At 40.1% G+C, this 107,503-nt stretch overlaps 2 protein-coding genes across 4 annotated transcripts; one reads left to right on the top strand and one right to left on the bottom strand.

Moving 5' to 3' along the window:
- Nucleotides 1–17,238: 17,238 nt before the first annotated feature.
- PLEKHA8 (pleckstrin homology domain containing A8) lies at nt 17,239–87,003 on the bottom strand. Of its 2 annotated transcripts, XM_033194045.1 has the most exons (14): nt 86,556–87,003; nt 62,943–63,059; nt 61,781–61,936; nt 60,177–60,301; nt 58,740–58,898; nt 57,671–57,711; nt 55,293–55,450; nt 53,319–53,475; nt 52,844–52,929; nt 47,283–47,341; nt 46,200–46,330; nt 45,492–45,562; nt 27,699–27,760; nt 17,239–23,255 (listed from the first exon to the last, which is right to left on the bottom strand). In XM_033194045.1, the coding sequence occupies exons 1-14, from the start codon at nt 86,593–86,595 to the stop codon at nt 23,058–23,060; spliced, it is 1,560 nt and encodes a 519-aa protein (XP_033049936.1). In that variant the 5' UTR covers nt 86,596–87,003; the 3' UTR covers nt 17,239–23,057. The 2 variants fall into 2 exon arrangements, with proteins under 2 accessions (XP_033049936.1, XP_033049937.1); XM_033194046.1 differs by lacking the exon at nt 27,699–27,760 and having other exon boundaries at nt 23,079–23,255.
- An 843-nt stretch (nt 87,004–87,846) lies between these two features.
- On the top strand, nt 87,847–104,468 carry FKBP14 (FKBP prolyl isomerase 14). Of its 2 annotated transcripts, XR_004433197.1 has the most exons (5): nt 87,847–89,046; nt 92,519–92,670; nt 95,029–95,120; nt 96,192–96,319; nt 100,208–104,468. XR_004433197.1 is itself a non-coding variant. In XM_033194044.1 (4 exons), the coding sequence occupies exons 1-4, from the start codon at nt 88,850–88,852 to the stop codon at nt 100,364–100,366; spliced, it is 636 nt and encodes a 211-aa protein (XP_033049935.1). In that variant the 5' UTR covers nt 87,847–88,849; the 3' UTR covers nt 100,367–104,468. The 2 variants fall into 2 exon arrangements, 1 of the variants encoding a protein (XP_033049935.1); XM_033194044.1 differs by lacking the exon at nt 95,029–95,120.
- The last annotated feature ends 3,035 nt before the right edge of the window (nt 104,469–107,503 follow it).

Raw genomic sequence — 107,503 nt, 5'->3', positions numbered from 1 at the left:
CATTTACCAAAAGAAAAACTCACATCAAAACCGTGATGAGATATCTACTTCACACTCACTAGGATGACTATATTGAAAACAAAAGGAAAAACAAAAGCAGATAATAACAAGCGCTGATGTGGATGTAAAGAAACTGAATCCCTTATATATTGCTGGTGGACTGTAAAATGGTGCAACCACTTTGGAAAACACTTTGGAAGTTCCTCAAAATGTTAAACACAGTTATCATATGATCAAGCAATTGTGCTCCTAGGTACATACCCAAGAGAAATGAAAACATACATCCACATGATGACTGGTACACAATATTCTAGCAACATTATTAATAATAACCCTCAAATGGAAACAATCCAAATGCTCATTAACTGGTGAATGGATAATCACAATGCCATATACCTATACAATGGAATACTATTCAGCAATATAAAGGAACGAAGTACTGATAAATACTATGCTATGGATGAATCTGCAAAATGTGCTAAGTGAAAGTAGCCAGACATAAAACACCACACACATTGTATGATTCCATTTATATGAAAAGTCCAGAACAGGAAAATCAATAGAAACAGAAAAATTAGTTGCCTAGGGCTATAGGAGGGAGGAATGGGGGGTGACTGCTTAATGAGTACAGGATTGCTTTTAGGGGTAATGCAAATATTCTAAACTTAGATTATGGTAAGGACTACACAATTTTGTAAATATAATGAAAAGCACTGAATTCTATATGCTAAGTGGGTAACTTTTATGATATATTAATTTTTCTCAATACAATTGAGTTTTAAAAAATTAAATAGGATGACATTAAATGCAGTGTGGTTATCTTGTATTGGATACTAAAACAGGAAAAAGATATTAATGAAAAAACTGGTGAAATGTGAGTAACTGCTTGAGCCCAGGAGTTTGAGACCAACCTGGGCAATTAAGTGAGACCCATCTCCACATAAAATGTAAAAATTAGCCAGACATGGTGGTGCACACCTGTGGTCCCAGCTACTTGGGAGGCTAAGATGAAAGCATTGCTTGAGCCTGGGAGGCAGAGGTTGCAGTGAGGCATGATTGTACCACTGCACTCCAGCCTGGGTGACAAAGTGAGGCTCTGTCTTTAATTAAAAAAAAAAAAAAGGAAAAGAAAAAAAGAAAAAGGAAAATCTGAATAATGTCTGTAGTGTAGTGTTGCACTAATGTTAATCTCTTTTTTTTTTTGAGACAGTTTCACTCTTGTTGCCCGGGCTGGAGTGCAATGGCGTGATCTTGGATCACTGCAACCTCCACCTCCTGGGTTCAAGTGTTTCTCCTGCCTAAGCCTCCTGAGTAGCTGGGATTACAGGCGTCTGCCACCACGCCCAGCTAATTTTTTGTAGAAACAGGGTTTCACCATGTTGGCCGGGCTGGTCACGAATTCCTGACCTCAGGTGATCCACCTGCCTAGTCCTCACAAAGTGCTGGGATTACAAGTGTGAGCCACCGTGCCCAGCCATGTTAATCTCTGTTAACAAATGCACATAGTCATATGAAATGTCAACATTAGCGAAACTGGGTGAAGGTTATATGGGAATTCTGTGTTAACTTTGCAACATTTTATACATCTAAAATTATTCCAAAATAAAAGTGAAAACAACCACGACAAACCTTTAGTGTACTTAATAGAGAGAGAGAGAGTGAACAATTAGAGATGACCAATGGTATATAAACTACCATTTGAGATGGAATCACTATCCTCCCATTATTGGACAGAGAATCACGGCAGGACCAGGGAGATGAGCCAGACCCACAGTGGGTTTGTATTTCATGGGTATCACTAGCCCCAGGCTCGTCTCTCTTCTACCAGTGCCAGCATGAGAATTAACTTTGTTTGTGGGAGGCATACAGACTGCTTAGTATGAGTTATTTGTATTTAAGTGCTTGTTGTTTACTGGAGTTGCTGTGAAAGCCCCACACCTGGGGTGTTCTGGCAAGCCACAGACCCTCCTGCCAAAGGAAGGGAGCTACTGGTTCTGTGGGAAGCTCAACTTGGGTGCAGTCTCTCTCTCTAGGAGAAGGCGCAACCAGTCCTAGCAGGCATCTTGTCCAGACTACACAGAGTAAGTTCTCAGGGTCATTTACGCACAATTCTACTTAAAACCCATAATCAATAAACTGAAAACATAGACAAACTGCAGTTTCTTAGAAATATATAACTTAACAGAACTACTCAAGAAGAAATACATTTTTTTGGTTAGATTTATAACTTGAATTGGGAGTTTTAAAATCTACCCTCCATACTAAAAAAAATAAAATTAAGATAAAAATAAAACCCATTAAACCCAGAAGACTTACCAGTTATACCCAGACTTCAAAGAACAGATAATCGTTATCTAAAACAAATGTTCCAGTGAATATAAAATGAGGGAACACTGCCCACCTCATTTTACAAAGCATAATAGTTCTGATGGCAAATCAGATAAGGATGGTATATGAAGGAAAAATTAAAGCCCAGTCTCATTTCTAAATATAGATGCAAAAATCCTAAATAAAACAGTAGACAACTGATTCCAGAAATGTCTACTAAAAATACACCATTACCAAATTGGATTCATCCTAGGAATGCAAGGATGGTTAAGGTTAGAAAATCTCTTAATGAGATGTACCATATTAATTGGTTTAAGGAAGAAACCTTGAGAATCTGCCTCAGAAAAAAAAAAAAAAAGCAAGCTGTTGTGGCCCTTACCACTCAACACCCATCCTTATAATCCAGGCAACCAATGTTATGATTTCTTGCCCCATAAATTAGTTTTTGCCTGTTTTGGAATTTCATATAAATAGAATAAGACATTATGCACTATTTTGTATCTGGCTTGTTTTGCTCACCATAATGTTTCTGGGGTTCATCTAAGCTGCTGGATATTGTCTATCAGTAGTTTTCTCCTTGTGATTGCTGAGTGGTATTCCGTTGTTTCCACACACCAAAATGTGTTTATCTGTTCACTTAGTAAAGTGAAGAGTCAAACCACAGTTTGCCTATCAACAGATAGGCAGAATGTATCTTCTAGGAGAAGATGGGTCATTGGGGCTATTATGGAAAAACTCCTTATCTTGCAAAAATACCTAGCAGCGTTATTCCTGGGTCGTAGAGTTTAACTTTAAAAGAAATTACCAGATCAATTTCCAAAGTGGTTATACCATTTAAGACTCCAACTAGCAACGTACGGTAATTCCAGTTGCCAATGTTTGTTATTTTTGTTCTTTTAATGTTCACCAAACTAGTAGATGTATATAGTGCTATCTCAGTTTAGTTTTAATTTGCATTTCCCTGGTGACTAATGATATTGAACCCTTTTTCATATTTTACTGGCATTTGTATGTAGTCTTTTATAAAACAGCTGTTCAAGTCATTGTGCATTTTTTAATAATTTGTTTTGGTATTTTTATTATTGAGTTGTAGGAGTCTGGATACAAAGCTTTTCTCAGCCATATGTGCAGGTACTGTGAATACTGTGTCTCATCTATGGCTTGTTTTTTTGTAAAGTTTTTAGTTTTGATGAAGTCCAATTTGTCATTTTTTTTCTTTATAGTTAGTGCTTTTTGTATCCTAAAAAATACTGCCCTATGTTTCCTTGTAGGAGCTTTATCCAGAATTTTCACTTTTACATTCAGTTATATAATTTATCTCAAACAATTTCACGTGTGTGATGTGAGGTAGGGTTTATCTTTTCCATAGAGATAAGCAGTTGTTCTAGCACTATTTGTTGAAGTGATCTTTTCACCATTAAATTGCTTTGGCATCTTGATAAAAAATCTACTATATAAGTGGGGCCTGATTTCTGAACTTTTTCTCGTTCCATGGACCTTTTCACCAATACATACCATCTTCATTAGTACAGCTTTAGAGAAAGTCTTGTGATTCACTAATATATGTCTCCCAACTTTGCTAATTTTCAAGATTATTCTGCTTATTCTAGGTCCTTTGCATTTCTACATAAATTTTAGGATTAGCACACCAATTTCTACAAAAACATTGCTGGTATTTTCTAGAATGACTTTATTGAGATATAATTCACATACCACACAATTCATACATTTAAAGTGTACAATTCAAGTATACAATTCAAAGTGCACAGTTCATGCAATAACTTTTGGTATATTACATTATTAATTAAATTATCATAAAACATACATAACACAAAATATTCACATTGTTGTGCATCATTTGTTGTGCCCAATATCTGGAACATTTTTGTTCTGGAACATTTTTGTTGTTCGAAACAGAAATTCTGTAAACATTATACAATAATTCCCCATTCTTCCTCCCTCCAGCACCTGGTAATCTCTTTCTCTCTCTCTTTTTCTTTTTTTTAAAGACAAGATCTTGCACTATCACCCAGGCTGAAGTGCAGAGGCCCAATCAAAGCTCACTGTAGCCTCCAACTCCTGGGCTCAGGCAATCCTCCTGCCTCAGCCTCCTGAGTAGCTGGGACTACAGGCATGAGCCACTATATCCAGCTAACTTAAAAAATATTTTTTGTAGGGAAGGGCTTTTGTTTTGCATTTGCCCTGTGTTTGCATAGACTGGTCTGGAACTCCGGGCCTTGGCCTCAAGCAATCCTCACACCTATGCCTCCCAAAGTGCTGGGATTAAAGTGTGAGCCACCATACCTGGCTGCCCTCTGGTAATCTCTAATTTACTTCTTCTATGAATTTGCCTATTCTAGATATTTCATATAAGTGGAGTCATACAATATTTGTCCTTTTGTGTCTGGCTTATTTCACTTGACATACTATTTCCAAGATTCATCCATATTAGCATGTTTCAGATCCTGATTTCTTTCCTATGGCCAAATAATATCGCATTGTTTGTATATACCACATTGTGTTTACTCACTCATCTGCTCATAGGCCCTTGGGTTGTTTCCCGTTTCTGGCTACGGTGAACAATGCTGCAATGGATATTGGCATACAAGTATCTCTCAAGTCTCTGCTTTTAATTTCCTTGAGTCTATACCTAGGAGTGGAATTGCTGGATCATAATGTAATTCTATGTTTACCTTTTTCAGAACTGTTAAACTGCTTCCACAGCAGCTGCACCATTTGCCATTCCTACCAGCAATGGACAAGACATTCAATTTCTCCACGTCCTCACCAATATTCATTTTCTGCATTTTAAAAATTACTATTACAGACATCCTAGTAGGTATGAAATGGTATCTCCTTGTTTTTTTAATTTGTATTTCCCTACTATGTTGAGCATCTTTTCATGTGCTTATTGGCCATTTGTATGTCTTCTTTAGAGAAATGTCTATTCAAGTCCTTTGCCTATTTTTAAATTGGGTTGTTTGTCTTTCTGTTGTTGAGTTATAAGAATTCTTTGTAGATTCTAGATACTAGTCCCTTATCAGATGTATGATTTGCAAATATTTTCTCCCATTCTGTAGGTTATCTTTTCATTTTTTTGACAATGTCCTTTGATGCACAAAACGTTTTTCATTTGATAAAGTCCAATTTATTTATTTATTTTCTTTTGTTGTTCATGCTTTTAGTGTCATATCTACCTGCTGGTATTTAGATTGGGATTGCACTGAACCTTGAGATCTATTTGAGAACTGACATCTTATCAATATCAGATCTTTTAAGCCATGAATGTGGTATAGCTCTTTTCTTTAGGTCTTCTCTAACTTGTCGCAGAATGTCTTTATAGTTTTCAGTGTGTAAAGATTTTGCACATATTTTATTAAATTTTCCCTGATTACAAATTTTGCTATGGTCTGAATCTCTGTGTTCTCCCCAAATTCATATGTTGAAATCCTAGTGCCTAAGATGATGGTATTAGGAAGTGGGGCCTTTGGGAGGTGCTTAGATCATGAAGGTAGGACTCTCATGAATGGGACTGCTGTGCTTATAAAAGAGGCCCCTGAGAGCTTGTTTGCTCCCTCCTCCATGTAGGACACAGTAAGAAGGTGACTGTCTACAACCTGGAAGAGAGCCCTCACCAGAACCCAACCATGCTGGCACCACCATCTCAGACTTCCCAGCCACCACAACTGTGAGAAATAAATTCCCATTGTTGATAAGCTACCTAGTCTATGGTATTTTGTTACAGCAGCCCCAAAAGACTAAAACAGAGTTTTATTCTGTCTTAAATGGCATTGTCTTTCAAATTTCATTTTCGAATTGTTTTTGTTGGTATGTAGAAATGCAATTTACTTTTCTTTTCTTTTTTTCCTTTTCCAAGTCTCACTGTGTTGCCTAGGCTGGAGTGCAATGGTGCGATCTCGGCTCACTGCAACCTCTGCTTCTCGGATTCAAGCCATTCTCCTGCCTTAGAGTCCCGAGTAGCTGGGACTACAGGTATGTACCTCCACACCCGGCTAATTTTTGTATTTTTAGTAGAGACGGGGTTTCACCATGTTAGCCAGGCTGGTATTGAACTCCTGATCTGCCTGCCCTGGCCTCCCAAAGTGCTTGGATTACAGGCGTGAGCCGCCATGCTCAGCTGCAATTTACTTTTCTACTTTGATCCATCTTGCAAACATCCTACATTTCGCTATTAGCTCAAATAGTCTTTGCGGAATCCTTAGGTTTTTTTTATATACATCATTTGCAAGTAGTTTTTATTTCTTCCTTTTCAATCTGTATACCTTTTATTGTCTCTTCTTGACTTACTGTTCTGGCTATGACCTCAACTTCAATAATGAATAGAAGTGGTTATGGTGACAACAGATATCCTTACTTGTTCCTTAATCTTGGGGAGAAAATACTATCATATTCTTAGGTATAATGATATCTAGTATTATTATTTGAATTGTGTTCCTCTAAAAGATTCATTTAATTAATTAATTTTTTTGAGACACAGTCTCGCTCTGTTGTCCAGCCTGGAGTGCAAGTGGCGTGATCTCTGCTCACTGCAACCTCCACCTCCTAGGTTCAAGCGATTCTTCTGCCTCAGATTCCTGAGTAGCTGGGACCACAAGTGTACACCACCATACCTGGCTAATTTTTTGTAATTTTAGTAGAGACAAGGTTTTGCCATGTTGGCCAGGCTGGTCTTGAACTCCTGGCCTCAAGTGATCCACCCTCCTTGGCCTCCCAAAGTGCTGGGATTACAGGTGTGAGCCACAGTGCCCAGTCCCAAAAGATATATTTAAATCCTAATCTCTGGTACCTGTGAATGTGACCTTATTTGGAAATAGGATCTTTACAGATATAGTCAAGATGGGGTCATACTGAATTAGAGTGGGCTCTAAATCCAATGACAGGTCTCCTCATGAGAGAGAGATTTGGAGGCAGGGAATTGATAAGGGGCTATATTAGAGAATTCTGTTTGGATATGTGATTAAATATCTTGTTTTCTGAAATGTGAGATATTTTAAGTACTTTATAAAAATAAAAACTTGTAAGAAATTATAAGAAGAAAGAAAGAAAAGGCTGGGCACGGTGGCTCACGCCTGTAATCCCAGCACTTTGGGAGGCTGAGGCAGGTGGATAACCTGAGGTCAGGAGTTCGAGACCAGCCTGGCCAACATGATGAAACCCTAGCTCTATTAAAAATACAAAAAATTAGCCGGGCGTGGTGGCAGGCACCTATAATCTCAGCTACTCAGGAGGCTGAGGCAGAAGAATTGCTTGAACTCGAGAGGTGGAGGTTGCAGTGAGCCGAGATTGTGCCACTGTACTCCAGCCTGGGCAACAAGAGCAAGACTCCATCTGAAAAAAAAAAAAAATTAGAAACTTGCTCTCCTACCAATCCCTAATATTTAGCAGATTAAATCAAAGAACTAAAAGGAACTTAAAAGAAAAAGACATTAAATATGAGTGATGACATTTATGAACAGTCTAAAGATGTCCCTTCTGATAATGTAATTTCCTTTTTGTCTAGGTACAGTTAGAGTGAGCTGAAAAGGAATTAGCTACCTGTCCGAAACAGGTACATACGTCCCCTAACCATTTCATCATCTTAACTTAACTAGTACTAGCCATGTGCCAGGCACAGTGCTATATGCTAGCAATGTGTCATCTCAGCTAATCCCTATAACAACACCATCTCAGTCTTACTGACTAGGAAACAAAGGATCAAGCGGTTAAAGGATTTGTCCAAGGTGACCCAGACTGTAAACTGCAAGGGCAGCACTGGAGTCCAATCTGACCATTCCAAGTCCAACATGGTTTCCATGCTCACACCCAGGAAGATGAGAAGGAAGCAGAGGAGCTGCTTGGAGCTGAGTACCCATGGATGCGGCAGGCAGCTGAGCTTAGGAAACTTGGAAGTGGGTCACGATGAAAACACCAAACTTTTGGCTGTCCAGAGAGTAAGGCAACATGCCAGGTGATTTACATCCCTTGCCTCATTTAATCCTTGCAAGAATCTTATAAGCAGGGTTGTGTAATCTCTTTATCTCAGTATACAGAGGAGAAAGTGAATCCAGAGATGTTAACTAACATGCTCAAAATCTCACGGTGAGGGTGTGGCAGTGCTGGGATTTGACCCCCCGTCTGATTCCAGCCTCTGCTCTGTCTTGTATCACAGGACATAGCCACATAGTAGTAAGGCTGTGGGCTTAGGGGCAGCCTGTCTGGGCTCACAGTCCTACTGCCCACATGCTTTCTCACCCACCTTGAGCAAGACAAGCAACATTTCTTCTTCTCACCTATAACGGGTTAATAATAGTGTCCACTTCACAGCTACTCTCAGGGTTAAGTGAGAATCTATATGAAGTTTTTCACATAGTGGTTGGTAGTATATAAGTATTCATAATTATTATTGTTATTTAGGAAAGAAGTAAAAGCTAACAGCCCAGTGTCCTGATGCTGCAGCAGACCAAATAGTTATAACTGAAATTGGACCCCAGTTGGCCCCAGTTTCGGCATGTTTCTCAATTTTCTTCTGTGAACCTCACTATAAAATAACGTGCCCATATGTGATGCAGAGGAGGAAAGCATTGAGAGAAAACCTGATAACCTGACCAAAGGCATGTCTTGGACTTACTTGAAAACTTATCAGGCTTCTTTTGGTTACAAGTGATAGAATCCTAATTCCAACGAGCTTTAAATAAAGTGGGACTTATTGACTTACATAACCAGAAAAAGCAAGCATGGAGGTGGCCCCAGGCATGATTTGATTCAGGACTCAATGTCATCTCTCTATCCTCTTTCTCTCAATCTCACTTTAACCGTAGGGGAAAGGGATCCTCTCTCCCAGTCTCTAAATACACAGTCCCAGGGAAGTCCCATGATGGGCCTATTCTGGATCACATGCCCACGCTGTGGCCAGAGGCCTGGGAACTGTGACTGGCAGCCCAACCAGAGCTCAGAGTGGAGAATGCAGATCATTCAAAGGAATAAGAGTGTGCTCCAGAATAAGGGGAGGAGATGAAGGCAGAAAAATAGACGTCCTCTGGAGTATGGAGAGTGGGGTCCTATGGAGAGTGTCAGGTGCACCCTAATGCTCAGTTAGCCATTCTGGAATCCTCCAACTGGGATACAGCTGTGAAGCACTGCAGCTGGCTCCGGGGCTCAGGCAAGGAAGAGGTAGCGCCACATTCACATACAGACATGATTATATGAGGGTCTTCTTCTTGAAGGTGCCATGACACACAGTGCAAAGCGGGGAGACTAGGGGCAGCAGTGAATCTTCTGTGAGGGCAGGGACAAGTGGACCAAATAAGGAAGGGCTTATTCCACCAGGTAAACTCCAGGCATGATGGAGCCATACTTCCCTTTCAAACAATAACACCGACTATTATTACCACCACTGTTTTTGTAGCTCTTGCCCGGTGCTAGACACTGTGCACAATTCCCGACTTGATCCTTATAACAATCTTTTGCAATGACTCTCACTATGAATGAAGGAGTCTTCCAGCTCCACACTCCTGTGATCATCTCTTCATACTAATCAAGTTGAGGATTTGGGATTTTATAAAAGTCTTGTGTAACACACAGAGAGAGGGTCCTTAGTTGCTCACACACATGCCACAAGAGATTATAGGGTTTGCATGGGCTTCTATGAACATAAGGCTGAATGGTCCTTAAAACAAACGCATGTAGAATAAAATTTACTGCTCCATTCTCTCATCTGCCATCTCTGGATGGCTGGGTTTGATCAGCATAAGCTAATCCTGAATTAAAGTTCTATGGCCCAGCAATTTCACTTGGGCAGAGAAAGGATTGACATTTCATTTCTAAACTCACAGAAGCACAAAGAAAGAAATCTTTCAGCTCCTTTGATAAACTGCAGCCAATTCATGTGCAAAATCCCCATGTTGCTAAGAGTCTTTCTGGCTTCTTGTAAGATGACTGTCAACCACTCCAAATGGCTTTTTTTCCTGATTTTCCATTTATTTCAGATGCACTGGGCAAGTCCAGTCCCTAGGTATCATACTGGCATTCAGTCTTTCCTTTTAGCCCCAAAAGAATGTCCCAACACTTAATGAGTTGTATAAAATGGAATATTTGGATGAGCAATAGCTTCATGTGGATAAAGGAATAGCAACTTATGAGAAAAAATATCAGTGAAAAAAAAGGTGGTGAGATAAAGCTAGAAATTTTAAAGAACCTTGATAGGAGTTACGAAGCAAATGTCATTATAAGGAGCAGCACCTGCCAGGGGCCCACCACATTCTACAATGATTTCTAACCTTGTTTTTAGAATAACACCTCCCATCCTCCATTAAAAAATAAAAAGATATCACGGGTATCAAACAAAAGTCAAGCAATATAGTAAAGTACAAAAAAAAAAAAGTAAAACAAAATCAACACCCACCTAAAAATAATGGTAATCCACTTTAGTTGAATATAATTCTTGATTTGTCTCTACTCAGAGAGATAGAAGAAATATATATTTAAAGATAGGGTCTTGCTGTATTGCCTGGGCTGGAGGGCAGTGGCCTGCAGCCTTGAACTCCTGGGCTCAAGTGATCTTCCCACCTCACTCTCCTGTAGTGGAACTACAGGCATGCACCATCATGCCTGGCTAATTTTTAACGATTTTTTTGTAGAGAAGGGGTCTTGCTCTGTTGCCCAGACTGGTCTCAAACTCCTGGGCTCAAGCCATCCTCCTGCCTTGGCCTGCCAAAGCACTGGGATTACAGGTGTGAGCCACCATGCCTGGCTGAGGAATTTTTATAAACGTAGAATCATATTTATTTTTAATTTATTTCTTATCACATTTATTTTTAAATAAATAGCATTCAGCTAATTGGGTTGTATTTAAGATAAGAAACTAAAGTGAACTGGAACAATACATATTTCTTTTTAGAAATCTGTTTTTTTAAAAGATTACCAAAAAATTTAAGAAATTATGTGTTTTTGAAAAAAGTTTAGACAGTAGCAAGTCTCTGCTATGAAAATAAGAGGGTATGAGTGCTCTTATACCCTCCCTTCTCCCATTCTCAATTTATTAGCTATCTTAGGCTTTGTAATATTTATAATCTGTATCTATACTGTGACTATAATTTCCAGTTTCATCTTGGTTCACCACCAGTCTTTTTTCTACCAGCTCATCCATCATTGAGTTATTTGGTTCATCTTTCCTATCAAATGGTTTCCTTAAGAAGGGCACTCGGGTGTTGTGTTCTGCTTAAGAGAATTTGACATTAGATTTGACGACTTGGTTGGCAATAATACATTTGAGTCATTCTTTTTTCCTACTCAGAACTTTGGAAATACTCCTCCATTGTTTCCTGTCACGGAATCTTGTGGAAAGGAAGTTTGAGGTCCCTTGGTGACTTGCTTTTTCTGCCTGAATGGTGAGGAATTCTTTCTTCATTCTTGAAGTTCAGGATCTTCATCAGGGTATGTTTGGTGTCAAGTGTTTTCTGTTGGATTTCCTACAACATAGTGCACTCTTTTAATCTAAAGATTCCTTCCTTCATTTCAGGAAAAATCTTTTGTATTTTATCTCCAGATACTTTTATAGTTCCTTTTTATTTTTGGTCACCAGTTACTCTTATGTCAGAATATCTCGATACTCCTACATTTATCCTTTCAGGAATTACTGAAATCCCTGTTTTTAAAATTCTTCATTCACTGCATCATTTCAAGCCTTTTCTTCTGTTATCAATTCCATTTTCAATCATGTTTTTTGCTATTTCTAATACATTTATTTGTTCTATATTATTTTAGGCAAGTTTTCTTATCTCTGCCATCTGCCTTTTTATCTGATTCCGTTGTTTCACCACTTCCTGAGTGCTTATTTTATTGAGTTCATGTTTTCTAAGTTCTCTGCGAGCACAACACACCTGTGGGAACTTTTGTTTCTTAGGCTAGCTTTTTCTCCTTATTGGTTTCATCTGTTTCCCACTCCACCCCATCCCCGTTCTGGCTGTAGCATACTCATAGTTGCCAGGCCATCTTCCTTACATTTGCTCATCTTTAAGGTGAGCAGCTCTGTTAAGACCAGGTACTTGCCTTCATACAGTGTCGGTGTATTCTCCTTGACATATTTCCCATCTTGTTTGGCATCTATTTATTTTGCCCTGTAGGCTTGTGTTCTATATACTTTCCGAATGGATGACACTGAAAATATTTAAGCACCAACATGTCACAGACATTGAGCAGACAGAACAGAGGTTGGTCATAGCTCTAGGCCACATGTTACTCCTGTAGTTGCTGGTCTGTAGGGTGGTCTGGAGTGGGAGGCTTCTTGTGAGAGGGGCTGGGGTGGCCAGAACAGCATAAGACACTTGGATAAGTGATTCTTTCCATTGTGGTGTGGAAATATTTTGATATTTTAATAACCAGCACAGCCACATTAGTGTGTACCAGCCAAATATGACTCCAGCCTGTCGGTGTCTTTGTGTCTATATGGAGGAGGAAGGAGCTGTGTAGAGGCTTTTACTAGAGGACTGGACTCTGCTCTGTCTTCTGATATTTGCATTAAGTCCTGCACCAGAGTGAATTCTGAATGGAGAGGAGACATATCTACTGTATGTACAGGGGATGTAGTCTTTGGAATGTGGGTTTGTCTCTTAATTCAGGGATGAGCTAGTTCCAGTCCTCTGTTTCACCCATCTCTCCCCAGCAAACTCCATCCTGCAACCCACCCCCACCCTACAACACCCCTACTCAAAAGAAGGAAGAGATAAAGATACTCATCCTGCCCCTATTCACCAGTCAACTTCTTTCCAAAACCTGAAATTTCATTGAGTATTCTGCATCTTGCCAATCCCCTCTAGCAGGTGGGATTAGGAGCTCTTCTTTCTTACCAGAAAAATCTGGTCTTTTTGTTTGACTGTCATCTTTTGAAGTTTAAGACACAAAAACAAGGTGGAGCTCCTTCCATTGCCTGGATGCTAGTGAATTTTTTAAACTGAGTTTTACTTTTTGAATTTTATTTAGTCTGGTTGTTCTTTAGGTTTAGCTTTAGGGGATGAAGTGTCTGTGATCTGACCGTATTTATCCTAAAAGATCCCACAGTACAATTTTAAAGGACTAAACCAGCAGCTCTGGGGGTTCTCACTCTGGGCTGCAAATTAGAATCACTGGGGAGATTTTAACGTCAGTGACAGGCCACATTCCTAAGCCTGATTTAAGTGGTCTGGGAGATGCACAGATATAAGTGGCATATATATGTTTTCTTATTTGCTTGTTTTTTGAGTCCTTCCAGTGATTCTAATGCACAAACAGGGTGAGAACCATGAACTGGACCTTGCATTCTAATCGTTCATAATTTGATATATATAAGCACCTATAAAATACAAACATCTTGCATGTACATTAACAAAGACAAAATATAAAAAACACATAAATCATTTATACTCTGAGTGGTCAGTCGCTCAAAGTATTTCTTGAGCAGCCAAGGAACCAGGAGGGAATAGAAGTGTATGGTTTTGCTTCAAAAATATTTTTATCTAGCTGGCTAACAGAACTAACACATCTGAAAGAATCACAAAACACATGGTGGTGACGCCCAACTCTTAAGACAGTTTTGCAATTATACCACAGAAAAGGAAGGCATTGTCAGATGCGGGGCACATTGACATGAAGGTAAAGTTCATGATTTAATGAGAGATGTGGCTACACCAATAACTAGAACCTAACACCAAGGAATTAGTCCAGTTACCCTGGAGTCACACTTCCCATCCCTAAGTTATAATTCATAAAGTATCATTTAGAAATGCAGGGGATGTTCAGAGGTAAAATCCATAGCAGAGATTTATTGAGTCTGGGAAGATTTTGAGGGGTTTCCAGGAATAAGGAAGAGAAAAGGGCATACCAAGTTTGTGAAGAGACTTAAAGCCTGGCACAGAGTCACAGGGAGCATTTTCAGGTTTGGAAGGCCACGACAGGTTGAAGAGCAGAGAATCCAGAGATCAAGCTGTAGCTGTGCACAGCACTGGGAGTATGGAGGCTGAGACAGGCCTTGCTGTCACAGCAGGTATAGTGAGGAAGTGAGAGAAGAGTTCGGAGTGTCCGAATTTCTTGCCTGAGAGACTAGAACAATGGTGACTCAACTGACCTGGATGGAAAAGCTTTAGGTGCAACCAAGTTTGGCTTTGGGGTTTCAAGTGAAGGTAGGGTCTCTAAGGGATGGTCAGGAGGCAGGTGGGTCTGGATTGGAGCTCCGAGACCACAGCCCAGGTGAGTGACCTGTGCCTGAACTGTAAATGAAGGGTTATCTGCAGGGAGGAGAGCAGAGAGCCAGGTCTAAATTAGGAACAAGGTGGAGAATCATCACATATCCACAGAACTCTGGGGAAGTGGGTTGGTCACTGAAGCACAACCATCGAGGAAGGGGAGGATGAGGGAATTCACTGTCTAAGGTGATCTCATAAAAGACTCTGAAGCAGGATTTGACTTCACAATATCTAAAATCCTTTCCAACAAGCTGGACTCTCAAGCCAAAGCAAAAGGTCCTAAAACTGGCCATATACAAGTGTCAGCAAAGATGCGACAACTTTGTTCTCTGAGGACAATGCATTCATATAGCAAATCACCCCAAACGTGATCTGTGTCCTCAGTGCTGATGTCAGACCATCATCGTTCATCAATTCTCTATCAACCTGAACCACACTGCTCCAAAAGTGGTTATCTCCATTTCATGCCTCAGGAGAGGATGACAATGGCAGTGGCAGGATGTGTGTGTCAATCCATGTGGACACACACACACAGGACATGTGCTCATATCATAAAAGAGCATCTCTTCTAACCTACCAACATGAGTGTAAGAAAAAATAAAAAGATCAACTCTAGGGTCATTCTATTCCTTCTTGTTCTTTCAGTTTCTCTACTGCAGCACAGATAAGCGCAGATCTTCCAGGTGTGTCCAGGTTATCGTAGAGTGATGGTAGAACAGAAAATGCACTAGTACCTGCAGTTTCTGGAGTAATAGCAAGTGGCATGCACAGCCACACTCTGTTCTCCTTAGCTGGACCCTCATGACCACAAGGCAGCTGTACTCCTCTACCCACTGGAAGTTGGGACAGACATCCAAACACATTCTTTTTCTGAAACCAGCTCTGTTCATCCTCTAGACAGCAGTCCAACTGCCCCAAAGGATACAGCTGAAGAACAGAAATGAACTCCCTTCATATACCTCCCAGCTGCGCACATTCCTTCACCTAGGCACAGAGAGGCCAGAGGTAGATAGCTGGTCCTTACACAGCCTGCTCCAGTGGTACTGATGTTTCAGATTTATAAGAAGCCATTATGAGAAAGATCCTGGGGTTCAGTGGGGTACTGCTCATAACAGAAGAAGCAAAGCCCATACAGACTGGTCTGAAAGGCACTTCCTTTCTTACACAGTGAGGAAGACAGCGGTGTTTCCTCAACATATCTCATTTGGATTTTGCTTTAAGATTTGCCTATATTCAGTGTGAAACAATGACAGAGGAGCTCATCATAGTGATTGTCTCAAGGGATAGTGGCCCATTAAAATTAGTTCAAGTAAAAAGGTCAAGGTAGTGTATTGTGAAGGTACAGGTTTCTCAAGAAGAGGAACTTTAGGGCAAGGAACAAGGGCCTCCAGACAGCTGGAACTAGGAAAGGGAAGCCAGCCTTCAAGGAAACTTTGCTGGTGTCCCTGGCTACTACATGATTTTGCATCAGTGCTTCTCAGTGTGCCTACACCATCCTTCCTCTACACCAGCTTTTTCTTCTTCCTTCTCTTGCACATGGTGCAACATAGCCACCCCAGTCCCAACTCTACTTGACCCTTTGGCTCAAGCACCTACCACTCAACACTCCTGTTTCTCTCCTCTTTCAATCCCTCCCACTCTCAATTCTAATGGACTCTGCTGTTGTGTTTAAAGAGGCAGCTGGAGAGGGCTCAAGTGGGCAATAGTGGGAAGATTCCCTGAGAAGCGGGTGGACGGGACAGCTCTCCAGTGCCAGTCATACATATCTGTAGGTATCCTAATATGCACAAACAAGTGTATGAGAGGCAAAACCTGACAGGTTAAACACTACTTTGGCATCAAGTGATTTAGGCAAAAAAGTGTCTGCTACTGATATCATCTAATTAAGCACACAGCCACTGAAACATTATGCTTAGCAAATTAATCTACCAATTGTTCTGCATCTAGTGTCTCTGAAAACAGAATTAAACCAAGCCAAAGAACATAGCTACCTCTGAAAGAAGCAAGTCTTTCTCAAATGCTTAAAACACCCAGGGCAAGGCCATTCCAGAGGCTCTCTGATGCTTCAAAATCATCTTTTGTTTAGGTTTTAAACAGTTTCATAAAAATTTTGGAGCTTGGGGCTGGGCACAGTGGCTCAAGTTGTAATCCCCACACTTTGAGAAGCTGAGGTGGGTGGATCACTTGAGGCCAGAAGTTCGAGACCAGCCTGGGCAACATGGTGAAACCCCATCTCTACTAAAATTACAAGTCAGACATGGTAGCGCACGCCTGTAATCCCAGCTACTCAGGAGGCTGAGGCATGAGAATCCCTAAAACCCAGGAAGTGGAGATTGCAGTGAGCTGAGATTGTGCCATTGCACTCCAGCCTGGGCAACAGAGCAAGACTGTCTCAAAAAAAAAAAAAAACAAAAAATCATGTTAAGAGTTTGGTTGCCTGGGTTTGTAGCCTGGCTTATTCCTCCTAGCTGTGGGATCTTAGGCAAGGGGCTTCCCCAATATATGCCTCAGTTTTCCCAGCTGTAACCTGAGGATAACAACAGTACCTGCCCTATGGAGTTATTAGGAGGATGAAATGTGCTTATATTTGTAAAGGGCTTAGGTTGATGCCCAGCAAGTCATGTGTGTTGCATAAATGAGACTTCTTATTGACATATTCAATTAGGCAGAAAACCACACAAAAATCTTTAAGAACTTAATACTTTAAAAATAAGTTTATTATAACTAACGAATATAAAATCTGACAGATATTTTCAAACATTTTTGCAAAAAAAGTAAAACCCTCCCGTTTCCCCCCTCCCTGCCAGATACAGAATAAGGACTTGGACAGAGAAACAATACAAATCTAAACATGAAACTGTCGCTCATCGGTTGGTCCCAAGAGGCTCCAACATATTATATTCTAAGTAAAGGTCCGTTAAATTAAGAAGTTAACAAGCCACTTGACACTTTTATAGTTTAACTTGCTTTCTACTCTGATTATAATGCTCATTCAAAACGCTGAGAGACAAGAACAGGTAACGTTAATACTGCACGTGACAGATATTCAAAGTGCATAAATCTATGAAACCACAAACATTCATAAGAATACTAGGCATGGAATTAAACAGTGACTTAAAAAATTAATCCAAGGAAATCTATGTACATTTTAGCCTTTGGCATCTGGTCTATCATGTTTCTTCTTTATGTAGACATCAATTTGTTAAATCTATTAACCAGATTAAATTTATCTGACCACATTTCTCATCTGACAGATTGTCCACAGCCAATTTCACATGAGGTAGTTGGGCTGTTTAATGACATTCTAGTGAAATTCTCATGATACATGGGAATTATACATTAAACATGCCGTGGAACTGGCTCATAGCCTTCTAGGAAACAACAGAAGTACTTCTAGAGCATCCTTCCTATCAACACTGACTCCATATACACCTATAAACAGACATGTATACACAGGAGTCTGTGTGGGTAAGATCGACTTTGTAAGGGGTATCAACCATCCCAGGGTGGTTTCTGTTTGTAAGGTACAGGGAGGAAATACTGACCACACTTTAAATATATGAAATATTTAGAACAAGCAGGATGTTATTCTTACATTCTCACATAGCTTAGCTGAAAACATTTGTTCACTCTGGAACAGAAGTGATTAATACGGGAAACAAAGAATTTTGAAGACTTTTGCATTGCAGAGTAGTGGTATTTTTTTCCTTTTAATTAAAGGCTATATAAAAACAGCAGAGGAGAAAGATCAATGCATGCATCAACTGTACCAGAGAGGCACTGTTAATGACTGTTTAATCATGCCCTGGAGTGCCTGAATGCAGCAGTGCAATGAGAAATCATGCAAATGGTCACTGTACACAGGACTATTGACTGTCTGAGACAGGATGGGAATTGGGAACATTTACAGGGAAGGTCTAGTAAACAGTATATTTATGGAATTGTTGAAAGAACTCCTAATGACCTTGTAATACGGATAAACAGTCTTAAAATACCATTAGACAGCTAGTGAATTGTTTTTTATGAAATGACTATGAAACCCCTGAGTAAGCAACTGCAGATTACAAAGGGACGTACAGAAGTAGAATGTACTTCTAACGAAAGCATTCTATATACAATTCATAGGAATACAAATTTACCATACATAATGAAGTTTGTGTGGAAACCTTACAAGATCACGAGTGTCTGAAGTCAGGCCCTCAAAGACCAAACACATTAGCTCAGCTAACAGAACAATGGCTGAAAATATATTTTACTTATAAATTCTACATCTAAAAATTTTAAAATTTAAAAAAGGTTGATTATCTTAAAAAAAGAAATGAAACATGAGGGAGAGCTGAATAGTTGTAAAACCTGTGACTAAAATCAGAAGCAACTGGTTTTAATCAGTGATTCAGAAATGCACCATTATATAACCAAGTTCTCATAGGACATGGTAGTTTGCTAGGAAAAAACTTAATTTTCTTCCAGAAAGTTCCCCAAATGCCTCACATCATCGTCTATTGCTCATGACCCTCTGACTCTACTGCCTTATCTGATATTTCTCCATATGTATGATTTTCACAATCAGATTAAGTTTCCTTAAAAAAAAAAACTCTTACTTCAGCTCCTCTTTCCCTCACTTCAAATTTAGTGGAGAAAAATGTACTTTACTTATTTGGTCCCTATCACATATTTTTAATTAAAAACACTTTTCTGGAAATATAAAGTTAAAAGCATCAACTTTTTGTTAATATACATGGAAAGTAATAACCAAAAGGAGAAGAGTGCAAATTTTCCAGCTGCACTCCTCTAATAATCATCTTTCCTAGGTGCCCCATGTCATGTCATTCACTGGCTTTCCAGCTACAAATGGGAATATGGGCTCCTTCTTAAGAAGCTCTTGCAGTCTGGAGGTGGGAAAACAGAAGCCCCACTGATTGGGCACCCAGCCCTGGGCTAAGTTGGTGCCAGATGCTCTACATATGTGCTAGAAGCTGCTCCTGAGAAATGGGGCAGAACAAACATAAGTGGGGGCAGATTTGGCATGCTGATGGCAGTACTGCTGGCAATTTTCAGTAGCAAAGAAAAGAGAAAAGCAACAAGGCTGGACTATGGAGTTCAGAAATCCCTCATCATGGAATATGACATTGGGGGAAGTTTAATAATCAGAATGACATGCAAATAATGATAAGAAGGTGCCTCAAGCCACTACTTATACATCCTAATGAGAACTACCCTTCAAAGTCAATGTCTTGGGCCCATAGGCCCAACATTCTGTGAGAGCTCCTCTTCTGGAACTCCCTTCAGAGCTACATCAAGAGCCAATGAGACGATCATCTTCTCCTCATAGTTACAATTTGGTTTCACTCCCAAAAGGGATCTCTCCAATTTAACACTTTTCACCAGCATTGGCTATAAGGAATCTGGCTTGTTTTCAAAAGTCAAGAGACTTGCCATCATTGAAAATATTTTGTTTAATTCAATAAATACACCCTGATACCTACAAAGTGTAAACACTGGCTTTTACCATAGGGAGAAGTACAGGCACAATGAAATTGTGTGGAAATGTCTCATAAGGGGTTAGCCTAATGTTACTTATTTGTGTCTATAATACCTAGCAGACCAATTTCCTTTTTCTTCCAGTTATCTCTAAAGGTTATGCTAGAAAAATAATCCTAAAAATGCTTTGAGCAATGACAAGGTGATTACTCTGCCAACAAAATACTAGAGTTTTCTCACCTCCTCTCACAGCAATGGTGAAAGTAAACTTAGGTGTCCCAGAAGTCTTGGAGGGCAATGGAGAGAAAGCTTTAAATATCTTTTCTCATTGCCCCTTTCTTGCAAAGTGACTACACATCAGCACAAATTATGACTTTAACTACAACAGAGAGCAAATACTGTAGATGTAGGAGGAACCTCTGACTATGCCCAGATTTAGGTTAAGCTGCATTTACTGTTTAGTATTAGGTTCAATTTCTAATATTTTTATTTAAGGATCCTCAGTTCCTTAAGCAAACTTTTATACATCTTAAACTTTTATACATCTTAGGCAAACTTAATATGGTCCAGTAGGGAAAATAACTATTAAAAAATATTACCCTCTTTCTACAGATGTGGAAAAAGGGTAATTGGAAAATGTAACTTATTCAAGCTATTCTGTCTGATCTGGTTTCTCAATGATCTCAGATAATATTAAGCCCCTCGTTCCCAGCAAATTGAGTTGTGTACATCTAGGCACTACCTATACAAATGCAAAATGGCCATGCTGAGCAGCTTTCCTTTTGTGTGTATTCAGAGCTGGGGTGGCAAACCTGAGGTATTTTCAGAGTGCTACCTCTCCAAGAGACCACAGAGTTCACCTGAGGTGGCAGGGAGCACCAGCAGCTGTTTAGAATGATCACGCTGCACAATTCTACCAACCACCTGGTATCATCCCCTCTAAATGGTACAATGCCTAAAACATCTTCATTCCAACTACAAGCAAAAACTGGCTGCTTTTCTTTTTCCATTTTAGGGGGCTAAGTCAAGGGCAGGGACTATCCCCAAGTCCTGCCATCATATTCGTACTAATCAGAGGAGATCTATACTCACTGCTCATGAGAGTGGGAGGGAAATAACACACACACACACACCCCTTGGCAAAATACAAAATAATATCATTTTAATACCCCCCCCTTTCGCCCTAGCCCTAAAACATGTGATACTGATTTTTGAAGTTTAAGTATTTTCCAGAAGTCTTTATGTGGGCAAAATACCTAATTAATCTGAGCTAAATAAATGTTCATTTGTTTAAAAACACACAAAGGCAAAACCACTACCTCCCTACATAAACTTCTCTGACTAAAGAGAGAATTCCCTCCATCCTAGAGATCTGCAGCAGGAACAGCATCATCTAGAGATGATGCTCAACTCAACCAAGCCCCTCAAAGGACCTTTGACCCTGGATAACTACTTATGCTGGAACTTCCCTTCCTGTTACTAGAAGGAAGTAGCCTCTAATGGGGAAGGTACCCATGGCTTCTTTCCAATGCACACTCAAGGCAGCATGATCTACTGAGACTAGGGCCAGGGTTGGAGCATCACACTGTGCAGAAGAATGCCCACTCAACATTGTTTTATGAAATAGTGTTTCTTAAGTTTTAAGAAGTTTAAGAAACTGTTTTCTTAAGTCTCATCTTTCAACTCTGACACTGTCCCAAAGCTTCTGAGATTGATAAACAGCTACATTTTGCCTGCTCTGCATTTTTGCTGATTAAACTGAGATTAATTGGTAAGCGGGTTCACAGCCATGGCCCCTGAATGCAATGCAAAGGCCTACTGGCTGGGTATCAATGCTGGCTCAATTAAGAATGCTGCTGAGTAAACTTGCTCCACTTCTCACTCTCCATTTATCTATTTTATTTAAATGGCGGCCTATTCCTTTTTGAAAATAAGGACATATCATTTAGTTCTTGAAGAAAACTGGTAATTTTGTAAACTAGAATTTAATCTAGTTGCTTTTCAATACTGTGTGCATGTGAAGTTTATCGAAATGCAGATTCCTATGTCCCACTACCTAGACTCTGGTACTTTAGGTCAAAATAAGGCCTGGGAATCTGCTGTTTGAACAAGCACTCCATATGACTATGGTGCAGAGGCAGTCCAGGTCACACTTGGAAATGACCTGGCTCCTCTGCTTAGAAACTATGTGACTGTGAACAGATCCCTCAACTTCTAAACCTTGCTTTTGAAGTGGGGTAATAATCCCTTTGAGTGTCATTCCTTGTGATGTCCAATTGAGATAATGCATGGGGAACATGCTGGTAAATGGTAGGCAGTTGGGAGGTGTCATCTCAAATGACCTGTCCCGCCTTTCTCATATTCTCCCCTCCAACTTGGGGTTAGGGCACACCATTAATCTTCTCAGAGCAACGGTCTCATGCCTGTCAGCAAGGATGGGACTCCTGTCCACATCTTCTTCACCTCCCACAATTGCATCGTCACGTGAATGCCCTGAACATCCTTACTACACAGGCCCTTATCACTGACAGAGTTGCAATGAAGAGGGTCCACTGAAGAACATCTAGGAACAGCAAACTCTACACAGCTTCAACAAAGCAGCTTATACTACCTCCAAATGTCTAGTCTAAGTTGGCTGAAACACTGACTATGAATTATGGTACTCAATATGGGATTTGCTGATTTTCAGCTTGGGTTTGGGTGGCCCATTAGAACTAAAATATAAAAACAATACAATACACAACAACAAATTTGTTTGTCAAATCTGCTCTTATAACTTGCTGTTCAAGTCTACAGCAGCTTATCATTTGGTTTCCAGTAGGCCTGCTGAACTGAAATATATAGCACCTTGATCTTTAAACAAAACACATATGCATTGTAAAAATTATAAAAGCACTGGGTTTTGCCTCCTCCTGTCCATCCCCCAAAGTGAAGGGGTTGGAGAGGGTTGAGGCTGTTGCTGGAAATTAAGTAGGGCAACAAAACACTTTAGCACTTTAATCCCTGAAGTTAGGAGGTGCTGCCCAGCAGCCATCATACCACCTCATCGGATTCCAGCCCGTGGACCTCGTATAAAGTGTCCAGTATGGCCAGCTGCTTCTCCATGGCAGGGAGGTAAAGGCTGAGGTCCCTCTGCATTCCAATACTGAAAGCTTCTTTCTGGTGGTCACCTTCCTTTATAGTTAACGCGGCCACAAAATCTTCATAGGATGGAGCTGCCCTTAAAGCTAACTGCAAAAGAATAACCCATGAGAATCTGCATCAAGTCTGTCTCTCACACACTTATTTTTATGCATGTGCACATGCACACACATACTTTCACACATACAAACAGCTGAGAAGAGCAAGAGTAAAGAAATATGACTACCCTTCTGATTTGTGGCTTCTCTAAAATTATGTTTCAAGGACCAATTCAAATAACTTTAAGGCTAGAAGAAACAAGTGTGTACTTGGGCCACCTTAAGGATAAATAATGCTATCACATCAGGGAAATGCTGAGAGAGAGTCTGAGAAAAGCTCCCTTCTGATCCACAGTGTGATCCAGACTATTCCCCTCAAATCTTCAGAATCTATATGCATATTGCCATCATGGTCTTTATTCCCACATGGCCCGTCTTCCAGGGGATCTCATTCTCTTATTTGTATCTCATCTCTATATATTTCTTTGCATATCATCTGTTTTTCCCCCATATGAACAATATTTCCTTTGTGCTCTTGAATGCTTTCTAGAAAGGAAGGGAGCTAACATTTGTTGTTTGCTTGTGTGCTGATGCTTTAACATAGTTTATTCTAGTTGATCTTTATAAGAACCCCGTACAGTTTATATCTCTATTTTATATATAAATGTCATACAGCTAATGAGTGCCAGGGCTAGGATCTGAACTTGGATCATCTCTGTGTTTTTCAATCACACCACCATACTATCCCACTTCCCTAACAGATTTCCTAGGCATCTTATCCTTCTTTTCCTTTGCGGGCCAATATTCCCTAAGCTTGCTAAAATCTGTTTTCTGGTGTTCACTAGATCTCAGCAGAGGCTTTTTGGAGAATCTTGAATTACCATTCCACAGTTGCTTTCCTGATCTTCCTTATACTTTGAAAGTCTTTGAGAATCAGCCCTCCCCATTTTTGCAGTAAGAGAGTGACTGGCATTGTCATGCAGTGGCTAAAAAGCACAAACTTAGATGAAGCAGACCTGGACTTGAATCTCAGATCTTTCACATATTAGTTTGAGGAATTTATGCAAAGTGCTTAACTTCCTAGAATCTCAGTTTCCTTATTTACAGAAGAAGACTAATACCACTTTCCTTATTTTAAGGATTAATGGGATCTGTAGGAAGTATTTAGCCCACTGCCTGGCACATGATAAATACTTAGATAATGGTAAAAGTACAAGGGAGTAGGAAAACTGAAAATGAAGAGAAGGCAGTTATCCAAAAACATAACAAAAGAAAATCTCCCAGAACTGGAGGATAGGAGTCTCCAGATTTAAAGACCTAACCAAGTGCTCAGCATAATGAGTGATAAAGACCAAAAGAGAACATCATGAAATTTCAGAATGTGGGGATAAAGTAAACAACCTAAAACATCTCGAAAGGGACAAGGAAGAGATTATATATAACAGAATAGGATTTTACAATAGTAATAGTGGAAGCTGGAGGACTATAGAAGAATGTCTTCAAAATTTGGAGGGAAAATGTTTATTAACCTAGAATTCTACACTCAGCCATCAGCACTCTAGAAAAAAAAGGGGAGAACCAGTAATAGAGTTCAACTGTCTAGTCTGATTGAAGAGGAAACCAAAAAGGTCAAATGAAGGCTAGTTAGTGACCAAGATGGAGGCAGCCACCTTGCCTGAAATGGCTATCAGCTCACTAGAGTATAACCGCTGAAAGATTAAAAAGTCACTATTTGGCTGATAAGTCAAATTCCTCGGATGTAAACAATGTTTCCCGCAGCAACTGAGATTAGTTAACATGAATTTGGCTCTGCAAGTTACCATGTTAGAAAACTTATAAACCTTCCGAAGTAGGCAAGACTTGGCAGGTAATAGAGAGGGTGAAAGGGCCAATCTAGCTACAGACTCCTCTACTGATAAGGCTGTTGCCAAATGCATCACATAATCTATTTTCTTAAAAACCAGCACCTTTATTGGCAGTAATATTTAAAGCCTTCAAGATGTTTTTACTCTACAACCTTGGGTATATCACCTCATCACTTTGTGTCTCAGGTTTCTCTGTCTACAAGCAGGGAAAATAATGGAATATATCTCAGGGTTATAAGACTTAGAAATTTATGTACGTCAAGCACTTAAAACAACATCTAGTGCATGTTAAGTGCTCAAAACTGTAAACTGTGGTTGTAGTTCTTAGTATTCGACATAGCAGTTCTACTTCTAGGAATTTATTTTGAGGAAATAAGAATTTTTTTCAAAAATGCATATAAACAGATGCTGTTTTATTTCTAACCTGTTTTATTCTAAACTTAGAAGCAGCTTAAGTCTCTCACACAGAGGACTGAGCAAATAAATTATGATATCTCCATACTAGGAAAATATTATACAGTCACTAAAAATAGTGTTTTTTTCAAAGACTCTTTTATGGCATTTAAAAATGATAATGATAGATTCTATTCAGTTGGGGGGATATAAAATTATGTAAGCTAAAGGTAGAAAAAATGTATATACACATTAAAAAGTATACAAAATAAAGATAATTATACACATATACTATATGCATGTATATATAAACATCTATATTAAAGTATATAAGTCAATGTTTAAAAGAATATGTAAATTAAGAAGCTAAGACGGTAAAACACAAAAATGTTAAAAAAGGAAAATATGGATAGTTTTAATTTCTTCCCTTTCTACCATGATTTCTAAAATTTTTTATCAGTCTAAATTAGCATAATAAAGTTATAAAGTTCTCTTAAAGACTTATGCTTTGCATCCATTAAAGTATAGGGTAAAGGAAAAAAAGATTTATGCTGGTAAGTTTTCTACTATAGCTGCATTCTTATTGACAATATCTCTGGAATCTTCAATATTTCAGGATTAAATTTTGCCTTCTATACTGAACCCTTCCCCCCACACTTGTTTTAGGGCAACTCAGGTGTCAGGCACAAGCTAGCAATCACAATATTCACTCAGGGAGATCAATGTACACAGTGAGCAGCCACTGCCTAAGAACTCAGTAGAGGCCTCTCAGTGACTGTCTTCACTGCAGAGAGCTCTAATGGAGGTGAGCACTAGCACCTTGGAGATAACAGATCTGAGTTTAGACCTAGGCTCTGACATAGCCTCACTCTGGCACTTGGGGACTGGAATTAATTGTTCTGAAAGTATAAAATAGTGGGAGTTAATCCTGAGAATTAATGAAGATAAAGAATATGAAAGTACCTGTTAGAATGCCTGGTACATAACAAGTGCCAATAGCTACATGGTAGCAATTATGATTATTCAAGGTGTATTGAAGGTAAGGGTGAGCAGTCTGTAGCTTCATTTGGTCCAGCACCTATCCCAGTGAACAGTGAATGGGATATGGAGCTTTAATCTCCATGCTTTCAAAAAATATTTCATTTTCACTAGAATCTGATTTCTTGTACTGTACATTCTTCCCACTTTACTGTTCTCCCTAATAAAGCATGACCCAAACAGTTCTTTCTTTAGGCAAATGATGCATCCTTTACATCCGTAAAAGATACCATCTACAAGGCTACTTGATTCTCCAACCTTCCAAAGAATGTGAGTACATTCTATGAGGTTTCCTGACATACAACTGCATGAGACTGCATTTTCATGACCAGATTTGACTAAGACTGACCTTCTCCTGGATGAGAAGAATCACAGAGTGTACTGCTGACATAAAGGAGCCATCTACTCCTGCTATTTTATAAAGCTGGATAAGTGACCTCCCCAGGAGACTAAGAGTCTCAGGTTTGTGTTTTTCCTAGTTAAACATGCTGGGAAGAAGAGGGTGGTGGGTAATCAGAGCCAAAACACATGAATACAAAACACCTTCACGATAAAAATAACTGGCTAAGAAGAGATTTCTAGCCCTAGCCACCGGCACACCCAATACAGTTAATATTCAAAGACAAAATTCAATTAGGGAAAAAAAAATCAACTAAGACCTAAGAATTAAAAGGAATGAATACAATGAGCAGCAGAGGGAGCTATTAGGTTGACTACATCACCTGAATGCATCATTTCCCTTCAATGATAAGTATTTAGGGTCACTGCTTCCTATCTACTTCTGCTAGGATACTTAAGCCTTTTTACTACCTCATCAGAAAGGCAACCACTTATGAGGCAAATCTTCACAAGGTTATTGGAACTGGCTAATTAGAACTGGCTAGGGTAAAGCATCAACTCTTTTATTCCTATTTCTTTAACAGTCTTTGCTATTCTAGATACTTTTTACTGCTGACATTTCTGCACCCCAAAGGCCTATAAATGTAAATGAAATAAATAACATTTTGTTCTTATCCTCAAAAACAAAGCAAACAAAAACACCATACACACACATACACACACACGCACACACACACACACATACTACCTTGTTTCTGACAATCGTAACTAGATAAATAACTGGATAAGAAGAGATTTCTAGCCCTAGCCACTGGCACACCCAATACAGTTAATAATAGGAGATAAGAAGGATCACTTACCGCAAAAACCCCTCGAACTACCCAGCCATGGTGTTGCCGCAACGTTTTACCATATGCGTTATCTTGAAAAGAAGAAAAACTCCATGAGGAACACTCTCATCAGAATTTGATGTGCTATTTGTATAATGTACTTTTTTGTTTGCTTGTTTGTTTTTAAAGAGACAGGGTCTTGCTTTGTCACCTAGGCTAGAGTGCAGTGGTGTGATAATAGTTGCAGCCTTGAACTCCTGTGCTCAAGTGATCCTCCTGCCTCAGCTCCTCGAGTGGCTAGGACTACAGGTGTGGATGACCATGCCCAGCTAACTGATTTTTAATTTTTTGTAGAGACGAGGTCTCGCAATGTTGCCCAGGCTGTTCTGGAACTCCTGGGCTAAGGCGATCCTCCCACCTTGCCCTCCCAAAGCACTGGGACTACAGGTGTGCGCCACCATGCTTGGCCATATTTGTATAATGCATAGTAGGACAATACTATTGGTATTTGGAAATTATGAAAAAAATCTAATTACAAGATTTTGGACCCCAAAAATCTAAAGTAGGAAAAAAATCTCAAAAAATTTTTTTTTTTTTAAAGAAACGCAGATACTTCCACTCTTACTCTGGGTCCATCAATATATCTGAACTTCAGCTTATTATCATGGTGGAAAAAGGTCAATACATATGAAGAAACAAAGAGGGAGGAAAGGATATTGAAAAATTGAGACAATACAATTAGAAATACTTTGAAATATTTTGTGACCCTGAGCCAGTCCCTTAGCTGCCCTCTCTAACCATCTGTTTCCTCCTTTGTAAAATGATCTCTAAGGTTCTTTCCAATTTTAACATTCTATTCTAGGATACCAAATGTTTGTCCTAAATGACCCTATGACCCTGGATATACAGTATTAGAGCTAGAAACCTTCAAAAATATTTATGGAAAGAATGGCTTGAAGTTATTAAGCTAAAGTAAAGTAATTGGTGAGAACTATATTAATAAAGGTCATCATGTTTCATACTTTAATCTATAATTTTTGTCCCAATGTATTTTAAAAGGAGATTTTGAAACTGGCATATCATAATTTTAATTATGAAAAAAATCCCAAGAACCAGATGGATGCATTTTATGCAAAGGATGCGTTCCTGAAATTTGAATAATTCAATATATGCAAAATTCAAAACTGATTTCTCCACAGGATTAAATGCATTCTCAGGAAGCACAGATCTACATCACCATGGTGCATTTTTATTTCAATGTTTCACTTTGTTTCCTAAGCATCATCTCCAGTAGCAACAGAGCACTCATTTCTAAATTAACAGCACAGTGTACCATGGGGGCTATTTGACCTTCTTCATGTTTCTCCATATCTAAATTCTATTCCAAGCATATTTATTTTCATGTGCTACTTTCGGCACAAGTACTACCACCATTTCATGAATGCTTAGTGTGACATTCTAAGGCTACAAAAATATTTTCAATTCTAACAAGAGAAGATGTTAAAATAACAGATAAACAGACACTAAAACCACAAGTACAAGTTCCTATGCAGTGAAAAGCAATGCAGTTCACAGGACATTGCCAAGGTAAGTCAGGTACTTATTTGCATTTTACTGGCCAAAATGGCACTGCCATGTGGCTGCAGCTTCAACACAGTTTACAATCGACTCAAGCCTTCCAGCTTTGAAATTGTCATTCTAGTCAACTTTACTTTAAAAATTGGAGTGAGGCTTTATTAATACTTTTAGTATATCCTACCATTTCAATTTTACATATTCAAATCTGCACAAAATGCAATTATGTTATATAAAATACATACTCAATACATATTGCAATATATTTTATATAAAAGACTGTACATGTAAAATATAACAACAGATTCCTTTGGCTCTCTAAAGCTTAGGATATGTTGGAATGCCATTATCCAGTGTGTTAATGCTAAAGTAGAAGCAATAAGTGATAATTAATACATTCAAGTATGAAGAAGACTCTTAGAGCCTACAGGAGAACCCAAAATTAAATTTAACTTTTTTCTTAGGAGAACAGTCTGAGTAAACTAGGGCATGGTCAAAGATACATGTCTTCAATGTAAACCAAACAAAACGTAGGTGATTCTCTGTAAGAAGACATATGGCATCAAGGAAATTTCAGATGGCATACAAGACCTTAGAGAGGATATCCTGAGAAATGTGAAGAAAGGGGTTGCTGATTCACAAAGTGTATAGTACCAATGGGCAGAGAATACTAGGTACAGCCTCTCATAAAAACCAGCAAGACAACTAAATTTTCAACCATTTGAGCAGCCATCTGGGCTGGCAAGAGGGTGTACAGGTCCATGGAAAATATCCTGAGGTAAGTTACCAAGGTAAGATACTGCGAATGCTTTCTTTCTTGTGTTGGTATTCCAGGCAGGGCATCAAATGTCATTAGAAATAAAGAAATACCATTAAAATCTGCTGGTGGATATCTACCATGAACACCTGCTCTATTCAACAAGAATTCAGGGCAAGTCTACCACACAGTAGTATCTTTAGGTGATTTAAATTAAGTCAATTCCCTGTCCTCAAGAAGTTGATGGTTTATAGAAGAGCCAGTCGTGTAACAATCTTTATTGTATAAGTCAGTCACTGCTAAAGTACATATCTGTATGCAGTGCTACAGGAACAGTAAGAATGGAGAACTAACCCAGCCTGGGTTGTGGGGGGAGGCGTGTGGACACAAAAAATTCTCAGAAGGAATCCTGAAGGCTGGGTAGGGTAGAGAGCAGAGTGGTAGATGGTGCTGCAGACAGAGCAAGCATCATTGCGTTGTGAGAGGTCATGGCATGCTGGGCGATGGTGAGCAAAATTCACTGGATCTGAAGAACACTAGGGCTTGCAAACTGGGTTGGGCCAAATTGTGAGGACCTTTATCCATCATGTCAAAAATTATGATCTTCCACCTGAGGCATAGTGGAAGTTTTGAAAACTATAACATTTATTGCTTTTTTGGGGTTTCACGATTGATGTCCGTTGTTGAAAATAAGGAAAATGGGGGGGCGGAGCAAGATGGCCGAATAGGAACAGCTCCAGTCTCCAACTCCCAGCGCGAGCGACACAGAAGACCGGTGATTTCTGCATTTTCAACTGAGGTACTGGGGTCATCTCTCTAGGGAGTGCCGGACAATCGTGCTGGTCAGCTGCTGCAGCCTGACCAGCGTGAGCTGAAGCAGGGCGAGGCATCGCCTCACCTGGAAGCGCAAGGGGGAAGGAATCCCTTTTCCTAGCCAGGGAGCTGAGACACAAAACACCTGGAAAATCGGGTAACTCCCACCCCAATACTGCGCTTTAAGGAAACAGGCACACCAGGAAATATATCCCACACCTGGCCGGGAGGGTCCCACGCCCACGGAGCCTCCCTCACTGCTAACACAGCCGTCTGCTGCGATCTATCCGCAAGGCAGCAGCGAGGCTGGGGGAGGGGCGCCCGCCATTTCTGAGGCTTAAGTAGGTAAACAAAGCCGCTGGGAAGCTCGAACTGGGTGGAGCTCACAGCAGCTCAAGGAAGCCTGCCTGTCTCTGTAGACTCTACCTCTGCGGACAGCGCACAGCTGCAGTCCAACAGGGGAAAGAGCGGGGCCGGTGCAGACGCGAACAACTCTGTCTGACAGCTTTGGGGAGAGCCGTGGATCTCCTAACGCGGAGGTTGAGATCTGAGAACGGACAGACTGCCTGCTCAGGTGGGTCCCTGACCCCTGAGTAGCCTAGCTGGGAGACATCCCCCACTAGGGGCAGTGTGACACCCCACACCTCACAGGTGGAGTCACCCCTGAGAGGAAACTTCCAAAGAAAGAATCAGACAGGTACACTCGCTGTTCAGCAATATTCTATCTTCTGCAACCTCTGCTGCTGATACCCAGGCAAACAGGGTCTGGAGTGGACCTCAAGCAATCTCCAACAGACCAACAGACAGTCCTTCTGACTGTCAGACGGAAAACTATCAAACAGGAAGGACACCTATACCAAAACCCCATCAGTACGTCACCATCATCAAAGACCAGAGACAGATAAAACCACAAAGATGGGGAAGAAGCAGGGCAGAAAAGCTGGAAATTCAAAAAATAAGAGCGCATCTCCCCCTGCAAAGGAGCGCAGCCCATCGCCAGCAACGGATCAAAGCTGGTCAGAGAATGACTTTGACGACATGAGAGAAGAAGGCTTCAGTCCATCAAACCTCTCAGAGCTAAAGGAGGAATTACGTACCCAGCGCAAAGAAACTAAAAATCTTGAAAAAAAGTGGAAGAATTGACAGCTAGACTAATTAATGCAGAGAAGATCATAAACGAAATGACAGAGATGAAAACCATGACACGAGAAATACGTGACAAATGCACAAGCTTCAGTAACCGACTCGATCAACTGGAAGAAAGAGTATCAGCGATTGAAGATCAAATGAATGAATGAAGCGAGAAGAGAAACCAAAAGAAAAAAGAAGAAAAAGAAATGAACAAAGCCTGCAAGAAGTATGGGATTATGTAAAAAGACCAAATCTACGTCTGATTGGGGTGCCTGAAAGTGAGGGGAAAATGGAACCAAGTTGGAAAACACTCTTCAGGATATCATCCAGGAGAACTTCCCCAACCTAGTAGGGCAGGCCAACATTCAAATTCAGGAAATACAGAGAACGCCACAAAGATACTCCTCCAGAAGAGCAACTCCAAGACACATAATTGCCAGATTCACCAAAGTTGAAATGAAGGAAAAAATCTTAAGGGCAGCCAGAGAGAAAGGTCGGGTTACCCACAAAGGGAAGCCCATCAGAATAACAGCAGATCTCTCAGCAGAAACTCTACAAGCCAGAAGAGAGTGGGGGCCAATATTCAACGTTCTTAAAGAAAAGAATTTTCAACCCAGAATTTCATATCCAGCCAAACTAAGCTTCATCAGTGAAGGAGAAATAAAATCCTTTACAGATAAGCAAATGCTTAGAGATTTTGTCACCACCAGGCCTGCCTTACAAGAGACCCTGAAGGAAGCCCTAAACATGGAAAGGAACAACCGTACCAGCCATTGCAAAAACATGCCAAAATGTAAAGACCATCGAGGCTAGGAAGAAACTGCATCAACTAACGAGCAAAATAACCAGTTAATATCATAATGACAGGATCAAGTTCACACATAACAATATTAACCTTAAATGTAAATGGACTAAATGCTCCAATTAAAAGACACAGACTGGCAAACTGGATAAAGAGTCAAGACCCATCAGTCTGCTGTATTCAGGAGACCCATCTCACATGCAGAGACATACATAGGCTCAAAATAAAGGGATGGAGGAAGATCTACCAAGCAAATGGAGAACAAAAAAAAAGCAGGGGTTGCAATCCTAGTCTCTGATAAAACAGACTTTAAACCATCAAAGATCAAAAGAGACAAAGAAGGCCATTACATAATGGTAAAGGGATCAATTCAACAGGAAGAGCTAACTCTCCTAAATATATATGCACCCAATACAGGAGCACCCAGATTCATAAAGCAACTCCTTAGAGACCTACAAAGAGACTTAGACTCCCATACAATCATAATGGGAGACTTCAACACCCCACTGTCAACATTAGACAGATCAACGAGACAGAAAGTTAACAAGGATATCCAGGAATTGAACTCATCTCTGCACCAAGCGGACCTAATAGACATCTATAGAACTCTCCACCCCAAATCAACAGAATATACATTCTTCTCAGCACCACATCGCACTTATTCCAAAATTGACCACATAATTGGAAGTAAAGCACTCCTCAGCAAATGTACAAGAACAGAAATTATAACAAACTGTCTCTCAGACCACAGTGCAATCAAACTAGAACTCAGGACTAAGAAACTCAATCAAAACCGCTCAACTACATGGAAACTGAACAACCTGCTCCTGAATGACTACTGGGTACATAACGAAATGAAAGCAGAAATAAAGATGTTCTTTGAAACCAATGAGAACAAAGATACAACATACCAGAATCTCTGGACACATTTAAAGCAGTGTGTAGAGGGAAATTTATAGCACTAAATGCCCACAAGAGAAAGCAGGAGAGATCTAAAATTGACACTCTAACATCACAATTAAAAGAACTAGAGAGGCAAGAGCAAACACATTCAAAAGCTAGCAGAAGGCAAGAAATAACTAAGATCAGAGCAGAACTGAAGGAGATAGAGACACAAAAAACCCTCCAAAAAATCAATGAATCCAGGAGTTGGTTTTTTGAAAAGATCAACAAAACTGACAGACCGCTAGCTAGACTAATAAAGAAGAAAAGAGAGAGGAATCAAATAGATGCAATAAAAAATGATAAAGGGGATATCACCACCGACCCCACAGAAATACAAACAACCATCAGAGAATACTATAAATGCCTCTACGCAAATCAACTAGAAAATCTAGAAGAAATGGATAATTTCCTGGACACTTACACTCTCCCAAGACTAAACCAGGAAGAAGTTGAATCCCTGAATAGACCAATAGCAGGCTCTGAAATTGAGGCAACAATTAATAGCCTACCCACCAAAAAAAGTCCAGGACCAGATGGATTCACAGCTGAATTCTACCAGAGGTACAAGGAGGAGCTGGTACCATTCCTTCTGAAACTATTTCAATCAATAGAAAAAGAGGGAATCCTCCCTAACTCTTTTTATGAGGCCAACATCATCCTGATACCAAAGCCTGGCAGAGACACAACAAAAAAAGAGAATTTTAGACCAATATCCCTGATGAACATCGATGCAAAAATCCTCAATAAAATACTGGCAACCGGATTCAGCAGCACATCAAAAAGCTTATCCACCATGATCAAGTGGGCTTCATCCCTGGGATGCAAGGCTGGTTCAACATTCGCAAATCAATAAACGTAATCCAGCATATAAACAGAACCAAGACAAGAACCACATGATTATCTCAATAGATGCAGAAAAGGCTTTTGACAAAATTCAACAGCCCTTTATGCTAAAAACGCTCAATAAATTCGGTATTGATGGAATGTACCTCAAAATAATAAGAGCTATTTATGACAAACCCACAGCTAATATCATACTGAATGGGCAAAAACTGGAAAAATTCCTTTGAAAACTGGCACAAGACAGGGATGCCCTCTCTCACCACTCCTATTCAACATAGTGTTGGAAGTTCTGGCTAGGGCAATCAGGCAAGAGAAAGAAATCAAGGGTATCCAGTTAGAAAAGAAGAAGTCAAATTGTCCCTGTTTGCAGATGACATGATTGTATATTTAGAAAACCCCATTGTCTCAGCCCAAAATCTCCTTAAGCTGATAAGCAACTTCAGCAAAGTCTCAGGATACAAAATTAATGTGCAAAAATCACAAGCATTCTTATACACCAGTAACAGACAAGCAGAGAGCCAAATCAGGAATGAACTTCCATTCACAATTGCTTCAAAGAAAATAAAATACCTAGGAATCCAGCTTACAAGGGATGTAAAGGACCTCTTCAAGGAGAACTACAAACCACTGCTCAGTGAAATCAAAGAGGACACAAACAAATGGAAGAACATACCATGCTCATGGATAGGAAGAATCAATATCGTGAAAATGGCCATACTGCCCAAGGTGATTTATAGATTCAATGCCATCCCCATCAAGCTACCAATGACTTTCTTCACAGAATTGGAAAAAACGGCTTTAAAGTTCATATGGAACCAAAAAAGAGCCCGCATTGCCAAGACAATCCTAAGTCAAAAGGACAAAGCTGGAGGCGTCACGCTACCTGACTTCAAACTATACTACAAGGCTACAGTAACCAAAACAGCATGGTACTGGTACCACAACAGAGATATAGACCAATGGAACAGAACAGAGTCCTCAGAATAATACCACACATCTACAGCCATCTGATCTTTGACAAACCTGAGAGAAACAAGAAATGGGGAAAGGATTCCCTATTTAATAAATGGTGCTGGGAAAATTGGCTAGCCATAAGTAGAAAGCTGAAACTGGATCCTTTCCTTACCCCTTATACGAAAATTAATTCAAGATGGATTAGAGACTTAAATGTTAGACCTAATACCATAAAAACCCTAGAAGAAAATCTAGGTAGTACCATTCAGGACATAGGCATGGGCAAGGACTTCATGTCTAAAACACCAAAAGCAACGGCAGCAAAAGCAAAAATTGACACATGGGATCTAATTAAACTAAAGAGCTTTTGCACAGCAAAAGAAACTACCATCAGAGTGAACAGGCAACCTACAGAATGGGAGAAAATTTTTGCAACCTACTCATCTGACAAAGGGCTAATATCCAGAATCTACAAAGAACTCAAACAAATATACAAGAAAAAACAAACAACCCCATCAAAAAGTGGGGAAAGGATATGAACAGACATTTCTCAAAAGAAGACATCCATACCGCCAACAGACACATGAAAAAATGCTCATCATCACTGGCCATCAGAGAAATGCAAATCAAAACCACAATGAGATACCATCTCACACCAGTTAGAATGGCAATCATTAAGAAGTCAGGAAACAACAGGTGTTGGAGAGGATGTGGAGAAATAGGAACACTTTTACACTGTTGGTGGGATTGTAAACTAGTTCAACCATTATGGAAAACAGTATGGCGATTCCTCAAGGATCTAGAACTAGATGTACCATATGACCCAGCCATCCCACTACTGGGTATATACCCAAAGGATTATAATTACTCTACTACAAAGACACATGCACACGTATGTTTATTGCGGCACTATTCACAATAGCAAAGACTTGGAATCAACCCAAATGTCCATCTGTGACAGACTGGATTAGAAAATGTGGCACATATACACCATGGAATACTATGCAGCCATCAAAAAGGATGAGTTTGCGTCCTTTGTAGGGACATGGATGCAGCTGGAAACCATCATTCTTAGCAAACTATCACAAGAAGAGAAAACCAAACACCGCATGTTCTCACTCATAGGTGGGAACTGAACAATGAGATCACTTGGACTCGGGAAGGGGAACATCACACACTGGGGCCTATCATGGGGAGGGGGGAGGAGGGAGGGATTGCATTGGGGAGTTATACATGATATTAAACGTCATGCACATGTACCCTAGAACTTAAAGTATAATAAAAAAAGAAAATAAGGAAAATATTTTAAAAGGAGAGAGCTAAAGAAACCTATAATCCTTTCTCCCAGAGATAACCACAGTGGGCATTCTGGAAAAATATTCTCTTAGTTTTTTACCCATGTACAGAGAATATTACCTTCTTCTATTAGCAAAGTCATGATCATTCTGATTCAGAATTGTGGTAGGGAAGTAACAAGTTGAAATTCACACTTCTTTACAGTCTGTAGCAAATAACAGCTGTACTGGTGCCTGACTCTCCAGCTCCAAGGCCCACCTGGCTGGACAGATTGCTTGTTTAAAAGAGCTCTGGGCCAGGCGTGGTGGCTCATGCCTATAATCCCAGCACTTTGGGAGGCTGAGGCAGGTGGATCACAAGGTCAGGAGTTCAAGACCAGCCTGGACAAGATGGTGAAGCCCCGTCTCTACTAAAAATACAAAAATTAGCCAGGTGTGGTGGTGGGTAACTGTAATCCCAGCTACTCGGGAGACTGAGGCAGAGAACTGCTTGAACCCGGGAGGCGGAGGTTGCAGTGTGCCGAGGTCGTGCCACTGCAGTCCAGCAGCCAGGGCAACAGAGAGAGACTCTGTCTCAAAAAAACAAAACAAAACAAAACCCAAAACCCTGCATTCGGTGTTATGCCAACCTCAGAGACCTTATACTTTTCCTATACATTGCCATTCAAGTTAACTATTCAAAAAAGCCTAGAAACTCTTTTCCATGCCCTCTTCTAAAAGACAACAAAAAGACAAGGAAGACAAAGGTGCTGTGAGTCCAAACAGCATGGGGAGCCTGGCTTAAGGATGGGAGAGTGTTTGTACAGCAGCACATCTGTCTTCCCACTTGGACCTAGTAGACAAAGCAGCTGTTCCTTGTTATGCTTATACCTTGCCAGAGGAGAGTTCCACCTGGCAAAATGTGGGCCAGATGATCTAATGGGAGAAGGTGTGTCAAAAGAATTTGGGCTGGGTCTTGACTGAGATCACTGCTGCAATTTAAAACCAACAAATGAAATAAAAGTCATTAAAAAAAAAAAAGACGACTTCCCAAAGTCCTTAGCTGACTTCTAGGCTGCAAATATCCCTGCCATGTGAGATTGGCTGCATTAAAATAAGATGAAGTCTAAGCCTACCTATTTTGGTTACCTAGAGAAGATTAGATAATGAAATACATTAATCTTCACTGTAATACCCATTCATTATAATCATGCGTGTTCTATAATCTGGGAGTATTTTTGGCCTCTGAAAGACATAAATGATACCCTTCTCCCAGTTTTTTGAGATGTGTCAGTTCCCCAAAGACTGAGTCAAAATTTCTGAGTAGGAAGCCTTGACAATCACCTTGCCTAATTCTTTTCCTTTTAGAAATGAAGACATGGAAGATCCAGAAAGGTAGTGACTTGCCCAAGGTCACAAAGTTAAAAGCAATGAGACCTGGGGACACTCTTGTTGCATCACAACATTCTGTCAAAAAACTAGTGTTTACTCTGTAAACAATGTAATAAAAATGAAAAATATGCCTTTTCCAATCGGTTTTCTGAAAGAATTAGCACCTTATTCTGGTTATGGAAACAGCACAGTTCTCATTCATTTTACTATTAGTAACTCAGAAACTTGCTATCAGGTATTTAGAGATTATGCCTAAAGCTTTTATAGTAACTGAGAGAACAACCCTTCCATTACTGTTGATGGACAACCATTCTGTCCAGGAACTTTGTATAGGAAAGTATTTTTCTACTGTAAACCTATAATTGGTAAAGTTATTTTGGCTTGTAGAGAAGACAAGAGAAATGTCAATCTAAGTCTTAAGAGAAAACCTGGAAAGTAGATAACCAAAGCCAAAAAGGGCGGAATTACTCACCAGGCTGAGGAAATGACAATCACAGCTCTGCAAATGTGCTTGACTAGACATTTATGAGGCAAGAATTAGGAACTAGGAGGTTTGAAAGGAGGTAGTCAAGTTTGGCAGGAGGCTGGTGGGAAACAGATAGGCACTGGGGAAGTGTGCTTGCCCTAAGGTCCTATGACTTCTAGAGAGAACGGTCCAGTAACTCAGAATAGTAAGAACCTTCATCCAGTAACTCATGTCTTTTTAAAGCATAGGTGGGCAAAAGAACAATGGACCAGAATATGGAGTCTAGAACAGATCTCTCTCTCTTTCTTTCTCTCTTTCTCTCTCAAAGTTGGTATTACACACAAGTGGGGAAAAGAACAGGTGATCCAGTGAATGCTGCTAAGACAACTGGCTTTCTGATTGGAAATAATAAAATTATATCCCCACCTTACACCATTCACAAAAATAAATTCCAAGAAGATTAAAGACATAAATATGAAAGCAAACCTACAAAACTTTGAGAAGAAAATGTCACATCTTTGTGACCTCAAGGGAAAAAGGATTTCTTAAACAAGATATAAAAAATGCAAGCCATAAAGAAAGAATGACATGTTTGATTACATAAAAACTGAAACTTCTGTATACCAAAAGACACCATAAATAAAGAGCAAAGGCAAGCCACAGACTGACAGAAGACATTTTAACCCATAACTGAAAAAGATTAGACATTTTAGCCCATAACTGAAAAAGATTAATATCCAGGAAATAAAAAGAACTCCCAGGAGTTGATAAAGGAAACTTAAGAGAAAGTACATGAACAGGCAACTCACCAAGAAGGAAATCAAATTGCCAATGAAGACAGGAAAAGCCGCTCAACCTTACTTGTTATCTAAGAACAAAAACTTTGGCAATATTCTATCATTTTACAGCCATCAGGCACAAATTTAAAAGGCTGACAATGACAAGTGCTAAAAAGAATGTGGAGTATTGGGAACTCTCACTACTCTGCTGGTAATTATAGACTTTGGAGAGCAATTTGGCAATATCCAGTCATGTGGTTCAGCCATTCCAATTGTATTATGTACTGCAGCAGCAGTTCCCAGTGTAGTCTCCAAACCAGCAGCCTCAGAATCACCTGGGAACTTGTTAGAAATGCAAAGTCTCAGCCTCACGTCAGACCTACAGAGCAATCTGTGTTTCAAGGAGCCTTCCAGGTGAGGTTAATACAGGCTAGAGTTTGAGAACCACTGTTCTGGCAGCACAGCTTCTCAAGCAGTAAGGCCCCATGAATTACCAGTCTGTAGACAGCCAAAGCCCCTGGGCCAGTCTCTCTTAGCTATGAGCAGCCTCCTCCTTTTTCTGGTGTGCTCTCTGGACATAATTTTCCATGTGATAGAGAACATGTGTGAAAGGAACATGTACATTGTATAATTGCTTTTAACGGTGAAAATCTGTAATCAACTGTGTCCATTAACAGTATATTAGTTTTTCTAAACCGTGGTCTATTCATACAATGAAATGCTAAACAGCAAGGAAAAGGAATGAGCCAGGACTACAAGCATCAACAGTGGCTAAAATCTGAAAACACTGAGTGAAGAAGGAAGAATGTATACAATATGATACCACATATACAAGTTTAAAACATGTAGTACAATACTAGATGCTGCTTATGGACACATAAATATACAGTAAAAGTATAAAAACATGTATTACATAATGAACAACAGCAAATTCAGGATGATGATCTCTGGAAAACGATGGGAGTCACAGGATTAAGGGGTGACATGTGGGTACTTAACTGTATTGAACTATTTTTTCTAGTAGGTCAAGTGGTAGATATTTGTTAAATGCCTGAATTATTTATAATTTTCTTTTTTGAGACAGAATCTTGGTTTGTCACCCAGGCTGGAGTGCAATGGTGCAAACATGGCTCACTGCAGCTTCAACGTCCCTGACACAAGTGATCCTCCCACCTCAGGCCCCCAAGTAGCTAGAACTACAGGCTTGTGCCACCACACATGGCTAATTTTTGTATGTTTTGAGGAGATGGGGCTTTGCCATGTTCCCCAGGCTGGTCTCAAACTCGTGAGCTCAAGTGATCTGCCTACCTTGGCCTCTCAAAGCGCTGGGATTACAGCACTCGGGCATGTATTTTTAAAAACAGAGCTACTAGGAAAGTAACCTCTGAATTCTTTATAGTGACTAAGCTTAAGGTAAACTGAGTTGTATGGACAATAACCAGTGGGAAGAGATAAAACAAGTATCCATTGGGAGGCCGAGACGGGCGGATCACGAGGTCAGGAGATCGAGACCATCCTGGTCTACACGGTGAAACCCCGTCTCTAAAAAATACAAAAAAAAACTAGCCGGGCGAGGTGGCGGGCGCCTGTAGTCCCAGCTACTCAGGAGGCTGAGGCAGGAGAATGGCGTAAACCCGGGAGGCGGAGCTTGCAGTGAGCGGAGATCGCGCCACTGCACTCCAGCCTGGGCGACAGAGCGAGACTCCGTCTCAAAAAAAAAAAAAAAAAAAAAAAAAAACAAGTATCCAGAGATGCCTTTGTTAACTTCAGACACTGTTAAGACTAACGCTTGTGCTGCCAGCCAGTCCTGTCAGCGGAGGCATATGCTGCAAATGGTTCTGGAAAGAGTATAACAATTCACGTTCCATAGTATTTTCAGAATGGCCAAGTTATGATTTGATGTCAAATATCTGATTATGAGTTCTGACTTTATCTCTCTCACTTATCTCTCCTTGTCTATGAAAGCCTTTCATATTAAATACATGATTGAGCATCCTTTTAAAATCTTTTCTATTCTATGCCAGAAAAGGATCTTGGTTGTGTTAATTTTTACTGACATTTATGGGATCATTCTGAGGTGAGATATGCGGCAATATGTTATCCCACTGAGCACAGAGCATATAACATTTAATACAATGGTGCATGAAATGCCAGAGCAACTTTCCTTCCTTCTACTTGCAAGGATGCTTTCCAAAACCTCTTTTTGATGTGGAATATGCAATGGCGAGGGGGACTCAGCTCTAAGGCAGATCATTAAACATATCTGCCTTGTGAACCCAACTCCCTCCTGAAAATGACCTCTAAAGAATGTTAGAGGACACTAAGGGAACAGAGCAGCTCTTGGCATGAAACCACCCAAAATGTTCCACTGTGATCATCATTATGGGGAAGCCAAGTGATGGCTCAAATGCAAAAAGGGGCAGTGGAAAGTCTAAGGCCTCTTCCAGACACTGGAAGTATTCCAGGTCACAGAGCTGCAGCAATACAATAACTAGAGATGCATTTTCCAGAAAGGTAACTGAGTTATGACTTCTACTATGTTATTTAGGACTTTTACATATAAATGTCCTATTTCCAAGGCCACTAAGACCATACAAGTTTCATGAACATTCACCTCTAACCTTTCTTAAGCAGTATTTTTATTGGAAAGCTGTCAAATTATGATGAAAAGGAGGCAAAATAAACTGATGCTATAACTAATTTCAGCAGTTTTACTTCTGCTTATTAAAAATCTCTTAGATGCAGTCAGAAATCTCAAAATGATCAAGATGTAGACAAGTGACAGGTGAACCTCAAAGGCCCAAGTCTAGATGACTAGGTCTCAAACTTTAGCATTGATTAGAATCACCCGAATGACTTGTTAAAACATGGACTGCCAGGCCCCAGCATCAGAGTGCCTGATTCAGCAGGTCTGGGGTGGAACTGGATGGTCTGCATTTCTAATGAGTTTTCAGGTGATAAAGATGCTGCTGACCTCAGACCAGCTTGAGAACCACTGATGGAGATTTTGAGACCCTAGGGAAAGTATTTATCCTCTTTAAACCTCAGTTTATTCACTGGAGAGTATTTGGAAGATTAAATAAAATATTTATCAAGAACTTAGTGTAGTAGTTACACTGGGTGCTCTATTATAAGTGATAGCTGTTTTTAAATTCAACTTTAGAATTTAAAAAAGCCAATAAACTTGCCTATAAATGGCATATAAATTGCACACACTCTCTTTTACCTACTTATTCACCCTCCCTCATTTCAAACAAGGTATCAGTTCTACTTATAAAGGCTGGGACTTCAAAATGAGAAAAAGGAACCATTATCCCAGAAGAAATATGCATCAAGGAACCTACAGGTTCTGAATAACTATTGTGTAAACATTTCTCAAAAAACCGTTTACACAGAGCTTGTTGTGTCTGTGTCTGTGGGGGAGGGAGGGTGGGTTTAATAGTGGAACTTTATCTCCTCACACTGAGCAGCAGCAAGAATCTAGGGATTTCCACAATCAAAGATAGGATTTAAATCATAAACACCTTCTTTGAAATAAGCCTGAACATCAGGATGAAAATGTCAAATTTACAGCCTCCCTTCTCTTTTCCATTGAAAATTTTGCCGAAGGAGAAGAGAGGGAAGAAAAAGCTGAGACTGGCTGTGATTATTGCAGTCACAAAGCAGCATTTGCCCTTCAAAGTCTCCTCTTTCTTCACAAAGTCAACACATCCCCTGGGCCCAGTCTCCAAATCAAGTACAAGGTTTGATGAGAAATCTTGAGGAGAAAAGGAGAGAGAAAAGTGGGCAGAATCGGGGTTGGGACTGGACCGAAATGGTATATCCTCAGTTTCCTTTCTATCTCTAGCGGGGGGGTCAAAGCCCATAAGCAGATGGGTTCTGTTCCACCCCAGCTCCTGCAGTGGGCTAAATGGGATCAACATTGTCCTACTCCCCTTCCATACACAGCCCTAACAAAGTAATAGCAGCATGAGACATGCAGAGTCCACTGGGCACACAGTGCTGAATCCTGTATCTTCTGCATTTCCAACAGGTGGAGAAGTCTTTCTGCTGGCATGAAAATTCCATATTAATAAGTTAGTTTGAAGAGAAGTTTCTGGCTTGGCACCTAAGCTTTGTAAACTTTCCATTACTGATTTGGGACAAGCAAGTCTTATTTTCTGGCAGGTTATTAACTTCATGTATCATGATTATGATAATGATGACAAAACATCATTATCACAACAATAGATGCTAATCTTGACAACTGAGCATTGTTTGTTTTTTTTTAGACAGGGTCTGGTCTCACTTGATCGCCCAGACTGGAGTACAGTGGCACGACCACAACTCACTGCAGCCTTTACCTCCTGGGCTCAAGCAATGTTCCCACCTCAGTCACCTAGTAGTTGGGACTACAGGCATGCAACACCATACTCAGTTAATTTCTGTATTATTTTTGGAGAGATGGAGTTTTGCCATGTTGCCCAGGCTGGTCTCAAACTCCTGAACTCAAGGGATCCTCCCTCCTGCCTCAGGCTTCCAAAGTAGTAGGATTACAGGCATAAGCCACCGCACCCAGCCATACTGTTTTGTGTACCAAATACTTCTGTAATTTTTTTCACATGCACATGCACCTACTTAATATTTACAACCAACTTATTAGGGAAATAATATCACCATTCCCATTTTATAGATGAGGAAAGTGAGGATCAGAGACGTTAAATAACTCGTCTAAGGGCAGAGCACTAATGAGTGGTAGAATCCAGAGAGCCACTCCAGAGCTCCTGATCTAATCACTCCACAAGCCATAAAGCTTGACAGATACTGGCTAGGGGGCCTGAGTAGACATGCTGAATATACTTTTAGTACTTGAAATCAGGACACAGAGGGGAGAATATAACTGAGACCATTCTGAAATTCAGGGATATATGGGGAATGTAAAAATGCAGGTGGCCCAGGGATGGTGGAGAAGACCCTCTGTAGGAGAAATGTGGACCTTCAAAGCAGGGGCCTCAAAGCCACTTTGCTTCAGACCCTACGTTGGTCTTAAGCAATATTTTAATCTTACAGTTCCCTAACCTGTAAAAATGGATAGAAATGAGGATTAAGTTTATGAAGTCTAAATTCTTCACAAAGTGCTATCAAAATGTCAGCTCTCATTTTTATGGCAGATCAGCAGTTGCTAGATGGGGCAGACTCGGGAAATCATGTGAGGGCAGAATTCTTGAGGACTCATGGCCCAGAGAGAGGACTAACAGAAGGAGGTAGAACCCAACTGTGACACTGAAAAAAAGCCACAGAGAACACTAGCTCCCTCTCAAACCAGAAGCATCTAATTAGTTTCTGTCACAGTTCATTTTTTTCTCCACACATGCCGCACGGCCCATGCTAGAAGAATTTCCTACAGATCAATGGTGAGAGTTCAGCCACTCCATTGGAAGCACTGTAAGGATGCTTCCAAATCTCAACATTTTCCAAAACTGGTCTGATAAATGGCTCTATCCACACATCCATCCATCCACCTACCTGTGCAATGTTTATTAAGCACCTACAATGTTGCTGTCACTATCTTAAGGTGCTGGAGATATAAAATGATCTCCTTTGACCAAGCCCTTCATCCCACTTTGGCTCTACGACTAGAAACTGGGATGCACAGAGCATTATATATTTGAGGAGTACAGGATGATGAAAACCTTTAATCCTACTCCAGGACATATTCCTGGGATTTCCCCACGCCAATCTGCTGTTATGGACTTCAAGCTTTTCTTTGGATATGTATGATTTTCAAGGACTATAATATATCTGAAGATTTAGGAAAACTAACTTCTTGATAATATTAGGTCTTCCTAATATTTAAGAGATGGCGTTCCATTTATTCAGCACTTCTTTAAAATATACAGATTTTTAGTAAGTTACATCTAGATTACCAGGTCATTGTCTCACAGGTACTTTTAAAACAAAGCATATAGGAAGCAATGAATAATAATGAAATAAGAAAAGAAACAAAATCAAATCCTGAAAAGCAGAAATATCCCCTATATCCTGTATCCTCCTCTGGGAGTCTCCATTCCACATTCTATTGATTCATCTGACAAAACATAAAGAACACTTACTCAGGGCTGTCTGGATATCCTTTTCCCCATTTTTCACTTCTGTCAAAAATCCCTTCAAAAATTTGAGACCTCTAAAACAAAATAAAGGAAGAAATATTACTTTCAAAGTTCCCTTATGTTGAATGAGTATAAAGAAACGGCAGACATCAGCTTCCATTTCAGTAACATGTCAGGCACAGCAGTGAATAGGTCAAATCATATGGCATTCCTTGAACCTCTTCCCTTCACTTCCCTTTAGCTTGGTCTGGAGCCCGTCTTTCATCTCATCTGATATACCTAAAGAAGTGGTTTTCAAAATGTGTCCCAGGACTAGTGGCTTTAGCATTACCTGGGAATTTGCCAGAAATGCAAATTCTGGGGCCCCATCCGATTTACTCAATCAGAAACTGGTTCTGAGTCTAGTGTTTTTAACAAGTCCTCCAGATGATTCTGATGCCACTGAAGTTGGAGAGCTATTGATTTAAAGAGAAGCCAGTTGACTTTAATGCCTTTAAGATTCCTATCTTATACACTTATTAACAATATTTATCACCATCAAAAGGGAGGCAAAAAAAAATGGTATTATTCATTAGGCCTTCTAGAAAAGGCTACACAATTCAACTAGATCCTTCACTCAGAAGCAGTCTCCTTTGTGTAACAATTTTTTTTGCTGGTAATTTTTTTTGAGCTAGATTTTAACTGCTAGCAGTCCCACCCCAACTGCCTCACCTCTTCAGCCACAAGAGGGCTTCAGTCGCCGAGTTCCTAACCTGGGCTACATCCGCCTCCACTTCGTGCAGCACTATCTTCTGGAGAGTGGTAAACTCTTCTTTGTTGGTTATGTATTTCTGATTTACTTTCTGGAGGGAAAGCAGGGAAACAACCTAAGTTTAAAATGCCGAAGTTATCAAGCAACTCAGTATAGTATTGAGACTTGTAAGTTTGGCAAGCAGGCCTCTAAGAAAATAAATTAAGCTTCTATTCCCTTCTTCCTTATATTTTCATGATAATTTTTTTTTGGAGAATTCTATGTAGCTTAAACTGGAATTAAATAGTCTCAGGGTTTAAAGTTTTGTTCTTTAAGTTCTTTTTTCTGCCTCAGAACCTCTCTCATGGCTGTCTTTGGCAGATACTTTTCACTCTGAGTATAAAACTCAACAATGATTTGTTCTAATGAGACTACTTGCAACTATTCCACCTAAATACAATAAAGAAAGGTATATCTACAGGAATTCCTAATAGTGCTTCCTCAAAGACTAGTCTCCAATGACAAAAAACACAGATTTTTATTAGGTACTGTATCCTCAAGAAGGTAACATTTCATCTACATTTAAAAGGGGACCTATCCCTTATTTTACCTGGAAGAAAGAGGCTCAGAGAAATTTGGTGAGTTGTTGATGGTTCCACAACTACCACTGGAAATGGGCCTTTTGAGTCCCAGACCACTGACAGCTATTTTCACTATATAACCTAGCTTTTAGAAAAAGATAACGTCATCATTTCAACCTAAAAAAGCACAGAATCAGTGTGGACATTAGAGTGAAACCCTACTGAACCACACGGTGCACATGAAAAGGCAGTCCTGGTTTCATTTTAAAAATGAATCTTCTACTCCCCATAAAGCTTAACTCTAGCATATAATAAAGGCTTAGTAATTCCCTGAGCATTCACAATGTGAGAAGAAAGATGCTTGCTCTCTTAAAGAACAGTGATACATTTTCTACTTTTTGATTTATTCTTGCCAAGCACAAAAATGTTGACAACATTTTCCTTTATTTAAAAGTTTCCACAGAGACAAATCAGTATGCTCACCTTAATATTTCCAACAAGATCCATCTTAACAGGAGCAAACACTGTAGGGCCAAGTTTGTCTAGAAGAAAAGATCAAAAACATTTCTGAAAAAACAATTTTAAGTGGCAATATTTTTATAATAAAGAAATAATAAATTTAGCAGATCCTCAACAACTTTAATTTTTGCTTCCAAACCATTATCTAAACATAACCTTCAAAAGCTTCCAGGATACTATTATCATCTTTTTCTATTACACTACTCCAAGGTGAGTTATAATGAGGCCCTAAGTGACAGGTGAGATGAAGACAATCTTGTAAGTTTAGGATTCATATAGCAATCCTTAGGGCTGCACTGTCCAATATGGTAGCCACTAGATATGTGGCTAGCTAGTACTTGCAGTGTGGCTAGTACTAACCAAAATGTACTGGAGGTAAAATACATACCAAATTTGGAAAACTAAGTATGAAAAAGAGATTGCAAAATATCTCATTAATGATTCTTTTGGTTTTTTTGTTTGTTTTTTTTGAGTTGGAGTCTCTCACTGTGTCCCCAGGCTGGAGTGGAGCAGCGTGATCTCAGCTCACGGCAACCTCCACCTTCCGGGTTCGAGCGATTCTCCTGCCTCAGCCTCCCGAGTAGCTGAGATATAGATGCCCACCACCACGCCCAGCTAATTTTTGTATTTTTAGTAGAGACAGGCTTCACCATGTTGGCCAGGCTGGTCTTGAACTCCTAATCTCAAGTAATCTGCCCACCTCAGCCTCCCAAAGTGCTGGGATTACAGGCGTGAGCCACCATGTCCAAACTTACTAATTATTCTTTTTTTTTTTTTTTTTTTTTTTTTTTGAGACGGAGACTCTCTCTGTCACCAGGCTAGATAGAGTGCAGTGGCGTGATTTCGGCTCACTGCAACCTCCAACTCCTTGGTTCAAGCGATTCTCCTGCCTCAACCTCCCAGGTAGCTGGGATTACAGGCATGTGTCACCACATTGGCCAAGATGGTCTTGATCTCCTGACTTTGTGATCCACTTGCCTTGGCCTCCCAAAGTGCTGGGATTACAGGCGTGAGCTGCCACGCCCGGCCCAATGATTCTTTTATATTTATTACATGTTGAGATATTTTAGATATTCTACGTTTTAAAATACATAATTAAAATTAATTTTTGTTTACTATGATAATGTGCCTACTAGAAAACTTAAATTACGTATGTGGTTTGAATATTTCTGTTGGGCAAGAACAATGACTAAAAAATAAAACAAAGAGGTATAGCTAAAAAGCCAAAAGAGAAAAGATAGTGGAACTCTAAAAAACAAAACAAAACAAAAAACTTGATTGATCTAAAAGAAAGGCAGGGACAAAGATAGGTAGCTAAGAGGCCAAAAGAGGAAATAAAACAGAATACTAAAAAAAAATTGATTAACTAGTGAGAAATCAGGAAAGGAGTTTTTAAAAAGGGAACAAAGAACATATAGAGAAAAGCAGAAAATAAGTAGCAAGATGATAGAAACAAATATCAAGATAATGAATGAAATTCATCCAAACAATGTAATTCACTACATTAACAAATTACAGGAAAAAAAAAATGACTTCAGCAAATAAAGAAAAAGCATTTTATAAAGTTAACTCATTCATGATTATAAAAACAACTCAGCATATAAACACAATTTGTATGTACATGCTATTAATAATTGGAAAATGAAATAAAACACTTTTTACAACAGAATAAACAAAAAATTCTAAAATTTATTCCTAACAAAAGATATATGATAGCTATACACTAAAAACTATATAGAACATTCTTGAGAGAAAATTAAAATGACTTAAGTAAACAGATATAGCATCCTCATGGATTGGAAGATTATCAGTGTTTTTGTTTTTGAGACAGGGTCTTGCTCTGTCACCTAGGATGGAGTACAGGGTGCAATCACGGCTCACTGCAGCCTTGATATCCCAGGCTCAGGTGATTCTCCTGCATCAGCCTCCCAAGTAGCTGGGACTATAGGCTTGTGCCATCACACATGGCTAATTTTTTTATAGGGACAGGGTCTCACTTTGTTGCCTAGGCCAGGATCAAACTCCTGGTCTCAAGCGATCCTCCTGCCTTGGCCTCCCAAAGTGCTGGGATTACAGTTATGAGCCCGTAAGCCCTGCCTTCAATGTTGTTTAAGAAGCCAGTTTTCCCCTAATTGGTTTCCAGATACAATGTAATCTTAATCAAAATCCTAAAAGACTTTTAAATAGGAATTGAACAGCTAAAATTTATCAAAAGGCCTAGAATTTCCAAAACAACCTTGAAAAAGAAAAAACTGAGAGACTTACATTATCTGATTTCAAGCCTTATATTAAGACACCATAAGATCACTGGAACAGAAGAGAGAGTCCAGAAACAGTCCCACATTATAAGCATTGTAAGTTCAATTGATTTTTGACAGAGTTGCCAAAGCAATGTAAAAGGGAAAACATATTTTGACCCATGGTTCTTGAGCAACCAGATACCACAAGGGGAAAAAACAAATGAGCCTCAACTCCCTACCTCACACCACACACAAAAAATAATTCCACTGGTTCATAGGCACAAATGTAAAAGTTAGAAGAGTCTAGAAGAAAACAGAATATCTTCATGACCTTTGGGATAGGTAAAGATTTCTTAAGACACTAAAAGCACTAAGTATAAAAGAAGAAACTGGACTTCATCAAAATTTAAAACTCCTGAAAAGGCATCATTAAGAAAAGGAGGAGGCAAGCCACAGTCTGGGGGAAAATACTCACATGTCTACAATGGAATTTTAATTAAGAATATATAAAGAGCTCTCCCAACTCAGGAATAAAAAGAAAAACTGACTTTTAAAAATGGGTGAAAGATTTGAACAGACATTTCACAATGGAAGAGATAGCAATGGCCAATAGAAGTGCTCAATATCATTAGTCATCATGGAAACGCAAATTAAAGCCACAATGAAATATCACTAAAACATGCAGGAATGGCCAAAAACAAAATACTGACACCACCAAATGCTGGTAAAGACGTGAAACAACTAGAATACTCATACACTATGAACAACTGTGCAACCATTATAACTGTCTGGCAGTTTATTATAAAATTAAACTATGAACTAGCAATTCCAGTCCTAGGTATTTACTCAAGAGAAATGAAAGCATAGGCCCATAGGCACAAAAATGTTTAGAGCAATTTCATTTATAATAGTCCCAAATTGGCCAAGAGCAGTGGCTCACTCCTGTAATCCCAGCACTTTGGGAGGCCAAGGTGGGCGGATCACATGAAGTCAGGAGTTTGAGACCAGCCTGGCCAATATGGTGAAACCTTGTCTCTACTAAAAATACAAAAAAAAATTAGCCGGGCATGGTGGCACAGGCCTGTAATCTCAGCTACTCGGGAGGCTGGGGCAGGAGAATCACTTGAACCTGGGAGGTGGAGGTTGCAGTGAGCCGAGATAGTGCCACTGCACGCCGGCTTAGGTGACAGAGCAAGACTATCTCAAGAAAAAAAAAAGAGTCCCAAACTACAAACCACCCAAAGTCCATCAATAAGAGAGTGAATAAATAATTGTGGTATATTCATTTAATGGAATACTACTTAGCAATAAAAAGGAATGAACTACTGATACAGACAACAAGGATGAATCTCAAAAACATACTGTATGAGAAAAGCCAGAGGCAAAAGAGTATAATATTCCAGTTATATCAAGTTTCAGAATAGGCAGAACTAACCTATGGTGACAGAAATCAATAAAATGGTTATTTTAGACTGAGTGACACAGGGAACATTCTAGGGTGATGAAAACATACTATTTCTTGATAAGGATATGGATTACAGAGGTAGATGCATTTGTCAAAATTCACTGAATCGTAACAGTTAAGTCCTACGCAAGTTACACCTCAATTTTTACAAAAGATGTATAGTTAAATGGGTCATAAAGCAAATTTCAACACATTAGCCATTCTTGGTATTACTGACTTTATACAAGTAAAACTGAATTTGACATAAACTTTATATATATAAACACTATATATAATATATAAAATGATATATTTATCATATATATAAATTACATATAATTTAAATGTTACATATAAATTTTCATAAATGTATTTATTAAAAATATAAATATAACATATATATACACAAACATATATATATATACATTTTTTTTTTTTGAGACAGGTTGTCTGTCATCCAGGCTGGAACGCAGTGGCGCAATCTCGGCTCACTGCAACCTCTGCCTCCCAGGTTCAAAAGATTTTCCTGCCTCAGCCTCCTGAATAACTGGGATTACAGGCATGCGCCACCATGCCCAACTAATTTTTGTATTTTTAGTAAAGACGGGGTTTTACCACATTGGCCAGGCTGGTCTCAAACTCCTCATCTCAGGTGATCTGCCTGCCTCAGCCTCCCAAAGTGCTGGGATTACAGGCATGAGCCACTGCGCCCAGCCATAACATACATTTATTTATTTACATATATATGTGAGATATATGTGTGAGATGTGTGAGATATATGTGTGAGATATGTGTGATATATGTGTGATACATATGTGATATGTGATATACATGTGATATATATGTTTTACATATATATATAGAGAGAGAGAGAGAGAGAATATATCTTTAAAAATCTTTGAAAATATGTTTTGGAGGCCGGGCGCAGTGGCTCAGGCCTGTAATCCCAGCACTTTGCGAGGCCAAGGCAGGCGGATCAGGAGGTCTGGAGATGGAGACCATCCCAGCAGACACAGTGAAACCCTTTCTCCACTAAAAATACAAAAAAAGTAGCCGGGTGTGGTGAGAGGCGCCTGTAGTCCCAGCTACTCGGGAGGCTGAGGCAGGAGAATGGCGTGAACCTGGTGGGGTGGAGCTTGCAGTGAATGGAGATCCCGCCACTGCACTCTAGCCTGGGTGGCAGAGCCAGATTCCACCTCAAAAAAAAACAAAGAAAGAAAGAAAGAAAGAAAATATGTTTTGGGCAGGTATGGTGGCTCACATTTTGGGAGGCAAGGATCACTTCAGCCCAGGTATTCCAGACCAGTATGGGTAACATGATGAAACCCATCTCTAAAAAAAAATACAAAAATTAGCTGGGCATGCGCATATAGTCCGGCTACCAAGGAGGCTGAGGTAGAAGGATTGCTTGAGCCTGGGAGGTGAAGTTTGCAGTGAACAGAGATCATGCCACTGCACTCCAGCCTGGGCAACAAAGCAAGACCCTGTCTCAAAAACAAAAAAGTTTTAACTGGTAAAATACATTTTTTCACAGTGCCAATATATTTGAAGGCCTATGCCTCAAATACTTTTTTTACTTTTATGTATGGTTTCTAGAAAGATCCCCTTTTTAAATTACACTGTTCTGAGGTCAATATTTAATCATAATTAGAAATGAAATGGGAATATGCAATAATGCTTAAGGTCACAAAGTTTTAACTGTACATGTCTGGTGATTTGAACAAATAGCTAAGAAGGGTCATCTCACTGTACACACAGTTCAGGGTATTTCTCCTGCAAAATAACTACCGTGAGGCAGATTCTAGAGATGAATGAATGTAAGGCAATTGCAGGAATCTTACCTAAGACTGGAACCACAGCATAACATGATGCCAAGAATGCTTCTGTGGGAATGCCACTGTCTTCCAGAAGTTCAATGTCACTAAAGCTACAATTTGGTGATACGGAAGAGAAAAGATTGAAAATACAGTATCAGCACTCTGCAGTTCAGAGGTAATTCATAGAAACAGCTGCCTCTCTGTAGGGCAACTCATTTGACTTGATATGCCCCAATGACTGTTTTTCTAATATGGTCTCATAAAATAATTTTCCAAAGATAATCCACCAAAGCAAGCTAACATTTGTTCACAGAGCACACTTCACAATCAGTTCCTTCTTATTCATTGGTAAGAAAGAGCAAACAGTAAAGCAGGTACTTGGTATACTACATTCTCTATTCTCCTAGAACATGCCATCACCTGAAAGGAACACCATGACTGATTTTCCAGAATAGAAGCTAGTATCCAAGCATCAGTGATATTACAGAGTCTAGAATACCTTGTGTTCATGGTACTAAAGAAAGTTGGGATAACTTCTTTGCCTTCCTCCCAGAGGCATTCTGGAGAGCAACTTGAGTCCGATCCAGACTGAGTCAAGTTATTGTCATGATTTTTCAGGTTTTCCATTCCATCTTCCTTCATTATTTCACCTTGGACTGCAAAGTAGAAAATACCTATTACTAACCTATTATATATTTATTATAAAAATACATATTCATTGTTGAAAATTTCTAAAACACAGAAAAATACATAGAAATAAAAATTCATGAAACACTGTTCACATACACATACACCTACAGACACAAACAAAAACTTGAAGTATGTGTAGATTTGAATCCTGCTTGCTTTCACTAAACAATGTATCATCATTCAACCCTTCAAAAACATGATTTTAATGACCATGTTATATTGTATCACACCCATGAGGGGCACTTAGGTAGCTTCCAAAATTTTATAATTATAAATACAATCACTACTCATTATTAGCACATTCTATATATATTTGTGAATTTGTCTACTTGCTAAAATTTATTTTGTAACCCTAAAATCAATACACACGGCACTTTTGCAGTCATTTGTGGACACAGAGTGGTGAAAACTTTGTTGCCAGACACACATATTCCTAGCTGAGGTAGAGCAATGTGATGTTCTGTCTTCCTGTTTCAGCTCTCATAGGACGGACACATGTCCTTCCTTAGTGCCACATTTTATGCATGTTTGTGCATTTTGTTGTTTTTGCTGTTTAAAAGGGCTCCCAAGTATATACCATCTAGTGTTCCTACCCACAAAAAGGCTGTGATGTGCCTTAGGGAAAAAAGATGTGTGTTAGATAAGCTTCATTCAAGCATGAGTAGTAGTGTTGTTTGCTGTGACTTCAATGTTAATGAATCAACAATACATATTAAAGTGTCTTTAAACGAAAACACACATAAAACAAGGCTATGTATTGATTGGTAGACAAAAATTTTGTGACCAGAGGCTTGCAGGAACCTAACCCTGTATTTCCTCCAGGAGCAACAGTTTACTATTTGCTAATTCAGTGGTCATGGTGACTCAATAAAATGTAACTACTGCAAATAATGGCTGTAATGCCACAAAGAACATCCCTGTCAATATGTCTTTCTCCTTAAATCTAACTATTCACTGAAGAACAATTCCTAGAAGCAAAATTATCTGAGCAAATAAATGACTGCACTGTTTGGACAGACATTTTCTCCTGTCTTTATTATTTACCCAAGAGATAAGACTCCAATGATGTGTGGATTGTCTCTCTCAGATTAACAGCTAAGAAAACACAGCTCCTTCCCTCAACTCTCACACTGCTCCCCAATTCATCAGGAAAAAACAAGGTCTCTTATTTCAAAGTAGATGAGGAGGAAATTTTAATTTCATTTTCAAATTATTAAGTACTTATAACATAATTAAAAGCTCTAATATAGTTGTCTTTGATCTGAAGTAGATTTCAGCAATTAGTGCCAAGGGATTAGCATATTTGAACTACAGACCTATTACCTGAAATGTGGGACTTTGGCTTGATAAACACAGAGAAGACTGGGTAGAAACCTCATGGTGATTAGTGAATTCTGACATCCTCAGGCCCAACAGAAACCGGGAGGATGAAAAACTGAACTGCGGTAATTTTACACACTGTTAAGTCTAACATCATAATCTAAGTTCAAAGGACTTTTAAGATACAGGGTTGAAGGCCCTCTGCTCACTGCAGCCCATGAACACAGCCAAAAACACTGAGCAGGAATCTTCCTCTTCACTCTGCCTTCTCAACACCAGGTCAGGGTCAGATTGGATGAAAGAATGTTGTTCAGTCATATGACCTATCTTACCCAGCCAATATCCTCCTTAGGAGACACCACTACATGGTCTTGAGGTTAATCCCTATCATGGATATACATCAAATTCCCAAATTTTCTATCATCTAAAATTGGTTTGCTTCAGACTTTACTTTTGTTTTTACCTGTTATATTATCATCTGTATTTTCCTCACTTGATATGCTGCAGTCTATCTCTGCAGATTTCAAAGATAAGGAATTCTTATTTTTCATTAGGATTTCTTCCTCACCATTTATTTCCATATTTAAAGATCCATTTTCACAAGTACTCAACTCCATTTGCCTGCAAATTTTTTAAAAGGAAAAAAAGCCAGAAAGTCATTATTTGGTCTTTTTTTTTTTGAAACAGGTCTCCGCTCTGTCACCCAGGCTATAGTACAGTGGCACAATCACGGCTTACTGCAGCCTCAATCTACTGGGCTCAATCAATCCTCCTACTTGAACACTCCACCCTGAGTAGCTCAGACTACAGGTACCTGCCACCATGCCCAGTTTTCTAATTTTTTGTAGAGATGGGGTGTCACTATGTTGCCCGGGTTGGTCTTGACCACCTGGCCTCAGGCAATCCTCCCACCTCAGCTTTCTAAAGTGCTGGGATTACAGGTATGAGCCATGCCATCTGCCAAGCCTGGTCATAAACTGACTGCCCAAGTGAATGTGATCCTTTCAACATCCACTGAAAGAAGTGTTAAATCAACCTAAACCTCCCAGTCTTCTGCCTCCAAGGCCTGTGATGGGAGCAGTCCAGCCTCAAGGCTGCAATTTAGAAATCAAAGAGCCGTTAATGGCTTTCCCAGCACCGTCAGCAGTCCCAATCTTCCTGCTCCCCAGCAGCATCAGGAAATAGTCATTGACAGCTCTTTGGTTTTCAATCAGCTTTCTCCAGGTGCCACTTTGTACACTTTACTTTCCTCAACTTCTCCCTGGGGGTCTTCTTCTCTCTCTCTACACCACTGGCCATTTCTCTGTGCTTGCCCGGCCAGTAACTTTATCTTATCTTATCTTATTTTATTTTATTTTATTTTGAGATGGAGTCTCGCTCTGTCGCCCAGGCTGGAGTGCAATGGTGTGATCTTGGCTCACTGCAACCTCTGGCTTCCGGGTTCAAGTGATTCTCCTGCCTCAGCCTCCTGAGTAGCTGGGATTACAGGCGCCCGCCACCACGCCCAGTTAATTTTTTGTATTTTTAGTAGAGACAGGGTTTCACCAGGTTGGCCAGGCTGGTCTTGAACGCCTGACCTCCCTCGGCCTCCCAAAGCGCTGGAATTATAGGCGTGAGCCACCATGCCCGGCCAGGGAGAGTACTCCTTATAAAGCATGTCTGAGAGAAAAAACCCAGGAGGATCACAGCACATCCAGAGGGAAACGTCAGCACATTAGGGTAACAGAAAAAGCCAATTAACATGCACGTAGAACAGCTAATTCTATCGGTTAAAGGAACAATCACAATATCTTATTATTATAATTAGGTGATTATACCTAGCCTAAAATATTTTCTTCTAATAAAAATAAGGAAGAGGGGTCCAAGCTACATAGTAACTCCAGGAAAAGTATTTGCTATTTTCTTAAAAAAAAAAAAAAAAATACCGTATTTCAACCTAGTAATTAAAAATGTAGGAGCATATAGAGGCAAAGACCTCAACAACAACAAAAATCCTACAAATATGCTCCTAGTAAGAATATTTAGAATAGGAGAAAACTGGAAATAACTAAATTGGGAACAATCCTTGTAATAAAGAAGTAAGCAATAGTATATAAAGAGACGAACTATTAAATAATTTGAGGCCAGGCACAGTGGCTCAGGCCTGTAATACCAACACTTGGGGAGACCAAGGCAGGTGGATCGCTTGAGCTCAGGGGTTCGAGACCAGCCTGGGCAACATGGTGAAACCCTGTCTCTACAAAAAAATACAAAAATTAGCCAGGCATGGTGGCATGCACCTGTAGTCCCAGCTACTTGGGAGGCTGAAGTGGGATTGCTTGGGCCCGGGATGTTGAGGCTACAGTAATTTAACCCACTTTCATGGGTTAAATCACCTTAAAAATTGAAGGAGCATTTAGGGGAACAGAAATAGTTTAGATTTTGATAGGTTATTTTTCAACCTGCAATGCTACCTAAGATTTTTATTTTTAAACACAACAAAATAGCACTACTATCATTTCTAGATAAAAGCACACTTAAAACAAAGCTCAGAGAGAAGTTTCCTCTACAAGAGAAGTTTCAACCTTCAGTACACCCTAGAGAGATTAAAAGTTACTAAATGTGATGGGTGAGATCCATCTTAGGGAAAATGCCAACATATTCCCTATTAGTGCTAAATAAAAGGTCTGCTCTGGGTTGATTCAGGCTCCCTCAAAAGAGGAAAGTCAGATATGTTTACTTCCATATTATTTCAAATCCTGAGAAAAACCATTACATGATCAAAGTATCTTTGTTTAAACAAGGAATAAAAATATCCTTATTTTTTTTAATTTTTAGCAAGAAGAAAAAAAGCTACTGTACCTTTCCAAAGAATTATGAATTGGTATAATAGGATGTTTCATCTTTAAAAGAAGCAAAGAAAGTTCACATGTTAAACTTTGAACAGAACATATTTAGGATCTTATTACATACAAAATGGTAAATACGACCATATGACCATAATATACACTAGCCCCACTAAACAGAAACAATTTTAGGTCTTCCCAAAAGGGAGTCATCGATTCCACCTAGTCCTTATTTATACAAATACATTTCTAAGTAAAAGGAAGATGATCTTTTGACAGACAAAAATTATCACAGTCAAACTCAGTGATTAGCTTTCTTTGTAATTTCAGTTATGCTCATTAAACATTAATAAGTAGCAAACTATGACACAAGTATTATATCAAATACTAGAGGTATAAAGGTAGACATTATGGGGTTCCTGCCCTAAATATCATTTCAGTACAAAACAAGGAATACAAATAAAATAGAAGTATGTATAAGAGAGGCTTTTAGCCCAATTTAGGGATTCGGGTAAGAAGAGACTAAGTCTTTGAGGATGAGTATGAGCTAATCCAGGAAAGAGAAGTGAAGAGCACTCCCGGCACTGGAAAATGGCACAAAGGTGTGGGAGGAACTATTAACACAAGCAATGAATATGTTCAAGCTAGGTAATGACAGAGAAAGAGCTGGTAATGTGGGAAGGGGTTAAGAAGTTTTGACTTCAACCTATAGGCAATGAGGGAGCCACTGAAAGGCTTAGGTTAAGTGGTTCAATTTATACTGCATTAATAGAAATATGGTTGACTGGAAGGGTCAGGCTGAAAGCAACTATTAATAGTTAGAAGACTGTCACAACTTTAGGCAAGACTCACTGGACAAGGGGTTGGAAAGAGGCTACATTAGAAACATGCTTAGGTGGTAAAACTGCCACAAATAACTGACTGGATATGGGGTGCTGAGGACAGATATAAAAAAGGACATAAAGCAAAGTCCATTAAAAAACTGTCTTTATAAGTCACTAAAGGGTAATAGAGAACATAACTCACTATAAACTTTGAAACTTTTCATGATGCCTTGTTGCAGCCAAACTGAGCTGGACTTTTACCTTGCTGGACTTGAGCATGGCCAGCTGCGGTGATCCTGGTGGAGTGCGGTAGAGCAGCTCAGAGGTGAAGGCTGCATTTGCGATCTGCATGCATTCTTCCAAGGTCTTCAGAAAAGTATTACAGGTGGATTTCAGCAAAGTTCCCACATCAATTCCCTCCTACGAAAAAACCAGAGTGGAAGACTCCTTTACCTTGCCAAAAAAGAAAAAGCCCAATTGTAGAATGCCCTTAGAGGTTGTCCACAAAATAATAATAATGTATCCACCTGCTGAAATATGTACATCAGTTATAGAAGAAAAGCCCAATCTATCTATTAATCAAGTAACTATCAGCACTATTTGACTTTAACCTACAAGCAATGAGGGAGCTGCTGAAAGCCTTAGGTAGTAAAGTAGTTCAATTTACGTAGAATTAATTTTAACTCCCTCAGTCACGACAACCGAAAGTATCCCTCCTTGAGAATCACTGCTCTAGACTATAAACTTCCCAAGAGCAGGACTGAAATGCTTTTTTTGGTATCCTTCATCTTCCCTCCCATTCCCCTCACAGCCTATCTCATACATATTAGGCAGCTGCTGAATGAGTAAGAGCACCCAAAAGGAAGTGAATGCAAGTGGATTAAATCACCTTTTTTAGAAAAACTCAAAACACACGTACTACCAGTAGTGTAGTGTTCTTCTACTACCTAAGAAAATAAATGAAAATCTTTCATTATAATCTGTAGATGCATTGTTTGTCAGATCGAAACTTCTTTGAAAGTAGAGCAGAGACCCTGGTTAATGTGAGCCATTCTATACATAGCTTAACACCAGAGAAATCTTTTAATATATGTTTTAAAATAAGTGAATAATGACTGTGTTAATATATACTAAAAATCACAATCCTTGCTGACAACGAAGAGAAAAAAAGCTGTGTCTCCATCTTTGAAAGCACTAGTCTATTCCAAAACACAGTTACAAAGGTAAAACAAAATACTGTTAGTTTCATAGACGCACATCAATGAAAGACACTAAGTTGGCATCTTAATAGCCACTGCTATAGAAATGGCTCCGCAAGGCTGTAATAAACAAAACAGTATGAAACTGGAGAGAAACATATTTTAATATGATCGTACTAAAGTTAAAGGTTCCAAATATTATCAATTAATTAATCCCCAATTCATTCCAGGAAGGAAAGCTATACACTTGCATAAGATGAAACGTACATATTGCTTCTCTTTGTTTAATTTTGTTACTTTTTTCCTCTTTAAAATAGTAAATTCTAAGACAGTCATAAAATTAGGTGAGAGTAAACACCACCTGAAGGAATGTCTGGTGCTTTTCATGTATATCAGTAATATTAATAAAATAATATTTTACCTCAGAATTGGCTATACTGGTAGTCACTTCTTTTATATTATTCATGTATATTAATAATAATAAGAAATAATATTTTACCTCAGAATTGGACACACCAGTTGTGGTCACTTCTTTTGTTTTATCCACTTGCTGAACAAGGAGGTCACAGTAGAGTCTTAGTTCTGACATTTTGGTTTTCAAGTTTTCAGTGTTTTCAGCAAACTCTAAATAACAAAATGATGATAATTCAGTAACCAGAACAAACAACTGATCTACTAGTTAGGATACTACGCAGAAGTGGACTCCTTACTAGTTAGGATACCACACAGAACATATGCCCAAAGACAAATCTTTAAAGTATGGTTGCAAATGTGACAGGTGAAGACATAAGAACAAGAAAAAACAGAAAAAGTAGATCTCCAGTCTTTTAAAGTAGTATACATTATATATTAAGTCAACATACCAAATAATCACCAGTATACAAAGAACGAGACAATATACTGTCTGACCCACTCCTGTCAAAACTGGCAGCAGAGCTAAGGGGTTCAGAGTTTTGGCCTCAGTTCTGCCAGAGAGTTTTTCCTATCTATAAAATGGGGTCATAGCTGTTTATCTACTAATGCAGTGCTCTACTCTTACCTGGGAAAAACATTCTGTAGCATCCAATTACCACTAAGAACACCGTTCATAATTTCAGCTGAGGACTGGTTTAGTATGCTGCCTTGTCAAGACTAATGGCACCCCGCCATTATTATTAGCAATGCTCTCCACTCATCCTGGCATCGAGGGCTCATTTACAATTGTTACTACTTTTCTGTTTCCTTCTTCATGAAAAAAAAAACTGCACACACATTACCATCTGCTCTGAGTCAAAGCCAACAGCTTCTAGAATTTGCTCCCAATTTAGCATTAAAACCACCAATGAAGAGGCCAATTTATGAATCTACATAAAGAGTTAAGCACAACTGCCACACCTGTCATGATAGATGTTCCCTGGAACACTTTTTCCCATTTCACCCCACCCCAGCTCATCTCTTCAGGGTACATTTAGGGCCATGGGGCAGGGAAGGTAGCAACTAGGACCCAGGCAGTAAGCCCTGGTATTCTTGCCCCAGTCCAAAGAGAAAGCCGGGCCACGGTTCTCTGGAGAACTTAACGATGTCCAGTGAATGAGCATTAAGCAACAGGAACCTGACAATTAAGCATCCATCCTACCCCAGAAAAAAAGTAAGGAGGGGCAGGGTGTTGCTACAGAAAACACCCTGATCCAAGGCTTATCCGGCTCAACTACTCTTCATCAAAGGTCAAGTTTGGCAACAGACTGGATACTCAACCATTTTATCATCACTAATCCTCATGGTAATCCTCCTGAGGTAGGATCTATTACCTCTTTTTAAAAGATGAAGAAATTAAGAGTAAGAAAGGTTAACTGACCGATGCCAAGGTTATACAGTCAATAAACTGCAAAGCCATCATGTGTACCCAGCTGTGTTTGGCTCCAAAGCCTGCACTCTTTGCACTATGCTATGCCAAGAAAGAAGAGTTAGATATAGACCCTGGCTTACATTATACTAAGATACGTATCATTTGCATGATACAAAAAGCTGGCTAGGTGGTCAGAAGCAAGATAACAAACAAGGGAAATCAGAGATGCCAGTGGGTGATTCCCAAGGTTTCCACAGCAAAGGACAATCAATACTTGCCTTTCTCCTTCTGGGTCCTACTGTCAGTCAGGCAAGCCTTGGCTGATCCCAGGGCCACCAGCCACCGCTGTCTTTCAGCCACACTTCTGGCCTTCAGGTAGAAATACTGCTCCCCAGGGATTATCAGGTCCATGCGTGTATTATCTACAGAATGAACTGGGAACAAGACAAAGACAGATCAGAGACCTAGAAGAGCCCTGTCTGGGTAGCCTCCACCCCACCCAACTTCTTCAGCTTAACTGATGGCAGTCATTGAAGGCTTCTTCCCAAAGAGGATGCCAGTCCTCATTACCTCTCCTAATTGACACAAAGTTCTGTTTACTTATCTCATCTTAGACATCTCTGTTAATCAAGAGGGAAAACCTTGCAATTGCCCCCAAGGCATCACCAAGACTTTGGCCCAAACAAGAATCACCCAATTTAACTTTTCAGTTAAACTGATCCCTTATCGGAATAGAGAAGGAACCTCTCTTTCAGTGGGTGTGTGTGTTAAGTAGGCTGCTCTGAGGCCAAGAAACAAGGGTGTGTTTTTTACCTCCTTGGATTTATTGGGAAACAATCAAAAATACAATCTTTTCCATCTTCTACTTCCCTTGACAAGTCAGACCAAAAGTGTGAGAATTTTCTCAGAGGCCTTTGGAGAAGAAACAAGCAAACCAAACTCTTTCACCCACATCCACTATCTAAATTCCCATTTAATATGTTTTTCTTCTGAGCCACACCTTCTCAGCATGTCTCAAGACAAAAACAAGAAGTAAAGACTAAAGAAAGTCTGTTAGGTTTTTGCTTGTTTTGTTTTGGTGGAGGGTGTGTGTGTGTCCATCCTGATTTAAACACAAAAGTGTTTCATGCTGCAGTAAAGACTTCAAGTTTTGCTAACAGCCACTGGTCCCAGGTGAGCAGGTCACTAAGGAATGAGTGCTAGTTGAATAGTGAAGCACGTTGCTCTCATTTATTTTGACCACCTCTTAGCCAATCTCCTTATAAAAGTTGGCAACAGTTTTGGGTTTTATTTGCAAGGCTTTCTTTTGACACATAACACTATGTCCCTTGGTCTGTACTATGGAAGCAGCAGAGAAAGGTATGCAGGGGCCAGGGGCTTTTTTGTTTTTGAGGGAAAACAGAAAGAAAAATAAAACTCGCAAGTTGCTTGATTCCTCACCTTGAATTTCACAGACTGCCATTTGTATGCTCCCTTTGCAACCTTTCCAGGCATCTTCAGGAGAATCATAATAGGATAATATTCCCCCACAGAGAAGGAACCATCGAGGCTGCCAACCTGAAAACAAAAGCAAGAGCATCATTGCAATTACTGCCTGTGTATGAAGTACCTCCCAAGATACAGAAATAGAGCCTAACACAGGATACTGGGTTAGCTCCAAGGAGCTTTACATTGCCAGGGTTACTCTAAGAGAAAGAATTAAGTTAGAGAGACCTGTATGTTTTATCCCATTTTTATAAAATTAAAAATGCCCAAAGAGGTGTGTGTGTGTGTGTGTGTGTGTATATATATATATATATTTTTTTTTTTTTTTTTTTTTGAGATGGAGTCTAGCTCAGTCGCTCAGGCTGGAGTGCAGTGGCACGATCTTGGCTTACTGCACGCTCCGCCTCCCGGGTTTACACCATACTCCTGCTTAAGCCTCCCAAGTAGCTGGGACTACAGGCGCCCGCTGCCACGCCCGGCTAATTTTTTGCATTTTTAGTAGAGACGGGGTTTCACTGTGTTAGCCAGGATGGTCTCGATCTCCTGACCTTGTGATCCACCCGCCTCTGCCTCCCAAAGTGCTGGGATTACAGGCATGAGCCACCGCGCCCAGCCAGAGGTATGTATTTTTTAGTCACACGATTACAGAAGTCTGGAAGGATAAGCAACAAGTACACTGATGACTCTCTAGGTAATAGGATTTACAAAAATAAAAGATTTGTATTCTGTTTCTTTCCTAATATAGTACCAGTAGTCTGTGATTTTTACTTTTTCTAAGACGAATAATTAGGATGTCCTGAACATTACTGTTATCACACGCTTGCCTTCCTCTCTTCTAAGAAAAATTATCCAAAACTTAGAAATAAGGCAACAAAGATGACAAGGTCCTTTCAACAAATGTCATACAGAGTACCAACTAAGAAGCCTGTCTAGAATCCTATGACCCTTAGGAAAAGGTAACATTGTTTGACTTACTATTTAGTATTGATCCATTGAAATGAGGTAATCTTAAAACATTCAAGGCTTAACTACACTCACTTCAACATTGGAGAATTTCAGGGGACAAACCATATGTAGTAGAAATATGCATCTTATCTAGTCCTCTCACACACCCTATATTCTAGTCAAACCACTTATTTGCTGTATTTCTGTCTCTGAACTTTTGCTCCAATTGGATCTCTTCATAAAATCATCCAAGCCAGGCGCAGTGGCTCACACCTGTAATCCCAATACTTTGGGAGGTCAAGGTGGGCGGATCACAAGGAGATGGAGACCATCCTGGCCAACATGGTGAAACTCCATCTCTACTAAAAATACAAAAATTTGCTGGGTGTGGCAGCAAGTGCCTGTAATCCCAGCTATTTGGGAGGCTGAAGCAGGAGAATCTCTTGAACCCCAGGAGGCGAAAGTTGCAGTGAGCAGAGATCTTTTTTGAGACTCCGTCTCAAAAAAAAAAAAAATCATCCCTGACTATCTCTGCGTAAACCTTATCTTCTCAGGCCTCCTCAGTCAGATGCAGTTCTTTTCTTTCTCTGAAATGCCATAGCCCTCTAGGGATACATTTCTCTCGTGGGACTGCCATGGCTGAGGAAGCCAGAGAGAAGGCAGAGCCCCACGGGCTGCTCAGCTACAGACATCTGATGGGCCCTTGGGGTTTGATTCACACAAACCAAGTGGGTAGGACACCAATGGTATCACTTTATTACGTTTTAATAGGAGGCTACTGCACTTCCTGGAGCACTCCCAGCCCAAGATTATGGAACAAGGAACTACAGTGTAACCAGAAGCCTGAATAGTCAGCACTAAATCTATATGAAGGAGTTGGGTAAGGAGGCAAGGTATTTCGCTCATCATTTACTTAATCAGGGTCTGCTTTTCCAGAAAGCGCAATACTCAGGCCTCCCAGGTACCATGTCTCTTACTTCTTTAAATAAAACTAAATAAACACTAATTCTCAGCATCTACTCTCCCATAATATCTGAACTTATCTTCTCACCAAAGATAAGTAATCTTGTCTTAAACTATGGCTTTTGCTCTTCTTATTACATTTTATATAAAGGATTTCTTTCCCAGAGACCTAGACCCTTTATTGCGGGTCAGGAACCCTTAGGCCTTATCTCTACGCTAGCACAAATCAATTCTTGGCTGGCAAACTTCTTGGGATGAACTCGTAAATTTTTATTTCAGAAGGTGATGCTGGCAGGGCATGGTGGCTCACAGCTATAATATTAATACTGTGGGAGGCCAAGGTGGGTGGATCACTTAAAGCCAGGAATTCCAGACCAGCCTGGGCAACAATGGCGAAACTCATCTCTAATAAAAATACAAAAATTAGCCAAGTGTGGTGGCATACACCTGTGGCCCCAGCAGGAGGTTGAGGTGGGAGGACTGCTTGAGCCTGGAAGGTCGAGGCTGTAGTGAGCCATGACTGTGCTACTGCACTCCAACCTGAGTGAGAGTGAGACCTTGTCATAAACAAACAAACAAACAAAAAACGTGATGCTTCTAGACCTTGGCTTCAAATTCGACAAAAATTCAACTGTGAAGGTCACCACTCCTGTACAAACATTATAACCTGAAAAACCAAATTAATCTTCAGACTGTATCTTGTTGGGCAGAGAATCAGTGCTCCAGGAGTCAGACATTATTGGTGACGTTTCAGCCCTTTGCAAAAGTGTTTATTTACATCCTAGGCCACCTCCCCTCACTGAAACAGAAGAGTCAATTTCTGAGAGCCTGAGAAAAGGAAGAGGTCTTTGAAATCACACAGTCCAACCAGCATATTTTATAGATAAGGAAACCAATCCCAGGTAAATTAAGTGACCTAATTAGGGTCACAAAGGAAGTACACAACAGAGCTGGGAAGAAAACTCTATCTTTCTATACTGCCCCTTAAGGCACGAAAGCTCCCAAACCTTGGCTCCCCACTCCCAGAAAGCTGTCCTGGTATAGAACAACAACATCTTTTCACTCCCATGACGGCGGCTGGTGTGAACAGCTCAACTCCCATGATGCTGGCTGGTGTGAACACTCCCGAAATCCACCATAACTTTTGTGTGGAAAGCATTTAGAACAGCCTCAATTACTGTATTTTATCAAATTTAGGACCCATCTGTATTTGTCACTGTTATCCAAAGAAAAAGAACCAGTAGGGTGTTAGGGTGTGTGTGTAAAGATATTATAAGGATGTGTGGGTGGGTATGTGTGCATGTAATGAAACTGTAAGTAACTGGCTCATGTGACTAGAGACTGAGAAGTCCCAAGATCTGCAATCAGCAAGCTAGGAGAGCTCATGGTTAAGTTCCATGCTAGCAGGCTCAACACCCAAGAAGAACCAATGAAAGCTAGAAAAGGCCAATGTCTCAGCTCAAGGCAGTCACAGTAGGAATTCTCTCTTACTCAGTCTTTTAGTTCTCTTCAAGTCTTTAACTGATTGGATAAGGCTCACCCACATTAGGAAGGGCAATCTACTTTATTAGGTCTATTCATTCAAATGTTAATTGCCTCCACAACATCCTTCCAGATCCAACCAGAATAAACCATAACATCATCGATTTTAAGACACACCATTATTTTACATGACACAAGAAAGAAAAAAATTCTACCAACTAAACAATGACATAGCACAGGTTCTAAGATGCTTCTTGATTTCACGGTTGTTGAAATGTGAAAAAAGACCCCAATCCCGGAGCAAGATGGCTGAATAGGAGCAGCTCCAGCCTCCAGCTCCCAGTGCGAGCGACACAGAGGATGGGTGATTTCTGCATTTTCAACGGAGGTACTGGGTTCATCTCACTGGGGCGTGCCGGACAATTGGTGCTGGTCAGCCGGTGCAGCCCGACCAGCGAGAGCTGAAGCAGGGTGAGCCATTGCCTCACCTGGGAAGCGCAAGGGGGAAGGGAATCCCTTTTCCTAGCCAAGGGAAACTGAGATACACGACACCTGGAAAATCGGGTAACTCCCACACTAATACTGCGCTTTAACAAGGGTCTTAGCAAATGGCACACCAGGAGATTATATCCCACACCTGGCCAGGAGGGTCCCACGCCCATGGAGCCTCCCTCATTGCTAGCATAGCAGTCTGAGATCTAACTGCAAGGCAGCAGCGAGGCTGGGGGAGGGGCACCTGCCATTGCTGAGGCTTAAGTAGGTAAACAAAGCCGCAGGGAAGCTTGAACTTGGTGGAGCCCACCGCGGCTCAAGGGGGCCTGCCTGTCTCTGTAGACTCCATCTCAGGGGACAGGGCACAGCTAAACAAAAAGCAGCAGAAACCTCAGCAGAGGTAAATTACCGTCTGATAGCTTTGAAGAGAGCAGAGGATCTCCCAGCACGGAGACTGAGATCTGAGAACGGACAGACTGCCAGCTCAAGTGGGTCCCTGACCCCTGAGTAGCCTAACTGGGAGACATCCCCCACTAGGTGCAGACCGACACCTCACACCTCACATGGCTGGGTACACCCCTGAGACGAAGCTTACAGAGCAAGAATCAGACAGCAACACTCGCTGTTCAGCAATATTCTATCTTCTGCAGCCTCCGCTGCTGATACCCAGGCAAACAGGGTCAGGAGTGGACCTCAAGCAATCTCCAACAGACCTACAGCTGAGGGTCCAGACTGTTAGAAGGAAAACTAACAAACAGAAAGGACACCCACACCAAAACCCCATCAGTTCGTCACTGTCATCAAAGACCACAGGCAGATAAAACCACAAAGATGGAAAAAAAGCAAGGCAGAAAAGCTGGAAATTCAAAACATCAGAGTGCATCTCCCCCTCCAAAGGAACGCAGCTCATCGCCAGCAACGGATCAAAGCTGGACGGAGAATGACTTTGACGAGTAGAGAGAAGAAGGCTTCAGTCGATCAAACTTCTCAGGGCTAAAGGAGGAACTACGTAACCAGCACAAAGAAACTAAAAATCTTGAAAAAAGAATGGAAGAATGGATAACTAGAATAATCAATGCAGAGAAGGCCATAAACAAACTGACAGAGATAAAAACCATGACACGAGAAATATGTGACAAATGCACAAGCTTCAGTAACCAACTTGATCCACTGGAAGAGCATCAATGATTTAGATCAAATGAACGAAACGAAGCGAGAAGAGAAGTCTAGAGAAAAAAGAGGAAAAAGAAATGAACAAAGCCTCCAAGAAATATGGGATAATGTGAAAAGACCAAATCTACATCTGATCGGTGTGCCTGAAAGTGAGGGGGAAAATGGAACCAACTTGGAAAACACTCTGCAGGATATCATCCAGGAGAACTTCCCCAACCTAGTAAGGCAGGCCAACATTCAAATTCAGGAAATACAGAGAACGCCACAAAGATACTCCTCGAGAAGAGCAACTCCAAGACTCATAAATGTCAGATTCACCAAAGTTGAAATGAAGGAAAAAACGTTAAGGGCAGCCAGAGAGAAAGGTCGAGTTACCCACAAAGGGAAGCCCATCAGACTAACAGCAGATCTCTCAGCAGAAACTCTCCAAGCCAGAAGAGAGTGGGGGCCAATATTCAACATTTTTAAAGAAAAGAATTTTCAACCCAGAATTTCATATCCAGCCAAACTAAGTTTCATAAGTGAAGGAGAAATAAAATACTTTATAGACAAGCAAATGCTTAGAGATTTTGTCACCACCAGGCCTGCCCTACAAGAGCTCCTGAAGGAAGCCCTAAACATGGAAAGGAACAACTGATACCAGCCATTGCAAAAACATGTCAAAATGTAAAGACCATCTATGCTAGGAAAAAACTGCATCAACTAACGAGAAAAATAACCAGCTAATATCACAATGACAGGATCAAGTTCACACATAACAATATTAACCCAGCACTTTGGGAGGCCAAGGCAGGCAGATCACGAGGTTAGGAGATCAAGACCATCCTGGCTAACACGGTGAAACCCCGTCTCTACTAAAAATGCAAAAAATTAGCCGGGCGTGGTGGCAGGCGCCTGTAGTCCCAGCTACTTGGGAGGCTGAGGCAGGAGAATGGTGGGAACCCGGGAGGCAGAGCTTGCAGTGAGCCGAGATCGCGCCACTGCACTCCAGACTGGGCGACTGAGCAAGACTCTGTCTCAAAAAAAAAAAAAAAAAACAGACTCAGACTGGCAAATTGGATAGAGTCAAGACCCATCAGTTTGCTGTATTCAGGAGACCCATCTCACGTGCAGAAACACGCATGGGCTCAAAATAAAGGGATGGAGGAAGATCTACCAAGCAAATGGAGAACAAAAAAAAGCAGGGGTTGCAATCCTAGTTTCTGATAAAACAGACTTTAAACCATCAAAGATCAAAAGAGACAAAGAAGGCCATTACATAATGGTAAAGGGGTCAATTCAACAGGAAGAGCTAACTATCCTAAATATATATGCACCCAATACAGGAGCACCCAGATTCATAAAGCAAGTCCTTAGAGACTTACAAAGAGACTTAGACTCCCACACAATAATAATGGGAGACTTCAACACCCCACTGTCAACATTAGACAGATCAACGAGACAGAAAGTTAACAAGGATATCCAGGAATTGAACTCAACTCTGCACCAAGCGGACCTAATAGACATCTGCAGAACTCTCCACCCCAAATCAACAGAATATACATTCTTCTCAGCACCACATCACACTTATTCCAAAATTGACCACATAATTGGAAGTAAAGTACTCCTCAGCAAATGTAAAAGGACAGAAATTATAACAAACTGTCTCTCAGACCACAGTGTAATCAAACTAGAACTCAGGACTAAGAAACTCAATCAAAACTGCTCAACTACATGGAAACTGAACAACCTGGGTACATAATGAAATGAAGGCAGAAATAAAGATGTTCTTTGAAACCAATGAGAACAAAGACACAACATACCAGAATCTCTGGGACACATTCAAAGCAGTGTGCAGAGGGAAATTTATAGCACTACATGTCCATAAGAGAAAGCAGGAAAGATCTAAAATTGACACCCTCACATCACAATTAAAAGAACTAGAGAAGCAAGAGCAAACACATTCAAAAGCTAGCAGAAGGCAAGAAATAACTAAGATCAGAGCAGAACTGAAGGAGATAGAGACACAAAAAACCCTCCAAAAAAATCAATGAATCCAGGAGCTGGTTCTTTGAAAAGATCAACAAAATTGATAGACCACTAGCAAGACTAATAAAGAAGAAAAGAGAGAAGAATCAAATAGACGCAATAAAAAATGATAAAGGAGATATCACCACCAACCCCACAGAAATACAAACTACCATCAGAGAATACTATAAACACCTCTACGCAAATAAAAAACCTAGAAGAAATGGATAATTTCCTGGACACTTACACTCTCCCAAGACTAAACCAGGAAGAAGTTGAATCCCTGAATAGACCAATAGCTGGCTCTGAAATTGAGGCAATAATTAATAGCCTACCAACCAAAAAAAGTCCAGGACCAGACAGATTTACAGTCAAATTCTACCAGAGGTACAAGGAGGAGCTGGTACCATTCCTTCTGAAACTATTCCAATACCAAAACCTGGCAGAGACACAACAAAAAAAGAGAATTTTAAACCAATATCCCTAATGAACATCGATGCAAAAATCCTCAATAAAATACTGCCAAACCGAATCCAGCAGCACATCAAACTGCTTATCCACCATGATCAAGTGGGCTTCATCCCTGGGATGCAAGGCTGGTTCAACATTCGCAAATCAATAAACGTAACCCAGCATATAAACAGAACCAAACACAAAAACCACATGATTATCTCAACAGATGCAGAAAAGGCCTTTGACAAAATTCAACAGCCCTTCATGCTAAAAACGCTCAATAAATTCGGTATTGATGGAACGTATCTCAAAATAATAAGAGCTATTTATGACAAACCCACAGCCAATATCATACTGAATGGGCAAAAACTGGAAGCATTCCCTTTGAAAACTGGCACAAGACAGGGATGCTCTCTCTCACCGCTCCTATTCAACATAGTGTTGAAAGTTCTGGCTAAGGCAATCAGGCAAGAGAAAGAAATAAAGGGTATTCAGTTAGGAAAAGAAGAAGCCAAATTGTCCCTGTTTGCAGATGACATGATTGTATATTTAGAAAACCCTATCATCTCAGCCCTAAATCTCCTTAAAATGATAAGCAACTTCAGCAAAGTCTCAGGATACACAATTAATGTGCAAAAATCACAAGCATTCTTATACACCAGTAACAGACAACCAGAGAGCCAAATCAGGAATGAACTTCCATTCACAATTGCTTCAAAGAGAATAAAATACCTAGGAATCCAACTTACAAGGGATGTAAAGGACCTCTTCAAGGAGAACTACAAACCATTGCTCAGTGAAACAAAAGAGGACACAAACAAATGGAAGAACATACCATGCTCATGGATAGGAAGAATCAATATCATCAAAATGGCCATACTGCCCAAGGTAATTTACAGATTCAATGCCATCCCCATCAAGCTACCAATGACTTTCTTTTTTTTTTTTTTTTAGACGGAGTCTGGCTGTGTCGCCCAGGCTGGAGCACAGTGGCACAATCTCGGCTCACTGCAAGCTCCGCCTCCCGGGTTCACGCCATTCTCCCGCCTCAGCCTCCGAGTAGCTGGGACTACAGGCGCCCGCCACCACGCCCGGCTAATTTTTTGTATTTTTAGTAGAGACGGGGTTTCACCATGTTAGCCAAGATGGTCTCGATCTCCTGACCTCGTGATCCGCCCGCCTCGGCCTCCCAAAGTGCTGGGATTACAGGCTTGAGCCACCGCGCCCAGCCAACTACCAATGACTTTCTTCACAGAATTTGAAAAAACTGCTTTAAAGTTCATATGGAACCAAAAAAGAGCCCACATTGCCAAGACAATCCTAAGCCAAAAGAACAAAGCTGGAGGCATCACGCTACCTGACTTCAAACTATAACTACAAGGCTACAGTAACCAAAACAGCATGGCACTGGTACCAAAACAAAGATATAGACCAATGGAACAGAATAGAGCCCTCAGAAATAATACCACACATCTACAGCCATCTGATCTTTCACAAACCTGACAAAAACAAGAAATGGGGAAAGGATTCCCTATTTAATAAATGGTGCTGGGAAAATTGGCTAGCCATAAGCAGAAAGCTGAAACTGGATCCTTTCCTTACTCCTTACACAAAAATTAATTCAAGATGGATTAGAGACTTAAATGTTAGACATAATACCATAAAAACCCTAGAAGAAAACCTAGGTAATACTATTCAGGACATAGGCATGGGTAAGGACTTCATGTCTAAAACACCAAAAGCAATGGCAACAAAAGCCAAAATTGACAAATGGGATCTAATTAAACTAAAGAGCTTCTGCACAGCAAAAGAAACTACCATCAGAGTGAACAGGCAACCTACAGAATGGGAGAAAATTTTTGCAATCTACTCATCTGACAAAGGGCTAATATCCAGAACCTACAAAGAACTCAAACAAATTTACAAGAAAAAAACAACCCCATCAAAAAGTGGGCAAAGGATATGAACAGACACTTGTCAAAAGAAGACATTCATACAGCCAACAGGCACATGAAAAAATGTTCGTCATCACTGGCCATCAGAGAAATGCAAATCAAAACCACAATGAGATACCATCTCACACCAGTTAGAATGGTCATCATTAAAAACTCAGGAAACAATAGGTGCTGGAGAGGATGTGGAGAAATAGGAACACTTTTACACTGTTCGTGGGATTATAAACTAGTTCAACCATTGTGGAAAACAGTATGGCGATTCCTCAAGGATCTAGAACTAGAAATACCATATGACCCAGTCATTGCATTACTGGGTATATACCCAAAGGATTATAAATCATGCTGCTATAAAGACACATGTAGGCCAGGCGCGGTGGCTCAAGCCTGTAATCCCAGCACTTTGGGAGGCCGAGACGGGTGGATCACGAGGTCAGGAGATCGAGACCATCCTGGCTAACACGGTGAAACCCCGTCTCTACTAAAAATACAAAAAACTAGCCGGGCGAGGTGGCGGGCGCCTGTAGTCCCAGCTACTCCGGAGGCTGAGGCGGGAGAATGGCGTGAACCCGGGAGGCGGAGCTTGCAGTGAGCTGAGATCCGGCCACTGCACTCCAGCCTGGGTGACAGAGCAAGACTCTGTCTCAAAAAAAAAAAAAAAAAAAAGACACATGTACACGTATGTTTATTGCGGCACTATTCACAATAGCAAAGACTTGGAATCAACCCAAATGTCCATCAGTGACAGACTGGATTAAGAAAATGTGGCACATATACACCATGGAATACGATGCAGCCATAAAAAAGGATGAGTTCGTGTCCTTTGTAGGGACACGGGTGCAGGTGGAAACCATCATTCTCAGAAAACTTTCGCAAGAACATTAAACCAAACACTGCATGTTCTCACTCATAGGTGGGACTTGAACAATGAGATCACCTGGACATGGGAAGGGGAACATCACACACCGGGGCCTATTATGGGGAGGGGGGAGGGGGGAGGGATGGCATTTGGAGTTATAACTGATGTAAATGATGAGTTTTTTACATGGGTGCTGACGAGTTTATAGGTGCAGCACACCAACATGGCACATGTATACATATGTAACAAACCTGCACGTTGTGCACATATACCCTAGAACTTAAAGTACAATAATAAAAAAAAGCAATGTGAAAAAAGTGTCCTAAAATTGAAAAAAATGTACGAAACTAGTTTTATCTTACAAGAATTTGAAAAATGTTGAAGAGCAGCTCTCAACCCCACCCAAAGCATAGCTGCAGTAAATTCTGAAAGCAGCTTGAAGGCTGGATTCCGTGGTTCACTCCTGTAATCCCAGCACTTTAGGAGACTGAGGCAGGAGAATTGCTTGAGGCTGGGAGTTCAAAACCAGCCCAGTCAACATAGTGAGACCCTGTCTCTACAAAAAATTTTAAAAATTAGCTGGGCAAGGTGATACACCTGAGACAGGACTGCCTGAGCCTAGAGTTTGAGACTACAGTAAGCTATGATCACGCCACTGCACTTCAGCCTGGGTGACAGAGTGAGATGTTGTCTCAAAAAAAAAAAAAAAAAGGTAGCTGGTAAATTATAATAGCAACTGAAACATTACCTTCCTTATAACAGGTTCTGTATTTATCTAGGAGAGGTTATAATTATACAAGGGATGTTCAATATATGGCAATTTTATTCTGTCCTTTGTAACTACACAAACTGTGACCAAGAAACACTTTTCTTATAAGCACAAATTCTTGCAGTTTCAAAAGGCACATTAAGAGACTAGAGAAATCTCATTCATAATAGACAAAATTTAAATGCAGTGTGATGGAGAGAGTTCAGATTAGCACCAGGACATACTGCTCTTTCATAATGTCCACTGCTGGGAAACTGGGATACAGCCCAGGAATGATGAATTGTAGAGAAAACAGGCATGGATGAAAAAGAGACCATTAATCCAGTTTCTATTTTAAATTAATCTGCAGTTATCTCAGAAATGATCAGTCAAGGTAACTAAAGGGCAGATGAAAACTGTTGGTCTGAACTACTCCCTTCTCCCTTAGATGACCACTAGACTATCTTCCTATCCAATCTCCACCCTCTTTTATGCCATCTTCTATTAGAGATGCAATGTGGTATCACCCAAATTCCCTGCTTGGAAGGATTACACATGAAACTTCAATGAGCAGGGGAGAGTTTTAGCTCATATTAGCTATCATTGCCAGGGATGGGGTAGGGGGTTAAAAAAGAGTATTTAAATACCAATTTCATATACTTTGTATTATCCTGGATTGTTTCACTACAGAAAGTATACTTGACATTTAATTTTTGGCAATCCAGCATCTACCTAGTACTTTTCCACTGATGAAAACTCCCTTCTCCACACTCCATCCATGGGGTTTGGGTGGGTGTGACCAGCTCCAGGGTAGGTATGTGATTTAGGCCTCAATGAAGCTTCACATCCCCTATCCTCAATGATATCCAGAATGGGCAAGTGGCCCAACTGGAGACAATTCTGGGACTTTTGCTGGGACTGGGCAAAGGCATAAAGAAATGAGGACTATTTCTTTTCTCTCTGGTCTTAAGAAAGTTAGCCTGCAGCTGCCTGCAGCAGTTTACCATCACATAGGACCTAAACATGATTCACACACAAAGGGAATGGGACTGGAAGGATTTGAGGGACAGAAGGAGAAGGAAGAAAATCTGGATGACATTGTTTGAACCCCCTGATCAGCCCACATCATTCCTGAAGGTAAGATACCCCCTAGACTTTTCCATTAAATGAACCACTAAACATCCCTTTTTACTTTAAGCCTGCATGAACTGGGTCTTTCTGCAAACACAAAAGCTCTAAACTATCACATGATCATCTCACAAAACGTACAAAAAGCACTTGACAAAAATCTAACACCCTTTCATAATAAAAATACCTAAGAAACTTAGAAGAGAACTTCAACCTGATAAAGACATCTACAAAAAACCCATAGTTAATGTGTATAAGGTGAAAAACAGGATGCTTCCCCTCAAAGATTGGAAACAAGACAAGGATGTTTGTTTTTACCACTTTTAGTCAACATTGTACTAAAGCTTTTAGCCAGGGCAATCAGTCAATAAGTGAAATAAAAGACATCTAGATTGGAAAGGAAGAAGCAAACCCAGCTCTAATCACAGACGGGCTCTTACATATTTAAACAAAAACAAAACGCAAGGAAGCCAGTAAAAAAATATATATATTAGAATAAATAAGTTCAGCAAGGAGATAGGATATAAGACTAACATACAATTAAAATTGTATCTCTGTACAGTTGCAATGAATAATCTGAAAATGAAAGTTAGAAAACAAATCCATTTACAATAACATCAAAAAGAATAAACTACTTAAGAAAAAATCTTATTTTATTTTCGTTTACTTTGAGACAGAGTTTCACTCTTATTGCCTAGGCTGGAGTACAATGGCGTGACCTGGGCTCACTGCCACCTCCGCCTCCCGAGTTCAAGCGATTCTCCTGCCTTAGCCTTCCGAGTAGCTGGGATTGCAGGCGCCCACCACCACACTCGGCTAATTTTTGTATTTTTAGTAGAGACGGGCTTTCATCATATTGGCCAGGCTGGTCTCAAACTCCTGACCTCAGGTGATCCACCCACCTTGGCCTCCCAAAGTGCTAGGATTACAGGTGTGAGGACCACACCTGACCAACAATAAATTTTTTAAAATAAGTGTAAAACACTGAAAACTACAAAACATTGTTCAAAGAAATTAAAGATTTAAAAATCACTATTCCAAAACTGCTGCCAGCTTATTCTTTTCTCACATAGTGCAGTGCCTTTCTATACTTAATGGACAAACAACTGTGTAAAATTTACTCTTAAAAAATCTTAGCCAAAAGGCTTTTCGGTTCAATTAATGTTGAACAATACACGTTTTCAATGAGTATAATTTTCTTCAAAAAATGCATTTATATTTGGATTTAAACTGGCATACCTCATGTTAACTTTACACTAAAATTTCTTTTTTTTAATTTCCCAACAGCAACCACCGTTTTTAAGTCAAAATTTCTAAATGGAGATGTTCCTATTCCCTTAAAGATCCAAACCAAAAGTAATTACTTATGAGTCATACCCACTTCTGACTAGAAAGTACTGTAGCTTCGCTTCATTTTTCTGGCAGCAGCCTTGTGACAAGTGCCTCATCCAAACACATCACTACGAAAAACTGCACTCCATTAAATAGACACTTAAAAGTTTTAAGAATTACATAAAATTCATTATTTGGCGAACAATTCTGAGTTTGATAAATGCATAGTCCTTTAATAACCACCGCAATAATCAAGATACAGAAAATTCCACTCTACCAAAATTGTCCCCAAAATTCCCTTGTATTACTCCTTTGTGATCAAGCCTTCCTCTCTCCCTTTACCCTTGGCCAACCACTGTTGCGCTTTCATTTTAAGTTCAAAATATTTCGCAATTTTCTTGGAGACCTTCTCTTTGACCCACAGGCTACTTTGAAGTGTACTGTTTAATTTACTAATATTTCAGAGGATTCTCTACATCTGTTATTAATTTGTAGTTTACTTCTATTAAAGACACAGAACATTCTTTTGACAAGTTTTGGCAAGGTTTACTATTATAGCTCAGAATATGGTCTATCTTGGTGAATGTTCCATGTGCATGTGAAAAAAATGCAATATTCTACTGTTGTATTTTGTTCAGTTTTTTCTTGTAATAATTACAATGGGCTTATTACATCTTGGCCCAATAATGACTCTTTAATAAACAACTAGTAGAATGCCTACTAGTTAGCCTCATGCTAGAGTATATCATTCTGCCTTTAAGTCTACCACAGTTCTTCAGAACTTTTGCCTTAAAAATTAAGGTGTTCTGGGAAAGCAGTTCATAATCTTACTGTTTAACAGGAAAAACAATTAAAAAATTAACATATTGTGAATTTTAAAAATCCTTAAGAGGGGGTTGGGGGAGGGAGAGGATCAGGAAAAATTAATGATGGGCTTAATAACTAGGTGATGGGATGATCTGTACAGCAAACAACCATGGCACACATTTACCTATGTAACAAACCTGCACATGTACCCCTCAACTTAAAGTTGAAGATTAAAAAAAAAAAAAAAAAAAAATCCGTAAGAACTACTGTTGTGTAGAAATGCAGAAAAAAAAAAAAAATGAAAAGGGACTATTTAAACTATTTCTAGAAAAGTTAGCCAAGAGTAAAGAAAAAAAGTGAAGGAAAGGTGCTTTTTCATTAACAATAAGAGGAAAAATTAGTGACCATAATAAAGGGAGAACAGAATGGGAGAAAGAAAAGGTTAAGTCCCTTAACTTCTTTCAGCTTTAGTTTCCTTTCCTACAAAATTTCAGCTGGAGTTTAGATGATGCCTAGAAATCTCTCTCAGCTTTCAAAACCTATCCTAATACATATCCTAATACAAAGTAACAGAAAACTCCCATCTTTCCCAGAATCTGATTCAAGAGATAGTAACTGCCAGGTACGGTGGTTTATGGGGCAGAAGGATCAGTTGAGGCCAGGAGTTCAAGACCAGCTTGGGCAACACAGCCAAGACCCTGTTTCCAAACAAACTTTTTAAAATAAAAACAGAGAAAGTAACTAATTCCAAGAAAAAAAGTGAAATTAAATGTCTTGATAGGACTGACAATCTGAAATGTTGAGTCAAGACAACTTATTCATTATAAATTATGGTTTCTATGTTCATAACCCATGTATATTATGATATCATATATTACGTACGCTATATAGAGATGTTAATAGTGAAATAATCTACCACTTTAAACTGAAGCAAAGCAGAGCTATTCATTTACTACCCCTGACCTCCATAGCCTTGGTGTTTTCTAATGTCCAACCTGAGCGCTCAGCCATACCTCATCCCATTAGAGCCCTCCCCAACCTCAGCTTCTCTAGGGGAGTTCCAGACAGGGATGTGGACAGCAAAGCCTTGGGTTCCTCTGCCAGGTCAGTCAGTAAGAGTTCTGCTGTAGCTGGGCAGGATGGAAGAAAGAAGAAACACTCCTCATTGTAACAGTTAACCAAGCATTAGCTAAATTATAGGCTTCTTAATTTACCATTAGTTAATTCACAAAGCATTTTCTGAGCAGTTATAATTTGTCAGGTTTGGAGATTTAGAGAAAAGATCCCAGCCTCAAGGAGCAACAGACTAGTGGAGAGCCTACCATGTAGATGGTGAGAAGACTAACTATAATTACAATACATTATATCAAATTATCTTTAAAACCTTCTGCTAGAAGATGTAGGTCACCCCTCCTGTGTGCTTTGAGCTACCAAACTAAATATTTATTTGTCCTGCACAGTGCTTCTCATATGTCTTACCAGCACCTTAACTCAAGACAATGGAGTGAGGAAACCATGATTTAAGTTCAGACTCATAACATACAGGTATGTCATCTTGAGGACACTACTTAATTCCTCTGGGCATTATTTCTCTTATATCTATCTATCTATCTATCTATCTATCTATCTATCTACCTACCTACCTATCTATCTCATCCTATCCTATCCTATCTACCTGAGACAGTCTTACACTATTTGCCACAGTCTTGCTCTGTCACCCATCTATCCACCTGAGACAGAGTCTCACTCTATCTATCTATCTATCTATCCATCCATCCATCCATCCATCCATCCATCCATCTATCTGCAACAGAGTCTCGTTCTGTTGCCTAGGCTGGAATACAGGTGTGATCTTGGCTCACTGCAACCTCTTAGCTCACTGCAACCTCCACCTTCTGGGTTCAAACAATTCTGCTGCCTCAGCCTCCCAAGTAGCTGGGATTACAGGTGTGTGCCACCACGCCCAGCTAATTTTTGTATTTTTAGTAGAGACTGGGCTTCACCATGTTGGCCAGGCTGGTCTCAAACTCCTGGCCTCAAGCGATCTGCCCACCTCAGCTTCCCAAAGTGTTGGCATTACAGGTGTGAGCCACCATGCCTGGTCTACAATGGACTTTTAATTAAGAATATATAGCTGGGCGAGGTGGCTCAGGCCTGGGATTACAGCACTTTGGGAGGCCAAGAAGGGTGGATCACGAGGTCAGGAGTTCAAGACCAGCCTGGCCAACATAGTGAAACCTCGTCTCTACTAAAAATAAAAAAAAAATAAAAAATAAAAAAATTAGCCAGACATGGTGGCAGGCACCTGTAATCCCAGCTACTTGGGAGGCTGAGAGAGAGAACTGCTTGAACCCGGGAGGCGAAGGTTGCAGTGAGCCGAGATTGCACCACTGCACTCCAACCTGGGTGACAGAGCGAAACTCTGTCTCGAAATAAATAAATAAATAAATAAGAATATATAAAGAGTTCTCACAACTCAGTAATAAAAACAATTAACTGTTAAAAATGGGTTAAAGATTTGAACAGACACTTCACAATGGAAGAGACAGCAACGGCCAATACTTATATGAAAAAGAATCCACGAGGAACCACAACTTGCAAATAGAAGGCTGAATACACAGAGACTAAATTCTCTGGGCATCATTAATCAAAACAGTGATCTAATTAACCTACCCTTAAAGTGAACTATGAACCTGCCTGGTACACAGTGGAGCATGTCTGCAGAGTGTCTGACACTAATGGGCACGACCCAGAAACTGCTAACATTAAGCTAAATATCCACTGCATATTCTTAACAAACCTAGGTACGGCTATTATTATTGCTGTCATTTTAAAACTGAGATTCAGGAAGATTAAGCAACTTGCTCAAGGTATTAGTACTACTAAGTAGTGGAGCAAAGGTTCAAACTCAGGGCTCTCTGACTCCAACCTTTTACACTTAAGCATTGGTGCAATGCTGGCTTGTGACTTTATCACTAAAACCATAAATTACACAGTAAAGAGTTGAGCATTGAATATCCAGGTGAAAAAAAAAAAAAGTTGTACCCTTACCTCATATCGTACACAAAAATCAATGCGAAATGGATGAGAATTAAATGTAAGAGCTAAAAACTATTTTTAAAACCTTAAGAGTAAATCTTCATGACCTTGGGTTTGACAATGGTTTCCTAAGACAATGTAACACCAAAAACAAACAATAAAAGAAAAAACTGATAAATTAGACTACATCAAAATTTAAAACTTTTGTGTTGCACATGATACCAGGAAGAAAATAAAAACGACAACCCACAGAAAAGAAAATACAGTTGATCCTTGAATACCATGGGTTTGAATTTCAAGGGTGCACATGCGGATTTTCTTCCACTTCTGCTACCCTGAGATAGCAAAACCAACCCCTCCTCTTCCTCTTCCTCTGCCTCCTCAATGTGAAGACAGCAAGAATGAAGACCTTTACGATGATCCACTTCCATTTTATGAATAGTAAATGTATTTTCTCTTCCTTATCATTTTCTTCATAACCCTTTCTTTGGCTTACTTTATTGTAGGAATGCAGTATACAATACATATGACATATAACGTGTTAATTGTTAAAGTTATTCATAAGGCTTTTCGTCATAAGGCTTTTGGTTATTCGCAGGCTACTGGTTAAGATTTTGGGGGAGTTGAAAGTTACATGCAGATTTTTTGACTGCGGGGGGTTACCCCCAACTCCTGCATTGTTCATGGGTCAACTGTATTTGCAAATCATCTATCTAACAAGGAACTTATATCCAGAATAAGTTGGCCAGGTGCAGTGGCTCACATCTGTAATCCTAGCACTTTGGGAGGCTGAGGCAGGCGGATCATCTGAGGTCAGGAGTTCAAGACCAGCCTGGCCAACATGGTGGAACTCCGTCTCTACTAAAAATTCAAAAATTAGCCGGGCATGGTGGTGGGCACCTGTAATCCCAGCTACTTGGGAGGCTGAGGCAGGAGACTCGCTTAAACTCAGGAGGCGGAGGTTGCAGTGAGCAGAGATCACACCACTGCATTCCAGCCTGGGTGACAGAGTAAGACTCTGTCTCCAAAAAAAAAAAAAAAAAAGCTCTTACAACTTTACAACTCTATAATGAAAAAATAACCCAAACAATGGGCAAAAAATGCAGATATTTTTCCAAACTAGATACACAAATGGATAATCAGCATATAAAAAGATAATCAATATCAAGTCAGAGAAATATAAATCAAAACCATGAGACACCATTTCACATCCACTAGGATAGCTATACTAAGACGATAATGAGGTTGATGAGAATGTGAAGACGGAAACTTCTTTGATTACTGATGAGAATGTAAAATGGTGTAGTCACTATGGAAAACTATTTGGTAGTCTCCCATATTATTAAATAGTTATGACTGCAGCAATTCCACTCCTAGGTATTATAGATATCCAAGAGAAATGAAATCATGTCTATACAAAAACTTGTACATGACTGTTCACAGCAGTGTTATTTCATAATAATTAAGAAAAACAAAAACAAAAAGAACAGCCCAATCCAAATGTTCTTCAACTGAGAATTCATAACTAAAACATGGTATACACATACAATGAAATAGTATTTGGTAATAAAAGGGAATGAAGTTCTGATACATGCTATTGAAAAAAATATTATGCTATATGAAAAGAAGCTAGCCACAAAAGACCACATATTATATAATTCCAATTATATAAACTGCCTAGAAGAGGCAAATCTGTGCAGACAGATTCGTGATTGCCAACAGCGAAGGGCAGGTGTAGGAGTGACTGCTAATGGGTACGGGTTTCTTTCTGGGATAATGAAAATGTTCTAAAATTGATCACGGTAATAGTTACACTTTTTATATATACTAAAATCATTGACTTGTACATTTTAAATGGATGAATTTTATGGTTTATGAATTAACTCCATAAAGACGTTAAAATGTTAACAACAAAAAGGGTTGACCAGTGGTTGAGAAACCAAGAAGCCTCATATTCCAGATGTCTTCCGGGTACTGTTTACACTGGTATATAAGGCAAGAGTCACCTTCCTCCACCTGAGGGGAAACAAAATTATAGCACATCCTTAATGAAAACCACCTGGCCAGTATGATGCAGGCTTTTGTTATTTTCAGAATGCAGTAATGCAATGTGCTTGAGCCTTAACCTGCTGGAGAGAGACAAGCAGCCTGCGGCTGGCTAGAGTTCACGACAGCAGCCCTCCTATCAGCTGAGTGGGCAGGAAAAGGACCTAAAACTACAAAGCAGAAAGTACAGGTTAGGAAATTTCCTTGTGGCAAAACATATGCACAACATTGGGCGTCAAAGCTTTCTTCATTCCTGAATTCCTCTCCACTTCCCACTCCCAAAAGAGAGTCTGCTATTCTAGGTCAAACATACTTTAAATATAGGTACATTATGAATCAGCTAGAATTACATAATGATCAAGCAAGAAGGACCTTTAAAAGTATTGTCTAATAGAGCACTGACTCTGAAGCCACTTAATAAGTGGCTGTGTGACCTTCAGTGTCTTCATCTGGAAAATGGGCATAATAAAGGCAACTGTTTTTTGAAATTGCTGCAAAGACTGAGTTAATCCATGTAAAATGTTTAGAAAAGTGCTTGGCACATTGTAAGTACTAATAAGTTTTTAACTGTTCTTATAATTATAAACTGGTAAATCCCATTATTTTCATGGAGGAAGACACTAAGGCTCAGAATGCTAAAGTGACCCTGCAGTTGGCAGTAATAGGACTGTTCGCCAGGCTTCAGGTCTCTTTGACTCCTGAACCAGTGTTCTAGAGCATTAATGTGTAGCCCTGCATGTATGCTACTCCTTGACTAACTTTTAGGTCTTGAAAGACATAAATTAACAAACACAGTGCTTCTTTAGAAGCATATCTCACACAACGTGGGAATCTGTAACATGTTTTTAATTCACTCTTTTCATGCCAAGTTTAATCTTCTAACATCTGAAGAAAGGTACTGGCACTAAATCCAGAATGTCCAAAAGGAAGGATGGCACCAGACTGTAAAAGAAAATACACATAAACTTTTTTTTTTTAATTTTTCATTGAAGGAGGATCGAATACCTGAATATGCTTAGCATTTAAAGAAAGAGACTTCTTTTCTCTTTCTGCATTCTAGAAATACACTCATGTAAACCTCAGATGCTATTATCAGGGCTTGATGAGTTCCAACTTTCCGTAATTAATACCTATCAATTTAAAATTCAAGAGGCAAAAGAAGCTCACAAAATAATAATACGTAGTATTTAGTGAAGTACAACAAATGCAGCAGGATATAAAGATGTAACCAGAAAACATTCTATGCTACACTAAAGCCAGAGTAAGCTTTTAAACAATCTCATCACTTCTCTTTCTTTCACAGATGCATGCATACACGTACCCACATGCACACACACAATCACATCACAGTGTTTAAACCAGCCTATGAGGCCCTGAAATATCTGGCCTCCTGCACACCCCTGCATCTTTGTTGGAGCCTCACTCTCCTCAGCTCTCAGCCAGACGGGTCCTCTTTCCTTTCCTCAAACTCACACGTCTCTCTTCTGCTTTGGGGCCTTGACACTAGCATTCCCTGTGCCTGAAAAGTTTTTTACTTCCTCTAACTACACCTCTGCCTTGGCCTCTCCACCAAACTATTAACAGCTTGATTTATCCTTCAGACTCTGCTTAAACTTTTCCTCTAAGAAGCTTTCTCTAACAACCTGCACTAGCCTCTTTGCCCTCCCTCCTCCCCAACCAATCACACACAATGAAACACGGTTCTAACCACTTATCCAATAAATAACTTTCTTCCCCCACCAGACTGTAGGCCCAAGAAGGGCACAGGCTTTGTTCAACATTGCTTCCCCTGTGCCTAGCACAGTAGATGTTGAATGAAATTAACAACATCCCCTAAGGATTCAAAAGACCAAGTGATAAACTGATTTCCTAACTTCACTCAAATTTGACACATGGCATCCCATATCAAGCTGTCAGCATGACAAATACACAAACCACACGAACAGAGGCATGGGTTATATACTACCTTTGGAGAAAAATTCAGAATGAACAAAAACTTGGATTGGGATTATATGTATTTTAAAGTTACCATGTGCAAACTACAAGAAAAAAAAAAAAGTTACTTTTTAAAACAAGCTTCAGAAAAAGAAAAACTAACTTGTCACTAACACAACATGCTCATTTTGGAAGACCAAGTAGAAAAGTGGAGAGCGGAGGAAACAAGAATGCATGTGATCCTCCTAGGCTATTACCATTTCTTTCCCAAGTAAATTTATCTCCTAAAAGGAGAGAATATGCCGAACCATCATTCTAAGTGTATCTGGAAAAGTACCCAGTGGTGTGATGGGCTTCTATGAACAGTATGCCTACAAGGACGGGGCACGTGGGCTAAGGGAACAAGCAGCATCACGTAAAGCTGTCTTTGGCAATGGCTCCAGTGCCCTCTTCTTCAGGGTTTCCACCCTAGCACCACTCACAGCATTAACTTCTCTTACTTTGGGAAGAAAAAAGTAGACTTTTCCAACAGAACAGATAGGAATCACAAGACAAAGATTCCAAAAGATCCTTCTAGAGAGTTCTGCTTGCACAAGGACAGTCAGCAACAATAACAGCAAAAGCATTTCACTACCAGGAAATAGTTACTGTATCAAGAGACTAAACTTTCCATATAGAAAGGAGAAGGAAAAGAGGGGGGAAAAAACCCCCACAAAACAACAAAAAAAGTTGGGGGTGGGGAAGAATGGGAAAAAAAGAAGAGTGTCGAAGATGAAAGAAAAAAAGGTAAAAAGTGTGTGTAATGAATGGAAAGGATTGAGGGGACCAGTAACTAAATTTTACTCAAGTATATGCATCTGAGAGCTTAAAGAGACCTCAAGAGGAAAACTGCCAGGTCAAGCCTCCTCCCCTTAACGTTAGCAGTGCCTCTGGCATCCACCAAACCAAAGCCTAGCTTTGAGTTACTCTCATCTAATCTAATTGTAGACATCACTGAAGGTCCTGGAAGCAAACAAGAAAAACCTCTTCTCATTTAGGCTCTACTAATGATTACAGAAAAAAATAAACAGGCGAACTCACTGCTAATTATACTAGGCAAAGGGAAGGGATTCTGGGTACGCCCAACAGGGGCACCTTTGGCTGTGCTGTGTGACCTCCTCGAAGTTACTATGCCAACTGATCCTCCCACACACACCCATTCTTAAAACACCCTGCGCATTACCATACTACAACCTTTTAAAAAGTATCCCACAAAAGAATGGAAAATGTCTCTCACCCACTCTAAGGGATACTGGGAACATTTCTGCTTTCAAACACACTGCCTTTAAAAATTTAAAGACCTAATCTATTTTCTATGATAAAAAGTTTACTTCCAAAAAAGTGGCTAGCACATTTTCCAGCATATAGTAGGCTTTTATTAAATACTAGTTGCATACATGAAAAGAACGATCGTTCTGAATAATTTTCACAGCTGTAGAATAGTTACAACCTTCTCAAGATATGAAGCTTTTACCTCCACAAACTAGCAAAAAGGGCGGGTACTATTTTAAAGCCAATCTGTAAGGCACGGCAAGAAAGTTGCAAATATTTGCATTCATTTAACGGTAATTTCAGAGTCCGTAAAACAAAAGGAAATGCTCAACGAGAAAATATAAAAACCTTGTGCAGAGCTTTGAAACTGTGGAGTTGGGACTCTGACACCTTGGTCTGCACGCAGATGACTCAGAAGGTGACAAAGGGAAAATGTTTGCACTGAGGACTTTGATAAAGGATCTTTCCCCTGTGGAATTCCAGGTTACTGCTGGCATTCTTCTGAAACCTTCCAACCTAGCTGCGAGCCAAGGGAGTCCGGTTCCTTCGCCAAAATTCAAGAGATTCCCAGAGGACCCCACGACGGGACGTCTGCGCCTTCCTCCCGCTGCCATGAGAGCACCGTGCCTTTCAAGTCATCCCAAATCTCAGTCTTTGTAGCCTTCCTTGAAGCGAAAGGGCAGCCACAGCTCTTACCCAATCCCAAGAGAGGGCCGTGTGGTCCAGCAGGGTGACACGGTCCCGTGAAAGAACTGCTTTGGGAAATACTCCCGCTCCACGCTGGCCTCAGGAAAGGGCCGTGACCCCCGCCCCAGGACGAGTCCAGACACCGCCCTCCCGCAGCACAGACAAAGGACCGGCCCCCAGCGCGACCCTGGCCCGGCGCGGCCACTCACCGCTCAAATAGTTGGTCCACTTGTACAGCACCCCCTCCATGGCGCCCGCGGCCACTCGGCCCACGCCTGCCGGCCCCCTCACTGCCCCAGACCCCAGGAGGCGAGGAGCACCGGCAGCAGGGCCATTACCCGGCGCGGCCCAGACGCCCACTCCCGGCGCCCGGGCCCGGTGTGGGGACGCCCGGTCCGCCTCACATCCTCGGCCCGGGGGCGGGGTCACTGCGGCGGCCTCGGCGCGAGAAGCCCAGTCAGCCGGTGAGCCCGTGCTACGAAGCCGGGCACGCTGTTCACAAGGAGGCACGGGCTTGAGCCCTACGTGGGTCGGAGGGGCAGCCGAAGCCTCCGAAGTGCGGCAAGCGAGCTGCCGGTCGCAGGCGGCGCCACCGCACACTACCTGAACCCTCGACCCGCCGGGCCCGGGACGCGCTCACGCATGCCCAGTGCGCCGCTCGCGCGCCCCCTTCCCAAAATCCACTCCGGGATTTGGCGGCGGCGGCGGCGGGGCGGACTTTGTGGGCAAGGCACGCAGGGAAATTGAGTCCTGAGACGCGGACTGGTGACTAGGCGATGGGAGGAGGAACGCCCCTGAGACAAGTGTGGAGCACAGTTCTGACTGTAAATGGTGCCTGACGTTTGGGGGTCTACGTGACCTCTCACGATACCCCCTGGGTTCTTGTTCCAAAGCTGCCTAATTGATCTCACACACTTGAGGTAGCCGATAATAGGGCGTAAAGAGATGATTGGAATTTCAGGGTAGAATACTATGAGGCCACTGTAAACAGGTGTTGTCCAGACTCTAAGGTCTCGCTATTGGAAGTGTTGGTCCACTGACTCTGAGCATTGACATCACCTAAGAAAGAGCTTGTTAGAAATGTAGAATCTTGCACCCACCCCAGACCTCCAGAATCAAAATCTGCATTTTAAACAAGATCTCCAGGGGGATTCCTATGCACATAGAGTGAGGAAATGCACTATGCTAAGGATATTTGACCAGAAAAAAATGTTAACTACAGATTAAGTGGAAAGAGAAGGTGAGAAAAGAGTACAATACGATTTAAATCGCTTTAGGTATATGTTACAGAAGCATGCACCAAAATATTAAGAGAATTATTTGCAGCTGGTGGTGGTACCGACGAGCTTTCTTTTTCTTTAAAGTTGCCTGATTTAGTAAATAAAAATGCAAAACAATTATTCGTTATGTATCTGAAATTCCAATTTAATTCGACTCCCCAATTTTATCTGGAAATCCTACTTTAGTGCTTTCCAATTTCTTCCAAATTAACTACAATGAACATGCATTGCTTTTGAACTTAGGCGAAAAACAGAAAACTAGAAAATGTAAACTAAGATGAGGCTGTGTAATTCGTAACCATGATTACCATTTCTTCTTTAAAGCGGAAGTCTGCAAGTCGTAACTCATTATTTACCCTCTAAGGTAACTTAAGGAGTAAATTATTAGCAGCCATAACATGACGTGGTGCTGTGGAATGAATCAGACCTGGTTTGAAGGCAGAGCTCATCTGCTTCTGGACCAAATAACCTTAAGCAGGATAGTTAATCTCTCCTTGTCTAAATTTACTTCTCTTTTTAATGGGAAAAAAGGAACCTGCCTTACTGGTTGTAGTGAGGTTCATGCAACAGGAACGCGCTTTGTGATTCCTAAAGCACTATGTCAGTCTTTACAGTTTATGAGCAATAGCAAAATCCTAGGATCGTGGCATCTTGGAGGACCGCTCTCCAAAGGCGAGAGGTAAACGAGACTTTCCTGGAACCCCGACTGTTTCATAAGGCCCCGGGACTCTTCCTACGTCTCTCAGCGGGGTTCTTCGAAGATATACATCAGCCGGAGGAGTTTCCGGTTATCTCTGCGCCCCCCACCGCTCTCCCAAAATCCACGGGGGTTGAATTCTGTAAACCCCCGGGCTCTAGGACCACACTGGATGATCCGCCGCTTGGCAGCTGCCCGGCTCAACCGGGCTGTAAATTCCATCGTTGCAGCGTCATTGGCTTGAGAGCTGCCTGAAGGACAGCACCAAGAGCCAATGGAAGGCCGTATTCCCAGGCGTCCACGTCATAAGAGCCAATCAGGCCCTCATTTGGGCTTAACTCTTTAAAGGTGGGTTCGCGCCCCCTGAGAAAGTAGTTGGTAGTAAATGTGCCACGTCTTCTAAGAAGGGGGGAGTCCTAAACTAGCCTGAAGCCGTTGTCCCTAAGCCTTGAACTACGTTCTTAAATCTATGAAGTTGAGGGCCCCTTCCCTGCTTTTGTAGGGACTTCTTTCCTGCTTCAGCAACATGAGACTTTTCTTGTGCAACGCAGTCTTGATGCTGTTCGTCACTTCTTTGATTGGGGCTCTGATCCCTGAACCAGAAGTGAAAATTGAAGTTCTCCAGAAGCCATTCATCTGCCATCGCAAGACCAAAGGAGGGGATTTGATGTTGGTCCACTATGAAGGCTACTTAGAAAAGGACGGCTCCTTATTTCACTCCACGTAAGTAATTACGCCCCGCAGGTAAAATAATAATTAAGAATTCACTCATGCCAGCTCTCCAGCAGGAAAGGTGGCTTGTACCTGGTTTTACCTCTTTTACAAAACCGAAATATCTTATTTCCTTCTTTGGGAAAGGAAATTGTTTAAAGCCAGTTTTATGTAGCGAGCGAGGCCTTTGAAGGTCTTATTGGAAACATGTGGTCTGGAAAAGGCTGTTAGTTTTTTTTATTGTAAAAATTAGAACTAGAACCTTTGAAATATTGCAGAAATATATCTGGGTGTATAATTGGGCAATAAGTAGAAAAAGCCCAAAGAATGCTTATATCTCAAACTCCATTTCTTAGAGAAAATGACTTGATTCCATTTTTAATGTGATGTAGGTGATGTTCACCTAAAACTTCACAGCGACTTCAAAAGCAAACTACACAATCACTTATTTGCCTGTTGAAGGATATACTAATGCCGTTTCACTGACCTACTTAACTTTTGTTCTGACGGACACGATATTTTGGTCAAGGCACAGGACCATGATTTCAGTCATTTGCTTCTTTGTAGAGAGTCACACTTCATTCATGAGGTGGGTGTGGTTTTGGAAGTTTAGATGAAGGATTTTCAGGTGGTTACATTATCATTTCTGTTCTATAAATGAAGAAATTGGAACATGGAAATGGTTTACAGCCTAATGATTTTGAATTAGGCATCAGTTCCATTCATTCCATTATGAAGGTATTTAGTGAGCATTTCCTTGATGTTAAGCCATGTTCTGGGTGCTAGGGAGATTCACAAATTTTGGCTTATCATCATCTTCATCTATTCATTAATCTGTCCATCTATCAAACACTTATTGAATGGTCACAAGTCTGGTCCGGGAGACGCAAAGATGGCTAGAAGCAGGTTCTTGTCCTCTAACAGTACACCATCTACAGGCGGGAGGAAGACAAGTAAATAACGCAAGTGATACAGGGTACAGAATATTCAAAGTGCTAGCAAAGCATAACTGCACCTGGAAGTAGTTATGCTCCATGGGGTGGGGAAAGGGAAAGACTTCCCAGAGACCATAATTGAAGTGAGCCTTGGAAGATGAGTGGAGGTTTTCAGGGGGAAAGTAGGGAAGGAAGGATGTTGTACGTAGAGGGAATAACATGAATTAAAACAGTGAATCTTCATAGCCCATCCTCGACCTAGTTTTCTAATAAACTGCCTTTACTGGGCATTCAGACCTGGTCTCTCTTGAGGGTTGGGGAAATGAATAGGGCTCTTCTCTGAACTGTTAGCCCTGGGAAAAAGTTCCAGAAAGATGGCTTGCCTTAGAATTATCAACAGCCCTTTATTCTTGTCAACTAGGTGAATGCCACAGCGGACATTATGTGATTTGCATTTTGAATACTCAGTAACATTGTTATTTTTAGTCTGATCTCTTTTAGACTCAGCCTGACTTCTTTCAGATCTCTGAACCAAAAACCTGGGCTGACTTTGGTGGTAGCCATGGAATATTATTTAGTAGTTTGCTACTAAGTTCTAATACCTGATGAGGGGACTGTTATCATGCAGCCTCCATGTAAACGGTCAGAGGCTGCTAACTGTAAACATCATGAAGAAATACCATCAAATGGGCTGGGCGCGGTGGCTCACGCCTATAATCCCAGCACTTTGGGAGGCTGAGGTGGGCGGGTCATGAGGTCAGGAGTTCGAGACCATCCTGGCCGACATGGTGAAACCCCTTCTCTACTACAAATACAAAAATTAGCTGGATGTGGTGGCACACACAGGTAGTCCCAGCTACTCAGGAGGCTGAGGCAGGAGAATCACTTGAACCCGGGAGGCGGAGGCTGCAGTGAGCTGAGATTGCAGCACTGCACTCCAGCCCGAGCAACAGAGCGAGACTCTGCTCTGAAGAAAAAGAAATACCATCAAATGATCAGTTTGTAAGCACATTTGCCATCTCTAGAACCATAGCCTATGGGGTAAATTGCTTAGCCCTAACAAGAACTGTGCTAAAATTGTAGTCAGTAATGAGTAGTAGAATGTTTCCTCTTCTTTTTTCATTTCTAGCCTTCCCAAATTTTCTACAGTTAGCATTTTGTTACTTTGATCATTGGGCAAAATTACAGGAAAAAATGGCATTACCTAGATTTAGTAATCATGAAGCCTAGTACAGTGACTTCTTTTTCTTACCTACAAGATATCCTTGAATAGAATATTTTCCTTATTGCACTGAAAGGGAGCTAAGTAGGGATCAGGCATTACTCAGCCCTTAAGCCCCCCTGTATTTAGTTCAGCAGGTTGGTTTTCCTAGGCTAGACTCTCTTCAGCTTATGATCCAGGACATCCTATTTCCCTCCTCCCCAGTTAATGTGGTTCGACTGTGTCCCCACCCAATTCTCATCTTAAATTGTAGTTCTCGTAATCCCCACATGTTGTGGGAGGGACCTGGTGGGAAGTAACTGAATCATGAGGGCAGGTTTTTCCCATTCTGTCCTTCTTGTGATAGTAAGTCTCACGAGATCTGATGGTTTTATAAAAGGCAGTTCCCCTGCACACTCATTCTTGCCTGCTACCATAGAAGACATGCCTTTGCTCCTCCTTTGCCTTCCGCCATGATTGTGAGACCTCCCCAGCCATGTGGAACTGCAAGTCCATTAAACCTCCTTTTCTTTATAAGTTAGCCAGTCTCGAATATTTTTTCATAGCAGTAGGAAAATGGACTAATACACCAGTCCTTGAGGGGCTACTCTTCCAGACTTTCCTATATAGCCCCACTATAGACCCCTGAGGAGGAAACTGGGCTAGGGTCTGAGTGGGGATTTAGGGATGAAAAGCAGCCTTTTCTACTCGTCAGAGCCATCAGCAGGCCGTAGCTAAGGAAAGTTTGCAGGCAGTGTGTAAGACACTGTGCTTCTCACTCTCCATATTTGTGTGCATATGGACCCACATATGTTGGCAGTAAATTCTCCTTAGCCTTTCAATCTCCTTCCCAAACTCAGCCATTTTTCCATTATTTTCTCCCTGTTCTACAATCTAGTGGCCTTCCTGGGACAACATAACTTTGTGGTTAAGACCTTGAACTTCGGAGTTAGGTTTAAAGACTGGAACACTTAACCTGTGTTTCCTCATCTGTACAATGGGGTAGTAATGGTACTTACATTATAAGCTTATTGTAAGGGTTCAGAGGCAAAACATAAAATAAAATTTAGAATAATTCCTGGTATACGACAAATGTTCAGATGGTTGTTAATTGTTTTTATTTCCTCTGTCTTTCTTCAAGTATGTGAAATTTGCATCAAGAAAGATGGGCAGTGAATTGAATTCCTATAAACTTGACTTGGAGGTGTGTGTATGTGTGCAAATACAGAATAGCTGTATTTATTAATTTTTAAACTAGTAAACTTAACCACTTACTGGTGGGAAAATGCACTAAAGAAATTTTTTTAGAATTAGTAAGGAGTTCTAATGTGTTTTCTTTCTATCATAGTCACAAACATAACAATGGTCAACCCATTTGGTTTACCCTGGGCATCCTGGAGGCTCTCAAAGGTTGGGACCAGGGCTTGAAAGGAATGTGTGTAGGAGAGAAGAGAAAGCTCATCATTCCTCCTGCTCTGGGCTATGGAAAAGAAGGAAAAGGTAATAGTATTTCTGTATTTCTTACTATAGCACTAGAATTGTTCTCTGGATTAGGAGACATAAGTTAGAGTCACTACAACTTTTTTTTTCCCTAGAAGTTAATAGGAGGCATGTATTCCTTTAGCAACTGTATTATGTCTTGATTATCAATTGAAATGGCCAGTTTAAGTTTAATGTCTAAATGGGCAACTATACTAACAATAAAAAAAGAACATTGAGGTCTATTAATACTGTTCACCAATATGGTGGGTTGTTTTAATTGTGATAAAATATACATAAAATTTTTCATTTGAACCATTTTTAAGTACACAGTTCAGTGGCATTAAATATATTCACATTATCGTGGAACCATCACCATTATCCATCTTCAGAACGTTCTCATCTTCCCAAACTGAAACTCACCAATTTACTTTAACAATGCAGAAAGAAAGATCCCTTAACGTAAGTGTTTGGATGAGTTGAACCTGTGAAATATAGATTATTAAAGTATTGAATACATTTTAGATGTGGGTTGTATATGGGTTGTACTTCACAAATATTAAGTCTCCCACAGCAAACCGGGAGTTCTTTTAATTGCCATTTTAAAATTTATTTATAAAGCTTTTAATATGTATTTTTTAAAAAATCATAGAGCGACATGAAATGAATTTAATTCTCCCTGTGTCACAAAGCAGAAGCAAGCTGGCTAACTGGTCCAGACAGCTTTTGCGCTAGTTTTTCAGGGCAGACACATATACTGGTATTCAAGTGAGAAACCCTGCAACTTTCCAAAGAGCTGCTTTGTGATATATATCAAGAGGCCTGGGCCAGGCATGGTGGCTCACGCCTGTAATCCCAACACTTTGGGAGGCCAAGGAGGATGGATCACTTGAGGTCAGGAGTTCAAGACCAACCTGGCCAACATGGTGAAACCCTGTCTCTAGTAAAAATACAAAATTAGCTGAACATGGTGGCATGCGCCTATAATCTCAGTTACTTAGGAGGCTGAGGCAGGAGAATTGCTTTGAACATAGGAGGCAGAGGTTGCAATGAGCCAAGAACATGCCACTGTACTCCAGCCTGGGGGACAGAGTGAGACTCTGTCTCAAAAAAAAAAAAAAAAAAGAGATCTGAAGATGTCTATATGCATTTGTTCTATAATTTCTTCAAACCTAAGGGAATAATTAGATATCAGGAAAAAATCTGTGAACAGGGATATCTATCATTGCATTGTTTCTAAGCAAAAATTGGAACTGTCCTAAGTGGTATACTGATAAGAATTTAGCTAAATAAAATATGGCCCAGTTATTTAAAATGCCATTTCCAAAGAGTTTAAAAATTATATCTGAAATGTGTGAGATATAGTGTTATATATAAAAGTAGAAAATAAAGCTATAGTATATATAATATGATAGTAAATATAGGAAAAAGTACATATACATAGAAAGTTAATCACAAGGAAATAAGAAAGTTAAGAATGGACTGTGATACTGGGAATCATATTTATTTCTGGTTTTATCATCCAAGTACATGCTCTACAATGAGCATGTATTACTTACATAATGAAGAAAAAAAAGTTTAAGTAGTCATCAGAACCAGACAGACAACCACTCTGATATAGTATAAATACAGACTTCATAGCATCCTGAAGTCTAAGGTTAACCACTGACAAAGTGAGGAGTCAGGATTCCCAGCCCGTTTCCTGAGAAGGAAAATAGATGCCATATGGGAAGCATTATGTATTCCAAAATATACAAATCTATACAAATCTTGTTCATAGGATAAGATTTACTAACCAATTTCAATTCTTCTTTTAGTTATAATCCTCTTTAGAGAAGAAAACCAAGTATGTAGAAAATTTTTTCTGATACTGAGAATTTTTTCATTTTATCTTTATTGTCTCACCTTTAGTATTTATATACAGTAGTCCCCCTTTACCTGTGGTTTCACTTTCTACAGTTTTAGTTACCTGTAGTCAACTGCAGTCTGAAAATATTAAGGTATTTTGAGAATGAGAGACAGATCACATTCACATAACTTTTCTTGTGATATGTTGTTGTAATTGTTCTATTTTATTATTTTTAATCTGTTACTGTGACTATTTTATAAATTAAACTTTATCACAGATATGCATGTATAGGAAAAAGCATTGTATATATAGGGTTTGGTACTATCCACAGTTTCAGACATCCAATGCAGTTCTTGGGACATACCCAAAGGGGGACTACTGTACATTGTATTCATCCATTACTCTTTCTCATACTATATTTAACTCAAGTTTACTTCACAATAAGTAGAGATCTAAATTTGAGTCATTTCCTTCAAACTGAATGCCATGAAACTAATTTTTCTAATCTGTATTTAACACTAATTTTGTAGTCTTTTAGTACATGCTTGCATGCCTCTTTTGGAAAGATACCAGTTTTATCAACAACCTAGCACGTGTCACATCTCTGTCTAGATCTGAAATGGTAAGCTTCAGGACACTTTATAAGTTTTCTCTTTGGAATTTATGAATGCCCTTTCGTGGAAATATGTGGGATGGGGGGAGGATGACTAAGAAATATTTAACATGTTTACTCAGACCTGTATGGTAAATATAGTTATAAGGAAACAAGTTCGAGGAAAACAATTGTCCATACTCCACAGATGGGTGTTCATTTGTTTTAGGTTCCTGGGATTTTAACAAAGCTCTTTCCACTTTTAAAGATTTTGTCTCCCTTCTCAGAAATTCATTTTAATTTCTCCCATCCCATGAAATGTCTTCAACATATATATAATGTTCTATGTCAGAGGTAGTGTTTCCTAACTTTCTGAAATTGTTAAACCTTCCTGCATTATTTTTAAAGCCTGTGAGAAAATTATACCTCAGTAACATGTATTGAGAGTTTACTATTTGTCAAGCTTAATGCTAAGTATTTTGCATGGATTTTTCTCCCTTTATCCTCCCAACAGATTCTTGAGGTAAGAAATTTATTATCTGCATTTTATAGATGAAGAAATTGAGGCTTAGAGATGGGCAAATGTAAACTTCAGTCTCAGACAGTGTGACACCAGAGCTCGCTCAATTATATAGGTAGAAATGCCTTCCAGTGGTAGAAATGGCAATACTATATGTATTTCTAGGTCAGGACTTTCTGACCAAAAAGTTAGTTTATTACGTATAATATACTTAACTCTGAATTATCTAAAACCCTTTAAGTCCTTCTTGACATACAATATATATTAATTATATTAGAAATTTAATACCCAAGCCATTAGGTACATCTCTGTGTATATATATATGCATTGTGTGTCTGTGTATTTACATTTTAATTGTTAAGCCAAAGATAGAATGCTTTTGCTCTGCTAGTTTATATTATTTCTTCTTTTACTGTATTCTATTTGAGTAAAATATAATATACCTAATTTTCATCATATATGACAATCTTAGGAAGGCTCTTTAATTCAGTTAAAAAAAATACTTTGTCCATTACCATAAATTTTCTATTATTAAAACTTTTGGCTCTTTTAAAACTTTCTGCCTTCTCTCCTCATGTCAGGTAAAATTCCCCCAGAAAGTACACTGATATTTAATATTGATCTCCTGGAGATTCGAAATGGACCAAGATCCCATGAATCATTCCAAGAAATGGATCTTAATGATGACTGGAAACTCTCTAAAGATGAGGTGATCTTCCCTTCTTCCTACTCCTCTTTCTGCTTTTCTTTGGTTGTTTGGGGTTTTGTTTTGTTTCTGTAACTCACTTTTTAAATATGTGTATATTTAAAATTTACTTTTATTTAGATAATATTTATTTATAAGTTTTCTTAAAATACTGATGCTTTGAAAGTGGACTTTTTCATAATAAATCATTGTTTTGGAGAGAAATATATTAAGACTTAAAAAGCACCGTTCAATCTTTTGCTTTTTTTCTTCCCAGTACTTAGGGTTCACTGTATCTTATCCTTACCCTTGGGTCTTTGAAAAAACCATTTTGCCAAGACCGTTTCCATCTGGAGTTACTGTATAAGAAGCTAGCTGTCCTGAGAAATATCTCATGTGGACAGTTTCTGTTAAAACTATAGACTGGCTGTTAAATACATCTTGTAGTGTTTTCCTAGCAATTAACAGCAAGCAACTTACATGCTCAGTTTTGTTCAGGTTGCCCCAGATAAAGGAGACCCCAGCCTGGGTTTTACACAGCAGGGCTCCAGCCCCATCAAGGTCTGAGCCTTTGGGTAAAGAGAAAGGAAGAAGAGGCTTCTCCTTATAATTCGGCCATTGTTACACATACCTGTCTTAGTCTGGCTGCTGTGGGGAAAGAAGTGGAGGGAGATATTTATCCCTGTTTTTTATCTACTCATACTCCATTCTGTCCTGACTGGTCAGGTATCAAGTTCCTTTCTATGCTTTGATCAAATTCATTCTAATGGCCAGGAAATGATTAAGTCTTGAATAAGCCAAATTGTATGAACCAGGGGTTCATGATCCACAGCCACTAAATTTATAACACCTCATAGTATTACCAGTCATATGCCTTTTTCTTCCATCCAAGATAAATTTTAATTCCCTTTCATTAAATAATTTTGAATATATAACAAGTCAGATGGTTCAAAACAAAAAGATATTTATTTATTTCCTGAGATGGAGTCTTACTCTGTTGCCCAGGCTGGAGTGCAGTGGCAAAATCTCAGCTCACTGCAACCTCCGCCTCCCGGGTTCAAGCAATTCTCCTGCCTCAGCCTCCCAAGTAGCTGCACCACCACGCCCAGCTAATTTTTGTATTTTTAGTAGAGATGGGGTTTCACTGTGTTGGCTAGGCTGGTCTTAAACTCCTGACCTCGTGATCCGCCCACCTGGGCCTTCCAAAGTGCTGGGATTACAGATGTGAAGCACCATGCCCAGCAGAAAGATATTTATTCAAAAGTCTTGGCTGGGCGAGGTGGCTCACACTTGTAATTCTAGCACTTTGGAAGGCTGAGGCAGGAAGATTGCTTGAGGCCAAGACTTCAAGACCAACCTGGCCAACATAGGAAGACTTTGTTTCTGTTATTTACATTTTTTTTTTTGTTTTAGACAGTCTCGCTGTGTTACCAGGCTGGATTGCAGTGGTGCGATCTCGGCTCACTGCAACCTCCACCTCCCAGGTTCAAGTGATTCTTCTGCCTCAGCCTCCCAGGTGGCTGGGACTACAGGTGCATGCCACCACACCCAGCTAATTGTCATATTTTTAGTAGAGATGGGGTTTCACCATGTTGGCCAGGATGGTTTCGAGCTCCTGACCTTGTGATCTGCCTGCCTCAGCCTCCCAAAGTGCTGGGATTACAGGCGTGAGCTACCGCACCCGGCCTATTATTTACATATTTTTAAAAGTCTTTCTCCTACCCACATCCTCTTCTATTCTATTATTCCCACATCCAGTTTTATTAATTACTTTTTTCTTTCTTTCTGTTTTTTTTTTTTTTTTTTGTAAAGATGAAGTCTTGCTATGTACAGGCGTGTACCACTGCATCTGGCTCAGTTTTTATTAGTTTCTAATATATCCTTCCAGTGTTTCTTTCTGCAAATCCAAATATACTCCTATTTCCCCCCTTTCTTACCCAAAAGGTAGCAAACTATACATACTGTTTTGTCATTTTGCTTTATTCACACAATATATCCTAGAAATACATTCTACATTAATCCATAGAATTTCATCATCTCTCCCCCACCCCTTTTTTAAAAAAGTGCATTAAATCACTTTAACTTAAAAATAAATATATACTATATGTGTACTTCTTGGAAGCTGGGGGAGAGAGGATTTGAAATTGCTGGTCTAAACAGAAGGAAGAGAGGTGATATGATTAAAACTGAAAATATAGGCTGATTTCCGTTGTGGTGAATCTTGTGGGAAATTGAAAACAATATTTATGTTTTTAAATATCTGAATGAAATGAAAATGAATGCCGGGCATGGTGGCTCACACCTGTAATTCCAGCACTTTGGGAGGCCGAGGCAAGCAGATCTTCTGAGATCAGGAGTTTGAGACCAGCCTGGCCAACATGGTGAAACCCTGTCTCTACTAAAAATACAAAAATTAGCCAGGCATGGTGGCAGGTGCCTGTAATCCCAGCTACTGGGGAGGCTGAGGCAGGTGAATCGCTTGAACCTGGGAGTTGGAGGTTGCAGTGGGCCGAGATCATGCCACTGTACTCCAGCCTGGGTGATAGAGCGAGACTCCACTTCAAAAAAGAAAAAAAATGAAAATGGAAAATTGTAGTCTAGGCACCTATCAGGCCTGACTTTCTGAGATTGGAAGGTTGTGATTAGACTTAATCAGTGTGGCATAATCATAACCAAACCCAGAAGACCCACTACTTGCAGACATTTATTCAAGTCAAAGATGCCACTATTGAGTTTTAAGAGAAGTGTCCATGGGGTGCAGTGGCTCATGCTTCTAATCCCAGCACTTTGGGAGGCTGAGGCAGGTCAATTGCTTCAGCCCAGGAGTTCAAGACCAGCCTAGGCAACATGGTGAAACCCCATCTCTACAAAAAATATAAAAGTTAGCCAGATGTGGTAGTGCATGCCTATAGTCCCAGATACCTGTGAGGCTGAGGTAGGAGGATTGCTTGAGCCTGGGAGGCAGAGGTTGCAGTGAGCCAAGATGGTGCCACTGCCCTCCAGCCTGGGTGACAGAGCAAGATTCTGGCTGAAAAAAAAAAAGAGAAATGCCTGGAATTTAGATTTAGATTAAGAACAAGTAGTACGCTCTCACATAATACAAGCCTTATATGAGGATTGTATGCATGACATAAGCTTTATCTTTGCCTTTGAACACTATATAGTGGTATGTTCCCAGTTGCAACATTTTAAATTTACAAGTAAGAAAGTAAAACAAAGCTTCATATCTGTGAAAGTGAAGCTTCATATCTGTGAAATATGCCACTATTTAGTTTTAAGAGAAGTGTCCATGGGGTGCAGTGGCTCATGCTTTTATATATATATATATATGTTTTTAGTTTTTTATTTTTTTGACAGAATCTCACTCTGCTGCCCAGGCTGGAGTGCAGCAGTGCAATCTCGATTCACTGCAACCTCCACCTCCCGGGTTCAAGCGATTCAACTGCCTCAGCCTTCTGAGTAGCTGGGATTACAGACGCATGCAACCACACCTGGCTAACCTTTTTTGTGTGTTTTTAGTGAAGATGGGGTTTCATTATGTTGGCCAGGCTGATCTCCAACTCCTGACCTCAAGTGATCTTCCCACTTGGGCCTCCCAAAGTGCTGGGATAACAGGCGTGAGCCACCACACCTGGCCCTGCCTTTGAGCAATATTTTGTGTCTCCACTGTAGCAGTTTAGCAACAGTTTTTTTAAGGGAAAAAGTTTCTTATAACTTTTTAACTATCGTTAGAACTATGTCATAAAATGGCTGTTTAGAAGTTATTATATTTAGTTAACTATTATATTATAATAAGTTATTATATTTAGTTCAGTTAACTAAATATAATAACAGTCCATGTCTGTGATATTGACTGGCTTCATGTGGGTATCTTATGAATCCAAGTTATTAATGGGATCTGTTATTTTGTAGGTTAAAGCATATTTAAAGAAGGAGTTTGAAAAACATGGTGCGGTGGTGAATGAAAGTCATCATGATGCTTTGGTGGAGGATATTTTTGATAAAGAAGATGAAGACAAAGATGGGTTTATATCTGCCAGAGAATTTACATATAAACACGATGAGTTATAGAGATACATCTACCCATTTAATATAGCACTCATCTTTCAAGAGAGGGCAGTCATCTTTAAAGAACATTTTATTTTTAAACAACGTTCTTTCTTGCTTTGCTTTTTATTTTTATATATTTTTTCTGACCCCTATTTCAAGAACCCCTTAGGGTTTCTATGTACCTATTTCTTTCTGGTAAGTTATTGGGAAGAAAAAGCTAATTTGTCTTTAAATAGAAGACTTGTGGACAATTTTTCACTTTCACAGATACGAAGCTTTGTTTTACTTTCTTACTTGTAAATTTAAAATGTTGCAACTGGGAACATACCACGACATGAGACCAGGTTATAACACAAATTAGCACCCTATATTTCTGCTTCCCTCTATTTTCTCCAAGTTAGAGGACAACATTTGAAAAGCCTTTTGCAATAGCCCAAGGCTTGCTATTTTCATGTTATAATGAAATAGTTTATCTGTAACTGGTTCTGAGTCTCTGCTTGAGGACCAGAGGAAAATGGTTGTTGGACCTTACTTGTTAACGGCAACTGCTTTACTAAGGAGATGTGCAATGCTGAAGTTAGAAACAAGGTTAATAGCCAGGTGCAATGGCTCACGCCTGTAATCCCAGCACTTTGGGAGGCTGAGGCAGGCGGATCACCTAAGGTCGGGAGTTTGAGACCAGCCTGACCAACATGGAGAAACCCCGTCTCTACTAAAAATACAAAATTAGCCGGGCATGGTGATGCGTGCCTGTAATGCCAACTACTCAGGAAGGCTGAGGCAGCAGAATGACGTGAACCTGGAGGTGGAGGTTGCGGTGAGACAAGATCATGCCATTGCACTCCAGCCTGGACACTCTGTCTCAAAAAAAAAGAAAACATGGTTAATAACATATAAATATGTATGCATTGAGACATGCTACCTAGGACTTAAGCTGATGAAGCTTGGCTCCTAGTGATTGGTGGCCTATTATGATAAATAGGACAAATTATTTATGTGTTAGTTTCTTTGTAATAAAATTTATCAATATGTTATAGATGAGGTAGAAAGTTATATTTATATTCAATGTTTACTTCTTAAGGCTAGCGGAATATCCTTCCTGGTTCTTTAATGGGTAGTCTATAGTATATTATACTACAATAACATTGTATCGTAAGATAAAGTAGTAAACCAGTCTACATTTTCCCATTTCTGTCTTATCAAAAACTGAAGTGGGCTGGGCGTGGTGGCTCATGCCTGTACTCCCTGCACTTTGGGAGGCCAAGGAGGGTGGATCTCTTGAGGTCAGGAGTTTGAGACCAGCCTGGCCAACGTGGTGAAACCCCATCTCTACTAAAAATACAAAAATTAGCCAGGCGTGGTGGTACACACCTGTAGTCCCAGGTACTCGGGAGGCTGAGACAAGAGATTTGCTTGAACCCGGGAGGTGGAGGTTGCAGTGAGCCAAGATTGTGCCACTGTACTCCAGCCCGGGTGACAGAACAAGACTCCATCTCAAAAAAAAAAAAAAAAATGAAGCAGACCTACAGCAGCTAATATTGAATAAATACCTATCCTGGACTTAAAAAAATTTTTTTTAATTATAATTTTATTTTAAATTGACTTTTATCTTTAATTCTTTTTTTAAAGTTATCAAATCTTCATTTTCTAAGAATAGCCCTTTATAGTGTACAAAATGATATTAAGTGCATTATTATCTTTGATTTTCATGGCTCTGAGTCATAAAACAAGCTGGTAGATCTCACTGTACCTAATTTATAGATGAGGAAATTGTCATTCAAAAAGATGGATTGGTATGCCCAGGGTTAGCACTAACCTGTAGAACCAGTATTCAGTCCCCAAGTTCAGTGTCTTCTACTGCCCTCTACTAATGAAAAAGTGAAATTTTTCCTTGCGCCTAATTCTCTCTTTAGTTTGCTGTTCCGTTGTTTATCTTTGAGTCTTCAGTCTCTGAAATGGCTTTCTGCCTGTTTCTGGTACATTAGAATTCTCACTATATCGAAATGGCTCCAGATTCATAGCATAATCTTGCAGTTAGCTCTGAATTGCCTCAGAAACTCTGAACAATGCGAGGTTCCAGATGTGTTTTACTTCTTTCATTCCTATTTACCCCCATTTGTTGTTTAAAAAGAATTATGAACAATTATTACATCATATGTAGACCACTTTCACTGATTATATATTGACATTGTCCTCAGTAAAACATAAAGTTCTTAACAAGACTATACTGTAATACCTTTCTCCAACAAAATCAGCTGTATGTTAAAAACTATTAAGTCATTGCTAATGTTTTAAGCCATAATACAGAGAGCCTTATACTCTATGACAGGAGGAGGGAAAGTAGTTTGTCCTACGGTGCTACTCTGCATAAACATTACTGATGCTATCTATAGTAGGGCAAGAAAAGTAAAAAGAGTTTTGATTATTCAGGCAGCATTTTTAAAAACCTGTGAATTTGTATCAGTTCTCATCTAAACATTTGGACACAAGTATAAAATGAAAACATATGCACAAGTTATGATTTTTAAGTTATCTGCTTTTTTTGTTTCACCGTACCTTTGCACCCTTCTGTTAGTGGGAATGATCAGACACGAACTGTGACTTCACATGTATAGTCATACCTCGCTTAACGATGGAGATGCACTCTGAGAAATGTCTAATTAGGTTATTTCATCGTTGTGGGAACATCATAGAGTGTACTTACACAAACCTAGATAGTGTAGCCTGCTACACATGTAGGATATGTAGATAGCCAATTCTCCTAGGCTACAGCATGTTGCTGTTCTGAATCTTGTAGGCAATTGTAACACAACGGCAAGTGTCTGCTTATCTAAACATATCTAAACATAGAAAAGATACTATAACAATATGGTATAAAAGATTTTGTAAAAAATCTGGTCAGGTGCAGTGGTTCATGCCTGTAATCCTAGCACTTTGGGAGGCTGAGGCAGGTGGATTGCTTGATCCCAGAAGCTCAAAACCAGCCTGGGCAACATGGCGAAACACCGTCTCTACTAAAAGTACAAAAACTGAGGTTGGAGGATCACCTGAGCCTGGGAAGGTCAAAGCTGCAGTGAGCCATGATCATATCACTGTGCTCCAGCCTGGGTGACAGAGTGACACCCCAACTCAAAAAAAAAAAATATATATATATATATATATATTTACATATATATACATATATAAATACATAAATATATATACATATATATGGTATACCTGTACAGGGCACTTACTAACGGAGCTGACTGGAAATTGCTCTGGATGAATCAGTGGTGAGTGAATGTAAAGGCCTAGGACATTACTGTACACTACTGTAACTTTATAAACACTGTACACTTAGGCAACACTAAATTTATAAAAAATGTTTTTCTTCTGATTGGTCATGGTGCCTCATGCCTATAATCCCAGCATTATGGGAGGCCAAGGTGGGTGGATCACTTGAGGTCATGAGTTTGGGACCAGCCAGGCCAGCATGGCTAAACCCCATCTCTACTAAAAATACAATAATTAGCCAGGTGTGGTGGTACATGCATGTAGTCCCAGCTAATTGAGAGACTGAGGCAGGAGAAATGCTTGAATCCAGGAGGTGGAGGTTGCAGTGAACCAAGATCAAAACAGTGCACTCTAGCCTGGGCAACAGAGGAGCAAGACTGTCTCAAAAAAAAAATTTTTTTTTCTACAATTTTTATAGAAATAATAAAAAACTAAGCTTACTGTAAATTTTCTAGTTTAGAAACTTTTATTTAAAAACAATTTTTGGACTCTTCTAGCAATAACGTAGCTTAAAACACATTGTACAGCTGTACAAAAATTTTTATATCCTTATAAGCTTTTATATATTTAAATTTTGAATTTTTAAACTTTTTGGTCAAAAACCAAGACAAACACACTAGCCTAGGTCTATGCAGGGTCAGGATCAAGACATCCCTAGCAGGTGACAGGAATTTTTCAACTCCATTTATAATCTGTGGGGCCATGATCATATATATGTGGTACGTTGACCAAAACGTGTTGTGCCATGACTGTATAATTTGCGTCAATACTGCTCAATGTGCCATATTTAAATTTACATGACTATATTGTGATATTCTTTTCAAAATAAAGTTTATTTGGGAAATAACTGATTTTGTGAAAAATTCTTCAACACCAATTTCCTCAGCAGTTGTATTGATTTTCTTACCTGTTATTATAAATTTTATACCAAAAGTGAGGAAGATGGACAAGTAGTGGAAGGAGATGCGTACAGTGACACTTTGATCATGCCTCTGATTATCTGCTCTGTATAGGTATATTTGTAAGAAAAGCTGTGGTTTGATTTAAGTTGCTTTGAAATATGCATTAAGTCTTGACCTTTAGCATGATAGTTAATAGTTAATTCTTAGCACTGAAGAAAGTGTTTTTGGTTTCTTGAAGGGGAGGAGGGAGGGTGATGGTTATTATCACTGTTGTTTTGGTTTAGGGTTTTATCGTGTGTAGCAGGTGGACACAATGATTTATGCCTACTGCGTAAATCAGCGCTATAAAATACCCTCTGTGATTAAACAATGCAGGGTTGCCATGAAAATAACAAGAAACAGTGATTTTTGATTCAGATGAAGAATCTAGCCATTTGGATATTTCCTTGTGGAAATGAATTTGTAGTTTTTATTTTATTAATGATGTGCGGGATATTGCTTATATTTCTTTTTTTTTTTTTTCTTTTGTTGTTGTTGTTGAGACAGAGTTTCACTCTTGTTGCCCAGGCTGGAGTCCAGTGGTGCGATCTCGGCTGACCACAACCTCCACCTCCCAGGTTCAAGAGATTCTCCTGCCTCAGCCTCCAGAGTAGCTGGGATTACAGGCATGCACCACCATGCCCAGCTAATTTTTTTTTTTTTTTTTTTAATTACAGACAGGGTTTCTCCATGTTGGTCAGGCTGGTCTTGAACTCCCAACCTCAGGTAATCCACCTGCCTCAGCCTCCCAAAGTGCTGGGATTACAGGTGTAAGCCACCGTGCCCGGCCTATTGCTTATATTTCTGATGTTATGTGGAGGTCAACATGCTCTCTCTCCCCGCTGAACTGTGTATATATAGGTGATTTCTCAGTGTTGTTTGGAAATTGCAAAAGGAGAAAAAGGAATTTGGTGGCATGTTATGGGAAAATATATTCTGTTACCTTTTTATTAAAAAGGTAAATTATAGGCTGAGTGTGGTGGCTGATGCCTGTACTCCCAGCACTTTGGGACGCTGAAGTGGGGGGATCACTTGAGGTCAGGTGTTCGAGACCAACCTGGTCAACATGGTGAAACCCCATCTCTACTAAAAATACAAAAATTAGCCAAGCATGATGGTACACGCATGTAATCCCAGCTACTAGGGAGGCTGAGGCAGGAGAATCATTTGAACCCGGGGGGGTGGAGGTTGCAGTGAGCCAAAATTGTGCTACTTCATTCCAGCATGGGTGACAGAGCAAGACTCCATCCCCAAAAAACAAAAGAAAAAAAAAAAAAAGCACTATCAGATGCAGGGAAACAAAAAACTAAAAAAGTCAATTAGCGTTATAATAATAACCCTAGGAAAATAAAAAAGAACTTCTTTTCCAGAGATGCAGAGCACTCGGACGTAAGAATTTTTGTTTTTTGTTTTTTGCCCATTTTACCTTAAATTGAAATCTAAGATGTCAAAATGGTTATAAACTTATATGCTCATTTAAAAGCATTTCTATGCATTACTATTATAGTACTTCTGTCTCTTAATATCCTTAGCATTCTTTTTTTTGTGTGTGAGACAGAGTCTCACTCTGTCGTCCAGGCTCGAGTGCAGTGGCAAGCGATCGTGGTTCACTGCAAGCTCCACCTCCTGGGTTCACACCTTTCTCCTGCCTCAGCCTCCCAAGCAGCTGGGACTACAGGTGCCCACCACCATGCCCGGCTAATTTTTTGTATTTTTAGTAGAGATGGGGTTTCACCATGTTAGCCAGCATGGTGTCGATCTCCTGACCTCGTGATCCACCAGCCTCAGCCTCCCAAAGTGCTGGGATTACAGGCGTGAGCCACCGCGCCCAGCCAGTACTTCTGTCTCTTAATATCCTTAGCATTTTTTTTTTTTTTTTAATCTCAGCTCACTGCAACCTCCCAGGTTCAAGTGATCTTCCCACCTTAGTATCCTGAGTAGCTGGGACTACAGACACATGCCAACACACCCAGCTAATTTTTGTATTTTTAGTAGAGATGGGGTTTCACCATGTTGGTCAGGTTGGTCTCGAACTCCTGAACTCAGATGATCTGCCCACCTCAGCCTCCCAAAGTGCTAGGATTATAGGCGTGAGCCACTGTGCCTGGCCAGCATTCTTTTTAGTAGGGTTTGTGTATTCCCTTTAGTACAATGAAGTCCGTACATTCTTACCTTGGGTCTGGAGCCTGTTTGAAGATAAATGATTTTTTCTTTAAAATGCTGTTTTGGTCTCCTTTACCTTTGCCTCGTCTACCTCCAACTCCTTGCTTTAGGCTAACTGCAGAAGGAGGCCGTAGCAAACATTACTGTCAGGGCTCCATCCTCAAGTAAAATGAGACGCACACCTTAGTTCTTAAAGGTTGCAGAAAAGTAGCAGTGATTCACATTTTAGTGCACGGCAGAATCACATGGGGTGTATTAAAAGTGCAGATTCCTGAATCCCCAGAGATTCTCATTAATTATTGGATTGGGTCTGTGAATCTGCAGTTTTTGTTGTTGAGACAGAGTCCTGCTTTGTCACCCAGGCTAGAGTGCAGTGGCACGATCTCGGCTCACTGCAACCTATGCCTCCCAGGTTCAAGTGATTCTCCTGCCTCAGCCTCCCAAGTAGCTGGGACTAAAGGTGCATGCCAGCCTGCCTGGCTAATTTTTGTATTTTTAGTAGAGTCCAGGTTTCACCATGTTGGCCAGACTGGTCTAGAACTCCTGACCTCAAGTGATCCCCCCTCCCCGACCTCAGCTTCCCAAAGTCCTGGGATTACAGGTGTGAGCCATCACGCTGGGCCTGAATCTTCATTTTAACATGCTTGCTGATGACCCCGACACAGGTGGTCCAAAAACCTGAATTTGAGGGACGGATAACTTCACTAGTTCCCTGCCCTTGTAAATACAGTCTTCTATATTTGTATTTTCTATGAACATTCTTTTATGTATTCCAGAA

The sequence above is a fragment of the Trachypithecus francoisi genome, unplaced genomic scaffold, assembly GCF_009764315.1.
Source record: "Trachypithecus francoisi isolate TF-2019V2 unplaced genomic scaffold, Tfra_2.0 Lachesis_group4, whole genome shotgun sequence".
Classification (NCBI taxonomy): domain Eukaryota; kingdom Metazoa; phylum Chordata; class Mammalia; order Primates; family Cercopithecidae; genus Trachypithecus; species Trachypithecus francoisi.
This window is presented reverse-complemented; position numbering and strand designations above follow the sequence as displayed.

What these genes read in the sequence shown, in the direction of transcription:
- PLEKHA8 (XM_033194045.1), bottom strand. Translation starts at nt 86,595, where the DNA reads ATGGAGGGGGTGCTGTACAAGTGGACCAACTATTTGAGCG. An exon ending in CTGGTGTGTCCAATTCTGAG is followed by an intron (nt 58,899 to 60,176) that starts GTAAAATATTAT and finishes GTTTTTTCGTAG; the next exon opens with GAGGGAATTGATGTGGGAAC. An exon ending in TGCTGTGGTTCCAGTCTTAG is followed by an intron (nt 47,342 to 52,843) that starts GTAAGATTCCTG and finishes CTTTTCTTCTAG; the next exon opens with ACAAACTTGGCCCTACAGTG.
- FKBP14 (XM_033194044.1), top strand. Translation starts at nt 88,850, where the DNA reads ATGAGACTTTTCTTGTGCAACGCAGTCTTGATGCTGTTCGTCACTTCT. An exon ending in GGCTCCTTATTTCACTCCAC is followed by an intron (nt 89,047 to 92,518) that starts GTAAGTAATTAC and finishes TTTCTATCATAG; the next exon opens with TCACAAACATAACAATGGTC. An exon ending in CTATGGAAAAGAAGGAAAAG is followed by an intron (nt 92,671 to 96,191) that starts GTAATAGTATTT and finishes TCCTCATGTCAG; the next exon opens with GTAAAATTCCCCCAGAAAGT.